This window comes from Akebia trifoliata, chromosome 13 (genome assembly GCF_017979445.1).
Source record: "Akebia trifoliata isolate Shusen 1 chromosome 13, ASM1797944v1, whole genome shotgun sequence".
NCBI lineage: Eukaryota > Viridiplantae > Streptophyta > Magnoliopsida > Ranunculales > Lardizabalaceae > Akebia > Akebia trifoliata.
In genome coordinates this window covers 10,772,224-10,916,402 of record NC_141387.1, presented here as the reverse complement: position 1 = coordinate 10,916,402, position 144,179 = coordinate 10,772,224, and the positions used below count along the sequence as shown (strand labels likewise).

General features: G+C 35.1%; 4 protein-coding genes and 1 pseudogene across 7 annotated transcripts in view; 2 read left to right on the top strand and 3 right to left on the bottom strand.

The window, feature by feature from the left end:
* Positions 1-6,011: 6,011 nt before the first annotated feature.
* Positions 6,012-7,768, top strand: LOC147387830 (uncharacterized). Its single transcript, XM_086421160.1, has one exon. It carries the CDS (start codon positions 6,093-6,095, stop codon positions 7,590-7,592), a length of 1,500 nt encoding a protein of 499 aa, XP_086277286.1. The 5' UTR covers positions 6,012-6,092; the 3' UTR covers positions 7,593-7,768.
* A 44,586-nt stretch (positions 7,769-52,354) lies between these two features.
* On the top strand, positions 52,355-77,593 carry LOC147387829 (ubiquinone biosynthesis O-methyltransferase, mitochondrial-like). 2 transcript variants are annotated; one of them, XM_086420501.1, is made up of 10 exons: positions 52,355-52,682; positions 54,298-54,387; positions 54,712-54,790; positions 62,989-63,066; positions 64,945-64,993; positions 65,881-65,930; positions 66,518-66,667; positions 76,514-76,594; positions 76,751-76,863; positions 77,010-77,593. In XM_086420501.1, the coding sequence occupies exons 1-9, from the start codon at positions 52,429-52,431 to the stop codon at positions 76,856-76,858; spliced, it is 939 nt and encodes a 312-aa protein (XP_086276627.1). In that variant the 5' UTR covers positions 52,355-52,428; the 3' UTR covers positions 76,859-76,863; positions 77,010-77,593. The 2 variants fall into 2 exon arrangements, with proteins under 2 accessions (XP_086276627.1, XP_086276628.1); XM_086420502.1 differs by having other exon boundaries at positions 76,996-77,593.
* Positions 77,594-82,371: 4,778 nt separating this feature from the next.
* Positions 82,372-99,718, bottom strand: CAD1 (MAC/Perforin domain-containing protein). The gene is made up of 7 exons (XM_086420343.1): positions 99,286-99,718; positions 96,068-96,306; positions 88,538-88,733; positions 88,311-88,388; positions 86,137-86,320; positions 83,800-83,963; positions 82,372-83,145 (listed from the first exon to the last, which is right to left on the bottom strand). Exons 1-7 carry the CDS (start codon positions 99,589-99,591, stop codon positions 82,528-82,530), a joined length of 1,785 nt encoding a protein of 594 aa, XP_086276469.1. The 5' UTR covers positions 99,592-99,718; the 3' UTR covers positions 82,372-82,527.
* Positions 99,719-109,516: 9,798 nt separating this feature from the next.
* On the bottom strand, positions 109,517-113,791 carry LOC147387827 (1-aminocyclopropane-1-carboxylate oxidase homolog 1-like). Of its 2 annotated transcripts, XM_086421395.1 has the most exons (4): positions 113,135-113,791; positions 110,470-110,791; positions 110,100-110,353; positions 109,517-109,954 (listed from the first exon to the last, which is right to left on the bottom strand). In XM_086421395.1, the coding sequence occupies exons 1-3, from the start codon at positions 113,674-113,676 to the stop codon at positions 110,105-110,107; spliced, it is 1,113 nt and encodes a 370-aa protein (XP_086277521.1). In that variant the 5' UTR covers positions 113,677-113,791; the 3' UTR covers positions 109,517-109,954; positions 110,100-110,104. The 2 variants fall into 2 exon arrangements, with proteins under 2 accessions (XP_086277521.1, XP_086277520.1); XM_086421394.1 differs by lacking the exon at positions 109,517-109,954 and having other exon boundaries at positions 109,956-110,353.
* Positions 113,792-141,087: 27,296 nt separating this feature from the next.
* LOC147387826 (1-aminocyclopropane-1-carboxylate oxidase homolog 1-like) overlaps positions 141,088-144,179 on the bottom strand; it is an 8,676-nt pseudogene continuing 5,584 nt past the window's right edge. The window contains exons 4-6 of the transcript XR_015171268.1: positions 143,611-143,957; positions 141,633-141,954; positions 141,088-141,478 (exon numbers count right to left, since the gene is read on the bottom strand). The product of XR_015171268.1 is annotated as a 1-aminocyclopropane-1-carboxylate oxidase homolog 1-like (transcript). The remainder of the gene's footprint in view (positions 141,479-141,632; positions 141,955-143,610; positions 143,958-144,179) is intronic.

Genomic DNA, 144,179 nt, shown 5'->3' with positions numbered 1-144,179 from the left:
ATAATTATGAAGAAATTTGGGGAGTATGATAGTATAATCCAACCACGATGGACATAAATTAAAAACATTCAATGCTAGTAAACCTGTGTCATGTGTATTTGAGAAACTTGTTGATAATAGCCAAGCATCGACTCTTTGATATATTTTTTTACTCGTTTCTCAAAAAGAGAGGGATTCCTCGAGAGATTGTGATTCTTTTTCATGTGTTACATACATCCAACTTAATGTGATGTTAGAAAATCGAAATTTATAATATGATCATGTTACTTTATTGCCATTAAACGTATTTTGTCATGTATTACTTCTTTCTCATCTCTTAAAAAATGACCATAGTTTGCTGATGCCTATGGCCACAAACATCATCTTTGGGGTTAAAGGGTAGAAGAGGGAAGGTAATAAAGTTGGAGGGTTATTGAAAAAGGAGTAATAGAGGAAAGACAATAAATTTGGAAGGGTGTCTTTGAAAAGAGGGTAGAAGAGGAAATAAAAGTTAGAAGGATATTCTTGAAAAGAAAGAAAAGAAGAAAAACAACATAGTTAAAAGTTGTCATCGAGATTCATTGTAAGATTAAATCACAACCTCTCTTTATGTGGGGAATAAAGGGAGTGGAGTCCACCGTTGTATTTTATTATACAAAGTTTTTATTTTGTTATATTTTTTTAACAATTCATAACTTTATTTAGTATGTTGATTACATTTGACATTATGCAACACGAAAACACTCTCACATAAAATGTTTTTATATTCACTAGAAGGTGGCTTGTACAAACACACGGTATCAAAGGGGTTTATCTGGAATTAAAACATGATTAAAGGGTTTGTGAATATTACATAATAATAAAGGTATTTTTCATAATTTTAAAAGAGTCCAACTAACCTTACTAAGTTAGTAAGGTCCTTGGGCTCACCTTGTGACATCCAAAAGCATGACCTGATGCTTCAAGGTTGTAGAGGACAAAATTCTATGAAATTTCACGCAAAAAAAAAAAAAAAAAAAATTCAAAAAAAGGTAATTTTCACCGTTGAATTTCAATTTTAAGTTTTGGAGTTACGTGGAGATTTGGTAATCATCCATTTTCAAAACCTTGGATCAAGCTTAGACTAAATTATATTTTTTTATCTTTGAATATGAGTTTTTAAATGAAACTTAGAGGGCTATCATGTTGGATTGCTGATATGGTAATCCATTTGAGCAAAAAGACTTAGTAAGGCTTAAATCTTTACTAACTAATCTTTACTAAGTTAGTAAGGAAAATGTTTCTCTTTTGAAAACTAACATGGTTTTGTAGGGTCTAATGATGCAATTTTCTTGATTTTTTTATATCAAAATGACCTTATTTATATTAAATTTAAATATAAAGGTGGAGTCATTTGTGGGATCCAAAATTTGGTGTTGAACCACTTCTACTCCACCTTTTCTCATTATAATAGTAAGGATATAAAATATTACACTTAATTAAAAACCTCATATTTCCCAAATGACAACCATGTATACAATTTAATTTTCTATGAATTTTATTTAACAAAAGTTGCTCTTACTCTATTAAAAAAAAAAAAAAAGAAGCTAAAGAATGACTCTAAAGAGACAAGTTGATTCATGTGGCCAAAGGTTGGAAAGATTAGAAAATAATAAAACAATATTAATAATAAAATTAGGAATAAAGACATGAAGTATAACATTTGGTTCATGATATTAAGCCTCTAGAATGACATTAGGCTTGGTCCAATACATCCAAAACTAAAATCTATTATATGGAGCAATTTCATTTCCAATTAGTTCTTACTCCACTACCAAAAGCATTTGGTACATTTGAATTTGGAATAATTGATTCATATTGAATATAATTTAACCCCAAGGGATTGGCCTAGTGGCAAGCTAGGCCTTGATAAGCTCCTCAGGAAGGGTAGGTTAAGTTTTTGGAACCCCATGAAGCAATGAATTCCTTGGGGCGACCCTCTAGATCCGATTTTTTGTGAGGATGATCTCTGTGGTGAGGAGATCATCCTCACAAAAAAATCAGCCTAATCTGAAACTCCTAAATTCATCATAAGTGGTTTATAAATTTTTGGTAAAAAATCAACAGTCCACAATTCTAAATGACTTTCAACGGGATTAGAAGTTTCAGATTGGGCTAATTTTTGTGAGGATAGCCATCATCAGAAAAACTCAGTTTTATCCAAAACTTTTAAGCCATATAGGACAAATGCGTTGGCTCCTTAACGTTGGCTGTTGAACGTGACCTTATACATATGGGGAATACTAACATCCATGACTTTATGGGGACGTTAGCATTGTTTAACACTTTTTTTTTTTTTTCAATAATACCCTTATTCACTTTATCTTTTAATAGAAAAAATAGAGGTACATGGTCTTTCTCACAGTAAATGCTCAGTTGCATTTATCACAACAAGATATTTAATTTTAAAGATTAAAGCGAGACATGCAAACCTAACCATTGCATTTTTTATTACAAAAACTTCTTTGGAGTTCTACAACTCCAAGGGAACCTAACTTTATGACGTTTGTCACCAATCAAAACTCACATTATCAAGTATGTTACCCAGAAAACCTTGGAATCCAGATCCATGTCATAAAATTCAAATTTATGGGATTAACTTGTCACTTAAGATGCTTTGTAGTGGATTCTAATAACATCAATTTGTGGGATCCAAAAACATGATTTTAGGGCACAGAATTATGAAGGACTAGTGATGCTAGTCTAATTCATAAAGTAAGATTAGCTCAAGTAACAAACTTGATAAAATAAGGGAGTTTTAGTAATAAAATTGCAACAGATAGGTATACCCGATAAATCTCTCAAGATTAAATTTCCTTAGCATTTATTATGAGAAACACAAGTATTTATTATGTAAATAAGCATTTAGTATGTAAAAATGACTAATACACCCTTGTCATTTTCACTAAAGGATAAAATGGGAAATGATATTTTAGAAAAAAAAAAAGTGTTGGAGAATGCTAACATCCCCATACACTCTTAGATGTTAGCATTGTCCAACACTTTTTTTTTTCAATTGTACCCCTTCTTGTTTTATTTTTTTAATGAAAAAAAATAAGGGTACGTTAGTTTTTTGATAATAAATACATTTAGTATGCCAAAACATTTACTACAACAAAGATTTTTAATTCAAAATAATTAATGAGCATTTATCATGTAAACAAACATTTATTATATAAAAGACAAATATAATCTTATCTTTTTCACTAAAAAACAAAATGAAGAGGGTATTTTTGAAAAAAAAAAAATATTGGACAATGTTAACATCCCCATAAATTCTTTGGGACCACCTTTCAAGGTCGGTTGACCCTCGACTCAACCAGTTGCACGTAGGGTTTTTCGAGGGGCAAGTGCGTGTGACTATGGGATTAGTCTCACTCAAATGATGGGAATACCCACAATAAGCAGAAAAAACAAAAAAAAATTTGTGGCGTAGAAATCAAGGAGAGCTTAAAAAGGACTAATGCGATGGAACAAAAGTATGCAATTTTCTGTGAGCACTCACTTTGAAAGAATTTTTTCTATTTTAATTACTACTTAAACTGATGTAGCCTTGGAGGATCTTATGAGGGGTGAACCACCTCATTAAGTAAATTGCAATATAAAGGGCAAACATCGAACAAGGAAGAAAAGAACCCACAAAAATAAAAATAAAAACTCTTTTTAGCTTTTGCATAATTCACCAATTACTTACCATATGAAACAAAAATCGGGATAAATTTTTCGAGTTCTGATTCCAATCTGGTATCGGTTAATTTGGTACCCATTGATGACCAATCAGAGTAAGTTGACCATATGTTTGACTGATCTACTCAATATTTGATCAGACACTCAAGATTGACCAATCAGTCTGTATTTCTGAACATGGCCCACTTAAAATTTTGAACAATTAAGATTGAACATCATTAATAAATGTGTATCTAACTTTCATTGTACCTTACAACACCAAATAGTTTAGGGCTTTTCTTTTTCATGGTTGTCTGTGCTGGGAACCACTTCACTGTTGGGTTTTGAAGTTTTGGAGACATGTTATTAATTACCATTCATTTATCTGAAATTGAGGTTAAAAAAAAAAATTGAACAAAAATTACCATTTCTTTGGGTGATTTGGTTATATATGTAAATGACATAAATGCCCTTGTTCATTGATCAATTTGCCCAAACATAACCGTTTGTTGATTTTAAATTTTAAAAAATAATTGGGCGTGGGACAGGGACCTTAAGGACATTGTACAATTGGCAGAATAGATGTGAAACAAAGTGGCCCACAATATTACGGATGTGATCTACACCTTAGATTTGCCTAAAATAATTGATAGTGATCATCATGATATCTATGGACCTTTCCTTATAATCTATTGGATTGGACGCTTAGTTTGACTCATTATATTATATTTTTTATTTAGACCATTCAAGTAGAATCCTAGGGAAAGTACCAAAACGGACATATATGAAACCAACATTATTGGCAAGTCATGTTTTTTAAAATAATTTGTGAAAAAAAAAAAATATATATATATATATATGTATCTTCTGATATTTATTTGTTTTCACCAACATAGAAAACTACTCTTTAAGTTAAATTTACAATTTTACATTTTAAAAAAAAAAATTATTTTTTGACCTTCCCATGAACATAAAATAAAAGATGACTTATTTGACAAAGTTACGAAAAAGACTGAAGTATATTTAGGATTTAGGGTTTATTTCAGGTTGAAAAAAAGGATTTAAAGGTTTCATTTAAATACGGATATAAAAATGGGTATTGGGTGCTATTTTCGTAAAAAAAAACAAAAAATTCCTTTTCCTTTTCTATGTAGGTGACATTTTTTGTTGAAACTTATCTAGAAACTAATTATAGGATAAATTTTCAAATAATTATCGAAGTTTTTGATATTTTTGAAACGTTGCTAATGTTAACATAACTACTACGTGATGTTGAAAAAAATATTATCAAATTGTCAACATTACGTGACGACTTTATCAACATTAGAAATATTTTGAAAATACCGACAACTTTTGTAATTATATGGAGCTTTTTTTTTTCAAATTGATATTGCATTGTTCTCTATGATTATCCAACTTAATTCTTTATCATATTAATTTATTGATTATATGGGTTTGGATTGAGTAACCAAACATTTGGAGACGTCTCGAATCATTCCTAATCCAAGCTCAATCCATATAAAATCTTAGTTACTTAGTCCACATAAATGATTAGAAGTGTAAAGACAATGCCTCAAAGTTCAACCTCAAAGTTGCTTTGCAATGCCTCAAACCTTGATCATGTTATTTGAATATATATTATAATTTGGGGAGAATAAAAAATATATTCTTATTTATTTTTATCTTAAAGTATTTTTAAATATTTATAAATTTAATTTATTTTTATATGAATTATCCAAGTCAACTCATGAGTTGTTGAATGGCTCTAATCAACCGACATTTGAGTTGAGTCAAGTTTTCAAGTTTTAGAACTATATATGATTTTTAGTTTTGGGAATGAGTGTGATCATTGAGAAATAATATTAACCGGGTGGGAATAATATTTTCCCACCAAGTGAGATAGAAAATACTTTTCCCCCTAAATATGAAAAATCACTTTGGGCGGGAAATTAAATTCCAAGAAGAACACGCTACATCTTAAAAATGAAAGCTAAAGTGACTTCTTAATATTGCGCCAATCGACGTGAGAGTTGTGCTCAGAACCATAGATAATTTTCCTCAAGATACGAGTGGAAAGCATTTATGATTCTTAACACAACTCCACGTCAGCTCAATGTCGAACATAGTGTCTCGCGTAATCACTCTAGCATTATTCGTCTAAAAATCATATTTTTTTTTCAAGGAAAATCCTTTGTTTCACATTTTTCAAACAACATGAAATCCAACAACATTTTTAGGAGAAATTCCTTTCAACCCACATATTCCCATTTCTATCTGACCCTACATGAGCTTCAAATCCTCACTCAATGTCATGCCCCACCAACATTTCCTCTTTCTCTCTCTGTCTCTCTGTCTCTGTCTCTCTCTCTCTCAATGCTTTAATCCACCTCACTCATAACTTATGAACAATGTTATTGCACAGTGTTTCTTTCCAAGCAAACACCTCTAAAACCACCCAAACAACTACTAGAACTCTGGGCAAATCTCAAAATTTCTGCACAATGTTGTGTTTTTATTCCTTCCCAATCTCTCTCAGACTAGTTCTTCTCCTTCTCTCTCTACCTTCTCTTCTTTCTCTCCCCACCAATGGCCATCAAAAGAAACAACACCCAACCAAAAACTTACAACCCAACAACAACATGGACCCCTTTGAACTAGAAACCTTGTTCAAGATCATGGAAACCATGTCTTCTGATAGAAATTGGAGAGTCTCTAACCCAAACCCTTGTAAACCTGGCTCTTCATGGCCTGGTATAGAATGCAAAACTGGGTATGATAATCATCTACATGTCTCTAGACTTGATTTTGGCACACCACCAAACCCAATCTGCAAGAACACAGCCACATTTCCTTCTCAAATCTTTGATCTTCCTTATCTTCAATCTGTATTCTTCTTCCATTGTTTCACTCACACCAAAACAACTCTATCTATCAACAACCCACAAAAACTTTCTTTTTCTTCACTCCAACAACTAAGTCTCAGATCAAATCAAGCACTTATAGGACCAATTCCACCTCAAATATCCTCATTAAAGTCTCTTCAAGTCCTCACATTATCACAAAACCAACTTCATGGGAAAATCCCAATAGAAATTTTCAGCTTAACCTCTCTCATACACCTTGATTTGAGCTACAATTTTCTCATGGGCACTATTCCAAACCAATTGGGAAATCTTAGAAACCTTGTAGGACTTGATTTGAGCTATAATTCGCTTTCGGGTTTGATCCCGCCGACAATTGGGCAATTGGGTTTGCTTCAAAAGCTTGATTTGAGCTCAAATTTGCTTACTGGAAGTGTTCCAGATAGCATAGAAAAGCTTAATTTACTTGTTTTCATGGCTTTGAGCAACAACAGATTGAAGGGAAAATTCCCAAATGGGTTGGAGAAGTTGAGGAATTTACAATACTTTTTAATGGATGATAACCCAATGTTCATTCCTCTACCATTTGAGTTTGGAAGATTGTTGAAACTTCAAGAGCTTAGACTTGCAAATTCTGGTTATTCAGGAGCAATTCCTCAGAGTTTTTCTCAGCTTTTGAATCTCAGCACTTTATCTCTGCAAAATAACAGATTAACAGGTGAGATTCCAGTTGTTCTAAGTAGTCTAACTCACATATATCACCTTAATCTCAGTAAAAACATGTTGAGTGGTGTTGTTCCTTTTAATTCTGGATTCTGTAAAAGATTGGGTAGGAATCTTGATCTAAGTGGGAATCCTGGGCTCTGTTTAAATGGGTCTGAAGCTCTTGAAGGAATGAAGATTGGGGTTAGTGTTTGTGGAAGAAATACAAGTGGTTCTGTTATTAAGCCATTGAAGAGATCTGATGCTTCTCCAAACGGGCTCTGCAAATTATTCAATCTTTTATGTGTTTTGGGCGTCTGGGTAATGTATCAAATATTGTTTTAATGTGGATCATTTTCTCTTTGTTTCTGTTCTTATTTCTTCCTTCTCTATTATTAATTTTTTTAGTGGGTTTTGTGGGGAAAAAAAAACATAGATAGCTTGAAGTCTGCCATGGTTGAAGCTTTTCTTAGTTACTGCAATTGGGTCCTTTTCCTTGTAGGGTTCTTTTTTTTTTGTAACAATTTTTTTTTTTGCTAAATTTTAGTTGAAAATATTGCTGTTGCTTCTTGGTACTCTTGATTTTTAGAGGATTTAGTAGGGACTCCTAAATTTAGAGAGCTACTATTGCCACACCAACTATGTGCAATTCTTTGGTAATTTACATAGGGATTGGTGTGGCATTAGTAAATTTTGATGTGGCAATATCAACTTTTAAAATTTAGCTTGATTTTTTAGTGGAACTCATTGTCTCAAGTAATTAAATACACACATCTGCCTCAATTTAGTTAAATTTCTCCACTCTCTCTTGGTTAAATTCATATGCAACATTTTATTCTCAATGTAATGGTCATTATTATTAAAAATCAATTTATTCATAAATTATATAAAATAATTAATTAAATTAGTAATTTAAATGAATAGTGGATGTTTTCCAAATTCAGCTTTTGGGTAGAATGTATTGAAATTTTGCTAAGATAGACTCCCAAATGTTGGTAATTTATCATAAAATTGTTTGATGGTATTTTTGTAAACATTATTTATAAATCAGAAAATTTGACTAACAAGAATTCTATAATTAAAATAATAATAAGCCTTATGTTTTTAGAGAGCTGCTATTGGCACCCCAACTTTTACTTACTACACCACAATTTCTTAAATTATTTATCGCACCTGAATTAAATATTAGAGCACACTCTTCAAACACTAAAAAGGGTGGCTCAAATTATTATCTCAACATTACAAAACATTATCGCACTCGTTCAAATGATTTCAGTAGTTGTTTACAATTATGATTAGGCTCATATAAAATCCTAAACCCAAAAAATAGAAATCTAGCCACAAAAAAAATGAGAGTTTCTATTCGTACCCCAACTTTTACTTATTCTCAACCATTCCCTTATTTTCTCCATTTTGAATTGGGGTGTAATGAGTAAAAGTTGGGGTGCCAATAGCAGCTCTCTATTTTTATTAATACAAGGCAAAATGAGATCTTTTTATATAAAAAAAACTATAAGTCAACTATGTTAAAGTTTCTATCTTGAGTGACACCTCTAGGAGCATCTCTAATCGGTCTCTAAAACTCTAAATATAGATGGGAAGATATTTGAACCTAACTCCAACTAATCTCTATTTTAGAGAAATTTATCATTGTTCATATCCTCAAATAGTAAGATGTGAAGAAATTTTGAAGGAAATCTCTAAATCACTATTCATATTTTTTAAATACCTATTTCACCCCTTTTTTTTATATATATAAATGTCATTTTTGACCTTCTCTTTTCATGGAATTTATTTTAAATACTATTTTTATCTCCTTCTCTTTTGAACTTTTTCAAGTGAATGAATAGTATTTTAGAGAAGAGGCCATTTTTAAATGGGTGTTTTAGTAAGAACTCCCCCTCTCCTTTTATATAAATGTCATTTTTGACCTTCTCTCTTTATGGAACGTGTTTAAAATACCATATTTATCTCCTTCTCTTTTAAACTTTTTCAAATGAATGAATAGTATTTTAGATAAGAGGCCATTTTAAATAGGTATTATGGGTATTTTAGTAAGACACCCCCCCCCCTCGGCGAATGCAAGATTAGGTTTGCCCCCTTAGACTTTTGTTGATCTATTATGTCTATTGACAACGTTTATAAACTACTAGATTGAACCAAAAACCCTAAATTCATCTTTTTTATGAGGATGAAGATAAACTAGGGTTTCCCATCATCTGATCATGCTTAATCCAAGGATTTGGTGAGTTTGATATTGAAAAGAGGGTTTTCCATATTTGTTTGGAAGTTCAACCATTTAAGAATATGGTTTACCATTAATGAATCATGTTTTCGTTTCATCTTTTTTAAGACATGACTTTTGATACAATGGGTAAAGGTGAGAAGGCTCAGATGAGTTGTTTCGACTTTTTTAAGTCCATTAGCTTCATTTTGTTTGAAAAACAAATGATGAAAACAACATATCTGTTATATGCAGGGGCTAATACTAACAAATATATTTATAGAAGGGATTTTTACTACTTTCTACTTCTTAGTTTAACCCATAGCTTGAGTGTTTTGCATGTGGAGATCCAAAGCATTGAGTTACTCTTGAGTTGAAAATGATGAAAATATACTTAGAATCCACCCATATATAATTGATATAAGAGAAAAGCTTCAAAGGAGTTGGAGTTTCGTCGTTTGTTCATTTCAACTGTAAAGAATAGTGAGGGAGAAGAAGAATGAGATGGTCAATTGATTGAGGTAAGGACATTTCTATCATTTTATATATTTGAGGGTATTTTGGACTTTTAACAATCTCCGTTAATGGAGAAACGATTTAGATAACAGCTTGAGTGGGTTAATGAAAGTCCATGGGGGCATACCACATCTTGCAGTTCGCGAGAGGTGACCCCCTAATTTCGTCTATTTTGCAGGGTGTAATACAAATTTACCTTTTTCATCATTATTCACCTTTTTAAATACCTATTTTATCCGAAATATATATATGTGTCATTTTTTTTACTTTCTCTTCTCATAGAATATGTTTTAAATATCATTTTTATCCTATTTTCTTAGTCTCACCCGAAGGGTGAAGATACCCATGATAAACAAAAAAAAAAGTATTTTAAAGGATGAATAGTATTTTAGAGAAGAGGCAAATTTTATCCCTTCCTCTAAGTGCGTCGTGTGAGGAAAAATTGGCTATAGTTGATTTTTCGATCCATAGGTAACCAACTATACCTAATTTTTTTCCTTGGGTGATTGAACTCATGTTTTATAGTAGCATTTAATGACAAAACAATATTTGGAGCTTCCTAACATCCAATGTTTGCTTTGGATTTTAACTAGTCTCAAATATATGAGTTAAGGATATATTTACAACATTCGTTTAAATGACATACCTCAGCTTTTTAAGGTTCATGTTTTAGAGTTGGTTTTAAAAATATGTTCAAAAAAAAAAAATACTTTATAGCCCATACGAGGGGCGTTTTTTCTAAATGGACCCTAAGTTTTGGGGTGGCATAGTAACCACCATGCTAGTTAAAATCTTTCTTTCTTAATGGTCTCCTGTACTGATAAAACGACGAACTCAAACCATCAAGATCAACAAATCAAATTATTAACCTCGACGATTTGAATAGATGACCTTGAAAATTCACATTTAAATGTAGAGATCAACAATTGTAATCTTAACAATTTAAATGTTGAGCTCAATGATTCATGTCCAATTGTTGAGATCAACAATTGACATTTTTTATCTCGATGATTTGAACAAGTGTCTATTTCAATGATTTGAATTGTCCATATCAACAATTTAAACAATCAATCTCATCAATTGAAATGGGGTCAAGGCCCATTAAAAAAAAAATTATTAAACTATGTTACTGTGGAAAAAAGTGACCACCAAGTTCCAGTAGAAAAATTAGGGGTGAAGGATTTAAAAATGAAAGGCTACTGAAACTCAAAATAAATTGATCAATGGTAAAAAAATATATATATATCTATAGGAATTCCTAGCTTTTATGGTCTACATCTACATGGCACATAATAATGCTTTTGTGTTCCATTTCACGTGGGTTCCAGGATAAACAAGTGGTCTTTCTCCCCATGCAATATAATCTCATATATATCCACTGGAGTTTGTGAAACAGGCATACTCTTTGGGGTTGAGGGGATACAAGAGGAAAGACATAAAGTTGTAAGGGTATTACTGAAAAAGGAGAAACGAGGAATTGCAATATAAAACAATGAAATGTATTCTTAGAAAAGGTAGAAGAGAAAAAAAAATAAAGTTAGAGGTATTCTTAGAAAGGGGAAGAAGATAAAAAAAATAATATTATAATTCTTGACATATGTTCTTTATGGGGTATAAAGATAATAAAATATAATCTCAACCTTTAACTACAGTTTTTGGTGTGTGTATATAATAATAATAATAAACAAATAAACACAATTGTAGGGCCACCATTGCTAGAGTCATGGGGGATAAATGTTTCATATATCCCTTTTGTTTGGGTTCCACTTTATGCTTTCCCTCTTCACCCCCTTCAATTTTATTGTTTTCTTTTTCCCCTCTTTTTTTTTTTTCATTAATATGCTTCTAACTATTATTTTTCCTCTTTTACCGTCTTATGACGCGGGCAAATTCTAGTATATATATAATAAAATATAATTGTCGATCCAACTCTCTTTATAACACACAAAACTGTATCTCAAGGTTGAGGTACAATTTTGTGGGCTATATAGATTGAAACAAAGAAGCAGGATTTACACAATCTCACTTTATTGTCCTTTCTCTCCTCCTCATTCAATTTTTTTGGTGTTCCTTTCCTCACCGTCTTTTAAATAATACCCCTCTAACCCCTTTAACCCCTATTTTACCCCTTTAACCCCAAAGAGGATGCTCATGTCGTCGGCACATGCTAACTTTAATATATAATAAAATACAATGATGTGTAGGTGCTACAATTTTGTGGGATATAAAGATTGAGATAAAAAGTTAGTTTTACACAATCATACTTTATTGTTTTTCCTCTTATCCCTTCTTAAATTTTATTATTTTTCTTTTCTTCCCCTTTTTAATAATACCCCTATAACTTTTCTATCTTTCTTCTTTAACCCCTTTAACCCCAACAATGATGCCACTAGTAAACTCTAGTATAATAATAAAACACAACGGTGAATCCTACTCTCTGTATCATGATTTACACCCTACAAATAATATATCTCGACGATATGTTTTACTTTTTTACCAATCTCTTCTTCCTCTTTCCAAAAATAAACATATATGTATTGTCTTTCTTCAAATAACTTTATTACTCTTACTTTTTTTTACTCATTTTTTAATAATACCCTCTACAACTTTATTGTCTTTCATATTCTACCCCCATAATCTCAAATATATCTCGAGGATATGTTTTACCTTTTTACCAATTTCTTCTTCCCCTTTCCAAAAATAAACCTGTATTTATTATCTTTCTTCATATAACTTTATTACTCTTACTTTTTTTTACACATTTTTTAATAATACCCTCTACAACTTTATTGTTTTCCATATTCTACCCCCATAATCCCAAAGAGGATGACCATGTCATAGGCACAAGCAAACTCTAATATATAATAAAATACGACGAATGTTTTTCCCCCAATGTTGTCTATTTTACATGCATTTCAAGGAATAATTCTAACTTCTCTCCTCCAATTTCCTAGTGTAGACATCCCATTTTTGCATGGGTTGAGTTCAAAAGCATAAAATCTTTCAAAAATAAGTTTGACCCAAAGAATTTCTATGAAGTTTAAAACCTGATAACCAAGCATGCAAGGACCCAATCTTGTGAGATTCAGCCAAGACAATTAAATAGTTTGAAACCCACGTGCGCTCGAATTTTCTTGGGAAATGACCTCATAACCCCCCCCCCTCCCCTTCTTGGTATTTTTTTTTTTCAAGAAATCCCTCTTCTTTTACTCTTTTACCCCTTTCCAACTCTCCAACAAATTCCACAACTTTGGTCTTCTCGTAATTTTCCAAATCTCATGACAAAGACTTTATCTTACCTGGTCCCCACTTAAGGATAATTATCTCCTTAACCCAAGTTTGTTAAGACTTATTAAAATAGATTTCCACTTCTAATATTCTCATATTCTTCAAAATTCAAAGAACTTTCATGACATTCAATGTGATTTTATAAAATTCAATAACCTATGACATTTTTGTCCATCCTAAAGAATTCTCTAGAATTTTTATCTAATAACCAACTTATCCCTAGTTTGTTGGAAACTCTCCCAATGGAAGAAACTAAAAATGTCAAAGACCTATCATCTAATTACATGTCACTTGGCTTGGTTCCCTCACAATTGACTCAAAGCTCAAATGTTATGACCACTTTACCCCTCTCAAAGAATTCTCTAGAAATTATTGGACTTTTACCCATTTCTGTCTTAGTCATCATAATTGGTGAAACCCATAAATGAGTGAAATATCATCAAGACCAAGGAAATGAGGAGTAATTGTGATTTTTCATGAAAGTTTTAGTGAAATTATTGGGAACTTAAAGATTTAGAAATCCGGATGAGGTATCTCAAACTGATAAAACCTTAGAAACCACGCTACGCTAGGAAAATACGACCCCAGAAACATAGAAATCATCATTTTACAGACCAAAAAGAAGCTTCACGATAAAAATCACTAAAATTGACCAAATTACTAAAATACCCCTAATCTTAAAACAACCCTAGAGCCTACGTTACGCTTAGGAAAACTTTTTCAAACACATAAAATAACAAATCGAAACCAAATAAATCATTTCGCCAATTTTCACAGAATTCGACAAAATTACGAAAATGCCCCTCATAAAGTCACACAAAAAATTTCATAAATAACACAAACCAATATTTTCATTGAATTCCTTACGAAAAATCGATTCTAAAACATCCTAGAACATTAAAAATCGACTTGAAACGTGAAAAGTCCTCTCCGGGGACAAAACGGTAATTTCACAATTTTCATGATAAAAAATTCCGAAATTAATAAATAAAATATTAAATAATTAAATTGAAACATTAATGAAATTAATTTAAAATTTTGAATTAAAAAAATCAATCAATCGGACTTTCAGGCAAAATTATTGAGGGTTCGTGAGATATTTCTTTAAGGACCCCTCTATTTGGGGGTCCAAAGAATTAAAGAAATAATGGAAGGGGGTTCTCCAAAAATTAAAAGTAAATCAAGCAAGACTGAAGTCAAGGTATTAAAGTCAATTAAGTGAGACTGAAGTCAAAATTAAAGTCAATTAAGCAAGACTGAAGTCAAGATATTAAAAGTCAATCAATTAAGACTAAAGTGAAAACATTAAAAGTCAATCAAATAAGACCAAAAGTCATAATAGAATTCTAATTAAATAATAACTCTATGTAATAGAGTTCTAACTTAAAAACAATTCTACCTAAAACAATTCTAATTAAAACACAATTCTACCTAAAATAATTTTAATTAAAACACAACTCTAATTGAAAGATCTCTAATTAAACACTAACTCTATCCAAATCAACCCTAAAAAACATCTATAAATAGAGGTGCTCACACCCTATTTTCGTATGAAATCATAAACCCTAGGAGAAGTAGGTCTAGAAGCTACCCTAGCCCCCCATAAACCCTAGTTTTGGAGCCCCAACTCCTTACCTAACATCCCTCCTTCAATTTTAGTCTAAAAACACCGAAAATCCCTCCAAAAACACTCCCAAATCCGCAATAAACTTGAAGAGTTCAAATTCAAAAACAAGGAGATACCTTGATCTAGGAGATCCGAAGTCAAATCCGGAGACAGAACGAAGCAAGGGAGTACAGTACAAGGAGTTCTTTTTGTCAGATCTAAGGGAGCAAAATCCTTGCTATCGGAAAGGTATCAGTTTTTTTTTTTTTTTTTTATTTCTATCTAGGTTTTTAGCAATGTGATTTACTTGGAAAGTTAGTAGAGACCGGCTTTGGCCGGGCGGGGTTGGTGCCTAACACCTTCCAACCCCGTAACGTGATCCCCAGACTCTTTTTCTCTTTCGTAGATTAGTTTACCTTTTTTAGAGTCAGTTTGGTTCTTAGACCTTAACAACTAGGTGGCGACTCCCAAACCTCAAGGGTCAAAAGCGGATCCGCGCACCCCGCGGATCGAGGGCGCTTTCAGATCCTTCCAAGGAAAATGGAAAAGCTCCTTTGGTGATTCAAAATTCTGTCCAAATCTTTCTCAAACCTCTCTAGCTTTCCTATTTTCTCAAACCACTTTCAAATTTCATAGAAGAAAAATCCAAGAAGAAGAAGATCAAGGTGGGGGTTAAACCCTCCAATCTTCCCCTCTCTTAGTATCCCTTCTCTTTTAAGTTCAAATATTTTTTTCTTTATTTACATGTTTTCTAGTTTAATACTATATTTTTCATTAGTTTTTAGTTTCAAGGCTTGGGGAGAAAGAGTAATTCCTCTATGAGGTAATCTCCCCCTATAAGTGCTTGATAACCTCTTTAAGAGTCTTAGATATTATTTTATATTCGTTATTTTCTTATAATTTAATTTTTAGTGTATGTGGACACGGGATTTTGAATGTTCTTCAAATCTCCCTCCACTTTGGGGTGTTTTGGAGTCGCCACCATTCAAGTATGGAATTGGGTGTGAATGGTCACCCGATGTCTCGTTTTTTGAAAATTAAGTCATTTTTGATGTGATGACTCTCGTAGGATAATGCACGTGGTCCAACCTTTGATTCAAGGTAAGGGGGTCCATTTATGGAGTAGGGAAGGTGTTAGGCATCCTACTCCACCCACCATAGGTGGTAACCTCGGATCCGGTCATTTTTAGAATAAAGAAAATAAAATCGAAAATGGTTTGAGGTGTGCCCTCAAGTGTGAGGGGCTTTGATATAGATTTAGTCCATTGAGGGCACCCTTATTGAAAAAGGGGCCCTTGAAGGACTCAAATCATTGTGGTGTGTGCAAAGTGTGGGAAAAGGGGAAGTAGAAGAGGGGATGTAGAGGGGGTGTTCCTTTTGTTGAACCCACCTTGACCCTTCCTTGACTTCCTTTGACCTTCCTTTGAGTTGGCTTGGACTTGCTTGAAGTTGTAGGAGAGTGAGTTGAGTTGAGGGTGAGGTGTTGAGAGTAGAGTAGAGAGTTTTGATTGTGGAGGATTTTTTTATCAAGTTTTCATTAGTTGGTGTATGGGGAGAATGGGGGGGGTTTTTATAGAGGTTGAGAGGGTTTTTTAAGGGTATAATGGGGTGAAGGATGAGAGTAGTGGTTAATGGCATGGGTTTGAGAGGAAAAGGGTATGAAATTTGAGATGAAAATGAGGGTATTTTTGTAATGATGGAAATGGGTTGTGTTTTAACCCAAATGGTTTGGATCTTACCCAAATCCATTTGGGTAGAGTGTTTGGTGGGGTGAGATGAGTGATGGTTGATGGGAGGAGTGGTGGTGTAAGGGAGTTGTTTGGAGAAGGAGTGTTGAGATGGTTGAAGAGGTAAGGTGTTAGATTTGAGATGATGTGTAGTGTAAGAGGTTGATTGGTTGGATTTTGGAGAGGTGAAGGGATGAAGACATGTGGCAAATGGGGAGATGATGAGATTGGTTGATTGGTGATGGTGGTTAGATGATTAGAGAATGGGGAATAGGTTAGGTTGGGTAGGGTTATGGGTTTGATGTTGGTGGTTGATGATGAGAGGATGGAGAATAGGTTAGGTTAGGGTAGGGTTATGGGTTATGATGTTGGTGGTTGATGATGAGAGGATGGGTAATAGGTTAGGTTAGGGTAGGGTTATGGGTTGAGTTGATTTTTGGAGGGAAGTGATGGAGTTGGTTAATGATGATGAGAGGATGGGTAATAGGTTAGGGTAGGGTAGGGTTATGGGTTGAGTTGATTTTTGGAGGGAAGTGATGGAGTTGGTTAATGATGATGAGAGGATGGGTAATAGGTTAGGTTAGGGTAGGGTTATGGGTTGAGTTGATTTTTGGAGGGAAGTGATGAGAGGATGGGTAATAGGTTAGGTTAGGGTAGGATTATGGGTTGAGTTGCTTTTTGGAGGGCCGTGATGGCGTTGGTTGATTAGATGAGGGAGGGGGAAGGGTGTGATGACATGTGTCATTTTTTGTATTGAGTTGGTGATTGGTTTGATGTGATGATGCTGGTTTGGATTGGGTTTGGGTAGTGAGTTGGGCTTTGGTTGGGTTGGGTTTAGGAAAGTAGTTTGGATTTTATGTGATGGGCTTGGGTTTAGATTGAATTGGGTTTATGATGGATTGGGTTTAGATTGAATTGGGTTTATGTTGGATTGGTTTCGGCGCCTAGTTTGGGTTGAATTTAAGGATGTAGGAGGGTGGTGAGGTGTGCGGGTCCATGGGCCACGTGGGTGCCCTCGGACTTTATTAGTTGAAAATAGATTGGGTTCTTGTAGGTTTGGGCCTCGGGGCCCGTTCCGATTTTTCGATTTTTTTGGGCATCTCGCGTCGAGGGCCCGCTCAAATTCGGGTGTCTACAGCTGCCCCTCTTTGCAGGAGTTGCGTGCAAGGAACTGCAAAGAATAGACGAAACCCTGATTTGTGCGGGTCCGAGGATTTTGCTCAGACAAGTTTTTGAAAATACCGACTTGATTTGATGGTTGAGAGATGGCTACCCAAGCACGGGGTCTGACAGGGCGCCGGTTGATTTCCTCGACCTCGTGGCGCGGAGCTCGTGTGAGGTCTTGGATTTGTGATGATTTGAGAAAAACTTTGACTTAGGTATTTTCAAACGAGTCTTTAAGCAATTGATTTTGGCTTTTGCACGAATACCATTTTGATTTATTTGATTTTTTGATTTTTTGATTTTTTGATTTTTTGATTTTTTTTTTTTTTTGTTTTTTTTGATGATTTTTTTTTTTTTTTTTTTTTTGATGATTTTTTTTTTGGTGGTCCGTTCTTGAAGCACGGACTGTTTAAACTTTTTCGGTCCGTGCATGAAGCACGGACTTCACGAACTTAATTCAGTCCGTGCTTCATGCACGGACCAGAACATTTTTATATTCAAAATGTCGCGCCAAGTGTTTCACTTGGCTATTTCGATTCGTTTCCTTCTCTTCATCTTCTTCTCCCCCCTCGTGGCAATTACGTAATCGGTTAGAGAAAGCTTGGAAGAGCGTGGTGACTCTTGATCATCCTGTATTTCCAGGTTATTCTTCTCACAACTACCAACTCTGGATGCAACAACAGATTACTGAGAGAACTTGTGCCACGCCTTTGGTTCAAGGGACGTCTTCTGGTTCTCATTCTTTTGACCGCCGTGATCGACTGACGGAGATGAAGATGTCTCATAAGCGGATTGAGAAGATTTGGTTGCGATCTGAGACTGATTTGAGGAACCAGATAGCTCGACTCGAGTCCTTGAGGATTGAAGAGTCTTCCATTCTGAGGGCGGAGATCGTTGATCTTCGGAAGAGGCTTGCCCAGGGTCCCTGTTTTGATGCCTTTGCATCCTACCTGGTGAGCCGTGATGCTTCGGACGCTGAGGTGGTAATGATGGGGCAAGCCGCCCGCATTCGTGCCTTAGAAGATAGACTCGATTCCTTCTTCACCTCTCGTCGAGATGTGTGATTGGCACTATATATTTTTTTTTTTTGTATTTTCTTTTCTTTTGTAAAACGTAATGTGAAACTTTTTTGAAATGAAAGGAAAATAGGTTTTTTACTTACTTGGCCTCAGGTGTATCTATTGCTTTGAAAACATGATGTTTGAATAAGTCCTAGATTTTTCGTCATCGGCCAAAATAGTAGTTTTGAAAACATTTGAATTTTTGGTAATTTATCTTTGTCGAATAGATATTGTAGATCCAAAATATGAAGATTTTCGAAAAATCCTTGTTATCTCGATGATATTGGTGTTTTTGCCAACTACTGAGGATATAGATGTCAGCAGTTCTCAGGTTCTTCTTAGAGTCATCCCCAGTGCCCCAGTACTGGGTGAATATCGATCGAGCGATGAGACTTAGGATTCTGGGAAATTTTTTGCCGTTCACAGTTTATACTCATGCGGGCCAGGAGTTGTTTTTTTTTTTTTTTTTTTTTTTTTTTTAATCATTTTTTTTTTTTGTATTTTCTCTTCTTTTGTAAAACGTAATGTGAAACTTTTTTGAAATGAAAGGAAAATAGGTTTTTTACTTACTTGGCCTCAGGTGTATCTATTGCTTTGAAAACATGATGTTTGAATAAGTCCTAGATTTTTCGTCATCGGTCAAAATAGTAGTTTTGAAAACATTTGAATTTTTGGTAATTTATCTTTGTCGCATAGATATTGTAGATCCAAAATATGAAGATTTTCGAAAAATCCTTGTTATCTCGATGATATTGGTGTTTTTGCCAACTACTGAGGATATAGATGTCAGCAGTTCTCAGGTTCTTCTTAGAGTCATCCCCAGTGCCCCAGTACTGGGTGAATATCGATCGAGCGATGAGACTTAGGATTCTGGGAAAATTTTTGCCGTTCACAGTTTATACTCATGCGGGCCAGGAGTTGTTTTTTTTTTTTTTTTTTTTTTTTTTTTTTAATCATTTTTTTTTTGTTTTTTTTTTTTTTTGAATTTTATGATTCCCTTATTGCCCCTGGTGCCAGTTACGGTTTTCACCAGACCCGGTTTCCACATTTTTGCGCATCGATGCCTTTTTGGGTTTTCATCGTGCCGGTGGTTTTGATCTTGCCATAATCTGATTCTTTTACTCATAGCGCCTTTTCGGGTTTTCACTATGCCCTTTCAGACTATGCTTGTATTTTTTTGGATTTTTACATTGCAAATCTTGTTTGGAGCCTCTGTGTCTTTGTGGCTTGGTGACTCAAGTTGAGCTGCGAGATCGGCGACTCTACTCTTGTAGTGGCGCTCTTTCTTGAGTAACAGATCTGGATTCCCCTCTCGAGTTTGCTGACGACTATTCGTGGTTCGGCAACTCAAGTTGAGCCGCAAGATCAACTACTCTACACTTCGAGTACTCTTTTTTTTTTTTTTTTCGAATATCCGATCTGGACTCCCCTCTCGCGTCTTCCAACGACTAATAAGACTTGAGGTCCGGATCAAGCTGCCAGATCATTGGTGCTGCCACCGTCATTATGATGCCTTAGAACATTCCCTGATCCGAAAGGACTTTTAATGGGACGAAGTGTTGGCTAAGGCTGAGTGTAGTGGAAAGGTACAAAAAGGTTAAGGTAGGTTTGTCTAGAGTGGTTTAGATTTGGGGTTCGTCTATTTTTGTTTCGAAAAGGTGATCTATGTCTCCTCCCAGCGTCTCTCGAACTTGTTTAGGCTGGAGATTTGGGTCGAGCTCAGATCAAGTGTCCGAGTTTTTGAATTTTTTGATTTTTTTTGTATTTTAGCCGTTCACAGTTTATCCTCATGCGGGCCAGGAGTACTTTGACTTTTTGATTTTCTTTTCTTTTGTTTACCCTTTTTTTTTTTTTTTTTTTTTGCCCAGTCTTAGGTTAAGAAATGAACGTGATGGCTCAAAAGGGTTGACTAGGGTTAGATAGTTATTTTCAGGATAGCAAAGATGGCCTTTCGTCATCTCAGGGTCAGATCTTAGGCGTAGTATTTCTTAACGGTGTCAGCATTGATCGGCTGAGGGAAGACTTGTCCGTCCATTTCTGTAAGGATCAAAGCTCCTCCCGTCATTACCTTCTGCACAATGAATGGTCCCTCGTAATTTGGTCTGAATTTTCCCCTAGCATCTTCTTGTATTGGTAGGATCTTTTTCAAGACAAGGTCTCCTGGTGAAAAATTCCGAGGTTTGACTTTCTTGTTGTAGGCTCGAGCTATTCGTTTCTGATAGATCTGTCCGTGGCAAATGGCTGCAAGGCGCTTTTCTTCAATCAGATTTAGTTGATCAAATCGGGCTTGAACCCATTCTGTCTCATCCAACTCTGCTTCCTTTAAGATTCGGAGGGAGGGAATCTCAACCTCGACGGGTAAGACTGCTTCCATTCCATACACCAATGAGTACGGAGTTGCCCCAGTTGAGGTTCGAAATGAAGTCCGATAAGCGTGAAGGGCGAAAGGCAACATGTCGTGCCAATCTTTGTAGGTGACTGCCATTTTCTCGATGATTCTTTTGATGTTTTTGTTGGCAGCCTCAACTGCTCCGTTCATTTTGGGTCTATACGGTACAGAGTTGTGATGAGTGATCTGAAAGTCCTCGCACATCTTGATCATGTCCTTGTTTTTGAAGTTCTTGGCGTTGTCCGTCACTAATCCACTGGGAAGTCCGTATCTGCAGATAATATTGTTCTTGACAAATTTCAGAACACTGCTCTTTGTGACATTGGCATAAGAAGCGGCCTCTACCCATTTTGTAAAGTAATCGATAGCGACTAGGATGAAGCGGTGCCCATTTGAAGCTTTTGGCGAAATCTGTCCAATAACGTCCATGCCCCAGAGTGAGAAGGGCCAGGGAGTAGTCATGTTGTGCAATTCTGATGGTGGCGCGTTGATCTTATTGGCATAGATCTGGCAGAGATGGCATTTACGGACGTGTTGATAACAATCACTTTCCATGGTAGTCCAGTAATATCCCATTCTCATGATCTTCTTAGCAAGCATGTGACCATTCATGTGAGGTCCGCAGACTCCACCATGCACGGTTTCGATCAGTCGTTTTGCTTCTATTTCTGCCACACATCGGAGTAAGACTTCATGATGTGATTTCTTGTACAGAATGCCATTGCTTAGGAAGAATTGACCTGCTAGCTTCTGAATAGTCCTTCGATCATTTGATGTTGCGTCCGATGGGAGAGTTCGATCTTCGAGATAGGCTTTGATGTCTGAGTACCAAGGCTTTTCTTCAGATCCTTCAACTTCGACGGGTAAGCAATAAGCTGGCTCGTCTTGAAGTCCAATCTCAATAGGGTCAATGACTAAATCCTCTGAGATACTGATCATGGAAGCGAGCGTTGCTAGTGCATCAGCAAATTGATTCTTAGCTCTCGGCATATAAGTGAAGGAGATTCTATCGAAGCATGAGCTTAGTTCTTCTAGATACTCGTGGTAAGGGATCAATCTCTGCTCTCGAGTCTTCCATTCTCCAGTCGTCTGATAGACTACTAGGCTTGAATCTCCGAAAACATCGATCTCATCTACCTCGAGATCCAGTGCTGCTTTCAGCCCTGCTATGCACGCTTCGTATTCAGCCTCGTTGTTGGAACATTGGAATTTAGTCTGATTGCAATTGGCACGTGAGACCCGTCTGGTTTGATCAAGACTGCCCCTATTCCGTTTCCTTTTTGATTTGCTGCTCCGTCGAAATACATTTTCCAACCTGGTTCTTCATCATCGTCCTCAATCTCAGTGAGCAATATGGCTTCGTCAGGAAAGTTTGTCTTCAATGGTTCGTAATCAGGTAATGGATGCTCGGCTAAATGGTCGGCAATGGCTTGCCCCTTGATGGCCTTTTGAGTGACATAGGTGATGTCGAACTCAGATAATAGTAATTGCCACTTTGCAGTACGACCTGTTAGTGCTGGTTTTTCAAAGAGATACTTGAGCGGATCCATTCGAGCAATGAGCATAGTCGAGTAGCTGAGGAGGTAGTGGCGCAGTCGTTGAGATGCCCAGACCAATGCACAACAAGTCTTCTCGAGTGCCGAATACTTTGTCTCATAATCAGTGAACTTTTTGCTGAGATAGTAAATGGCTTGCTCTTTTCTACCTGACTCATCGTGTTGTCCCAGTACACAGCCCATAGACGTTTCTTGCACCGAGATGTACATCAGTAAGGGTCGTCCTGGCGTAGGAGGAACCAAGACCGGTGGATTGAGCAAATATTTCTTTATCTTGTCGAAGGCTTCTTGACAGTCTTCGTTCCATGCTTTCGGCATATCTTTTCTGAGCAGTTTAAATACTGGTTCACAGATAGACGTGAGTTGTGCAATGAACCTGCTGATATACTGTATTCTACCCAGAAATGCTCGAACATCCTTTTCTGACACCGGTGCTTTCATTTCGAGAATGTACTTGGTCTTTGCTGGATCTATCTCGATGCCTCTTCTACTGACGATAAAACCCAATAACTTGCCTGATGTTGTCCCGAAGACACACTTTGCTGGATTGAGCCTTAAGCTGTATTTCCTTAGCCTGTCGAACAATTTCTTGAGATTTATCAGATGATCTTCTTCTATGCCCGATTTAGCGATCATATCATCTACGTAGACTTCCATTTCCTTGTGGATCATGTCGTGGAATAAAGCCGTCATTGCACGTTGATAGGTTGCCCCTGCATTTTTAAGCCCGAATGGCATAACTTTGTAATGAAAAGTACCCCAGGGCGTAATGAATGCTGTTTTCTCTTGGTCTTCTTCTGCCATTTTAATCTGATTGTACCCGGAGAAACCATCCATGAATGAGAACATACCATGCCCCGCTGTACTATCGACTAGAGTGTCGATATGAGGTAGTGGAAAATCGTCCTTAGGACTGGCTTTGTTCAAATCCCGATAGTCGACACACATTCTTACTTTCCCATCCTTCTTTGGTACCGGAACGACATTGGCTAGCCATTCGGGGTACGTGGAGACAGCGAGAAATCCTGCTTGAAACTGTTTCATCACTTCATCTTTGACTTTGAGTGTCCATTCTGGCTTAAGTCTTCTCAACTTTTGTTTGATCGGCTTGCTCCCAGGTGCGATCGGCAACTTATGAACAACAAGATCCGTATCCAAACCGGGCATATCTTTGTAGGACCAGGCGAAGATGTCTTGATAGTTACGCAATAGTTCAATCATTTCTTCTTTCTGCTGAGGGGTTAGCAAGGCTCCGATTTTCACAACACGTGGGTCATCTTCAGTGCCGAGATTAACTGAGTCTGTATCCTCAATGTTTGGCTGAACACCTTTTTCATGTCGTTCTAACAGGTCCTTGATTTCTTTAGGAGGGTATTCCACTTCGTCCTCAGACTCTTCTTCAATTCCCATGAGATCGAAGTCGAGTTCAAGATCGAAGTCATACTCATCCTTTTCATATTCTGTTCTGTCCAAAGGTCCATTCGCTTGAGACAAATCCCTTAAATTTTGAGAAAACTCTTTTTTTGGTTTTCGAAATATATCTATTTTTTTGAAATTTTGAAAACTTTTTGATTTTTTTGTTTTTTGAAGACTTTTTGATTTTTGAAGACTTTTTGATTTTTTTGATTTTTGAGTACTATTTTCCGGATATCTGAAATAAGAAGAACAGTCATGCATTAGTAAAGATAGGGAGCCCTCAAAACAGTCTTTACCCGAGGACGAGGGCTCGTTATGATCCTCGGGCAAACTGGTGCCGCCTAACGGCGTTTTTTTTTTGAGGCCTCGACAGCCTCAAATGTCAATGGGAATTCTTCCCAATTGTGCAGTGTCTCCCCTACTCTGAGGGGGCGGATGAGATGTGAAGGTGATGTGTTGGGTGATTTGGTTGATGGTTCGGAGATAACCATGATCTCCGTTTGATTGTTGTTGTTGTCAGGTTGGGGCACAGTCCCTCCCAAACTCGGTGGGATGACGACTGATGCCCAGTCAATGCCCTTTGAAGGGCGATGATTTGTTCCCTTGGTCAGTAGTGATTTTGACTTTGATGGGTTTTGGAGCAGTCTCCGATGGACTTTCCTCGGAGTCCCCATTGAACAAAACGTCAATGCCTTCTACGAAGGATGATTGGGACTCGACAATTGAGTCTTCGCGAATGTGCACGGGCTTGAGATTTACCGTTTTTGACCTTTTAGCCGTTGGTGGTTCTGATAAGCCCTCAGGTCTGATATGGGATTTCGGGAAGCTTACGCTGATGTGAGGGACTCGGCCCGGGTTCCAGACATTCGATTCCCGATTTTGCTTTCTTGCTAGTCGAAGTTCTTTCTTCTTTTCTTTCATTTCTGCTATGTCTTTCTTTGTGGGCCTGAACCCTAGACCAAAATAAGGAGTATATTTGCTCGCTTCGACTGGTGTAGCTCTTTCCTCTCCCCTGGTCCTAACCCTTGTTTGGGCCGGTAACCTCCCCTTTTCATGACCCGACCAACCATAATGTTCGCTCTCGATAGCTTTGCCTTTACATTCTCCTTTCCTTTCTCGATGTGGTTGACAGCCGCAAATTGATACGAATGGTAGAGTGCCTTGTCCTTCGTCATCTCTATATCAATGAAAGGCACGTCTGGGGCTCTCCCAGCTGGAATAAGGTTCTCTGCCAATACTGATACCATCCTTTGCCCCATGATAAATTTGACTCTTTGGTGCAACGAGGAAGGCACAGCCCCGGCAGTATGGATCCAAGGCCTACCCAGTAACAAGTTGAAGGTCGTTGGTATTTCCATGACTTCAAACGTCACTTCAAAGGTGCAAGGTCCTATTGTGATTGGTAGGTTCACCTCGCCCAACGAGTCCCTTTTCGAACTATCGAACCCTCGAACAACCTTATTATTGGGTTTCACATACGACCAATCGGCGTTCAGCTTTCGGAAGGTCTCAAGTGGACAAACATTAAGCGCTGAGCCATTGTCAATCAGCACCCTGGCAACCATCATGCCCTTGCATATGACCATAATGTTCAGTGGCTCGACATGCCCCGTCCCCTCAGGCGTAAACTCACTTTCAGTGAAAATAATAGGATTGTGGGCTATGATTTGGCCAACTGTTTGCTCTAACTGCGCTGGTGTCGTGGTCGAAGGTACATGTGATCCTCTTAGGACTTTTAACAATGCATTTTGGTGTTCTCTTCGATTTTTGCATTAGTCCTAGGATGCTGACTTGATCTGGCTGCTTGTTCAATCTGTCTATTATGTTATGCTCTCTCTTGAGGATGAGCTTAATAAAGTCAGTGGCTTCTTTGTCTGTCACTTTTGCTTCAGCTTCTTTATCTGCTGCTTTCACCTCCTCTTTCTTCTGGTCATTCTCGTCCATCTTGCCTTTTCCCTTTTCCTTCCTTTTTTCCTCCTCTGTCGTTTCTTCAGTCTTTTCCTTGATGCTTACCCCCTTTGTTGGTATTTTTTTGCATCTCCCTGTCTTTGTCATATTACCGATATCGGCCACCAATGCCTTCTTCATTGTTTCGACCCCGGCGGTTGTGGTGATGGTAGTCTCATAACTCCAAGGAACTGCCTGGAGAGAGCTATAGGGGAATGGCTTAGGTGAATGTATGGTCATGGGGGGTGGATCGGGTTTCATATTGAGAATGAGAGGAGGTGGTGATGATTTGGGTGTAGTGATGGTAGGGGAAGTTATGTGAGGAGTCGATGGAGTATATGGAATGACGAGTGGTGGACGTGGAGATGAAGTATATGGTATATGGAGGGGGGGTCGAGTTGATCCTTGGGAATATGGTGGTGCGTAGGGTATAACAAGGGGAGGCCTGGTTGAATTTTGATGATGGGGTGATCCGTAAGGTATGACTAAAGGAGGTTGGGTAGTAGCATTTTGATGAGTGGGATGGATGGTGAGGTCGGCTAATCTGAGTGGTAGTGAATTTTGGGGCGAGTTGGTTGTGTAATGGTTGACTGTGCTGACTGTTGGTGCTTCTGATCCTTGAGTTAGATGGACCCTGATTTTGGACCCGATAGGTGCTATCAGATCCGAGGGGTTGAAGTCGAGTTCTCCACAAATGACATTTACCCTGTGCCCACTCCCCTCCCCGTTATGAGTAGGTAGGGGGTTTTGATTGATATTCTGTTGTTGGGGTGGGTTGGGAGGCCCATCCAGGATAAGAGCCTTCTTGTCAATCAAGTTCTGTACCTGATGTTTGAGTTGCCAGCATTGATCCGTAGAGTGCCCCGGTGCACCCATATGAAATTCACAGAACAAATTGGGGTTGTACCCTGGCCCCTTGACAGCCTCAGGATTTGGCGGACGTTTTGCGAGATATTCACCCCTAAGCAAGATTGGCAGTAACTCAGATAGTGTCATGGGTAACCTGGTAAATACTCTATTTACTCGGTTCGGTCTTGCTTGCTGATTCTGCCCATACTGTTGTGCTGGCTGTGCTGGCATGGCTTGTGGAGGAACTGTTCGGAAGGGATTCTGCGGTGCTGGAGCCCAAGCTGCTCGAGGCACTGGCGCCCAAGGTGCCTGAGGTGCCTGTGGCCTTTGAGCTGGTGCCTGAATGATGAGAGGTTGGTTGGGTTGTACATTATTGACCTGGGTATCCTCTTTCTTTTTGACAAAAGGCACTGATTTCTTTTGTGCCGAGGTCCCCGCTGCTGCACTCAAGGCTGTAAAGTCAAATATTAGACCAGTTCGGATCCCGTCCTCGACCCGGTCTGCTACTTGAACTAAGTTTGAGAAGGTTCCTGTAGTGTGTCCAACCAAATGAGTGTAAAAGGCATGCCCCAGTGTCGAGATAAACGTAGTGTTCATCTCCTGTTCAGTCATCGCAGGCCGCACTTGTGAGGCGGACTCTCGCCATCTCTGGGCATATTCTTTCACTGTTTCTTTATGTTTCCTCGTCATCTTAGCCATATCATTCCGATCCAGACCCACATCTGTATTGAACCGGTAATTGTGCCAGAACATTTCAGCCAAGTCCTGCCAATTCTTGATGAGTGTATGGTCCAATCCTGAGAACCACTTGAGAGCCGGTCCTGTCAAGCTTCTTTGGAAAAGTTGTACCAGCAGTCTGTCATCCTCGCCGTATTGGCACATTGATCCGCAATACAATTTGAGGTGTGATAGAGGACACCCAACACCATTATATTTCTCAAATTCCGGGCATTTAAACTTGGCCGGCAGCTGTGCGTTGGGATAGAAGCATAGGTCCCTGAATCTTGTTCCTCCCAGAGTATTTGTGCCTTTCATCCGTCGCATTTCCTCTTGGAGAGATTCGATCTGTCGGGCCATTTTGTCGTCAGTAGCACTCTTAGCTTCAGGAGCCCTAAAGTCACACTCGTCATCTGGGATCATTACGGGAGGTGGTGGGTTCTGTGGTATATAGAGCGGAGGACCCTGATATATTGGCACAGTAGGAGGTGGGGTGGTTTGTTGTTCTGGTCGTATTTGCTCAGGGGGTTCGGGGTTTGACCCGGATGCTTGATGCTGAGTTGCCTGTGCTTGCAGAAAATTGGTGCTGCTCAAGACAGCCGCCAAGATTTGTTCCTGCCTTTTCGTTGTTTCTAACAGCTTTGCTATCATTGCATTAGCTTCGGCCAGTTCATTTGTCGCAGGTTGTGGTTCATCTGAGTTACTCATGGTTGATGAAGATGATCGGAGAAAGTATGGAGGCTTCTCAGGGAGTTTGTACTTTTTTCGTTTGGCCACCTGTGGGTACAGAAGACCAAGTGTTACTATCTTACTTGCAAAAAGGGAAATGCATGATGTTTTATTAAGTCCGGTAATTATTATGGGATGGTACTCAAAAAGGGAAATTTAGTTAGGTGAGCTTGAAAATACGGTTCGTCAGCGCGGAGCTGGATTGTTTTTGAGAGAAAATAATTACATCAGCGCGAAGCTGGCATCGACACGGGGTCGGTAAAACATTTTTTTTTTTTATTATTTTAAAAAAGGTAATTTCCTCAGCACGGGGCTGGCATCGACACGGAGTCGGGAAAACATTTTGAAAAGAAATTACATCAGCACGGAGCTGGCATCGACACGGAGTCGGTAAAACGGTTTGAAAATAAATTACATCAGCACGGGACTGGCATCGACACGGAGTCGGTAAAACGGTTTGAAAGGAAATTACATCAGCACGGAGCTGGCATCGACACGGAGTCGGTAAAACGGTTTGAAAAGAAATTACATCAGCACGGAGCTGGCATCGACACGGAGTCGGTAAAACGGTTTGAGGAGAAGTTACATCAGCACGGAGCTGGCATCGACACGGAGTCGGTAAAACATTTTGAAAAGAAGTTACATCAGCACGGAGCTGGCATCGACACGGAGTCGGTAAAACATTTTGAAAAGAAGTTACATCAGCACGGAGCTGGCATCGACACGGAGTCGGTAAGATATTTTGAAAAGAAGTTACATCAGCATGGAGCTGGCATCGACACGGAGTCGGTAAACGTTTTTGAAAAAGGTAATTTCATCAGCACGGGACTGGCATCGACACGGAGTCGGGAAACATTTTGGAAAAAGGTAATTTCATCAGCACGGGACTGGCATCGACACGGAGTCGGGAAAACAATTTGAAAAGAAATTTCTGAGATAAACTGAGTTAGAATGACCCGTATTTTTGACAGCCCCCAATTCAGTTCTCTGAAATCATCGTCGGCCAGGCGGATCTCCAAGGAAGAGGCGGCGCATAATGGCACTCTTAAATCACCTTGTTCCCTGAATAGACGTAGTCTATCCCCCTCGTATCAACAGGGTAAGATCTTTCTAGGCACCGACTTTGATCAAGGACTGCAATTGGTGCTTTTTGAAAATTTTTTTTTTTTTTTTTTTTTTAATAATTTTTTTTTTTTGTTTTTGTTGAAAAAGTTGAATGCATTGGAGTTGATTGATCAGTTGTTATCTTTGTTAGATCATAGATGGATCATGAACTTGATTCGATATGGGTCATGGACTTGGTTCGTAGTGGATCTGGGTTGGACCTAGTTGAAGTGGATCTGGGTCGTAGACCCAGTTTGATTGGATTTGGGTTGTGGACCCAGTTGAAGTGGATCTGGGTCATGCCCAGTTGACATGGATCTGGGTCGTGGACCTAGTTTGAAATGGATTTTGGGTCGTGGACCCAGTTGGAAATAGATCTGGGTCGGGGACCCAGTTGGGCATGGATCTGGGTCGAGGACCCAGTTGATTGGATCTGGGTCGTGGACCCAGTTTGACATGGATCTGGGTCGTGGGCCCAGTTTGGTTGGATCTGGGTCGGGGACCCAGTTGGACATGGATCTGGGTCGAGGACCCAGTTGACTGGATCTGGGTCGTGGACCCAGTTTGACATGGATCTGGGCCATGGGCCCAGTTTGGTTGGATCTGGGTCGTGGACCCAGTTTGACATGGATCTGGGCCGTGGACCCAGTTGAAAATGGATCTGGGTCGTGGACCCAGTTGGACATGGATCTGGGTCGGGGACCCAGTTGTAAATGGATCTGGGTCGTGGACCCAGTTTGGAATGGATCTGGGTTGTGGACCCAGTTTGAACTGAACACTCGATGAAGGACAAGTTTGATTATGATCGAGATAGACAGTGAGCCGCGTTGGGCAAAATTCGTTTGGAGCGAGATCGATTACAAGTGGTAGGCCCTGAGTTTTATAATAAAGTGAATCATTTGATCGTTTTCAAGCTTTAAAACTCAAAATAAAAAAAACTTCGAGAAGAAAAGTTGTCAAGACTGACATAAGGAACAAAATGAAAAAAAAAAAAAAAAATTTTTTTTTTTTTTTTTCAGGGTCCGTTTTTCAAGTACGGACCTAGCATTTTTTGGCTGGTCCGTGCTTCAAGTACGGACCAGAACATCAAATTTTTTTTTTTTTTTTGGGTCCGTTTTTCATGCACGGACCTAACACTTTTTGGCTGGTCCGTGCTTCAAGTACGGACCAGAACATTAAAATTTTTTTTTTTTTTTTTTTTTTTTTTTTTTACGGGTCCGTGCTTCATGCACGGACCTAAGAAAATTTGCCCAGTCCGTTTTCTAAGCACGGACTTGACAATACTTCTTGAGTCCGTGCTTCAAGCACGGACCAGAACCTTTTCTGGCCTTCCAACCTTGCTCTGTTTTTTATCCTCATCCCGTTTTGGCCCCAAATTCCTGGGTTTTGAGGCACATAGCCTCTGTTTTTTGGCTTGTGCCACAAAAAATGTCACCCTTTTTTTTTTTTATGATGCACATGATAATAAAAAAAAACAGATTTCCCCCTTTTACCTAGGGGGACATATAAACTAGACACAAAATAAAAATATCCTAAAATCTATACAACTTGCCATCGTGGGCTACAAGAAAAGAAATAAAATAAAATTACAACACATACACGTGGGATGGATACGGGATTAAATTTTGGAAACCTTAGTGTCCTTTGTCTATTATTTGCACTTTGATGCATGCGGCTTGTAGGTAGTTTTTCGGCTACCCATTCTTCAAACCTTGATGGACACCGAAGTACACACATCTTAGGTTGGTGAATGGGGTGGATGTTCTCCTCCCAGCCACCCAAAATAGCGATCTCGGGGGCTTGAGAGTACCGGCATCCGGGGTTAGAAAATTAAATGGGAGGGGGGTGGCTTATGCATAGGGGTGTGAATCGCATGTGCATGTGCATTTTTTGAACCGTACCCATCCTTACATCCCTTGTCCAAAAATAAAAATAAAACAACAAACATATGTAAGTAAATATTACAACCATTCCCATGTTAAACTTGTGAAATAAATAAAACAAAACAAGTAAAACAAACGTTAGTAGATAAACAAAAAGAAAACACAACAAAATGAAAGCAAACACATTTTTTTTTTTTTTTTTGAAATAACCGAATCAAGGAAGAGGGTTGGACCCACTAGTATGTTTCCCCAGTGGAGTCGCCAAGCTGTGGACACGGGATTTTGAATGTTCTTCAAATCTCCCTCCACTTTGGGGTGTTTTGGAGTCGCCACCATTCAAGTATGGAATTGGGTGTGAATGGTCACCCGATGTCTCGTTTTTTGAAAATTAAGTCATTTTTGATGTGATGACTCTCGTAGGATAATGCACGTGGTCCAACCTTTGATTCAAGGTAAGGGGGTCCATTTATGGAGTAGGGAAGGTGTTAGGCATCCTACTCCACCCACCATAGGTGGTAACCTCGGATCCGGTCATTTTTAGAATAAAGAAAATAAAATCGAAAATGGTTTGAGGTGTGCCCTCAAGTGTGAGGGGCTTTGATATAGATTTAGTCCATTGAGGGCACCCTTATTGAAAAAGGGGCCCTTGAAGGACTCAAATCATTGTGGTGTGTGCAAAGTGTGGGAAAAAGGGAAGTAGAAGAGGGGATGTAGAGGGGGTGTTCCTTTTGTTGAACCCACCTTGACCCTCCTTGACTTCCTTTGACCTTCCTTTGAGTTGGCTTGGACTTGCTTGAAGTTGTAGGAGAGTGAGTTGAGTTGAGGGTGAGGTGTTGAGAGTAGAGTAGAGAGTTTTGATTGTGGAGGATTTTTTTATCAAGTTTTCATTAGTTGGTGTATGGGGAGAATGGGGGGGTTTTTATAGAGGTTGAGAGGGTTTTTTAAGGGTATAATGGGGTGAAGGATGAGAGTAGTGGTTAATGGCATGGGTTTGAGAGGAAAAGGGTATGAAATTTGAGATGAAAATGAGGGTATTTTTGTAATGATGGAAATGGGTTGTGTTTTAACCCAAATGGTTTGGATCTTACCCAATCCATTTGGGTAGAGTGTTTGGTGGGGTGAGATGAGTGATGGTTGATGGGAGGAGTGGTGGTGTAAGGGAGTTGTTTGGAGAAGGAGTGTTGAGATGGTTGAAGAGGTAAGGTGTTAGATTTGAGATGATGTGTAGTGTAAGAGGTTGATTGGTTGGATTTTGGGAGAGGTGAAGGGATGAAGACATGTGGCAAATGGGGAGATGATGAGATTGGTTGATTGGTGATGGTGGTTAGATGATTAGAGAATGGGGAATAGGTTAGGTTAGGGTAGGGTTATGGGTTATGATGTTGGTGGTTGATGATGAGAGGATGGGGAATAGGTTAGGTTAGGGTAGGGTAGGGTTATGGGTTATGATGTTGGTGGTTGATGATGAGAGGATGGGTAATAGGTTAGGTTAGGGTAGGGTAGGGTTATGGGTTGAGTTGATTTTTGGAGGGAAGTGATGGAGTTGGTTAATGATGATGAGAGGATGGGTAATAGGTTAGGTTAGGGTAGGGTTATGGGTTGAGTTGATTTTTGGAGGGAAGTGATGGAGTTGGTTAATGATGATGAGAGGATGGGTAATAGGTTAGGTTAGGGTAGGGTTATGGGTTGAGTTGATTTTTGGAGGGAAGTGATGAGAGGATGGGGAATAGGTTAGGTTAGGGTAGGATTATGGGTTGAGTTGATTTTTGGAGGGAAGTGATGGAGTTGGTTAATGATGAGGGAGGGGGAAGGGTGTGATGACATGTGTCATTTTTTGTATTGAGTTGGTGATTGGTTTGATGTGATGATGATGGTTTGGATTGGGTTTGGGTAGTGAGTTGGGCTTTGGTTGGGTTGGGTTTAGGAAAGTAGTTTGGATTTTATGTGATGGGCTTGGGTTTAGATTGAATTGGGTTTATGATGGATTGGGTTTTAGATTGAATTGGGTTTATGTTGGATTGGGTTTAGGAGAATAGTTTGGGTTGAATTTAAGGATGTAGGAGGGTGGTGAGGTGTGCGGGTCCATGGGCCACGTGGGTGACCTCGGACATTTATTAGTTGAAAATAGATTGGGTTCTTGTAGGTTTGGGTCTCGGGGCCCGTTCCGATTTTTCGATTTTTTTGGGCATCTCGCGTCGAGGGCCCGCTCAAATTCGGGTGTCTACAGTGTAGATGCATTTATATTCTTGTAATTTAAATACATAAATTAGATGTTCCTTTTTCTTGTTTGTGGTAGTTAAAGAGTTAGAGAGTAATCCCACTTAAGAGGTAATGTTCTCTAACTAAGTTCACCCCATGCATACATTTTGCACACACCCACTTTGAAAATGGCTATAAGCAAGAGTGTAAGTCCCTCTAAACCTATATTTAACCTTTCGAGCCAACAAAAATAGTCTAAAATAGATAAAATCTCATGTGTGTAGTCTTGATTCCTACATGGTGTGGTTCAAGTTATAAATCTCACCAAAGGGTCAAACCAATAAACAAAGTCTCTCAAGGGAATACACAAGCTAGTTTTGAAGCTTTGGGATCCCAAATGATGAAATCCATGTGGATTTCAATCAAAGTCCCAAGCTTATAAAAAAAATCTAGCAAGCATCTATTTTTAGTAGTAGCTTGCTCATTGTTTTAATTTGCTCATTTTTCAAAACAAAACTATAGTCTATTTTCCTTAACTTTTTCTATAATTTCTTTTACTTTCAAAATTCCAAAAAAATGAGTTTCTGATCTCAACTCTGGTTAATCAATGATAATCATCTTAGGATGGAAAGGACAAGGTGTCTAATACCTTTCTTGTCCCTCAATTGAACTCCCTTACCAAAGAATCTCTAGGAAAATATTTTCCCTATCTTTTGGATATAAGAGTCATTACAAGCCAAGAAAAATAGATTTTAAAATATTTTATTGGTGTTCATTCATATTTTAATTGAATGGTGGCGACTCCTAAATCCATGTAAATGAGCTCAAACTCACAAAGATTTTGAAGTTCACGTACTTGCACTAAGAATACCTATTCAACTTTATTTTTTTCCTTTTCTCCCCCCCCCCCTTTTTTTTCAAATAATACAACCTCTAACTCAATTGCCTTTACTTTATACTCATTTTTCAATAATGCCTCTACAATTTTTTGTCTTTCCTTATTTTCCACCCTAAACCTAAAGAGGATGATCATGTCGTAGGCTCAGGCAAACTCTAATATGTAATAAAACACGATTGGGACCTTAACTCTTTTTACCCCTTTTTGAAGAGAGTTTGGGATTTAATCTCTTTATGAATTTCGACAAAACTTTTAATCTTATTGTCTTACCTCTTCCAAGAACACCCTTCCTTATTTTATTTTCTTTACTAACACTTTTTCTAGTAATACCCCTCCAAATTTATTACATTTTCTTCCTACCTCTTAACCCCCTAAAGGATGCCCATGTCGTAGGCATGGGCAACCTCAGCATATAATAAAGCAAAACAGTTGTCTTTCCCAATGTTTATCCCCCACAAGGAATGGTTTGCATTTAATATCGCTTGCATCTTAAGTAATACGTTCAACTTTATTCCTTTCGCTTTCCTCCCCTTCTAAGAATACTTCTTTAACTTTATTGATTTTTCTCTTCTACCCCGTTTCCAATGATATCCATCTAATTTTATTATTTTTTCCTCATTTTTAATAATACTTTTTCAACTTTATTGCCTTTACGCTTTTACCCATTTTCAATAATACTGCTAAGATTCTATTGTCTTCCATTTTTCACCTCATTAACCTTAAGGAAGATGATCATTCAATAAATACGAACAACAATTCATGTATATATAATAAAACACAATGGTTAATCCCATTCTAACTACAATTATGGGGGATAAAAATCTCATCCAAGTATACTGAAGTGGGGTCCATATTGTTGTCTTTCCTTTTCACTTCTTCAACTTTATTGTCTTTTCATTCATTCTCCCTCCTTTTTCACTAATATCCCTCCAATCTTACTATCTTTCTTCTTTTACCCTTTTAAAAAAAAAAATATCCCTTTAATTTTACTATATTTCATTTTTAACTCCTTTAACCCTAAAAAATACATTCTTGCCTCTTTACCCCATTTCTTAATAATACCTCTCCAATTTTATTATTTTTTTCTTGATCTTTCATCTCCTTAATCCTAAAGTTTTTTAATAGTATCCCTCCAACTTAATTATTTTTCCATTTTTACCCCCTTAACTCCAAAGAGGATGTGTGTGTCGAGCTCTGGTATATAACAAAACACAATAGTTCACTTCCCAATGTTTATACCGACCATATAAATAGGCGTTGGGATTTAATCTTTCTATGAATTTTAAGGAGAACTCTCCAGCTCATTTACTTTTCTCTTCTCCTTATATCTAAGAACACCTTCCAATTTTATTCTCTTTACTCTTCTACCCCCCTTTCTAAAAATACCCATTTAACGCTCTTCCAACTTTATTATTTTTCCTCTTGTACCACTTTATCAATAATACCTTCTAACTTAATTGCCTTTCATCAACTACCCCTTTAACCATAAAGAGGAAACCCATACTAGCAAGCATGAACAAACTCTAGTGGAAAATAGAGCACAACAATTGTCCTCCCCCAATGTTTATCTCCATACAAAACGGTTCAAATTCAATCTCACATGCACCTCGAGAAATAATTTCAACTTTATTCCCTTTACTTTCATTTATTTAAAAGAATACTTTTTCAACTTTATTGCATTTTCTCTTCTACACCTTTCCAATAATACCAATTTTATTTCCTTTACTCTTTTTCTCATTTTTCAATAATACCCTTCGACTTTATTATCTTTACCATTCGTTTATTGTTTTCTCTCTTTTAAGCAAGATCTTTATTCATAAAAAACACTTTCCTTACTAATTGAATTCTTACTAAGGGTCGTTAAGCTCAGATGAATTGTCAAATTAGCAATACAATCCCACAACTCTATATATCCAAAATAATAATAATAATAATAATTTTTTGGGCCTGACCTAAGGTTTTAAAAATGGGCGTCCATTGAACTCTTACCCAACTCCTAAATTTAAAGTTAAAATTTAACGGTAATTTTTTTTTTTTTTTTTAAGTTATTTTTATTTTTATTTTATTAAGTTCATTGAATTTTGTTCTCTTCATTCTTGTGGCATCTGATCATGTTTTTAGATGCCACAAGGTGAGCTCAACGACCCTTAGTAAGATTTGAAATCTTACAAAGTAAGGGTAGCTTTACTCTTTGTATATTTGTCATGAATCCTAATTCCTAGGCAACAATTCAGGTGTAGAGTTCATTCGTGTCCGACTACATTTAAATGTGTAAATGCTGTACTGTGCCTATGACAAGGGTATTACTGTCTTTTAACATATATATAATTTATGAATTAAAAGCTGTCGTGCATTTACTGGTCCGTATCTCTCGCTTTTAAGCTTTTAAGGAAAAGATCACCATTCTCTCACACAGAAAGACTAAATTGCCCCCACAACATTTCCAAATTCCTGAATAAATGAAGCACTAAGCGAGTTCCATAAAGTTGGAATGATCCACATTTTTTACTGGGTTATTTTTCAAAAAGTGATCAACTTTTGAAGAATGTACGATTCCAACTCACTATTAATTTTAATTACTAAAACGTGAACAATATCGAATTCGGAGGTTTTTAAAGTAACTATTCCGCAGGTTTAATTGGAAATTGTCATTTTCAAAACCTCCGAATTTGTCAATTTAGGATTTTGACTCACTATTAATTTTAATTACCAAAACATAAACGATATCAAATTTGGAGGCTTTTAAAGTGACTATTCCATAGGTTTAATTGGAAATTGTCACTTTAAAAACCTCCAAATTCACGATCATTCACATTTTGGTAATTACAATGAATAATTAGCTGGAATCGTAAATAACTCATTTTCAATTCATATAACTAAATAAAAATCTATCATAAAGACGTTGATTTGGATGGTATTGAAAGAAGGAATATGATTCATTTAACCAAAAGTCAATCTTAAATATAAAACTTCAATGATGATGAAGACAGACGAAGAGGGTCCTCATAATCAGATGATCCCGCAAATTTTGCTATTTTCAGATGATGTAACATTGGTTGATGCAAGTAAATGTAAAATTGGGACGGATTATTTAGATACAATACTCCACGTTTTGGTACATATTATACATCCCCCTTATGTTTTCAAACTAGTGATACAGACTCTTGACCTCAATCTCCTCCGAGAGGCTAATAAAAATGAGTAGGGATCTAGAACGGTGTCCCATTCCAAACCAAGGCCAGGTGGCACCCCATTTTACGCCATGTGGTATTTTTTGGGACCCATTGACCATATACAAATGTAGTCCATCCCTTAGTGAACCTACGTACCAAAAATCATAGTATTTGATAATTTGTGACCACTATAATAAAGCTCTAGAAAAAGAGTTTAAATCCAACGATAAGAAATCATTCTTAAGACAATGATATTATCAATGGTTGCACATCACCAATCAAATTGATCTTTTGTGTGTAGATTCACCAAGAAAAAGACCACATATCCATAACGTCAATGGGTCACCAAATATGCTACGTGGCATAAAATCATGTGCCATCTGATCTTGGTTAGGAATGGGACACCGCTCTAGATCCCTACTCAATAAAAATAGAGTCGTGTTGGAGTGACCTCAAGCTGGAACCACGTATCACACTTCTCGAGGTGAAAGTGAATAGGAACCAAGTGAAAAAGCATCTATGATTCCTATCCACTTACACCTCGAGAAGTGCTATATGAGATTCTAGCCTGAGGTCACTTCAGCATTGTTCATAAAAATAACCTATTGCCCTCATCTTCAACCTCTAATGCTTGAATTTTCTTTCCAAAATTAGTCAGTTCAATTTGTTGGGTAAATTTGTTTTCCCCTTATCTCCAATCTTAATATTCCATCCCCTTGAACCTTCAAACTTAGAAATCAAGATTAGAGTTTGAGAAATGTAAAAGATGATATAACTTCGGGCAAGGTTTTCTACAAGTGCTTCAGATAAGGTTGACATATGCTACATTAAAGTTTAGGTTAAAAATAATTGGAAATTTTCTCAAATAATTACTAATTTTTTTGGAAAATACCCAAAGTGGTACATGTGTTGACAAAACTGTCACATAGTGTTGACAAACTATTCTCTAAGTGTCAATACCATGTGATAATTTTGTCAACACATGTAACACTTTTGGAATAAATAAAAATACTTTTAATTATTTGAAATTTTTTTCAAAATAATTAACCATAAATCATTTTCCAAGTAATACCATTTTTCTTACCCATACAAATCCTTAATAATGAATAAATATAGAATTGACTCTAATTAGGGTCGAAAGAAAAACATGAAGACACATAATTATACATTGACAAAAATGATCATGTTTTGGTCATTTTAAAACTTAAAAACCATTCTTCATCATATGCAACGATTGGTATCTCATTTAAATTTGAACTTCAACAATGCTTCTTTAATCAAATGTAGTCATCATCGATTAATATCTTAACATGATTTGCAGTACGTGCCTATTAATTATAATATTGACGGACAAAAATGAAATCAAATACAGATAAAATTTTGGTAATTGTACTTGTTCGAAGGGTATTATTAATCCATGCTTACTCTTTCTAAAATGGGACTGAACTTATAGATCCGACATGATTTGTAACGAAGTCCGCTCAAATAAAAAATTGAGACCTTAGAAAAAATTGATCTTTGCACAATAAGAAATTTACTTTTGTGAATCATTAAAATACAAAGTTTAAGATGATTTCCATTCAAGATAGGATTTTTGGGATGGAAAGATTTTTTAATAGGCAAATCTTGATAATACATCTTTAATATTATCTTTGTTATAAAAATTAAACAAGGTAATTTAAAAAAAATCATATTATATTTTGAAAATTATTTGATAACCATAAATGATTCTAATTAAACTGGATCACAATCCAATCTATTGCTACCTCAATAATTTGACAAATTTTCCATCTAATCATCAATTATTTTTATATTAATGCTGGAATGACCTTAGTGGGGGACATCTTGACGTGTTGGCACATGCATGTCTATAGATGTGTTCCATCGAGATACGCATAAAATGCATCTACGGACATGCATGTGCCACTATGTCAAGATGTCCCCCACTGAGGTCACTCTAGCACGACTCTTACATTTTTTGCTTTGGTGAGTTGTGTGTGACAATAGTTAAATATACCATTTTTTGTGGAAGGGGCATATAGCATCTAATCATCAATTTGGTTCTTAAAACATTTCATGAGTTGATAAATAATAAAAATAAATTAAATATTAAATAATAATAAAAAAAAAGAAGCAAAATTAGGGTTTGGGCCTTTGGTGTCCTTGAGTGGAAGAGGACATTGGATTGTAATGGGTGAGTCTGCACCTGATCTCAAGGACACTAAAACTGTACCGCTGTATCCCACACAGCTATCACTCTCTCAAGGGATACGTTACTACCCTATTAACTGTTGTCTACTGTACATAGTTGTGTTTTTCCTAAGTTACTCCATCCATTAGAATTTAAGGCTCCCAGTCTTTTTCATGTTTTTGTACTAAGTATTTATAAATTTGCCAGTACCCCAAAGATTTTTCATTTACCATAATGGCCCCACATTTTAAAATTTGGGTGTTTTTATGAAAAATGGCCCTTTATATTTCACAAAGTTACTAACTTTACTATTTCTTTGAATATTATGCAAACAAGTGGGTGGTAAGTGCAAATGTGGGACACTTTGACATGGTGGAGCGAGCAGCGAGCATGTTTGTAGATGCGTTTTACTCATATCTCAGAGAAAATGCATCGATGGGCATGCGTGTGCCACCACGTCAAGATGTCCCCCACTATGATCATTCCAACATTAATCATCCATAATTTAACTCTTTTACAATTACTTTAAAATATATATTTTAATAATTGTAAATTGATGATTATATTTTATTATAATATATTATAAAGGTTTTTCTATAAGAGTCGTTATATTCTGACTCAACCATACAAAATCATAAAGATTTTTTGTTGTATATCTCGAAGCAAAGGACCTACGGATATGTGAATGGAGCGTACAAAAAAGTGAGTTAGATTATCACAACTCTTTTTATAATTTAAAATATTAATTATGATAATTTTAGAGATAACATAATAAGAAAGATATTTCTATAATTTTAGAAAATTAAAAACTAATTAATGTGATTACATGGATCATAGATTGTATCGCTATTCATTTTGACAAAAAATGAGTACTAATTATAAGGTTAAATGTAAATGTGGAATAATAGAAAAGATAATTATGTATCCAATTTCAAAATTATTTATTTTTATCCAATATAATTGTTTGGTCACACTGCTTCCTTATTTACCCTTCTTGTGAATCGGTACATGAAAAGAGTCCAAGTAGCCTTACTAACATAGTGAGGAAAAACAAGTCTTACCAAGACTCATCCACCGTAAAAAAAAAAAAAACAGAAGTTGAGATTCATAAAACAAATCCTCGAGATTCATAACAAATCTTGAGGTCTTATTAACTTGCCTCGGAGTTTTATGGTGGATGAGGCTTAGTAAGGCCTTTTTCCTCAATATGTTAGTCAGAAAAATGTGTTTGTCAACAATCGTACCTCTGGTAATTGTATTCGTAAACGTTTTAGTTTCAATAAAATAAATAATTACTTTAATAATTTACCTTTAAAATTTAACTTTCACACCTTATTAGTACCATGCAGCCTCCATATATTGCATATCTTAATGAAATTGGCCCTGATAGAAAATTTGTGGAGATCTGATTGATGGAGAGCAATTAGGAGCCAAATAAACATTGACTTGTAAAATATCAATCAAGCATCGAAGACAATCGATTTTTTGTTTTATTTGTTGTTGCACGAATTTAGATGGTCATTAAAGTTGTATGATTTCAAACAAATGTTTATTTAAAAATTTCATTCTGGTAAAAGTAATTTTTCTTAAAAGAAATGTTTGATGGTGTTGATTTTTACCGGGGATCTGAGATTTTTACCTAAGAAAGAATATTTCCAACATTTTCTCGCAAAGCAACTTTTCATCATGGATGAAAAAAAAATATTTTCCCATTCCAGCCCCTATGATGATTTTTCTATTTCCTAATTTTATCCTCTCTCGGTTACTCCAATCATCAAAATTGAAAACCAACTCATTTTTTTTTTTTTTTTAAGTTTTTCTTAATGCAATCGAATGATGAAATTCATTTCTCTATGATCATTTTCTTGAAGGATTCATATTCACCTAGAAATGAATTTCCTGCTTTACAGAAATCCTAATATTTACTGAGAAAAAAAAATGAAACCCTAAGATTTATTTAACCATGGTCAAAGAAAATTTGTAGGCTGATCGAATCATCATGAGTCCTCTATCATTGGAGGTGTCACCCTAGTAAATTAGTAAAGACATTTAAATTGTTAATCACACGACTTACGTTCAAATCCCATTAAACCCACTTTCACATTGACTATTATCGACTTTACTTGTCTTATAAAAAAAAAGAAGGAAAAAAAAAAAAAACGAGCCTTTTATCGATTAGTTCTTAAATTTAGCAGTCAACAATTAAATAAGTAGTTCGCAATTGACCTAATAATCATAATCATGAACATTTGCCAAATTATATCTGATCAAATAAAAATATTTCAACCCAACAACTTATGATCAAATAAATTTTTATTTCAAAAATAATAATAACAAAATTTAAAGGGAAGGGAGAGACTGAAGAGGACCAGAACTGCCTCTTTGACTATATCAAAGAATCAGAACTATAACTATTTACTGTCAAAATCTAATCAACATCACCAAAACATGAGATTGTTTCCACGATCTGTCCCTTACAACATTTATGGGAACTGAGACAAGCGCATCTGGGAAAGGGACATTATGAAAGCTACAGTGTTGGAAAATAAAATGGGTAGTTTTATATACTAAATACTAAAAGGGTAAAAATGTAAGATAGATAGATAGAGAATCTGACACACGTACACACCCACACGCGCAAACTATAAACACGTGAGTGGGGTTGGCTTGACTGAACGAGAGAGGTTGGGTTTGGGGGACAGGTGGCTCAGAGTCTCACGTGGGTAAACCAGTACTTGTGTGAAGGACAGACATTACTTTACTATATTAACCATCTCCCTCAATACCTACTCTCTCTTTCTTTACAGACTTACTTACCACTTCTATGAGGTGAAAGATGGATTGGTTGTATGAAAAGAAATGTCGAGAGGATGCCGTACACATGCCTGTCAAATGGATCTTTTCTGGATCGGATCCATGTCATTGGATCCAAATTCAGTTGGATGACAATGGATTGTCTTTAATGTGTTAGAAGTTTAAGATTTGACAAGATGATCATCCTCACTGAAAATCTACTTATTTTAAAAACCTCTAACTTATATAAGACAGAAATTAGTGTAATAGATTTTATCACAATTATTGTCCCATGAACTGTTCCCTATATAATAAAAGGTAGCATTCGACAAACAATTTTAAGGAGATAATGTTGGAAGATAAAATTTATCCTATATGAATTAGATGTTTCAGGGTGGACTGATTTTTGTATGAGAATGATCTTTACAATGAGATCATTCTCACAAAAAAATCAGCCCACTCTAAAATTTCTAACCTCATAAAAATGGTTGATAAGTTAAAGAATTTTAAATTGTCAATTTTTACAATTAATTTGAAAACCATTTTTTGATGGGGTTAGAAGTTGTGGAATGGGCTAGTTTTTTGTGAGGATGATCTACTCACCATAAAGACCGTCCTCACAAAAAATCATCCCATTCCAAAACTTTGAAACCTATATAGGATAAAACGTTGGCTACCGAACATAATTCATATATATTATATTTTGATAAAAGATATTACATAATTTAGGTTTAGGATCAATTTTTTATTTTGTTTGGCAAACCATATCAATGGACAATAATTACCAAGTGAAAATAATTATCTACAGATTGGTGAGATGACCAAGACCACATCCCGAGAAGTAAAGGTCTTCATTTCAAATCCCGCATTATGGGCTACCCTTTGAGATTTATCCCATAAATTACTTGGAGGGTATGGAGGAGGGGGGATGCACGTGCCCTGATGATTAGTTAAGGTGCTCTAAAAGACTTGAGAACCATGTCTCCCAAAAAAAATTACTAGTTGAAGGTAAGTTTTGAATCTAAGGCATGTTATGTTTTCGAGATATGTAATATATACAAATAATTTGGATATATCATGTTGTAACCATCAAGATTCATGTTTTAACAATAGAGATTTCAGTTTTTTATTATTATTATGAGTCATTAGTTGCATCTTTGGACTCATGAAAAATTGACACGTAAAAACAAGCAATCTATACCAATAAAAATATATATATAAACTCCAACTTTAGAAAAAAAAAAAACACACACACACACACATATATCTTAAGGATGTGCCATGAATCATAGGGTTAAATATCAATAATTAAAAATTTTTTTGTAGTGATCTCGATTACTTGTTTTTATTAGAGTTGTTTTTTCATTAGAGCACGGATCCCGATTCAAAATTACATGTTAGATCAATTAATGTTCAACTTTAATAAGACTTACCTATCCTCTATAACTATATTTCTTTTATGAATCATTATCTATTATTAAGGAATGAGATTTGTAACTTGTTAAATGAAAAATAAATAAATAAATATATAGTAAGGAGATCATCCTCACAAAAAATCAGCACAATCTAAAACTTCTAAGTCCATCAAAAGTGATTTAGAATTGTGAACCATTGTTTTTTACCGAAAATTTGTAAATAACTTTTGATGGGCTTAAAAATTTCAGATTGGACTGATTTTTGGTGAGGATGATCTTCTTACTATAGAGATCATCCTCAGAAAACATCAGCTTAATCCAAAACTTTTAAGCTACATAAGACAAGTTTTGGCAGTGTTTTGTAATCTTAAGATTGTCAGTCGAATGCCCCCTATATATATATATTGGAAAAGGTTGCACGGAACGAGGGACCATCCACATTTGAGCCACGTGGACTACTCCATTGGTCCAAATGACAACTTAGCCCTCTTGCTTGTGATCTAGACTGGGTTTGAAAAAAATCTAAAAAATATATATATTTTTTAAGCCAGGTCTTAAGTTGAAAAATGGACAGTCATTGAACTCCTAGATTTAAAATTTAAATCCAACAGTGAAAAATCTCTTTTTTCCACGTCTTTGTATTGGGGAATTCATAAAATTTCATGTTGTGGCATTCGATGGGTGTATTTGGGCGCTTTGTTGGCAAGTGGTCCATATAACCGCACCTCTCTCTCTCTCTCTCTCTCTCTATATATATATATATATATATATGGGTTAGAAGTCTCAGAATAGGTTGATTTTTTGTGAGGATGATTTCTATGGTGAAGAGACCATCCTATCCAAAAATCATTTCATTTCGAAACTTCTAACCTTAATTTACAAGTTGTAGAATCGTGAATCATCTAAATTTTGTAAACAACTTTTGATGTGGTTTGAAATTTCGGGATGAGCTGATTTTTGGTGAGGATGATCTCCTTATCATAGATATCGTCCTCACAAAAAAAATCAGCCCATTCTGAAACTTCTAACTTGTACATTGAAAAATGTTTGGCATAATGTTTGACTCTCTTTAGGGCCTTCGAACGCTAATATATATATATATAGGAACGGATCAAGGGACATGAAAAAATATATGTAAAAACAATGTAACATTAATAAATTTTCCAAATATGGGTTAGAAGTTTCGAATTGAGCTGATTTTTTGTAAGGATGATCTCTATGATGTGAAGATCATCCAAAAAAAAAAAAATTCAGTCCAATCTGAAACTTCTAACCCCATTAAAAGTGATTTAGAATGTGGACCGTTGATTTTTTGCCAATTTCTACCAATAATTTGTAAATCACTTTTGATGGATTTAGAGGTTTCAAATTGAGCTGATTTTTTGTGGGGATGATCTTCTCATCATAGTGACCATCCTCGCAAAAAATCAACTTAGTCCAAAACCTCTAACCCATATTTTGAAAAACCATATATATATATATATATATATATATATGTATGGGTCCCTTTCAGCAACAAACATTTTGACAAACATTTTGGCAAAACATTTTTCAAAACATGGGTTAGAGGTTTTGGAATCGGCTGATTTTTGGTGAGGATGATCTCTACGGTGAGGAGATCATCATCACCAAAAATCAGCCCATTCCAAAACTTCTAGCCCCATGTTTACAAGTTGAAAAATCGTGGATCGTCCATTTTTTGTAAACCATTTTTGATGGGTTAGAAGTTTTAGAATGGGCTGATTTTTGGTGATGATGATCTCCTCACCGTAGAGATCTTCCTCACCAAAAATCAGTCTATTCCAAAGCCTCTAACCCATATTTTGAAAAATGTTTTGCCAAAATGTTTGTCAAAATGTTTGTTGCTAAGCATTTCCCATATACATATATATATATGAGAAAACATATGAAAAAACTTTCATTTTTCAAAATAAGAGTTAGAGGTTTTGGATTGAGCTGATATTTTGCAAAGATGGTCACTATGATGAAAAGATCATCCTCACAAAAAACCAGCTCAATCAGAAACTTCTAAATCCATCAAAAGTGATTTACAAATTAGTGATAAAAATTGGTAAAAAATCGACGGTCCACATTCTAAACCACTTTTAATGGGGTTAGAAGTTTCAAATTGGGCTGATTTTTTTTTGGATGATCTTCCCATCATAGAGATCATCCTCACAAAAAATCAGCTCAATCCAAAATTTCTAGCCCTTATTTTAAAATTTTATTAAAAACGAAAGTTTTTACATATGTTTTCTCATATGACCTTTGAACCTGACCCTATATATATATATATATATATATATATATATATATATGGGAAATGTTCAGCACCCTAAGTTTTACCACACACTTTAACAAACGTTTTTTGTCCTACATGGGTTAAAAGTTTTAGAATGGGCTGATTTTTGGTGAGGATGATCTCTATGATTAGAAGATCATCCTCCCCAAAAATCAGCCCATTCCGAAATGTTGAGCCCCATGTTTACAAGTTGAAAAATCGTGGACCGTCCATTTTTTGTAAACTATTTTTGATGGGGTTAGAAGTTTTGGAATGGGCTGATTTTTGGTGATGATGATCTCCTCACCGTAGAAATCATCATCACCAAAAATCAGCCCATTCCAAAAATGTTTTGCCAAAAAATTAGCCATTGAACGGGATCCATATATATATAGGGAAATGTTCAACACCCTAAGTTTTACCACACACTTTAACAAACGTTTTTTGTCGTACATGAGTTAGAAGTTTTGGAATGGGCTGATTTTTGGTGAGGATGATCTCTATGATTAGAAGATCATCCTCCCCAAAAATCAGCCCATTCTGAAATGTTTAGCCCCATGTTTACACGTTGAAAAATCGTGGACCGTCCATTTTTTGTAAAACATTTTTGATGGGGTTAGAAGTTTCGGAATGAGCTGATTTTTGGTGAGGATGATCTCCTCACCATAGAGATCATCCTCACCAAAAATCAGCCCATTCCAAAACTTCTAACCCATGTAAGACAAAACACGTTTGTTAAAGTGTGTGGTAAAGCTTAGGGTGCTGAACGGGACCCTATATATATATATATATATATATATATATATAGGTATATAGTGGTTTACAAAAATCGAACAGTCCACGATTTTTCAACTTGTAAATTAGGTTTAGAAGTTTAAAAATGAGCTGATTTTTAGCGAGAATGATCTCCTCATCATTGGGACTGTCCTCACAAAAAATCAGTCCATTCTGAAACTTCTTTGGCATAATGTTTGGCTCTCTTTAGGGCCTTCGAACGCTTTCCATATATATATATATATATATATTTGTTGTGACGCATCTCAAGTTAGCCTTATTTGTTTGTGCATCTTTCTTTTCTTTCTCTCATGATTTCTATTGGTCAACAACGTATGTGTGTGTATAGGGTGGCATTAATGAGCCAACACATTTGTCCTGTGTGGCTTAAAATTTTCAAATTAAGCTGAATTTTGGTGAGGATAATCTTTATGGTGAGGAGAACATCCTCACAAAAAAATTAACTGAATCTAAAACTTTTATGTCCATAAAAAATGATTTAGAATTGTGAACCATCAATTTTTTATCGAAATTTTGTAAACCACTTTTGATGGACTTAGAAATTTGAGATTCAATTGATTTTTGGTGAGGATGATCTCCTCACCATAGTGATCATCATTACAAAAGACCAACTCAATCTAAAACTTTTAAGCCACATAGGACAAATGTGTTGGCTCCTAAACCTAACTTACACACACATATAATATCTCTTTAACTTTAGTATCCTCTTTTATCCCTTTAACTCACTTTATTGTCGTTCCTCTTCTCCTCCTTTCTTGATAATACCTTTTCAATTTTATTATTATTATTTTTCCATTTTTTACCTTTCTTAACCTTAAAGAAGATGTTGGTGCTCTCTAGTAGTTGCTCGATAAATGAGAGAAAATGTGGGTGACATTTGTGTCTCACTTCTTTTTTTAACAAGTAATTGTTTATTGTTATTTTAATTAATAGCGTACCAACCTCCTTTAATAGCAATTCCCGACTTATCTTTCTTAAATATTTTTAAGAAAACATTTTTCTATTATTTTTAAATACAAAAATCAAGGATTTATTTATTTATTTATCATTATTCAATGACATTTTTGCAACATCACAATCTCAAAAACTTATTTATAAGAATACAATTAAACAATAAGAATAAAATCCTTATTCTTTTATCTTAAAAGATAAAATAATTTTATTTTTTTAACAATAAAAATAATGTGTCATGCATAATTTTACTTAATACAACAAAAACTCTAAATTAAATAGTGATTTCTTTTTTCAAATATTCCTTTTTAATTTTTTCAAAAAAACAAGAGAATTTCTAATGACATACTACCTACATATAAATATCTATTTAATATAAAAAGGAATGGTGTGTTATAAGTAAAACTTGGCGTGCCATTAGAATCTCTAGAAAAAAAAAAAAACACAATGCGAGTTTTTATCCCCTTAACTTATTTGAAGCAGAAAAACATGAGGAAGATAATTGATTATATTCAGTTGTTGTATCTTGGAGGCGTCGTTACATCAGATGATTATTTTAATTTTAATTTTTTTTTTCAATTAATCAAATTCTCCAAACACCCCAATTGGATTAGATTAACAAATTTGAATAATCAAAATAGGTATTTATATCCTCATCAAAAGCATCTCTCTATATATTCTCATGGACAAATTACCAAATCAAAATTTTATCAAATACACTGAACCCTGAGCTGTGCTATGCTGTGACTTTGAATGAGTCAAGAAAGGTGGTGTGGCCCACAACAATATGGAACTATTTTTGGGAGAGAATTTGATGCCCCCAATGACAAGAAAGATTGATGTCTTATTGTGCCCCCCTAAATGTCGCACTTTTTTTTTGTTTTGTTTTAGCCGACCAAAAAACAATTTGATTGGTGATTTACTAACCCTTGATTTGATTACTTCAAGAAATTGTCAAATCAATGGTTCAAACTCAACAAAAGTTGGTCCAATTATTTGTTGAATGAGTGGGTCCAAGGAGATTAATCTGATGGTGAATGTCTTCTTCGAGAAATGGTGTAGATTGGGCCCACAGAGGGGGTGTGAGGCATAGAGAACAACTCCAAATAGCAAAATAATTTTAAAAAACAGTGCCAAACAAGTACAATATAATGGGAAATACGTGGAAGATTCCATTGATGGTCACAAGACCTTACTACCAGCTAAGCTGACAAACATTTTCAATAAGATTTGATAGATGATAAAGCAAGCAAAAGTTAGATGGGATGGGAAGGAATCAAACCAAAGTCATCAGGGTTTGCAGGGCTTCTCTAGCTATCAATCATCATAAACAATGGGCTTTTTAAAAAGAAGTTGGGTTGCTAATGGGCCGGGCCGGTCCGTACATATGTGATGCAATGATATTTGGGCTGCAAATTGTAACCCAAGCCTGGCTCGTTTAATGGTGGGTAAATTAGGAGGCCACCTACTTTTGAAATTTTGGATTTTTTTGGGTCTGGTTTTAGGGGGATAAAATTGAACCGAACCAACTCGATTTTGATCCGGTTCAAGTGGAAATCGGTTTTGGTTCAAGTTTTGGATTTCGGATCTATTGTATATCCCTATATGGTGGTCATATTTTTATAGGGGTGTTTTAGTCAAACATGGAAGGGAGAAAGAATGAAAGGTGATTTAGACTTAGCCCACCAAATTTTGCTGAATAATTGAGAAATCCATTGTGTTTTCTTGGCATCAATCTACATTAGAAGACTAATAGAAAATGACCTAAATACCCACATCTTAAAACTTTAGGAAAATCCCTTGTTTTTTTCTTAGAAAATTTGTGATTTCAAACAAGCTCTTGAACCTCTAGGATTAAATATTTTAATCTATTGGTTCGGCCCAGATTGAAACCCGATCATTTATTTTAGCCCGAAACCCAACCCAAAGCATGTCTCGTGACATGTTGCCTTTATCCGATCCGTTTCTATTGGTTTTGTTTGAAAAAAAATGACTGTTGGCCGCCCCAACAGTTCTATTTCATCCTTCCCTTTATAATAATAAAATTATTAGAAAAATAATTATTTGGGATGAAAATCAACATTTGAAAAAAAGTACGACTAGGCCCGATGCCAAAGCTTGAATAGCACCACGCCTAGTCTTGGGCTTTTGTTATTTGAGAAGCCCGACCAGTTTGCATCCCTACATATCACAAGAAAAATACCTTGAAGCACATTACAATGTTACATTGCCCTCCAAAATAAGTCTAATTTTGCTGAATTTACATTGATTTGTGAGGTGTTCGGTGGACCAGCCAGTAGGGCTGTCGATGGGCTAGGTTTGGGCCCGAATTTGAATGGTCCAGATTTAATCGGGTTTTGTTATGTGATTTCACATGCTCGACAGGCGTAGAATATGATGCAAGCTTAGCCCGGCCTGATAACTTAATGGACTTAATTCATTACCCAAATCCAGTCCATAAAGGGATGGTCTAGATGGGCCAAAGCCCGGCTCATTGTGAGTTCTACCATCAAGTTAGTTAAAGGGAAGGCCAATCCAAGATAATGAAACTCAAAGGGGTTCCTCACGAAATAGGAAGATTTTTCAGGGAGTGATACAAGAAAATACTTCCATGAGCTCTAATGCCAACGTCATCCCAAATTCACGAGTGCGTTTTTGTTGACGCAGGGGCATAGAGACCATGCCTCATTATTGGAGGATGATTAATGTTGGAGTGACCTCAGTGGAGAACACACGGGAGACATCTTGACTTGGTGGTGCGTGCATGTCCGTAGATTTATCTCCTTGAGATACATATAAAATGCATTTACGGATATGTGCAAGCCGCCACATCAGGATGTCTCCCGTGTGTTCTCGCTGAGGTCATTCTAGCACGACACTTGGAGGATTTTGTTGTAGAGTCCCTCTATCATAGATATATTTTTCACACATTTGGATTATTTGATAATTAAAACAAATCCAATATACTTTGCAACATTATTTTTTACTTTTTGTGAAGTAAAACTAATCTTACCAATTTAGTAGGATTTGAGTCTTACTAAGGGTTGTTGACCTCACCTTGCAGGGTCAAAAACATAGTGTAGAGGATAAAATTTGAGAGCTGCGCCAACACCCCAACTTTTATGTATTACACCTCAATATCCACAATTTCTTAGTACAATTTGATATCACCTCAATTAAAGATTAAAAAACACTCTCCAAACATTACAAAGGTTTGGCTCAAAGTATTTGAACATGTCCTAATGTGTTCTATGGTTGAAGTTATAATTTCAGCCAAATCTATAATATTGAAGAACGTATTTTAATCTTTAATTGGGGTGTGATAAATAATTTAAGAAATTAGAGTATAATAAAAAAAATTGGGTGCCAATAACAGTTCTCTAAATTATTGATTTCAGAATTAAATTGAACAATGTGTTGTTTTGGTAATTTTTCAAATTTCAATACATATTTTGGTAAATCACCCCATCAAACTTGTAAATCCAGTTATTTTTTTAATGAATCATATAGTCCAATATGATTTGAATTTCTATAGGAATTTGAAAAACATTAATCAACAGTAGTGTTCCACGAGTTAATTTTTAATACATAAAAAATAAAAAATAAAAATATTTGATCAAATAAAATTTTCAACTAGTATAAAAAATTAAAAAGATTACATATCTAAAAAAAAAAAAAAAACAAAATACAAAAATTCACAAATTCAACATCAAACAAACTCTAGAAACAAGCATACTTCAAACAAAATTGGAAATCATTTTAAGTTTCAATGAACAAAAAAAGTGAATCAGACCTTGTGTTCAAATCAGATTTTTCAAAATAGTTGAAACTCAAATAAATCTTTGCAGGAAAACCTTCTTCTATGCACAACAAGCCATAAAAAAATAAAAAAAAGATGCCAAACACGAATTCAAGAAAAAAATTGAGATCAAAGAAAATTCATTCGATGATAGATTTATTTTTATCTTCTAAATCATAAATTTTGAGAAATTACAAGTAAAATAAACAAAATCAGAGAGAGAGAGAGAGACCATTCATAATATCTACTGATTTACTAACTTAGGAAACCTGTATCGATCTCTAATAGAAGTCCTTTGAGGAAAGAGAAGTAATAATGTTGCAACGTAGATTGGATTTGTTCTAATTATCAAATAATATAAGGGTGTGACCCTAGTAAGATTCAAATCTTACTAAGTTAGTAAGAGTAGTCTTATCTTATACTTCACAAATGTAAGAGAGAAAGAAATCGTTCCAAATTCACGATCACCTTCTTTTGAATTCCGATTTCTAAATCCCAAAATACACCCAAATGGCTTCAAAATCATTTAAGCTCTCGCGATTTCTAAACCCTGATCGAAAATTTCCTCGACAAATTTGGATCTTCAGAGGTTCTCAAATCCTTCAAACAAGATCCTACACAGATGTTCCTCAACCACCTTCTATCGATCCCTCTTCTGTTCCACCAACACCTCCAAAAACCGATAGAGCCGTCGAAAGGACTCCCATTTCTTCGTCTTTGAATGAGCTCGAACTCGTCAAGTTCTCCGCCATTGCTGAAACCTGGTCAGATTTTTATTTTTCTTATTTTTGTTTGTTCGATTGCAAGAGATAGAGCTGATCACAATTCAGTTTTGTTTTGTTTTTTGGGATCTTTTCGATTATATTTGCTTTGAAAATCTGTAATTTTTTTTTTAAGCATTGATTTATCAATCTCTATTATTATTAGAGATAATTAGCAGTAAAATACTTCAATTTTGGTGGTGCGATTCTTTGTCGTGTTGAAATTAGGTTCTTTTATTGTTCTAATAGTTTATTGGCGTAGAGGCATTATCTTGCTTGTTTTTTTTTTTGGGTTTAATTTGGAAGCATTGAAACTGTATTTGTTTTATAATTTAGGAAAAAATGGTACTTACTGAATAAGATTTTGATGCTCATGTTGGAAGTAGCAATAAACTCGGACTAACAGATTCATCCTATATGAATTAAACCAAACCACGAGCGGGAGTTCCAAACAAAAAAGTACAAAATTATTGGATATGGTGATTGACGAGGCTTATGTTGAACGCGATGTCCTAAAGGAGATAAATGCCTCCTAGGATTGAATGGCTCTTCTTCTTGCAAAACCCACATTTTTTGGAGGATGTGGAACTAGTAAGAAAACCTAGAGGAAAGAACATGAATGAGAAACAAAAGGAACTGTTTTAGATTGGTAGGATTATTTTTATTGTAATATTCATTAGTTAGACCAGAGACAAATTCTTCCTACAAAAAATACATTAATTTGGTTAGGACAATCTCCTAGTGGGACACATGCTAGGGCAGCTGGCCCACAAACCCTCCACTTCATTGAACGCTTGGGATGTTAGAGACCAGGTCTTTACGGACTCCAATTTTATTTTCTTTCATTATTGCTTTATAAGAGCTCATCCTATAACATTTTTTTTGAAGGATTGCACCCTAGTGATGTGAGATTGAACCCCCACGATTATATCTGATATGCAAGTTTGTTGTAGCTGGGCGTATCCATAAGGACTAGTCCTACTTCCAAAGAGGATGGGGATGCCCTACGCCATCTAAAAAGAAGAAGTGTAAATTTGGGTATTAGTGGAATGTATGGAGAAGTTAAGGTTGGATAGGTGTTACATTGCATGCCCGGGCTTCCACATCCTTAATGCTAAAGACTCAGTTGGGAAATGGAAAATTAATCAGGCTTAGAGTTTAGTTTTTATTCATTGTTGAGATGGCTTAATGAATTTTCTGGTTCAACTGATTTTACCTCCAAGATTTGGGTTGCTGGGAAGTCCCTACATGAATCTTGACATCTTGACTTGATTTGTAGATTCTCATGTCAGCCCATGACATTTTCACAACATGGTTCTGATGTCAATATAATGTCCCTTCATTACTGTTCTTTTTTCTCCTATACTTATTTTCTTTGCTTGGCTTCAGGTTTCATATATATATTTATTGTGCAAGGTAGATCTATGTGTTTCATTAATATTTTTAGCATTTTAAGTGTGTAAATTCTAGATGTGGCTGACCAAATGTCATTGTTTGACTGTTTACAATTGTTCATTACAATGTTGTCAAAAAGTTTTTGTTATGAGTTGCATAGAACATTATTACTAATATGATGTGCTTAGTGTGTAAAATGTTCTTATTCTCATTTGATAAGCAGGTGGGACTCTGAAGGGCCATTCAAACCATTACATTCGATGAATCCTACAAGGCTTTCTTTCATTCGCTCCACTCTTTGTAGACATTTCAGGTAGATTATGTTAACATCATGTACATGATTTTTAATAAGTAAAGCTGCGTCGGGAAGATCTGACTGATTTTATTTGTTTATTGATAAGTGCAAGACATTCAAAATACCTAGATTTTAGAAAGACTAGAAATCTTTTATTAAAATTATTTGAAATGCTAACATATTTTCACTTCCATCTATTTATCAGTTGTTAATTGCATATCAGGATTTGTTAGAATATTTTGTAATTTGATTTGGCATGCCGGTTTCCCATCATGTACAATGTGACACATGCAGTTTATTCTTTGATATGCTTGGGATGTTTATCAGTTTTCCTTGTTTCAGGAAAGATCCGTATTGTGCTAGGCCTTTTGAAGGACTGAAAATTGTAGACATTGGTTGTGGAGGTGGCATTCTCTCAGAGGTATTATCATCCTCAGCTAGCCTTCTGAGGTTTAATACACTATCTTGTCTTCGGCTCTCTTTGACAAGTCAAGCTGTTTCACATTTGAAAGGTTTTCATTTACTGCTTAAGATAAGAGGCTCCAAATCTATGTGTTGTGATGGCAACAACCACACTCAAATGCTTAACTATTATTACCCTTTCTAGGATCCCTTCCTAGATTCTATCACCTCGTTATACTGGGAATTTTTTATGACAATATATATATATATATATATATTGGGTAGTGTTTGGCACATAATCTTAGGGGGACAACGTTGGGAGACAAAATTTGTCCTATATGGCTTAAAAGTTTCAGATCGGGCTGATTTTTTTGTGAGGATGATCTCTGTGGCGAGGAGATCATCCTCACAAAAAATTAGCCCAATCTGAAACTTCTAACCCTATCAAAAGTGATTTACAAATTAGCGATAAAAATCGATGGTCCACAATTCTTCAACTTTGTAAACTACTTTTGATGGGGTTAGAAGTTTCAGATTGGGCTGATTTTTTGTGAGGATGATCTCCTCACCATAGAAATCATCCTAAAAAAAATCAGCCCAATCCGAAACTTTTAAGCCATATAGGACAAATTTTGTCTCCCAACGTTGTCCCCTTAAGATTGTCTGCCGAGCTCTCCCCTATATACATTAGTGAATGCCTGTGCCCATGGCACGGGTGATTCGCGCGTGTATGTGTTGCTTACATGTTAGAAAGCTTTTGATTGAGAGTATGCTAAGAAGTAAATACATTGGCCAAGGCAAAAAGAAGTATAATAAACATGTATTAGAAAATAGAAAATCATTAGAAACTTGGAAAACTACCTAATAAAATTGCAAACCCATTAATACACACATCATTAAAAGAAGAAACCATTTGCAAATTGCAAAACCCAAAAACATTTGCAGGAATCATATTGTAAATGGTCTAAAAATTGAAAAATCCAAAACCATTTCCAAGACTACTTCCCAATCTCAATTAACTGACCCATAAAAAATAAATAGAGCAAACAATTCAGGTAGCAACACTATTGTACTAAAAAACAAAAAATAAAAAAGAGAAAAAAGATACCTATTTAACAGGCCCATAAAAAATAAATAGAGCAAGCGAATCAGGGTAGAAGCACTATTGTACTAATAAAAATTTAATGAAAGAAGATACCCATTTTTCATTAAAAAAGCAATAATAATTGATAGGACGGTTTGGAGCAAACCAACCTTATACAAAATCGTGTGCCTGATTTACATAGAAAACAACCCTCTTGGAAAACATGGACAATAGTCTTTTTCATCCCTTGTTTCTATGGGATAACAGTGTAAAGTAAATAGAATTGGATAACGGGGTAAAACACAAACAACAATCTTTGTTAATAGAATTGGATAATTTGTTTACCTTCAGTAGTTAATTAGGCATGGCCCAATTTCTTTTATTTGCAACTCCTAATGGTGAAGCGGATAGAATACAAATGCGAGTATGAAATGTGGCACCCCCAAATTCTAACATGAATCTCCCTGATTATATGTCAGAACCCAATGTACTAAAACAACACTCCCACAATGATAATAACATAAATAGAGAAGTATGGTGATAAATAATAATATTGCAGCAAAAAGTTTAACAAGTCTGAAATGTAAACTAGAACTCAAAGAAAATCTACCAATAAACAAAGATGGCGAAACCTCACATTAACATCAAATCCTACTCAAACAAACCCAAATAAAACTGAAAACATGAAATCCTAACATCTAACCGATAATAGGACTAGTAAAAGTAATTCCACTTCTTGCCTAGAAGTGGACTCTGATCATCAATGTGACCTACAAATTGGTACTCCTTTGTAGTTTTTTCTAAATGTTCCTCAATGGGGAAAGGATCTGCAACTGAACGGATAGGGTAAGTAACGAGGGAGTTACCCAGCAGGAAAATACTATCCCAAACTAACAGTCTCCTAATATGGGGAAAACATTCTAATACGTTTGGAAACATATTCAAGTTTTCCAATTAAAGAGAAGTAAAACAAGTAGAAACATATTGAAATATAGTTAGAACAAATATAAACAGTTTCAAATAAAATTCCAACATGAACAGATAAACTAAATATGTAAGTTTAGATACAATCTGTGGTAGTGTGTCCGTTAAAAACGTTGAAAAGCATAACTGAATACCTCCCAGTTAGGATTCGAATATGTTTCAAACTTCACCGATGTGGAATACCATCGTTAGTTTTTGATTTTGTGGCCGATCACTACACTTACTACACTAGAGTGACCATTTATTTGGACTAGGATGACTGTTGACTGTGACCATAAGGTACAGATCCTTTCACGAAGTGTCAATACGTTCGACTACTCTAGACTATTAATGATCATTGACTCGTTCTTTTCATCTAAGCCTATCAGGCGAACATATTCCCTAAGACATCTCTACACTTTTGACGTAGCAGAAGCGTGTGAATCAATATATTTGATAGGTTGTGTTCAATGGAACACTCAAAATCAATAGATTCAATTGATAAATAAGCAATAGTTTGAAAGAAAATAAAGCATAAAGTTATAAAATAATTGAGAGAGAAAAGATAATTGAATTGATTAATTATTTTAATTTTCGGATTTGGAGACTCTTATATAGATAACTTCATCATAATAACTTATAATCCTACTAAAATACTAAAAATTAACATTCATAATCTATCAATAATATAATACTAACTTTCTAATCCTATTAGAAATCAAATCGGACACTTCTAAGCACTTCTAATTATAGTCTAAATAATAAAAACGAATTTAAACAAAAATAGAAACTAACAGATAATAGTACTACTAAAGTAACTAAAAAATAGAAATCCTAATAGAATTAGAAAATAAAAACAAATCCTAATAGAATTAGGAAACTATTTAGAATTGTAGATGTCTTATATCAACTTTTCATAGTTTCCTTTTCATTATATAGTTCACTTGTAAAAATAGAGAGGAAACTCTCGGATCTCAGTTATGATATTAATCCTTTATGCATCCCATACTACATAAGAATTTAATATCACTACCCTTCATCCTAGGATAGCTTGTCACTCTGGACGTAATATGACAAACCACCCTTTCAGGTTTTCACACTCTTTTAACGGATCCCAAAAAAACTACTATAGGTATTCTTTTATTTTGAAAATAAAAAGAAAATAAAACAAACAAGTGTGTGGAATGAACATCTGGGTTGCTATCATGCAACGACCCAATGCGTAAAAATAAAATCGTACACATCATCTCGCGATAATAGAATCATAAACAAATATGCAATTCATTGCCTCGCGATAACAGAAAGTAAATTTAACACCCATGTATCCACTAGTCACCACACGCAAACAATGAAAGTCTATACTCTCGTCCATAGGGCATTACACGTAACATGCGATCCCTCAAGTTTAAATAATTCACAAGTCTGTTTTTCGAAAATTTCGATCTTTCAAGTTAAAATGGAAAAAAAAAAAACCTTGAACAATTTAAAAACGAAGTTTTAAACAATTTTAAATGTTGGAATCCTTTTATAATGATATTTAGAAGAAAATAATTAAATTTGGTTGAAATCCGAAAATATTTATGTGTAAAAAGTTTCAACTTTTCGGTGGTAGAAGGATTTTCTGTCGATGGCACCGATTGGGTTTTTCGGTGGCACCGAAAAAACTCATTTGGTGGCAGTTGGTGGAACCGATTGTTCTGTTCGGTGTTACTGACTGAACTCTCTACAGTTCTACCATTTTTTTTCATACCCTTGCGGTTTTGACTTCAAAACTAGATTTTTCTTCAATAAAAAATCTAAAAAAGAATACGAAAAAGAGATATTCATCATGGAGCAACGAATAATACATTAAATCAATTATGCTAATCATGGATTTCAATAAAGGGATCATTTTTACCTATTTTACATAGAAAAATATTTAGATTTTCGATAAAAATTTAGATGCAAAGAAAATTACGACTATTAGAAAGGTCCAAAAGTTCCCTACCATAGATCGATGCTAAAACTTAAGAAGGAAAGTGAAAGATTGAGTTGAGTTGAAATCTTCTCCCTAGGATGGTGATCGAAGGATTTGGCTCTCCGGTTCCTCTCGAAGCTTGTGACGAGGTGGTCGTTGTTCTCTCCTTCGCTGAAATCCAATGAATCCTCCAAGTGCAGAAAAGTCTAATCGGAAGGTTTTGTGGACGCTAGGGTTTTATTTAGAAGAGGAGAGTACGTGCTAAGAGAATAAAATTTGTAAATTTGTCTTTAAGTTGGTCATTAATATAATTGTTCTCGTATTTTTAGTAAGTCTTTGTCCCAAACTCCGATTTTTGAGATCTTATAGTCTATTTCGATTAATTTTTTGTTGCGAATCTAATGGTATAATTGAATTTATCAAATTCCAACTCAAGAAATTTTTTCCTATTGGTTGACCTACGAATTTCCCCGAGATACGTGACTAAAATCTGGGGTATTACATGAAATGCTACAATGCTTATAATTTGTTGCAGAGTATCCAGTTCTAAAATGTTGTATGAAGGACTTCCTAGGAGTTTAGAGCAACTTTATTTCAAGACAAATCCAGTAATCATTTCTTTCCTTGTATCATTTAAATAAATTAAAGTTAGTTATGAGCAATGTTTAAACTTTGTTATCCTTTTAAACCATCAATTCATGTTGAAGGTTGTGGATCAATGACGGGCATTAACTAATGATGGGTTCTCTTTCTAAAAACAGTTTACCAAAAACAGTTATGGGTTCTGTGCCATTAACTATTTTTTACTGAAGTGTTATATTCTGAAGGTGTAGATCGCCATGTGTTCAACAGGATAGAAAGAAGCCTAATAAGTCATTATAGAACAACATATACAACCATATTGGGTGTGGAAATGGAGATCAATATCACTCTGCTATGTGTTTATTTTACATAGACATGAGCATAACTAACATTTAACTACCCCATTTGCAAGAATTGCATACCACGCCATGTGTTAGAGTAGGTAAGAAATATTTTACATAGAATGAGCATGAATAAGATCTAACTATACCATTTGCAAGAATTGCAAACCCATTAAAAACATGGAAAACACTAGATTTGAATCACAAACATAAACTCCTTTGTAAAAAAGGGCATACTCCAGTATGCATAGTCACTGATAATCTTTTTTTAATCTAATGAACACCAGTTACTGAATCTTATAACATGACTCAAATAGAAATAAAATTATAAAAACCGATATAAATATACAACATGTCCTTGTCACTTGGCTCAGTGCGATCTTTTTTGTTTTACGGTGATAGCTGGCACTATAAATTTATTGACTTTTAGAGCCCGTGGATCTCAGCTTTACCATGTCCTTATCACTATCTGAAATAGTAACATTTGGATAAAGATCACCTACTCTCTTATAGAATCAGAAAAAGGGCTTAGTGTGATCATCACTTCGGATGATCCAAAAGCTCAATCCATTTGAAGAGAATCAACATTGTTGTTGCAGGTTTCTAGATTGAAGATCAAAGATGTAAGAGAGGAGATAGTTAGATTGCTAACTCAAAGACAAAACCTGAACTCTCCATTAGTAAATTGTAAACTATTTACATGCGAACAAAAAAGAAACATTTAACCATTTATATTTAAACTATTTGTAGGTTAAAAAAAAAAGCTAATTGAGCCCCACCATCTGCCAAGAACACTTAAGATCTACAAATATAATTCCAAATAACCAACAGCTTTTATCAGTTTGTAACAACCAATGGAACATCCTAACACGAAAACAACTCAATGAAAATAACACAATTATTGTTTTACCAAGAAAGGTCCATAAACTATTTATAATATATGTTTTTTACCTTTTTTTCTTTTGGAGGTTGTATTCTTTTTTCCTATAGATAAATTTAACAAAAAAAATAGTCAATTTGAGGTCTCAAGGTTACAAATATAAAAATCAAGGATAAACTCTTACCTGTTCCAAGGAATTGTAATTATCGGTTATCCTTGAATACCTTCTCTCCAACTTCTGTTCTGGTCCACTTGCCTGAGGACCATAGTTTTGCAATGGAGGTGCATAATTATGGAGTGGTGCATAGTTGTACTGAGGTGCATAATTTTGGTTTTGAGGAATGTACAGTGATTGTCGATACCCATGATTACCCCACGAAGAAGAACCATACCCGAACCAAAATTAGGGAATGAGAATCAATTTCAATTGTGAAAAAGAAAACTACATAACCGCAACGAAATCAATACTTGTTAGTCTACCAATATGTCAAAAATACTCGATCTAAAAATGTACTTCAGATGCTTTGATGATTCTCCCTGATCCAAGAAAAAAAAAATCATATTAAGCCCCACAATCTGCCAATGGAGTGAGAAAAAAAATGTACCTCAAATGGAAATAGCTGCAGCTTCATCCCCTTCTTGGGAAAGTACAACACAATAGAGTGCAATAGAGTAAAAAAATGAAAAGAAAGAGAGAGAGAGAGAGAGAGAGAGAGAGGAATACCTGCAGGCCAAGGGTTATGCATTCACACTGTTTTACGTAACTATAATTGCAAGATGTAGCCAATATTTTAAGGATGGCGATGGCAACTCTCTGTTTTCTTGAAATTAAATTGTGCTTGAGCCAGGGAATCAAACTTCCAGGGAAGGAAAGAGGTGAAGGGGTGAGACGAAGAAGAGGGTTTCTGTGCACGTGTGTGTATGTGTGAAAGAGAAAGAGAGGGGTGGGGTGGGGTGGGGTGGGGGGAGGACAGGGCCGGAGAATGGAATGAGGAAAGGGCGGAAAAATGAAATTTTGAGTTAAAAGAGTATGGGACGCATGGAGCTACAGTTTTGCGTGAGTATAAACCTTGTGACAAATGAGTGGGCCCCATGTAAAATGCTTGGATGAAGGTTTATTCTCATACAAAACTGTAGCTGAGGGGACATTTGTCTTTTACAAAACTGTAGCATGGGCGGGCCCTACAATTGTGTTTTATAATATAATATATATGGGAAACATTTAGAGGCCCTAAAGAGAGCCAAACATTGTGCCAAACATTTTTCAAAACAGGGGTTAGAAGTTTCGGAATGGGTACAAGTTGAAGAATTGTGGAGCGTCATCCATTTTTTGTAAATCATTTTTTATGGGGTTAGAAGTTTCAGAATAGGCTGATTTTTGGTGAGGATGATCTCCTCATCATAGAGATCATCCTCACAAAAAATCAGCCCATCTCGAAACCTCTAACCCATACATTTATTGAAAAAATGTTTGGCCCTCTTTAGGGCCTCCGAACGGCACCCTATATATATATATATATATATATATATATATATATTATATATATATATATATATATATATAAATTTGACATTAAAGTCATCATAATGGGAATTAAATTTGGCGGTTTCCATTGCTGGCGTCATATGACTGAACTATTGCCTAAGTATTTCTATCATCAGTATTGCAAATGATATTGTTCTGTTCTTTTCTGCATAAACACTCTGTTGGCAGTGGTCTTGTATATTTTTAGGCAATGGATCCACAGTTCTCACAGTGCGTTGACTGGACATCTAAGAAAAGCATAAGAAAATAGAAGAAATAGAACAAAAATGTAGAGGAAGAATAGAGTAGATCATCGTCACACTGATCACTTTGTTCTATAACTTTACTCAAATGATGATAAATCAATCTGATCCCAAATCTTTGAGATGTGGCTAAGGTTTAAAATATCGGAATGTATTGGTCAATACGTATGGATATTGTCCAAGACCGATACAAAACATTGACCTCGAAAGATTGAATGTTTTGGGAATGTATCGATTTGTATCAAATGTATCACCCTACTGTATTGGTTTTTCAATTAACCAAAACATTCAATCGATACAATATTTTACACCTTGAATACAGCTTTGTTGTTGTTGTTGTTGTTGATAAATCGAATTATTTTAATAAGATCATGATGATGCAAAAATTCTATGTTCAAGCATTTAGTTCTTCATTTTTTTTTTTTTTCATTTATTTTAATACCAAGTTCTAGTTATGTCATTGTTTGCGCTAGTCTATGATTTGTACATACATAATTATCTTGAATATATCTACCCTTTATTTTCTAAGCTCCTGCATGGGACAAAAGAAACATTTTTTTGTTTCTTCAACAATTTCCAATCTCTAGTAGACGTCTTACTGTATTTTCTTTTGCTGTTGCAGCCGCTAGCTCGAATGGGAGCCACTGTTACGGGCATTGATGCCGTTGAGAAAAATATCAAGATTGCACGCCTTCATGCTGTATGTTCATCTCTTTCTTAATGGAAAAAAATTATATTCTACTAATCTCTATTGACACGCACAATGCATTTGTATGCGTGGTGTCCATTGGACTAGATTCCCTAATTAAGAAGGAAGAGATTCTTCTTTTTCGAAGCTCTTCTTTTTGTTGATTTCAAAATGTCTTTAAGAAGGGACAATTTGTTCTATTCATGTGAAATGATTAATTATTATTCAATCGACAACAAAGTTTTCTCTGCGAGTCAATGGCATGAGGGTAATCGATCTAGCTTCACTTCTGATTAAATCACATGTACGAGAGAAATACGATAAAGCATTATGTGATACTAAAGGTGAACAACTGTAATACAGAATTTTAGGTAATATAGTAACTAAATAATATGTAACACAACCGATCAAAAAAAAAAAAAAAAAATGTAACAACAAACATGACACTTCTAGTGCTTTTTTTCTGTGGGACCAAATGGAATACACATGTCGACATGTCCTGATATGGTTCAAAATACAATGTCTTCTTGGAGTGTTTCAGCTGAGATGACTTGGTATTTGCAGTGACCATAATGAAACAACATATTTAATGCAGAACAAAGGAAAGATTTGGAGTGTATCGGTAAGTCTTGGTTTGTATTGTGATGCAAATTGCCACATTCAGAATTTATTGAAGTGCATCTTTCTAATTTAGTAAAAAAGTGAAAAAGTAGGTCACCCATGTCCAATTTGTTCAACCCTACAATTGAACGATGGGCTTTTAAATTCTGTTTTGGAGCTGTAAAAAACATTAGAAATTTTTTTGAAACTTTACAGCTAAGCTCAATTTTTCATCATCCTATTAGTCATCTCTGTTTAAGAACTCGTGTACTTTTATGTTGGTACCTTGTGACATGGAGAAGCAAGCGACATGTTGTAGCTCATTCAAGTGTATGGGTAGAGTTTAGATCCATGGTTCAGACTGTATGAAATTTTATGGTTGTAGATTCTTTTTCGAGAACTTGGTTTTCCTACAGTTGGGCCTATGACTTTATATTGTGATATCAAAACCTAGTCTGGCAATAAGTATTGGTCATAACCTAGTCTGGCATGATAGACAAAACACGTTGAAGTAGATCATCACATCATTCGGGGGAAGATTATGTCAGGAGCAATGTATATTCCATTTCTATGAAGACATTCGCAAGTCACAAACATTCTTACAAAAGGTGTCAGCGGTAATGAGTTTTGGAGGACTTTTTGGTCTCGTGGGAGAACGTTTGTAACATTGTAGCTCCCTACTTTTTTCTCATTGTTATTGTTGTTTTTGTTCTTTGTTTTTCTTGCTTTTGGGTAATTTTTCTTCTATCTATCAAAAAGAAAATAAAAAATTACATGAGTTCTTGGGTAAGTTGGGCCTGGTTGATATATATGCATCAACTTGAGGGGGCAATGTTGTTTAGGTATAATAGTCTTTTTTACCTTTATTAGGCTTTATTATATCTTTCTCTCTTTTCTAGGGTAATATTGTCATCAATAGTGTACTTCATTATAAAGAAGAGAAACGCAGGAGTCGTTTTACGCAACATATGATCTCTCTTTTTTTTTTTTTCTTCCCCTCTTCCTTTAATCTTACCTTTTCACATTAGGTAACCTTAGTTATTAGTTATGTATTAGATTGAATTTTGAAATAACAGTTCACTTTTTAGGAGTAAGGCTACATTGGTGATAAAGTTACCACTTTTGTTTCCATGGTTGTTTTGTTCTCAAATGGATTTTTGGTTGCATCTCATTAATCAGTCATATGACAGCTTCTTCAGTAACTTTTAGTATCAGTAAAACCATGTTTTTTTTTTCACGGGGAATGTAATGTCACATTTTAATATGCATTTTTTTCCTTAACTTGTGCAGGATTTGGATCCAGTTACTTCATCAATTGAATATCGTTTCACTACTGCTGGTACTAACTGGATTAGTTTCTTTACCTTATACAGTTTCTTAATCTTGTTATTTAGACTCTCGATTGCTTTTACTAAAGACTCTTTTTCGTTTCAAATTAACATTCTTGTGATATGTTATTTTGTGCAACTATTCTCAAGGCAATGTGTGATAACTTCTCTACCAACATGGTTCAGAAGCCTAACTGGATGTTGACCGGTGGCTCCCTTGCAAGGCCATGATGTTGCAAAACATGAGTGGTTGACTGTGAAAAGTTTAGCTTAACCATAAAAAACTTAGTACATATAATAGCTTAATATTTTTTGTTTCTAACTCATCTTAATGTTCTACATATGGATTCTCATAGTTTGGTTGCACATCAGTGTACCTAGCTAAGACTTATGGAGATCACCCAATCAACTAGAGTTTATGGTTCACCAAACACATAAAATTAACTGGTGCCAGTACGAGTCTGAAGAGCATAAAACAAGCAGTTAGGGAACTCCATACTTTCATTTACTGCATGTATGTATGCAGATTTTTTAAATCCACTTCCTTTTTCCCTGTCTTTGTTCATCGAGAAAATTCAATGAGAAATCTCTCCACCTCAGGAGCTCAACTAAACTGGGTACAGTCATCTAATAATACTTGATTGATCTGTGTTTTACAATATTTTTCTGGTTCTGTGAAGGTGCCTACTTGCTTAGTTGTTTAAAATCTGTGAGTGTTGATACTACAATCTGGATTCAAAACCAACCTTCGCTTACTAATTAGTAACCTCATTTGCTTATTGTTAAAAATAAAAAATTGTCTGGTTCTATGTGATGTTTCTTCATCTTAAACTTATCACAAGCTAAAGATCTAGAAATCAGTATTTGAAAGCTTATATGAATGCAATTATGTTGACAGAAAAGTTGGTTGAAGAACAGAGGGAGTTTGATGTGGTGATTGCTCTTGAGGTATGCTATTAATAAGGGTAAGAAAGGATAATACTATGACTACTACTACTACTACTACTACTATTTTTCCTTTTTTGGATCAAACACTTGTATACCTTCTTTTTATATGGAGGACTCAGATTGGTTTGGTGGAAAATAGAACTTAGAGAGGGAGGAATGGCCTGAAAACTCAGGTGGATTATTCTCCCAAGAATTCTATACCAGACTCCATTATTAAGGTTAACTGTATAAAATAGAGTACAGCTACCTGATTTAGTTTTGGGACATTTTAGACCTTTTATATTGAACAGCCATGTTCAATGTTATTCATTTTCAATGGGTAGCAGGACCACATGCATATATGTTTTTTATTTCTTCCTAGAAAGGAACTCGACTATAAACCTGGTTATTTCATTTGGAAATCTATGCACTTGCTTTATTAAACTTCTAAAGTTTAATTTATTTTTGCTGAATGTTCTCTCTTACAATAAAAGGTAATATCACACCTTGCTAATTTCAGTTTTTGGACATATCAATCGGCATTAAATCAGGAAGAAGAAAACTTTACACTTCATAATTTATTTGAGAACTGAAAATTTATAGTGCAGGTGATTGAACACGTAGCATATCCTGCCGAGTTCTGCAAGTCCTTGGCAACATTAACTGTTTCCAATGGAGCCACTTTGATATCTACGATTAACCGCACTATGAGATCATTTGCTACTGCAATTGTAGCCGCTGAGTACCTCCTCCATTGGGTATGTTTGTTTTACCTTCTTTATAGCATATCTTCTTCTATTTGTTTCCAGGGTGACATCTCTTTCAATGGCATTGGAAAGTGATATGGATTTGTTTCCATTTGTTGGAAAATGTGTATGGAAACTAGAAGAAATTTGATGAAGGAAATTGAACGAGATCGCTATGACTTCAAGGCTTGACTAAGAATTGATCTCTTTTAGATAATTATTCTCCTCTTCTGGATTGAAGCTTGAGTACACAACGGGTCTAAAGAAAAATCGCCATTAGGATGCAATGAAGCCTACAATTAGATTTGTTGAATCGGATTATGTATGATCCAAATTCAACCTAGAATACTCAAAAATATTAAAGAACCGATGATGCCAAACTCTTAAGGTCAGAATCAACGAATTACATGATTTTTCAGTGTGTCAATTTGATTTTTGGTTGGTTATTTATAACTAATTTTGTGTCTTTTGATCGAGAGTCATAACCCATGCCTCTTGGTTCAAGAGCCATTGGATCGTGTCTGATCTTACATCTAACAATCTACGTCGCATCCCATCAAAGGTATGCGTCTCGTGTCTTATCATCAACACCTGTTCGATGAATCTGCAAGATTAAATGGTTCTAGTCACGTTCGATCAGACACCACGTGATCCAACGGATCGGATCGTCCTCGATTGGATACCAATAAAGATCCAACACCCATTTGTTCCTGATTGGGTACTAACTTCATCCAACGCATCCAATCGTTCCTAATTGGGTATTGACTTGATCCAATGTATCCAATTGTTCCTAGTCAGATGCCAATGTGATTGTTTGGTGCAAATCGCACCCGATCAATCAGACGTGACAGATCAACCACAATTGTTGGATGTCTTTAAATATCGAAAACTTTAAAGCTCCCTACCTCTTCGTGACAATGTGTACATGTGAAGTGCAAAGTGCGGCACAAAGCAATCGATGTGCCCTACAAAATGCCCAATCTCCCTTTCCCACAATGCTTGTGCATGTGCGCGGGTGGTGTGCTGAATCAATCCTTTAAAGGTAATCTATTTAAGACACATGTCCTTAGTTACTCCCTCTTACTAGTTTTCCCACATTCCTATTTGTGAGCGATGTGAGACTAAACCATTTTCATAGAAATTCTCAATTTTTTCAACTTAAAAGAACCAAAATCAAAAAACCAAAAATCGAATTTGAATAACCTATGAACACATTTATAGGTTCTAACTCCCAACTTTGGTCTCTTAGGGTTGGGTTTTCTTACATATGCAAGATGCTCACACACTTTGAGACGATTTAAGTTAGGCGTCCTTTTAAACTAGAGTTCTTAAGGAGTAGCATTTTGTTTCTTTATAGGAATTTTATTTACAATATAACAAGCAGCCAAAATTGCTTCACCCATTAATAAAAAAGATAAACTTGAACTAATTATCATAGAATTTATAATTTCAATTTAGGTTATGTTTTTTTTTTCTTGCAATTCCATTTTGTTATGGCTTGTAAGGAATTGTAAGTTGATGGATTATGCCATGAGTTTCTGATGGGGACATCAGATCACCCTCTAAATATTACCATAGGAGGAGGAGATCACAAGCTTCCTTGTGGATTGGTGATAGCTCCTAGGGATGCACATTGGATTGGACCAAACCAAGAATCGAACCGAAGCAAGGCAGTTCGGATTGGTTTGGTTCGGTTTTATTAACTTTCAGTTCAATTCTGGATTGAATAATTGAAAAATCAATTGATTTGGTTCTCGGTTCAAGGGTGTCCTAGAACCGAATCAAGTCGATTACCGAACCAAATTTCATTATATTATAATAAATATTATATCAGCCCAAGATCTAAAGCAGGCGTTTCTTTTAAAGTTTCAGAGATTATATCGACATAGCCACCCACGAAACCCTCATCGCAATTTTCATCTCACTTTCTTCTCTCAAAAACCCTACTCTCTCAAACTCTCCATTTCTCTCTCGGATTTGCAATCGTCTTCAAATACAAAGGAACCCTTTCTCTCGGCTTCAAAATCTTCTTTGAACACAAAGGAACCCTTTCTCTCGATTCTATGATCGTCTTTTAACACAGATCAAAGGAACCCTAACTCAAGACAACTCTCCCTCTTCTCCATCTCACTCAGTACTTTCTCCTTCTTTATGTATCTTTATTTTTTAGGGGTTTTAATTCAAGAACATTAACTGTTAAGCTTATCTGATTCAGTTAGAGATTAGAAAAATAACATTTTTAGTTCTCTTAGTTTTCTTTGGATCAATCCTCTCCCAATCTATTTGGTTACTTTTGATTTGGAATGATGTTTGGTTTACTTGAATACATTAGTTGCAATGAGATTTTTTGGCATGCTATTCTATTTATGAATATTGACTTGGAGTTTTTCCTTCAGACTAATGTGTACCAACTGTTTGTAAAAATTCCTAAGGGGATCTCATCTATTGAAGTGTTGATTACCATACAACTGTTGCAAGCTCATTTAACTAACCCCATCTTGCTCTTTTTTTTCCCTGCACAGGCCTGTGGATATGTTTTAACTTACAATAATTTTTTTAATGATTTTGAATGAAATAAAATGGAAGATGATGTTTTCTGAAGGTCTTAAGCTTAGTTGGTGAGCATGGTGGGTTTTAGGTGTTGACGGAGCAGAGTTGATGACTCGAGAACCAAATCGAATCGAAATAGGTTCGATTTGGGTTGGTTCAGTTCTAGGGTGTATTCAGCTTGGTTTTGATTCATGATTTGTTGAATTGACCAAGTTCGCCTTCGGTTCTAATACTGCCCCCAACCTTAACCAAACTGAACTGTGTGCACCCCCAATAGCTACGGAAAAGACTTGAAGACCCCATTTTGAAGACACTACATTGGATAGTGCATGTGAGTTGCATTTGGATCGAAGAGGACTTGTTGGTTGAATTAAAATGACCTACGTGTGACCATAGTGTTATAATACTTAAGATTTATTTAATTTTCTGTTTTTAACTTTTTTATTTTATTTTAAGATTCTTGGATTTATTTTCATGTCTTATTGGCCTATGGTCTTAGTATAGATGCTTTGAGGTAGTTTAGTAATTTTAGTTTGTCTTTTGTTTAAGTTTTTTAAGGTTTGAAATTTTAGGAGAGAGAAGTTATGAATATTAGAGAATTTTTGTAATTTATCTTTCACTTAAGGGTAGCTTAGGTTTTTTCCTCTTTGAGGTTTTGTTTTAATATTTAAGAACAACTTCATGTTATTTTATGGAGCTTTTTGAATACAATTTACATAATTTCTGGTTTTCCTGTCTTGAATGTTGGGGCATTCATCTTGGTGAGTAAGGATCATCAATATCTTTCATTTTCTTCTTGATTTGCAGGTATAGTCTAATTTTCTTCTTTTTCTTTATTATAGGTTTTCTAAGATTTTTTATATTCAATAATTAAACATTGGGTAAACTCTACCTCCTTTCTTAGACATGACTCGTATTTCATGGTAAGAAGGTGGTTTGAGGTCAGTTCCAAATTGACCAATCGTTTCCACCATTACTTTGAAGCTTTTTAGTTTAATAGTGTTGAAAGCAATATCGGCTTGATATAACCATTTAGCTATGTACTAAATGGTAGTTTTCCTATCTTTAGTACTGCGTTCTATGGTTGTTTGAACATGACCTTTACCCTTTGCTTTTTGATCGCCACATCCTCTGGATGTGGTCTACACAACTTATCAAGTGGACCACATGCTCGAGCTCTTTTAGTAGCTCTTAGTGGGGGAGGAGCCGGTGGTCGACTATGTCCAGTCGACGTAGGACTATCATATGTGACGATGTCATCGTCGTTCTCATCAGTCCTACTACCTTCAATGTAACTTTCTAAGTTCATTGCATCAACTTGTTTTTTCCTAGAACTCTTATCCATGTATTCTATGATCTCTCTTCGGATCTCGGGTGTAACATTGTCACATGTCCTTGCATTTGATCCTGACATATGCACTAGATGTTTGTGATGTGCAATGCCACCTTGGCTTATGTAGTCGCATAACTCACACACAACTTAACTTTTTTCGTTTGCACTAAGATAATGCCTGTATTTCCAATCGGGGTCATTAGACTTTGGCCTTTGGGAAGAGTGGGCCGACGAGGAAGACATGATGGTGGTATTGTGTGATGTAAATATGCAATGTTCTTCTAAATTCTAATGTGTAAATGTGAGTGTGACTTTGTTCTAATTTAAAACTTCTAAGTTCTAACTTCAAAGTTCAAAGTTCAAAGTTCTAGGTAATCAAAATGTGAGTCAAAGTATGTTTTAAATTCTATTTCTAATCTAACTTCTAACTTACAACAAGTTAATAAACTAACAAATAACAAAGTAACAATAACAAATTAATACAATTAAAAATATATATATAAATACCTCAAGTCAAGAGTAGAGTTGAGATTGGGAAGATGAGATTTGATTTTGGAATGAAAAATAAAGATGATGGTGAGTTGACTTGAGAGTTGAGAGTTGAGAAGATGATGATATTGAATTATTGATTGCTTTGACTGCTTGATGAATGATAATGTATTGAATCTTGATCTTGAGTCATGACTTCTTGTATTGTATTCTTGTTTCTTGAATCTTGAGTCTTGATCTTGATTCTTCAATGCTTGAGTTGAAGGCTTGAAGCTTGAATGCTTGATTTTGAATGATGAAATATTGATTGATTGCTTTGAATCTTGATCTTGGCTTTGGGAGTTGAATATGAGAGTTGAGAGTCTTGATTCTTGATTCTTGAATCAATTCAAGGCTTGATCTTGAATCTTAGAGATGGTGATAGAGACTAGAGACTAGAGAGTATTAGAGAGTAGATAATATGTTGTAGTAGAAGAATTTGGCGGGGGGGGGGGGGGGGGGGAGAGGTAGGAGGGGGTATTTATAGGAAAAAGTAGAGTTTAAAACAAAAAAACCAAAAAAATTGTGTCCAACAGTCATATTTCTGATTGTTGGACATTATGCCATCGCATACTGAGCAAATAACATATTTTCACATATGCGAGTATGGCATATGCGAAAATATGCTTGGATATCGCATTTGACAACATTAACTGTGTGCACCCCTAATAGCTACGGAAAGGACTTGAAGACCCCATTTTGAAGACTCCACATTGGAGAGTGCATGTGGGTTGCATTTGGATCGAAGAGGACATGTTGGCTGAATTAGAATGACCAAGACGTGACCGTAGTGTTAGAATACTTATGATTTATTTAATTTTTTGTTTTTGATTTTTTTTATTTTATTTAAATATTTTGGATTTATTTTTATGTTTTATTGGCCCATGGTCTTAGTATAGATGCTTAGGGGTAGTTTAGTAATTTTAGTTTATCTTTTATTTAAGTTTTTAAGGTTTGAAATTTTAAGAGAGAAAGTTACGAATATTAGAGAATTTTTGTAATTTATCTTTCACTCAAGGATAGCTTAGGTTTTTTTTTTCTCTTTTGAGTTTTGTTTTACGATTTAAGAACATGTTTATGTTATTTTATGGAGCATTTTTAATACAATTTACAGAATTTCTGGCTTTCCTGTCTTGAATGTTGGGACATTCATCTTGGTGAGTAAGAATCATCAATATCTTTCATTTTCTTGGTTTGCAGGTATAGTCTAATTTTCTTCTTTTTTCATCTTATTTTCATATTTGTATGTGATTTTTTTTGTTTCTAAACCCTAGGCCAACCCTTACCAACTTCTTTTAGAGATGCTATGCATAATAGAACCTACCAAATCCTTTCTCAAAATTATCATGTTGTTGCACAGTCCAAAACAGTCCCAAAACCCTAACCGAATTGGTCTAAATCAACCCAAAATCATCCTTACTTGCTGTCCAATAATTTACAACAAACTTAGACCATCTTAAAATCTTATTTTTATTAATCAAACCTTATTCTAGTCTTATATCTAACCTTAAGAACCCTAATTTTTTATATCTTCTTAATATTGTTAGATTAATACCCTAGGATAGTTGAAAGTTTTACCTTCCATAAGATCTATCAATTTAACATTTTAAATTCAGACCGGCGGGACTTCAAACATTATCTAGAATTATTTATTAGCTATTTATTTTATATATATATATTATTTCGTTGTGATAGAATCCGGTAGCTTATAATAGTCATTGTCTTTTTTGTCGTAATCTCAGAACCATTATTTTAGTTAGTTTCATAGTCCTGCATCATATTTGGTATTAGAGTTCATAAGTTTAGCTTAGGGTTTTATCCTCACACATCTTGAATAGGATTCATAAAAATTATTTATTTGCATTGCATTAAGTTTAGAACAACATCTAGTCTTAGGTGGCACATATGTCCACTCGTAGTGTTAAGGGTGACCACCTAAAGATGGATCTCGCTGAGCTTACCTAAGCATTAGCAATCCTTTCAGACTCCTTGTGGCTCAAAATACCATTGAGATCAATGTTCGCTTGACAACTTTGGAGTCTGCCTTACAAAACAACCCTGATACCTTGGATGGCACTTGTAGGAGTATTTGTTCTCTTCCATGAGTTGTATTGTTTCTTGTAATTGATTTCCTTGTAAATCTTTTTAAATGTAATCGATCACTATAAAAGATCGTGTTGTGAAGTTTCTATCTTGAAGAAAGCACATCAAAGTCAAATTCATTGAAGATCAAGGTCAACGAAGGTAACAAGAAGAATGAAGGACCAAATTGAGATTGACACACGTCGAAAATGAAATTAAGAAAAAAGGTTTGTGTGTATGTATTCCTGGTCGGTCGATCGAATCCAAAATTCGTAGACTTCTCCAATTTTGTCACTCGGGCGACTAAACTTAGTCGGTCGATCGAACCTGAAAGTTAAGTGCCTTCATTTCTACTCACTCGGGCGATCGAGTCAATTTGGTCGACCAAACCCGAAACTTGTGAACCTATTTTTATTACTCACTGGGGCGATTGGGACTGTTCGGTCGATCGAACCTGAAAGTCTCAGAGCTATTGAGTTTGCTCGCTCAATCGATCGAGCGCTAAAATTTCAGTCATGCGACCTTTTCTCATTCTGTTTCAAACGATTTTTTTAGGAAGGCTTGGTTTTTGGGTATTTTCGAAATTAATGATTCCTTCAAGAGTCTATCCTTGGTTGTTAGGTTTTTTCTTTCAAACCCTATTCTCCTTTCTCTTCTATAAATAGGAGAGGTCTATTAGAGAAGTTCATCAAACAAAAACACAATTAGATATGAGTAAAAGCTCTTGAGTTCTTCAATCCTTCTTTCTTCTGTGATCATTTTCTTAGTAATATTCTAAGTTGGAGAAAGAGTGAGGGTTGTTCTATTTTTCAATTTATTTTACAAAGATTTCTCTTTGTGAAGTCTCGGCATAGTGTTGCGTTGCCATGGTCGTCTTTCTGCGTAAGCAGTTGTAATCCTAAAGCATTGAATAGAAATACACTAGCTCAAGTTATTGAGCTTTCTGAGAGTGGAGTAGGGACCGAGGTCACCGAACTACTATAAATCTGTGTCTCTTGTGTGGTTTGAATTTCTCTAAATTCTACTATTGTTAATGATTTCTGGAAATTGAGTGTTTGTATGTTGTAATTACTTGGTTAATTTTTAAGTGGCTTGATAAGTTAAAATTGGCAGAAACCTATCACCCCCGCTACAGGTGTTCTTTATAGATATATTTCAGTTGAGCCCTGTATGGAGGTCAAGGTAAAGGTAAATTTTTAGGTCGAGTCAGAGGACAATGTAGATTACCTCCACCATAGCATGTTGAGGTTCGAAATCATTATGACCCTGATGAAAGAGTTTTGCATAGCTTCAATATTGAGGCTCCAAACTTTGATGGATGACTTGATCCAATGTCCTTTCTTGTTTGGTTATCAGAAATGGACCACATTTTTGAGTGGCATGAGATATCTAAAGGTCATAGAGCGAAGTTTGCCAAGATGAAATTAGTGGGCCATGTCAAACTCTATTGGACTAATATTGAACATGCAGAGTTGAGGAAGAAAATCTGTGGACTCTTACAAAAGGAATTTGCGAGGGAAAGTATGAGTCCTTGGGGTGTGCCTGCTCTCTTTATACCAAAGAAAGATGAATCTTGGTGTATGTGTGGATAATAGAGCAATTAATAAAATATTGGTTTGTTATACCAAGACTAGATGATATGTTGGATATGATGACAGGTGCCACAATCTTTTCAAAGATAGATCTTAAAAGTGGTAACCACCAGATCTTCATTTGTCCTGGGGATGAATGGAAGGCCGCCTTTAAAACGAAGGATGGTCTTTATGAGTAGTTAGTCATGCCTTTTGGGTTAACCAATGCCCCAAGTACTTTTATGAGAATAATGACACGTGTTGAGGCCTTTCATGGGCAAGTTCTTGGTAGTTTACTTCGACGGTATCTTGATTTATAGTAAATCCAAAAAACAACACCTAAACCACTTGAGGATAGTTTGTGAGCTTAGAAAAAAGAAATTATTTGCAAATCGAAAAAAAGTGTTTACTCATGTCCAATCAAGTTATCTTTTTAGGTTTCATAGTTTCTTTTGAAGGGATGTCGGCAGATCCTGGAAAGGTTAGTGCCATAGTTAGTTGGCCCAAGCCATTGAATATACACAATGTTTGTAGTTTCCATGGTCTAGCTACATTCTATCGTCGGTTTATTCGAGGATTCAATTCCATTATGACCCTTATCACATATTGTATAAAAAAAGGGGAGTTTAGATGGTCTAGCTTTGATTTTTTACACTAAGTGAATGGCCAAATTCAAAAGATACCTCTCATCTATGTGCTGATGTCTATGGTGATGCCGTTTTGTAATATGATGTAATTGATTAATCGTTCTTTAGTTGTAAGAACTACAAAAGCTTGATCCCTAATTTGGGTAAGTAGGCAGCTACTTCTGTCTAGTAGCTACTTTTGATAATATATATATTTCAAATATTATTTATAGTTTGAAAATAGTGGGGATTTGTTGGAATTTTTCAAAATATAAAATCGATTTTTGGGTTTTGGTTTTCTTTAGTTGAAAGAACGAGAATTTCTATGGAAATGGTTTTATTTCACATCACTTACAAGTAAGAATGGGGGAAAACTAATAAGAGGAAGTAACTAAGGACATTTGTCTTAAATGAATTACTTTTAAAGGTTTGATTTGACGCTTCGAGGTGGTTCTCCGCTCACGAGTGTCGTGCAAAAGGGCGTTTTGTGGCGCGCACTTCGCATGTGCTTATCGTCGCAAGGAATTGGGAAGCCTTAAAGTTTTTAATATTTAAAGACATCCAACGATTGTGGTGATCTATCACATTTGATGGATCGGGTGCGATTTGCATCACATAATCTCATTGGTATCCGATCGGGAACGATCAGATACGTTGGATGAAGTCCGTACCCAATCAGGAATGATCGGATGCGTTGGATCAAGTTAGTGCCTGATTGGGAATGAATGAGTTGTTGGATCATGATTGGTATCTGATTGATGATGATTGGGTCCGTTGGATCACGTGTTGTCTACTTGGACACAATCAGAACCGTTAGATTGCCATATACCCATAGTCCTCATTTTAATGATATATAGATACAACCCAAATGTGTATGCGTCCATATCAAGTGTTTAGGGTAAAAATCAACAGACAACTAAAATTGTATTGTGGTGAAATGAAAATGTGGTAGAGGGATCTTGAATCTTCAAATATTGGGTTAAGCATGAGAGGCATAAGCTTTTGCTCAAATTTCCTTTCAAGTTGATGTCAGATATGTTCGACCTCTTTCTAAGACCTGCAACAATTATCTTGTGCTATCTTTTAACATTTTTTTTTTCCTTCACTCAAGCAAATTTATCTCAAGTTTTCCCCAGTTGTGTTCCCAACTAATATATTGTTCTTGCAGCTCCCAAAAGGTACACATCAGTGGTCGAGTTTTCTTACTCCGGAAGAGCTAGTCCTGATCATGCATAGAGCGTCTATATCTGTAATTTCCGATACATAATCTCTTATTATCCCTATTATATATGATACCTTACATGTATTATTCTGAATTTTTTCTGGTGTTGTAAATGAAGTCTCTTTTATCGGTCATTTTATTTATTTATTAAAGCTTGTTTGTTGTGTGAATGTTTCTGTTCAGGTCCAAGAGATTGCTGGATTTGTGTACAACCCTTTGTCAGGAAAATGGGCACTATCTGATGATATCGGTGTAAATTTCATTGCTTTCGGAACCAAGACCAGCCAATAATGCCAGTATGTTTATATATTTTTTTTAATTTATTGATAATTTAACTCACTTCAACTTTTTTTTTTTTTGGCCATGTTCAGATATATAATTAAACTTTGAAAGTTCAGGTGATTTCAATTCTGTTTTCTGAATTCTAGGTCATTTTGACTAGGTTTTCGTTGCTTCGCTTTCTACACCGTTGGAGCATAACTTGAACTGATAAGAAGAAGCAAAAAAATCAGGTTGATCCAGGCCTAACGGTCTTATACTACTCGTTAAGGTCTGATCGCCAGGGCTTAAGCGCACAACAAATCAATCACCCAAATAGGAAAACTGGTGAAACAAAGAACGAGATCAAATAAATTGCTTCACCAATCATTTTTGGACCCATTTGTTAAGAGCTTGAATTGCATCTTGTATCTCGCACATCAGCTGCTCTATGCTTAGAACTAGGGCTGCATCGTGGGTGGGTTAGAGGGTAAACCCTGGCTCAACCCAAGTAGCAGAGCTCTCAATCCGATCTCAACTTAACCTGAGCTCATTCACCCAAAGCTCAACCCGGCTTTAGCTTCTAAAATTTGGGTGAGCTCAGGTTAGCCCGAATTAGGTAGTTTTGGGTGGTGGGTTTCACGGGATTGGGCTCATTGAACAACCATAATTTCATATTGATCTACGAATACATTTTATATATTAAACAAGAATACAACATTAGAAAATAAATCACTGTTAAATAAAATCGCAAACAACTTCTAAATCCATCATTGAAAGAAGATTTAGACAAACCAGACCAAACCAAAACCAGACATTAATGATATTGAATTATTTACAAGACACAATTTTAAAATGGAGCTAAAAAGCAAAATTTAAAAATTAAAAACCTTTATGATACTTAATTGCACTCCTTAGTTCTTAATGTCAACATAATTTCTAACAAAAACATAACTAAGATAATTAGTTACTAAAAATATATGGAAGAAGAAATAAAGAAAAATATATAACTAGCAGTATATAGCATTTGGTTCGGGTTCCCGAACTCTCAACCCGAGCTCAGCCCGATTTAAGGTCGGGTTGAGAGATTTTAATCCAGGTTCAACTCATCTTTTACATAACCCATACCAGGGTTGTCCATCAATCCGGTTAAGCTCGTCTGGGATTTAAAATTGCAATTGTTTATAATCGAAGCGTGCAATGGATGGACAAACTGTTTTTTATAGGTTATGAATGAACGTGTCCAAGGGCTAAAGATTTAAGATTGGAGACAACATTGTAACATGAGGGCACAAACCACTAAATTAGAGAGATTTTCATTGATGCTGTAAAATTAAGGAAGGTGAAATGTTCACCTGAAACAAGAATGGTAAGCTTGTGCAGTTTACATTTGGTATGTAAAAATTACTTCTATGCCATATGTTCTGGTCCTTCCAATGCATTTTCTCTTGGTGCAAGCTTGGGAGGTTATCGCCGAGATTGATTATATTGCCGAGAGGCTATAAACTCAAAACGTTACATTAAAAGAATAGGATTCTAATTTGTACGGTACAAATTTTTTAATAAATTTAAACTTGTGTTCTTTGAGAATTTTGTTTTTAAATGGGATCTTGTGTTTAACCAACTTGGGATTAACAGGCCCCTCACCTAAAAATGAATTCCTTATAAAACTTGCACCAAGAGAAAATACATAGTAAAATGGAAAATGATGATACCACAAACAGACCCTTCAAGCATCCCGTCTACTATTTTTTTAAATCTCCTAACAAATCTCAAATAGCTCATATATCATAAATTTCTTACCAAAACCACAAGTAAATTTTATGAACTACCAACTTCAAAATAGAGAAGCAACTGTGCTAGGGAAAGAACACTCCCTTTTTTTTTTTTTTGTTATAGTCTTGTTTAAAACTCGTCTTACATCTCTAATGATTTAAACAATGAAACAAAAACTCAACTTTTTCAAAAAGATGTCTTTACATTTTAAACATATATATATATATATATATATGGGAAATGTTCAGCACCCTAAGTTTTACCACACACTTTAACAAACGTTTTTTGTCCTACATGGGTTAGAAGTTTTGGAATGGGCTGATTTTTGGTGAGGATGATCTCTATGATTAGAAGATCATCCTCCCCAAAAATCAGCCCATTCCAAAATGTTTAACCCTATGTTTACAAGTTGAAAAATCGTGGACCGTCCATTTTTTGTAAATCATTTTTGATGGGGTTAGAAATTTTGGAATGAGCTGATTTTTAGTGAGAATGATCTCCTCACCATAGAGATCATCCTCACCAAAAATCAGCTCATTCCGAAACTTCTAACCCATGTAGGACAAAACGCGTTTGTTAAAGTGTGTGGTAAAACTTAGGGTGCCGAACGGGACCCTATATATATATAGGAACGGTTCGGCAGCCCTAAAGTTTGCCAAGTTTTGTAACAAATATTTTTTGTAAATCACTTTTGATGGGGTTAGAAGTTTTGGAATAGGCTGATTTTTTGTGAGGATGATCTCTACGGTGAAGAGATCATCCTTACAAAAAATCAGCTCATTTTGAAACTTCTAACCCTAGTTTACAAGTTGAAGAATCGTGGACCGTCCAATTTTTGTAAATCACTTTTGATGGGGTTAGAAGTTTTGGATTAGGCTGATTTTTGGTGAGGATGATCTCCTCATCATAGAGATCATCCTCACAAAAAATCAGCTCATTCCAAAGCTTCTAACCCATATTTTGAAAAATGTTTGGCACAAAACTTGGCAAACTTTAGGGCTGCTGAACCGTCCCCATATATATATATATTTTAAAAGAAAACATAATAATAATAAACTTTTTTTTTTATAGGCCTATAATTAATATTTATGGCCTTATGGTTGTTTGAGATTTAGTTCATAAATGTTATCTAATGTGGATTTTATAATAATGTCTTTATGTTATGATTTTTAAATTTTTTCTATATTATATCGTTTTGTTCCAAAAATACATTGATGGTTACACTTTTTTTAAATCATAAAATGTATAATTATGTTTGCAAGAGTTTTTTTTTCCCCACATTTTATTATCGTTTTTATCCCATTTTTTTTTGCCTTTCCCGAAGTTTTCCCTTGCCGTTTTAAACCTATATTCTGACTTGGTGATTATACTTAGACCCATAGCTTAGTTGATTTGACCTATCTTACTTGGTTTGTCAATTTGGATTTGGATTCGCGGTTCGCAACCTCTAAAATGAATTTGGTTCATAGGAGTAGGTAGAGATAATTTGTTCTTGGTTTGCTTTGGATTCTTAGATTGGTTCGTAAGCTTGGAACGCTTGTGCATATATAATTCAAGTATACAACTTATAAGTACAATTATAATTGCAGGAGATTTTTTTTTATCCCTCCCTCGATCTGTGTAGCACTTGAGTCCTTGGTCCTTGAATTCTGCGTTGCAATAAATGAATGCTCTGCTTGTTTTAGCCGAAGTGCTTTTCTTTTCTAGATTGTTTTCTTTGTCAATCTTCACTTGAAAAGACATTGGTGTGGTGGTCAAAGAGATTCCGACAATCAAAGTTAGTACTTGATGAAAATTGCAGATCAAAGGAAAGAGAATAAGAGCCAGAGAATTTTGTGTGACTTGGGCTTAGAGTTTGAGTGAGAGAATCCTCCTCATTTATAAAGTAGGTTCTTTAATGGGGGTAGCAGACTCAGTTGTAATCACTCACCTATCTTGTCTAACATTTATTATAATTAAAGTCCATGATGTTTTGATGATAATGAAAACCCACTCTACATGGTTCTTGTAACCTACATGAGAAGTGACCTTACATGCGTAATTGCTCTAACTCAGCGACAATTCAATTTTTCAAGTTGACTCAATTAAATTATACAATATGCAAGTTTAACTCTTTTAGGCATCGTATCTACTTATGCTATCGAGTAGTCTTATGTATTATCTTTTCGCCTGTACAATATTCTTCTTTTGTTACCATGTGGATTGGTCTTACTATGATGGAGAAGAATTAGAGTAGAGGGTTGGACCTATAATGAAACCAATAGGTGGGTTGGCCATGGAAGTCAAACCTTAAGGAGCGTCGGGGGGATTGGGGGGGTCAAACTTGAAAATTGATAGGGGGTCGGCCAAAGGAGCCGAGCCTCCTAGCAATTTTCCATGGTGGCCGAACGTCCTAGAGAGATCAACAAAGGGGTTCGGCCAAAGTGGCCGAACCACCTAAGAGGTAGCCACTGAGGGGTTTGGCCAAAGTGGCTGAACCTCTTCATATTTTTCAAAGCAGATATATGGGTGGGAATAGCTTAAAGTGGATCTGATCATCTTGATTTAGTAACTTTGCTAATCCCAACAAATGAAATATTTTTGGTTCCTATTATAATGTTAAGAAATTCTAAGTTAAATAAAAATAAATTAATGAAATAATCCAAATTTTAAATATGACTGAAAAAATATAACAAATGGATTTGGTTCACCAAAATAATTAAAAAATTATTTGGTTTGCCAGACCAACTTGTTGGGTATTCTGGACTTAATGCTTTGGTAAGGCAAACCTAATCAAAATTCTGTGGATTCATGGTTCATACTAGGGGTGCAACTTGGTCCAGTTCAAACCGAGAACTGAACCAAACTAATAACTTTAGGGTGGTTTACTTCGGTTTGGAACAAATTGCAATTCAGTTTTGGATTACGAAAATGGAGAATCGATCAATTTGGTTCAGTTCTAAGATCAAACTTGTATAGAACTGAACCAAACTGAAAACCGATCCCTTATGCAATAAATAAATATATGTATATAATAATTATTATGAATTATTTTAGGAGTTAGGACATAGATTATTGATTTTTATGGATAAACTATTGTCTTTTTATGAAAAGATTAGTGTTTTGTTGTATTAAATTTTATGTTTATTTTTTCATTAAAAAATGTTTCTTACAATTTATAGAGTATTGGCAACCCATAGAGCCAAACCAGACCAAATCGACTTTGGTTCGATTTGGGTTGGTTTCGTTCCAATGAAATTTGATTCGGTTCTGATTCTTATTTAGTGGAACCGACCTATGTCGGTTCAGTTCTAATTTGACCTCAAATCGAACCAAGTTGCACCACTAGATTTTACAAACCCAGTACAAAGCGTACTGCGAATTGGTTTACTTTGTACCTATTCATGGTTAGTACTTGTAGCAACGAATTGGGTGACATGGGGTTTTGACATATTGCAAGGCAATTTGAGGTCGTGTTCACGTCCTGCTTATGCATAAAAACAAAAAAGCTGAAAATCAAAATAGATAGAAATTGATATCAAATGCCATAAGCGAATTCACCATCAAAATTATATCTAAGATTGTCATCCATATTGAAAATGACACTTTTGGTGAAGTTTGAAATTCCCAAGTAGCTGAAGTTGGGAACACCAACCAGGGATTTTTCAGAAACAGTCCAAAATTTCTTTCAAAACCAACCCAACATCTCAATGTTGAACTACTGAATATATTTTGAACAACGATCAATTATCACTCAAAAAACAGAACTTGTCCCCTCCCAACAACAGAAATGAACCAAAAAAATAAACGCTCACATAATTTATAATGAGATTAACAAATGCAAAAAAAAGTATTTACAGGACAAAAGACATCTGATTCCTGTGCAAAGAATGCTTAAACCTGCAATATAAAAGGGAACAAAGTAGAAATTTAATACAACAGATCTCTCAATAGTTGAGAAGGGAGTACTTAACGCGTAACACAATCTTCCCTTTGTCCACTCCCAGCTTTGCCCCCGTGACCAACCAATGGCCAGGCATATCTTGTGGGCCCTTTGACATCTCCGCCAAATCAACAATCTTTGCCAACTTCCCAATTTGACTTGAATTATCAGCCTTCTTATCATCTGAACTGCTGGGTCGTTGTGTTTGAGATGTATTTGAGGGGCTGTGATCCCATACCGATCTCCTTATCGTACACCCGGGTACTTTGGAGAAGAGAAGTTTGAGGTGTAGAACACTTTTGGCACCGAAATCCCATACACCCAACTGAGCTCCCGTTACAATGTGAACCCCAGAAAGATCGCCAATTGAAGTTTCGGTGTGCTCTATGGGTGCCGTGCTTACATTGGAGAAGTTCTTCCATTTGATTGGCTCAAACCAACGGCTGTCTTGTTCTTCGGGACCTTGCCATTTGGGTGCACCAATGGCAATGTGTGAGCCCCAGTGAGGTTCAAGAATCTTCGGAAGAGATGCTAGATGCTGCAAATGGACAGTGAGACGGTTTTGCTTGGATCCTTCGAGGCAAAGCCTGAGGCCGGTGACGGGTTTTCGTCCAACTGTTATCTGCAACCCATATCATTTCATTTCATATATTTGTTTCTCTACTTTCACAGAGAAATTCAAGAAAATGTACCCAATTTAAATCGAGAGCTGCTATTGGCACCCCTACTTTTACTTATTACACCCCAATTAAAAATAAAGAAAATAAGGGAATGGTTGAGAATAAGTAAAAGGTTGGGGTGCCAATAGAAACTCTCTCGTTTTATTCTGTTGCTAGATTTCTAGTTTTTGGGTTTAGCATTTTATACGAGCCTAATCATAATTGTAAACAAATACTGAAATTGTTTGAACAAGTGTTGTAATATTGAGAGATTATACTTTGAGCCAAACCTTGGTAATGTCTGAAGAGTGTGTTTTAATCTTTAATTTGGGTGTGATAAATAATTTAAGAAATTGAGGTAAAATAAGAAAACTTGGGGTGCCAATGGCAGATCTCTTTAAATATAACCATGTAAGCAAAACTAAAATTGTGGGTTGGTTCCATGGAATATTTTCCTACACATTATAACAGTAACAAGGCCAACTTTAAAAGTGAGAACTTTATCATTCTTGAAAGCCAGAAAACCTCTCTGTCTTGTAGAACATAATAGTGATTCTAAATTTTAATCCCAAGAACTGCATTTCAATAAAGGAGTAATATAAAAACATGAGGACTACCTGATCTGGGCTGACGAAAAGCTTGGAACCCATCAAGCTGAATTGAAGGGATGGGCATACGGGATCCTTTCTCTGATGGCCTGGAAGATTACTTTGTTCAGGCGCCCAAACTCGTGCAATTTGAAATTCCAAGAAATATTGTAGCTCCTCTATAGGTGGCTTGTCTGAGGGAAGAATTATGAAATTGTGAATTAAGGGTCTTTTTACTTTTTTCCCATTAAAAAAAAAAAATCAAGTACAGAGATTTTATTGAAAACAAGAGAAAAGTAATAGAACCTAAGAGGTCAGGGTACCTACAACTACAAGGGGAAATAAAGAAAAATAGCAAAAAGAGTACTCTCCCCCTTTGACAATAAACACTTGTCTAAAAACAAAACCCAAAAAAGCAATCCCCTAAAATCTGAAAAAAAAAAAAAAAAAATTGATGACGACTTATACAAAAGCTCTTTTAGTAGACATATCAATCTGCAGACCCACTTCTTCCCCAGCCATTAATATTTCTTCTGAAATCAAAGTTCTAGGACAAGTCCTCACCATAGTGACAAAAATCATCGATTTTTCGAAAAAGTTGAGACTCTTTCAGTCAGCTATTTAATCTTGAGTTATTCGCAAAGCTTTGAAAAAAATACATTTTTATATTATCCTTGATTTTTGCAAATCTTTTTCCAAATTTTCCTCATGAATTATTCGCAACTACTTACTTCGTCACCAATGTCCTCACTACGCTAAATCATGAACCCCCAGATAGGTTTCTCTTTCCCAGAAGAAAGGGTGAAAAGAACCAGAAAGTCTTCTTTGAGGAATGAGTCCCAACATTAACTACATCTCTCCACATATTGCAATAAAAGCCACTCCCCCAAATGACCCTTCTCTTAACTCTTGAAGTTTCAACACTAAACCTCCAAAGCCATTTCCCAATAAGCAGATCCCCGGGGAGTATAAAGGACTCATAAAGGATATCTGAAGGACTTGTACTCTTATTATTCCTCCTATCACCCTTCTTCACTCAGAAAATCTGATTATGTTAGAGTCCGCCGATACACCGAAAGAAGTCCCAAAGACCAGCGACAGTCTTATTGGTCCCAAATTTGATTCCTATGCAAACCATACATAGGCCTATAAAATCCACTGAAAACCCAGGGGGACTGAACATCAACAAAATTACAATGAATCGACCCAAAAAATGCACCAAATAGAGTCGCAGTAACCACAATGAACTTATTATCTTAAATGATCATAATTCCTCCAGCTGTTCCCATAAAGAGAAGATTACACCATCCAATCTCCCTACTAAATATCTCTACTAAGGGAATCCCCGCTAATATCAATCTTAGTATGAATATTTAAGATAGGGTGACCGTCCCTCCAACTTATTCCAAAACATACCACAGAAATTGGAAAAACTAGCAATGTAGCACTTCAATGGGAGAAGAAACTTCCAAATCCTTGGACTGGGGCATTTCAGGCCACAGTCTATTTTTCAAGGAGGCAAAATATTTGGTTTGTGGCCCCCAAGTTTGCAAAAATGTTATGAGCAGTCTAACTATTTCTTCAAAGGTCTTTGCAAGGATAAGCATGTGTGCATCTTTATGAAATGGAAGAAAATTACACATAATTCTGTCAGTTAAGCTGAAGTGGTCCACTCACTAAAGCAGTGAAAAATATGGTTTATTCAGGGCATATTTGCTAGCATTTTTTTTCCTGCTGAGGGCAAAATCTTTGGAATAAAGTAAATTCAAATAGAGAAAAGAAAATCATAGTACATAAAGAGAGTTCAAAGTTGCAAAATTTTCAGTTCTGGATATATTCAACAGCCTTGACAGTGCCAATCACTATACATGTGATGTTTGACCTTCACGAAGATGCACGATGAGCTATATGGGTATTGGTGTCGCACTTGAACCCATTTGCACCAAGGGAAACAACGAGGGGGATTTATTCAACAATAAAATTTATTGTTTAATTTCAAAATATTATGGATGGTCATTTCAAAAATGTCTTTTTTGTACACTTTTGTTGATTGTCAGACAGAAAAAGTATGAATTATGCCAATAATATGATTCAGAAAGTTATATGCTAATTTTCAAACAGGGTAGTAGCATGCAATAACTTCATGAAATAGTTGATACTTTTCTATGTAATAGTAAATAGTGATGACTAGAATGAAATTTGAAATTAAAGTTGATGTAGAATAATTAGGTGGTTTATCCTTGATCACAGAAACAAAATTAATGATTGATTTCTTCTTAGAAGGAAATATTTGAAATTCTGCAGAAAGAAACTATAACACAATTCGTTATAGATAAGAAACAAAGTAAATTCAAAATAAAAACTTACATTCTAGATATAAATCAATTGCACGGGTTAGATGTTTTATTCCAGTCAATCCATCCAGCAGAGAAACAATAGGAGTAAATGTCATGTTTATGACATCTGGTGCCGCACGAACAGTGTTTGTCCACTTGGAATGGCTCTGAACAAGATCATCACCTCCTCTCCTCCTAAAAATCACTGTTACATCCTGCACACACACACACACACACAAACAAAATTATAGACCGACCTTACTAAATATTTTCATACTTCAAGTAAACAGAATAACTATTGCCAGGAAATAATAAAATGCATCAGAAACAACAGTTTCCAAAACAGCTGGAACTACAAAACAACCTTGTGGTTGAAGAATCCCATAACATTTGTAAAAAAGTTGATCTCATAAGTATATTGATATGCCATTTTGGAATACTAGGATAGGGTACTTATATAAATAAAAAAAAGGATAGGGAAGTCATCGAAATTTCCACACTAAACAAACCTCCTTTTCAAACCAAACCATCATCTGGGTAATTCTTGACCGTGAACGGACATGTGGTTGCATACTTGCATTTGATAGACTAAACATAGGATCTCGAGCTACTCAAATCTAATCTCTAGGATTTACTTCAAACCACTGTGGACTGAGTTTTGGTAACATATCTGATCTGATGGTAGTAAAATTGGGCAATAAGGAATCACGTATGAAAATCTAAAACCTGTATCCCCAGAGAATAAAACAGCAGAGACAAGACAGTTATGTATAACTAGAAGAGTAATCATAGTAGGTTTTCTATTTTGCATGCTTATAATATATAATAATGGCCTGTACTAGATTTGGTATATTAGAATGGGGGATTCCCTAGGTGCTGTGTGTGTATGCTTAGTGAATTGATCCAAACTTGTTGAGAGAGCGAGCATGGTAGGAAGCCCAATAGAATCCAACTACATTGCTTTCGTATTTGGTTTGTGACAAGGACATCACGAGCATACCCTTCAGAGTGTTCCATAGGAGGAGACATAGAGAGTCATTGTGGATGGACAGAGTATGGACTTGAAATTCATGGACGAGCACCATTTTATGGACCCTTCCCATTGGGTAATTATATTTCATGTTTTTATTTAGTTTTATATTTAGGAGAGTCTATTTTAGTGTCTAGGATTAGTATTTGGGCTTATTTTCATGTTATACTAGCCCATGGTCTTAGTATTGGTCTTGCATCAGTTTGGTTTATCATATTGTTGTGTGATTATTAGTAGGTGTCATAAGCATGTTTCAAGCACAGTGTTACTCTTTTGCTAGCCCCTATACAATTTCTATTATTCCCGTTGGTTTGTCCCAATGGTTACTAAAAAAATGTCACGCAACTCAAGGGGATGATAAGAGGGTTGAAATTTAGTCACTGTTAGATTGCAAAGGGATTATGGAGCCTATCACCTTCTCAATTTACAAATGACCTTATTATTCATTGATGGCTCCCACGGTTCGTAGATCAAAACAGTTACTACGTTTTTTGTTTGTTTTCCAAAATGTTGTGCTTGTTTGCAAAGCTGGTGCCTAGTCACAAAATTATCAAGGATTGGTAGAAAATCCGTTTGAAGAACCATTTATCAAGGCATTTTCCCCTTTGGGGTTGAATTGTCTTGTTTCACAATAAGACTTAGCCGAATGGAGCTTTATATATTCCCATTCAACATTCCAACCAAACCTTCCCTCTCCGTAGATCCATCTGTTGTATCCGAGAAGTTATAAATCTGTGTATTTTTTATTTGGTAAGTTAAAAATTTTATTAAAGAAAAGAAAGAGGGTCAAGGTGACCCCCCCAAGCGTACAAGAAGAAGTCCCAACAAACACCTAGACTATAGCCAAGGTATAAACCTGTGTATTGATAAGACCATTCATTATATCTTGAAGCTTTGACTTCTCTCCTAAATTACCTTTGAAAGATTTCACAATTTCTCAGGTACAATGTTGATTTCTCACAACCCCCAACCTAAAAAAGTTCTTTTCGTTCAAATTAAAACCCTCTTTAGCATTTTCTTCTGCTTTAAATTAATGAGGTCAATGCCTCCATGTAAAGTTTGTGAGTTACTACAATCTATACAAATCAGGTTTCAGGGATGCACGTGTCATGCATCGAAGATCACACTCATTTTTAACTTCATGCCAAGAAAAATATTTTCCAAGAGCTACTTACCTCCTTCCCACTTAGATAAGGAGCACTAGAGAGCTGAGGGTCTATTTCTTGATTGTTAGAAATAGATGGATCCACAACCTGCTCATTTGGAGATATGCAAAAAACCTATTATCAGCATGAAATAAGTCCACAACTATATACTATGGCATCCAAAACATATAGGAATAAATTAGTATTATTTGAACGTAAAAGAAATACAACAAAGGTGAACTTCAGTAGAAACTAACCTTGTCACTGTATTTTAAGGGGCCACTACTGGGCTGGTTTTCCAAATCCAAAAATCTTTGATTTCCAATGCTTTTTACATATTTCTCAATGTCTGAAGCTGACAAAGGAGATGACTGATGTTGCTTGACATAAACTACGTCTCTACCACCAATAGTTGCAGATGTAATGATATGTGTTCCAAAATTTTCAATGAAACTGAAAGAGAAAGCAAAGAAACACTAATTAGAAACTTGAATGTGTTGAAGATGCGAACTTGATAAGTTGGAAAAGTCTATGATTGGTAATACTACAGATTTGGGATCAAAACCCCACCTTCACCCTTATCAATCGAAAAAAGAAACTTGATTGTGTCAAACCTTTGTAATCAGCTTGATTACCTATTTTTTCAGGATCTATGAGGTCCAAATCGTATAGACCATAAGGAAGGTCTGCAAGGGATATGGGCGTCATGTAAATTAATCTATGGGGGAAGACCCACCAATCGATGATTGACACCTGGGAGATCTCATATTCAAAATTGACTGATCTATTACATGATTTCCAATCTTCAAACAAGAAAGAATGGCTAGTCCATAAGAAAAAACCTACGTGTCATCATAGAGTGAGCACCATAATTGACTTTTAAAAAGGAGATCTACTATGTTTGACCCATCGAATGGTGAGGTTCTACTCCTATTGCTTGATGAGTAAATCTACTTCGTTTATAAATTGCATTATGTTATTGTTAAGAGTTCTTATTTAGTGTCGTGTGGGCCCAATACCTAAGCCCACATGACCAACCATATGTTTTTAATATAAAAGAGAGGCCGAACCCTGTTGGGGGTGACCAACTCAATCTCTTCTCTATTTTCCTCCTCCTTTCTTTAACCCTAATCTTCTACCATTAGATCTGCTTGAGTTCTCTTGTTTTTTTCTCTTTCCTTAATTCCTTTATTTTCCCTCTTCAATCCGGTACCCTAAGGCCTAACTTCCAAAAATGGATTGGGTGTTTAAGGTTTGCTTGTTTGTACCTAGATATTTATCTAGGACTTTGTTTGTATTTGTTTAAGGTGTATATGAGTGATTGGGGAATTGGTGGATAGTTTGAAGCCACAAAATTCAGTTTAAAAAAAAATTGTGAATGGTGTCATGTGAACAGTGCCTCGTGAATAGTGTTTTTTGCATGAACAATGCCTTTGCCAAAAAGAAACAATTGACTTTTTCAGATTCTCTATCAATAGTTTAAAATTTTTCCAGGATCTAATTTTTTTTTTTTTGGGTGTTTTTTGGATTTTGCGATTTTATTCCGATCATTATTTCCTAAGCCTCTCAACCCTAGTCGCATATCATAGAACATCCCAAGGGATACTTTATATTTTTTGAGATTTTTTTTTTTTATCTCTATGTGAATTTTCAGTTTACTTTTCCTCGGATGATAAATTTGGGGATTTTTTATTGTGTTGGTAGAAGAAGTCGTGGTGGCTGTGGTGGTGATTTGAAGTTTTCCTATTGTAGTTACATTAAGCAATTTTGTTGGGATAAATTGGGTAAACCTACTTGGGCCAATCATGCTCCAGAGGAACCTCCTCAAAGTTTTATTGATTCTACTCCTCAAACTACATCTAGAGCTACATTTTCCGATCTTACCACAAAATTGGAGAGAGATTCTTCAGAAGTTGACTACCTTGAGTGCAGTACCTACTACACCTACAATTACTTTAGGTAATCCCATGTTTATGACTGTTAAGTCTCCCTCATTTTGAATCATCGATTAAGGACCGAGTGCCCACATGTCTGGTATATCTCATTTCTTTTCTAATTTTCATTCTCTTAATTCTCACACTCATAATGTTGTTGAGAAAGGTGATGTTTTTCCAAACTCATCTCTTCTCTTATCTTCTACTATTTTGGTTTTTGATTTTCCTTTTAATCTACTTTATGCTAGTCAGCTTACAAAATCATCGCAGTGCTCTATGTAACTTCTTCCCTTCTTATTGTGTTTCAGGATCTCAAGACGAAGAAGATGGTTTGGAGCATGAGAAAGATGAATTATACAATTTAATGCGTAATGCGCCTGCGTCTGGGTCTGCCTTGAGTGTTTCAATTTCACTCTTTCAGTGGCACTATCCGTTGGGTCATGTGTCTTTGTCTAATTTACGTTGAGTTATTCTTAAGTTGAGTTCAGTGTCAGTTTTAGAATGTGAGGCTTGCCAATTGGGCAAGAATTACTATAGTTCTTTTCCTAATCGTATTGAGAGTCGTCAATCTAGTCTTTTTAAACTAATTCATATGGATATTTGGGGTCCATCAAGAATAAAAAATTTATCTGATTTTCATTACTTTGTGATGTTTGTGGATGATTATTCTTATATGACATAGCTTTTCTTATTGAAAGATCGCACTGAATTACATCGAGTTTTGCTTACTTTTTATAAAAAAAATTCCGTCCAATTTGACAAACTTGTGAAAATTATCCATTTTGATAATGCCTTAGAATACATGCAATCTTCTATTTAGTCCTTTCGTTCAGATGATGGCATTATTCATCAGACCAGTTATATTAATACTTCTCAAGAAAATGATGCTGCTAAGTAAAAATACCGTCACTTACTTGATGTTGCTTGCACAATTATGTTTTAGATGCATGTACCTAAGCCTTATTGGGGTGATGCTATCCTCGTAACTTGTCATCTTATTAATTGCATGCCATCATTAATTTTAAATGGTCAATCACCTCTCTCTGGTTTATCCTTAAGTTCATCATTTTGTTGTTACTCCTAGAGTCTTTGATTGTTCACTAATTTGAACCTAGGTTGAATAAACTTTCCCCAAGATCTATCAAATGTGTCTTTCTAGGTTATTTTCGTACATAAAAAGAGTATAGGTGTTATTATCTTGTCACTCAACACTACTATGTAAGTGTTGGTATGACATTATTTGAGTCTACACTTATTTTTCTTCTGTTGGTGCTTCATTTGATTTGGGTCTTGTATCTTCAAGTCAGGGGGAGCTGTCTCTTACAATTTTCTCCTCTCCTATGCTTCCAATTCTTCATGCAGGTGACCCTTCCACTGAGTCTCTTCAAGTATATCAACACACTCGTTTCTAAGCACCTTCATCTTCTCTGCCAGCTCCAAATCCTTCACCAGCTTCACTTGAGGTTCTTCCACATCCACCAGTATTTACTTCTACCCCTAGTGATCTTCTTATTACTTAAAGGAAATATACTAGAACTTGCACTAAGCACCCAATTACTGATTTTGTGTCTTTTCATTAGATGTCACTTTCATTTCGCTAATTTCCACTTTCCTTGTCGGCTATTTCTATTCCTATTTCCTGTACGCAGGCATTATCTTCCTTTGGGTGGAAACTAGCTATAGATGAAGAGATTGCAGTCTTTCATCATAATTATGCTTGGGACCTATCTTCGCTTGCACCTGGGAAGCAAGTTGTGGGGTGTTGATGGGTGTATACAATCAAGTATCTTCCTGGTGGATCTGTTGAGAGGTTGAAGGCTAGCCTTGTAGTCAAGTGCTACACACAAACTTATAGGGTTGATTATAGTGAGACTAGTTCTCTAGTGACTTGCCTAAACTTTGTTAAAATTCTTATTTCTGTTGCAATGTGTTATGCTTGGCCCCTTATATCAATTGGATATTAAAAAATACCTTTCTACATGGAGACTTGCAGGAAGAGGTATATATGGAGCAACAACCTGGATATGTTGTCTTTGGTAAGACTGGACTAGTGTGCCGCTTATGGAAAACAATCTATGGGTCGAAATAGTTGCTTAAAGATTGGCTCGATAAATTTAGCTCAGTTGTTCTCTCCTATAAATTTGTTAGGTTTACTTCTGATCATTCAATGTTTGAGAGGTACTCTTTTGGTGGAATTATTGTGTTGATAATTTATGTGGATGATATCATCACTGGAAGTGATCCTAGTGGTATCCTAGATTTGAAGACTCATCTAGCCAAACAGTTTTACACTAAAGACTTGGGTCTTCTTCGCTACTTCTTGGGTATTGAAGTAGCTCGCTCCAAAGAAGGTATTAGTTAGTCTTAAAGGAAGTATGTTCTAGATTTGTGATCTGAGACTGATATTGATGTAGTAAAAGCATGTGAATCAAAAGATTCAATAGATTATGTTCAATGGAACACTCAAAATCAATTTAAATCTATAGATTCAATTGATAAACAATTAATAGCTTGAAAGAAAATAAAGCATAAAACTCAAAAGTAATTAAGAGAAAAAATAATTGAATTGATTGGATTATTATTAATTTTCGGATTTAGAGCTCCTTATGTACATAACCCTATCATAACAACTTAGAATCCTTCTAAAATACTAGAAATTAACATTCTTAACCTATCAATAACATACTACTAATTTTCTAATCCCATTAGAACTCAAATTGAACACTTCTAATTATAGTCAAAATAAAAACGAATTTAAAACAAATTAAAAGCTAACAAGAAATTATACTCCTAACATAACTATGAAATAAAAATCTTACAAAAATTCTAACTAAGATTGTAGATGTCCTACATCAGGTCCCAATTCTTGAAGGAAACTCGTCATCGAGTTGTTTTTGAAGGTTTTTTCTTTTCTTGTTTTCTATTCATCGATCTAATCCACTTCCAGTGATATCCGCTCTTCAAAGTTAGTTTAGAGAATATAATTAACCATAATATATCATCAAGCAAAATCATCACATAAACATTATCGTTTATCTTCTTCAAAATAAGAAGAGATCCAATTTTCTTCAATTGGTCTTATTGTAAGTTTCGGCAGGGAAGTGATCTTTACTAAGATAAATCATAATCAAGTCTCCTTCTTCATACCTCTTAAATCTTCTATGCTTATCACCATTGGCTATGTACTTGTTAGTAGAAACTTCAAAGTTCTTTTTCACTTGTTCCTTCAATATGTCATACTCTTTTGGACTCATTCCGTAATAGGACAGATTTTGGAGACTTACACCAGGCACCAAATCGATGTGGTGTTGCATATTTCTTATGGGAGGCAATGAATCTGGCAAGTCCGAAGGAAGAAGATAAGAAAATTCATTAAGGAAGGGTCGCAATTGATGAGAAACTTGAGTAAGAGAGTCTCGGTTGGAAGGTTGCACTACAATCAAGAACACTTGGCTTATTTTCTTTAAGTTCTCATTGATGTTGGTAGAAACAAAGTATATTCCATTCTCCTTGACTAGTTGGGTAGCCTTGGACTTTGAATGGGAAGGGTCTTTGACACCATTATGGATAAAAGAATAGGTGTTGACCTTGCCCTGGTATATGACATCATTGTCATGAAGCCAAGGTCTTCCCAAGAGGATGTGGCATGCTCTCATTGAGACAATGTCATATATAACCTCATCCTTATATTTCCCAATGCTAAAAGAAAGAGAACATTGGCTTGTCACATTCTTCTTGCACTCATCGTCCACACCCATCCTATAGAATAAGGTGTAAGGTGTTGCGTAGTGGGTAGCTTGAATGCATCGACCAAGCGGTTTGAAATTATATTTTCCGAACTTCCACTATCTATAATTAATTGACACAACTTACCTTGCACCTTGCATGTAGACCGGAAAAGACTATTTCGAGTTGAAAGATCAACATGTTGTATTGGCAATAAGTTACGAATAATATAACTGAGATGTTCACCTTCTTCAAACTTTTCAAATTGGACTTCCAATTCAATTTTAGTGATAAAGTCTCTATCACCAGTTATCAATATGAATCATAACAAAAGTTCTGATATCACTTGATGTAGCAGAAGCGTGTGAATTAATAGATTCGATAGGTTGTGTTCAATGGAACACCCAAAATCAATTTGAATCAATAGACTCAATTGATAAACAATCAAGAACTTGAAAGAAAATAAAACATAAGACTAAAAAGTAATTAAGAGTGAAAAGATAATTAAATTGATTGATTATTATTATTCATTTTCGGATTTGGAACTCCTTATATAGATAATTCCATCATAACAACTTATAATCTTTCTGAAATACAAAAAAATTCCTAACCTATCTATAATATAATATTAACTTTCTAATCCTATTAAAACTCAAATTGAACACTTCTAAACACTTCTAATTATAGTCTAAATGATAAAAACGAATTTAAAACAAATTAGAAACTAACAAAGAATTGTACTCCTAACATAACTATGAAATAGAAATCCTACTAAAACTAGAAATAGAAATTCTACAAAAACTCTGACAAAGATTGTAGATGTTCTACATCAGATACTTTGGGTTCTAAACCAACTGATACTCCTATGGACCCCACTACTAAGCTTAATATTGTACAGGGAGATTTATCTTGTTGCAGGGCGTTAGGATAGGTTAGCTGGCAAACAAATCTATCTGACTGTCACTCACCCAGAATTACCTTTGCTGTGGGAGTAGTTAGGTAATTTATGCATCTTCGCGACAGACTCATTGGAATGTTGTTTTTAAGATACTGAGGTATCTAAAGGGGTCACCAGACAAATGATTATTATACAGAACTTCACCTCTTATATCCATTACTGGCTTCTCAGATGTTGATTGGATGGAAAGTAGGACTAATTGTAGAACTATTTCTGGGTATTGTACCTTCATGGGAGGTAATTTGGTGACTTGGCATAGTAACAAATAGCAAGTTGTAGCTTGTTCTAGTGTTGAAGCAGAATACAGGGCGATGACACACACTGCATATGAGATGCTTTAGGTTGAGAGTCTTGTAAAGGAGATGGGGATTGAAGTTCCAACTATTATGCCCAAGTATTGTGATAACCAGGTTGTTAGCTTCATAGCTAGTAATCCAGTATTCCACGAGAGAACCAAGCATAATGAAGTTGATTGTCACTTTATTCGTGATATGGTGATGGCTAAGAAGATATCTACTCCCTATATCAAGTTAGAAAATCAATTAGAAAATGTTCTCACAAAACCATTGTCTAGGAGTTCCTTCATTACTTTTTGTACCAAGCTGGATATGTCAAATTTGTATGCTCCGGTTTGAAGGGGAGTATTAGAGTTTTTATTTAATGTCATGTGGGCCCAATACTTAAGCCCACACGACCAACCACATGTTTTTAATATAAAACAAAGGCCGGACCCTATTGGGGATGACCAACTCATTCTCTACTCTATTTTCCTCCTTCTCTCCCTAATCTTCTAACATATAAGCTTCACCCACAAAACATAAACTTTCATTGAATGAGTACACTATATTAATCCTAGTATTCTAGACTAGAATTATCAAGAAAAAGGAGCTAACACAATAGTCACGTGATTCATGCCTACGTAACAAGAAGTGAAACGGTTTTTTTTATTTTTTTATTTTATTTTTTTATTTTTTTATAATCAAAACAAATATATTAGAAGAAAGACGATCAAGGTGACCAACCAAAAGCACAAAAAACCAACAAACCAGAAACCTTACAAATTCCAAAGAGACTCCCATCTAAAGACAAACTCCTCAAAAAACACCTTTTTAAAAGTACTGTATAACTTGCACCAATAAAACAACAACCTAAGAAGTGAAACGGTTTACCTCGCTAAAGATGAGGGATCCCAGGAATATGGAACAGCACGTGTGATTTCCTTGTGCAAAACTAAAGATGGTTTTGCCAATTTAACCTTAAATAGGGGGATATAATATCCATCCATGGCAAGGGCTTTTGTAGCAGCGGCATCAACTGGCCAAGAACCAGTGAAATTGAACATAGTATAAAAGCTTCCAAGGGGGATGCGGCCCGGTATGCCAGACTTCTTATTAAAATGCTCTGCCATCTGGAACATCATCAAGGCCTCATCATTAAGAATATTGTATATCAAAATTATACAGATGAACATATTGACGGTTCTAAAAATTTGAACTACAACTTTCATTTCTTTTCTGTAAAAGATACAAACAAGATGGATTTAGAACCCCTATTGCCTTTTGAGAAAAGAAACAAAATAGGATATAATATCTTACGAAAGAAAACTACATTTTAACTAGGTTTTTTTTAACATTTTGTTTTTATAAAACCAAGTTGCAACTGAATAGTAAATGGGCTTGTAAAGGTCAGTTTTACAGACAATCATGCAGTTACTGTGACCTATCAGTATAAGAAAGGCTCAAACCCAAAAGGTTAGAAAGGAGACACCTTCAGCATTTAATCTGTGAAATCAAAGCCATGCATTAGAGTTGCAACCTTTTTTCCGATGACATCATTTGCTAACAAATTCTTACCCTCCTTCCATTATATATTTACCCTCGTTGTTGTGTTTGAAAGTAGGGCCAACAGGACAGTTACCATTGTATCCAGACCTACATATTACAAATCAAATAGGAGTCTGGATATCGGAATGGAAAATGATAATAAAACTTCAATACCCCAAGGTCCCCAAACCAGACCTAAGTATTACTGGGTTCCAAAGAGTCAGAACCTGTATTCTATCAGATCGCGAAGAGCAGGTCGGGTAGTTGAGTACCTATTGACCACCCTACATGAATGCCTTGGTGGTATGCACATTAGTTATCGAACAACGAGCATAAATGCCAAGGTAGGTTCAGCTAAAAGGGATGCTACCCACTATTTGTAGCTGTGACAATGCACAAGTATCAATCAATGATGAGTGGGCCATAAGAATAACAGTCAGAAGTAATTAGAGTTGATATCTATTACATGATAATGTTAGATACTCCTCATGTCGAGTAGCTAGCACTCTATAATCTTAGGCGAAAAGTGTATCCAATCATATTATTCTGATCCCATGGATGAATATTCAGAGCAACATGTAATCTCATCTGGCCTGTTTGTTTCCCTTGCTCTCATAAAACTGATAGAAAGGTCGATGCTGTTGACTCATACATTCAATTATACTCGGGCTTCAATTTGAAACTTCTCTCGCCAACATTATAAATGGAGAAAATCTTTCTGATCTTGATATGGTCCTTGCTTAAATTATCCATGAAGATACTTGGCTTTACGCTAAGGAAATCCTTGGTATAGAAGGAATAACTTCATGGCAAAATCCGAGTGACACTTGATGTCATTAGTGTAAAAGATTTGGACAACTTGTGGACTTGTAGTCCAACTCATTTGAAATATTTTCCATAAAATTGGATTCATGTGAATTTTCTCCATAAAGTTGGACCCTTTTTGAAAGTTTCCTGTGAAGTTAGGTTCATTTTGATCTTTTCCATAAAATTGGACCCTTTTGGAAAATTTCCAGAAGTTGGACATATTTGAAGTTTTTTCGTAGTGCTGGATCCATCTGAATTTTCCATAAAGATGGACTTATTTGAATCTTTTCCATAAAATTGGATTCTTTTGAAATTTCTGGTCCTATCTGAGAACAAAGAGAAGCAAAATCCAAGAACATCACACCTACCATACAATGGGCGGATCTTCTATGAATGTATACATCAACTATAATGAGATCCATGTTCCTCCACCTCTAGCTGGCTCTTCTCTCTCCCAACCAGCTGTCAAACAAATGATTCAAGAAATTATTGATTTGGCTATCCAAGGTGTTATCTCCACTCCCCTTTATATGTTGTATTCCAGATACTATTCATCCATCCTCTCATTGGTTCATTGTGTCAGGTGGCACTGATCACATGATGAAGGCACACTACAACTACTCCATTATCTATCTATCGCATAATAATCCTCACTACAAATTGGATGGTTTCATCATCCACTTCTCCATTTCAGTGTCTCATTCTCAAATTTGTACCAAAATAGTATGCAAATCTTAATTTTTGCTGGACAAAAGACTCAACTACATGTTAAGTTGATGTCTTTTTAATAAACCACCAGTTGCGATCATCAGCTCATTATTACCAGTCCCCACATGCGCACACACACTCACAAAAAAAGAAAAAGAAAAGAAAAGAAAAGAAATCAAAGAAAAGAAGTTATACGTATTTAAATCAAAGCAAATTCTAACCCCCAAACCATATCATCAACTACTATCGAATCATAAGCATTCCATAACCAAGAGGTTAGCACAACCTATCTCTTTCAAACTGCTTAAACAAGGAGACATCCTCTCACATGCACAAAAGGTGATTAAAGAACCAAGATAATGCAGTGCATGAGGTGACATCCCCTAAAAGAATAACATGTTTCATCACTAACCCAAGATGGATCAATTTCACATTCTGACATTCGTGGTTCTCAGTCAATCCAATCAAAGATTTTTCTTTTTGGATAGGTAAAAACAGGTGTAGGTGGGTATTGATCCCTGGTTGGTAGCATTATCAGTCATAGACTTTACAACCCAAGGTGACACCTTCACCCCCCCCCCCCCCCCCCCCCCCAAAAAAAAAAAAAAAAAACGAAGAATTTGTTTTTCCTCTTTCATATCAAATTTCAAACAGAACAACGAATTAGCAACCAATTACCACCACCTCCACACACACACACACACAAGATTCAAACAAAGAAATATCCCATTATTAAGCAAGAAAAATATATTGGCGGCGAATAGCTCAAACAAAATCAGGACAACCAGTAAAAAATGAAAATTGAAACAACCTCTATAAACACCAGAACTCAACAAACAAAACGAACCCAATTTGAAAATTTCCTAACCAAGAAAACCCAAATCAATTTAAAAAAAAAAACCAAAGGAACTCATGAAATCAACAAATCCTACAAACCACCAGAATCCAAGAGAGAGAAAAAAAAATACCCTCTTAATAATTCAGGTATTCAAACAGACCCAAATCAAGAAAACCAAAAACCCATCAACGAAATCGATTCAAAAGGTTACCTCATGAAAGCTACAAACAGGGGTGGTCTCTCTAAAGATCTCCCCTTGTGAGCACTCGACATCGACTGAGACATTAGTAAGAACAAGACCATCTTCTGAGATTACAAGATCCCTAATTTGTGTCTCATCGAAGTGAACGAGACGAGATCCTGGAGCACCTTTGCAGTAGAGGAGTCGAATATCAGAGGTGACATCGAAGCCTCGACCAAGAGCTTGGATTGAGTTGCAAAGAGTTGTGGTTAGAGCAGTTGAGCTTGAACTTGAACTTGTTGTTGGGGGAGGTGATGATGGTGGTGATTGCTCCATGTGATGATGAATATGATAATGAAGAAGAGAAAATCTTTCATTGCTGATGAACAGAATTGTTGCTTCTTGGCTTCATTTTGACCTTTTTTTTTTTTTTCGTTGGTTTGTTTGTCAAAGGCAGGTTTTTTAGTTTGACTGTAATTCTGTAATAATAAGATCTCACCAAAAACGCGTTTTCTTAATTAAGGTTTCTGAGTTGACTGGTCCTCCCTCTCTATTTGTTCAAAAGTCCAATCCAAAAATGTTGTCTTGGTTCAATCTGTACGTCATGCTTTTCTACTTATGTTTACATTTTTTTGGAGAAAGTCTACATTCGCTATTCTTTAAAATTGATGGCTATATAGTCTTTGGCCCAACTCTTGTATGAGCCACTGGTACAAAGTGCAAACTAATCCAAAGGTGTCTTTGAAAATAGGAGGTTTATTGTGCGAGTTAACAACTCACACAAGTTAATGATTTGTGTATGTTTGGAAGACTCAAGTAACACGAGTTGGCAACTCACCAATGTTTGAACTTTTTTGTCATTTGTGTAGCTCAACATCCATCCTTAAGAGGTGAAAGTTGAGACCATTCGAGATAAAAGGTTCAACAAGTCTCACCTTTTATATCATTTCCATCAAAGGTACTCTCTCTCTCTCTTATCATCTTCATTGCAGGTTCTCTTTCTTTCTCTATCTCGAAAACTTTACTTCCACCCAAAAGGATGGACGTTCACAACTTTCTTTGTCGAAGAAACCAAGTTATTTCTCTCTCTTTGATTAGACATAATTTATTGATCAAAAATTCAAAATCTCCTAAATTGTATTAGACATCAAGGGAGAAGAGAAGAGAGAGAGAGGAGTCACAAAGATAACAACAATGCAATCAACAAAAGGTCTTGATCTACAACAACAACAACAATGGATGGTGATACAGTATTGATGATGCTGCAACATTACTGATAAGGTCCCATAAAATTATTTTTGAGACCATAATTACCCAAGGATTACCTACACTTGATTACTATTTTTTTCCAACTAAAAACAAATCATATAAATGCCAAATTATTGATAGTTAAAAGAATTTCTATTGATTGCAGGTAAAAAGGCTAATCGGAGGCAAATAAAAATAAAACAAATTTTGCACTACAATGCTCAAGCCAAAATGAGTCATCCACTCAAATCTCAGAGCAAAAAGCTACAATGCCACTGCGCTGCAATGACCTTGTAGTGCACTATGATAAGCATGGGGAGATTAGCCTTGAGATTCATACTGAAGTTTCTAGACCTTTTGGCTATTATAATGATGGATCTGTCTCGCAGCAACTAAAGTGAATATGACCAAAAAACCCGAAAGAAAATTCTATAAATAGAATAATTGTCTCAAAGAAAAGGTCACTCTCCCTTCTTCCTAATTCTACTATCTAATTTTCTAGTTTTTGTGAGAAAGAGAGTTCTTGTAGAATGAGAGTTAAAAGAACCTTCTCTTCCCCTTTCTTCTTTATTTCTTCTTATTATCCAAGTTTAGTTTTCTTTTAAGCTGTATAATCAAATAACTTCAAGCTGATTTTTGGAATCAAAGAGTAACAAGATACCTCCATTGTCTTCTCCACTATGCTCTTTCTAGTTTATCTTATTGCTATTGTTCCTCGCGATGATCGGCTAGACTTTCTATAAAGAGGTTAATGAAGTCAAAGTGAGTCAATCATAATGTTGTCGAATCAATTATATTGTCTCTATTTTAATGTGTTTTGTGAAGACTCTTAAGATTGGGATTATCCAATTTATATCTAGGGTTCTAACTTAATTTGATGATTTATGCTTTGATAAGATCAAATTTAATCATACTCGGTGATAAACTTGAGATATAAATCTAATAATCTCATATTGGTTAAGGATTCACATATATTTTTTTATTCATTTAAAGAATTAATTGATTTACTTGCCGATCCACGAACAAGAGTTTTGTTGTGTGGATTGAAATAGAAATAGAATTGTTCAGATTTTAAGATAGCTTGTAAGGGTGGATTTAATCCTCTAATCTTTACATTGCATTTCAATTATTACTTTAATTTCACTATTTCTTAGTTATAATCTCTCCAAACTCTGCTTCTAATTAGTCACTAAAATCTATATTGGGTTTAAGTCGAAAGAAGTTTCAAATCGATCGTTATCCTTGTGGATCGAACTTTGCTTACCAAAGATTTATTTATTCATTTTATTATTTGTAATTTGGGTCGAAGAAATTAACGTCGCTACCAAGGACAACGGTTTCGATTCAATTTCATTTTAACAATAACTTGATAAAGATTTGTTACAAATCCAAGTTTTGTTGGTCGAAAAACACACATAAGAACACAAATTTTTTTGAAAAATTTCTATTACATTTCTGAATCAATCAGGAACCATTCCACAAAATTTTATTCATTTTTGTCTGAATTTTACCGTGCGACGATAAAATCTTGGGATATGAGTTTCATATTTTTGAGACTCTGTAGACTTGAGGATTGTAATTGAATATTTTATTTTTTGGTTATCTGACTTAGATTAGATTTTTTTGTTATTATCAGGTGGAGAAGTTGATGAAAGGCAACTCGATTGAAGTTTTATTCAATTATTCGACTGGGTTTCCTTGCCAAGAAGACAACAACTTTTCATTTTTTTTACTAGAAATTTTTTTTGTATTAAGAACTTGAAGTTGTAATAACTTTTAATTCGAGAAGGCTCAGCGTGTAATAGTTCTAGGGAAGGACGACATTGGGATGAAACTGTCTCAACCCCTCGGATTTGTACATCAAAATTGGTGTCGGTAGCCCGAGTTGATTCAGATTATTCATCCCTCGTCTAGAACAGGAGGTAATATTCAAACCACCCACATAACTTTCATCGTATTGATTTTGTATGATTGAACTGTACACCTCGATATGCATATAATAAGAAGGGCACCCTTACGAGGATGGTACTATAAGATAAGAATCAGATTTCATCACCGATATCTTGCCATTTTAGGGAATTAAATTCATAACCAAAAGTTTAATTAAAATTGGTTAGACTGGACTTTAGGCCTTACCGAGCTCAATAGGCAAAGCTAATCTAAGTTGCACCAATTGCACTTCTTGATCGAATTCAGTACCTAAGCGAGATCCTGCCCCGTTGTATCTCGTTGTACTAGGGGGATAGACCACATCTATTCTAGATGAGAGATGACTTAAGAGTACCCTTACTCAACATTGTGCGCTACCTCTCAACTAGGGATTAAATTAATTGCTTTCGATTTTAGAGAATTGGGTTGGAGGCTCAGATTATCACTTTGAAACAGTTAAGAGTTATCTAGTATTATCACTTTGAAACAGTTAAGAGTTATCTAGTCATAAGAACCCAGTAATCACATGTGAATTCCTCCATCTTTTGTATGCAAGTCTGTAGTGTATGTTAAATAGGAGATCTCAACAAAACCCGATTGAAGCATTTGATCTAGAGTTCACAAGATCTCATCCACTTCATCAGATTAGAAGAGAATTCAACTTCATACCTATTTTGCAAATCCTAAAAATGGATCAACATCAAATCCCACCTCATCCCATCCAAGAAGATCAGTAGACTCTTAATGAGTTGTTTGCCCTTATTACAACAGATCCCCCTCCTGCATCGTTTTACCAGTCACAAATATGGCACGTACAGTTTGAAATTATGGCAATCACTATCAACATGTTCCCCAAATTTCACAATTTTCGAAAATGAACATCTTACAACCATCTAAATAAATTCCTGACCTTATGTCAGACATTCAGAAATTATCACCTATATAAAGGGAACATCAAGCTTAGGTTGTTTCCTCTCTTTCTCTTAGATCATGTTGCGGCATGGTTAAACTCATTAGTCTCTAACTTTATCACCATGTGGGATGAGTCATCAAGAAAATTCATGGTCAAATTTTTTCCGATGGCAAAAATGGAACAATTCAACAATACCATTAAAAATTTCAAGGGAAGACCCGATGAAGAATTCTTCTAAACTTGAGAAATGTTCAATGATCTTCTTGTCAAATGTCTACATCATGGGATATATAAAGCCCAATTAGTCAATTTATTTTATCGCGGTCTCCTAACAGCCCAACGTATCCTTCTAGAGTTAATGCACCTAGGAAAATTCATGAATCAAACTCCTAATCAGGCTTACGAGTTCCTAATAGAACTGGCTAAAAATGCTCACAATTTGAATACTAACTTAAAATACTTAGATAGAGGAGACTTATGAGCCAAAAAACTTAGCATGGATGAGATTAAATCTGACCCAGATCTCAAGAATGTTATGACAAGCCTAGTTAGCAATATGCAAAATTTGAATAAAAAGTTTGACATTTTTCGTGTCAAAACCAACTTCACGAGGCTACCCCAATTTTGCAAGTTGCAACAGAGACATTTTCATCATGTCTGCTATGTGAAAACTCCAATCATTCCGTCGAGAATTGTCTCACATTGCCAGTAGTAAAAGCCGAACAAGCCAATTCTATCGGAACTTACAACACGTATAAGAAACCTACTTCTAGCGCATGCAGTTGAAAACGCCATCAATCCGTGTGGGCAAATCCATTTTTTGGGTTTAGGAGTCACCACCTAGTTTTACAGTCTAGGAATCAAATCATGACTCTAAATAGATAAACAATACTGATCTAGGAAAAAAGAAATTATGGGTCTGGGGATTATGTTACAGGATTAGAAGGTGTTAGGTACCAATCCCGCTGGGCAAATGTCGGTCTCTACTTTTTTCAAAAATTACATTGCTAAAAATGACTTTAAAAAAATTAATTTACCTGGATGATTACGACGGTCAATTCCCTCAGAATTGGCGGAGAGCGTTACTCGTGTAAGTCTTCCTACTTTTGTCTCTATCGCTAAATCTACTTTCAATTTTCAAGATGAGGTATCATCTTCTTAGATCTAAATATTTTTTGGATGTTCTAGGTGTTTTGAAGGTTTTTGGGTATTTTTTGAGTAAAAAATGGGATTTGGGTGTTAGGTAGAGACATGAGACTTCAGATTTAGAATTTTTCTTAACCTGCGAGTTTAGAATGTGGAGGCTCCTTTTTATAGAGCTTTTTGAGAGTTTTTCAATTTGACTAGGTCTCTTTAAGATAAAGTTAAGTTGTTTAATTAGGATTTTAATCTTATGTATAATGAAGATTTTTAAGTTTTTGGAGACCCCTAATTATATTTTTAATTCTTTGGGACCATATATGGAGGGGTTTTTTATAAATATCATGTGGGCCCCACTTGAATAAGTGGGTTACCACTTAAAATTTGACCCGTGGACTTGATTGATTGATTGATTTTATTTATTCAAAATTTTAATTTAATTTATTAAGATTTCACTTTACATTAATTAATATTTTAATTATTAATTTTAAAATTTTAAATTTTTAGGTTTAAAAATTATCGTTTTACCCTCAAAAAGGACTTTTGGGTTAAGAGGTTATGTTTCGATGTTTTAAAGTCAAGTTTTTGTAAGGAATTCAATAAGCGTATCGATTTTTGTCACTTCTAGGTTTTCAGTATTAAATTATCGTGGACCCTATAAGGGCATTTTCGTAATTTTGTTAAATTTGGTGAAAATTGGTAAAATAGTTTATTTGATTTTAATTTGTTGTTTTATGTGTTTGAAAGGATTTTCCTAAGTGTAATGTGGGCTCTAAGGATGTTTTGATGTTAAGGGTATTTTGGTAATTTGATTATTTTAATGATTTTTTCTCGTAAATCTTCTTTTTGTCTCAAAAAGATGATTTCTATATTTTGGATCATATTTTCCTAACGTAGTGTGGTTTCTAAAGTTTTACGAGTTTGAAATACCTCATCTGAATTTTTAAAACATATCTAATAACAAATAAAAAACATTGGAATATTCATCCATCATCGAGAACCGTCGCAATCGGGTTGACGAGTTGATTAATCAGGTGAGTACAAAAATGGGGTGTCTACAACAGTCAAACGTACCATCCCAATAATAGGTTCCACCCTAATTTTTCTTATCGACAAAATGAACCTATTCAACCAGGAGACCCTCTAGGTTTCTAGAAAAACTATAACCGCCAATCTCATTCCAATGCGAACCTCTCTCTAGTTCCGCAACCATCTTACTCTTCACCTCAGAATTCTGATCAATGGTTGATCATCATCGACCCTATAGCCAACTACTTTCCTCCTGTTGCTCAAACAAACTTTTCATTAGAATCAATGATGACAAAGTTGTTAAAACAACAATAAAAAATCATGCAACAACAAATCGAAACCAATTTCAGATCAACCAAGTTAATACGCAAATAATTAAGAAACTTGAGGTTCAGTTGGGTTAACTAGCTTCATCTTTCAAGGAAAAAAATAAAGGACAATTTCTAAGTCAAACTGTGCCCAACCTATGAGGAATTATCCCAAAGGAGCAGTATGAAATAACAAGTCAGGCAAGTTACTCTAATGACTCTATTCAAGCCATACACACCTTATGATTCGGTAAATTAGTGGACAATAAAGTGGACATGACTAAGAAAGTTCTAACAAAAAGAACAACCTATAGTGTACCTTCTATAAACAAAGAAGACCACTAAAAAAAACACCTCCACCACTCGAAACTCAAATAATCATCCCCAAAACCCCATTCCCGCATAGACTCATGGACAATAAAAAAGGAAAACAATTGGAAGGGGTTCTAAAAGTCTTTAAAAATGTTCAGATCAATATCCCCTTCCTTGACGGAATCAGTCAGATTCTCTCTTACACCAAATTTCTCAAAGATCTTACTATCATGAAAAGAAGAACTCATATGCCAAGAGAAGTTATGATGACAACCCAATCCTTCTGTCTAATTCAGCAAACAATTGTTCCTAAATTCAATGACCTTGGTTGTCCTACAATTTCTATGCACATCGAAGATATAATGATAGAGAAGTGTCTATTAGATCTCGGGACTAGTGTGAATCTTCTTCCTTTTTCTGTCTACAACAACTAAGTTTAGGGGAACTCAAACCTATGAATATCACTTTGAGTCTAGTAGACAGATCAGTGAAGATTCCTAAGGGAATAATAGAGAATGTGATCATCAAAGTGAAAGATTTCTACTTTCCTGCAGACTTTGTGGTTCTTGACACTAAACCTGTCATCAACCCAAACACTCACGTTCCAATCATCCTATGAAGATCAATTTTAGCCACATCTGATGCTGTCATCAGATGTCGAAACGAAACCATGACCCTAGCATTTGGGGACATAAAGTTCAAAATGAATGTCTTTCACAATAAATTCCAATCCACTAACATGGATGATTTAGAAGAAGTCAACATGACTGACACTTTGATCAGCAGCACTTTTAAATAAGTGGAAAACATGGATCCTCTAGAAGAGTATTTTGCCAATTCGACCTTCAGTTTGATATCGAGAAATCCACCTAGGAGGTAAACTCCCTTCCTGAATCCGTTCCGATGATGGATTGACACCAAAAAAATCAAGAGTCTCTCTACACCCTCACCTCCTTCATCAGTTGAAGAGACTCCCAAGCTTAACTTGAAACAATTGCCTAATATGTTGAAATACACATTTCTAGGAAAGGCTGAAATCTTTTTTGCCATCATCTCACCCAATCTAGAAAAGTCACAAGAAATCAATTACTTGACGTTCTACGCGAGTATCGATAAGCTATTGGTTGGTCCATAACTAATATCAAAGGCAGCAGTCTTTCTATGATTATGCATAAAATCCAACTCGAGGAAAATTCTAAACCTTTGAGAGAACTACATAGGAAACTAAATCCAGTTCTACAAGAAGTGGTCCGAGGAGAAGTCCTCAAATTATTAGATGTGAGTATTATATACCCCATCTTTGACAGCAAATGGGTTAGTCCAGTTCAAGTGGTCCCCAAGAAATCTGGTGTGACAAATCATGATAATGAATTTATACCTACTCGTGTCCAAACTGGATTGAGAGTTTGTATCGACTACTGGAAGCTGAGTTCGATGACACGTAAGGTTCATTCCCCTATCCTATTCATCGATCAAATGCTAGAACATCTAGTTGGCCATGCCCATTATTATTTTCTTGACAGATATTCGAAATACAATCAAATCCCAATTGCTCTTGAAATCCAAGAAAAAACTACGTTGACATGTCCATTTGGGACCGTTGCTTATCGGCGCATGCCTTTTGGGCTATGTAATGCTCATGCCACATTTCAATGATGCATGTTGAGCATTTTCTCCGATATGGTCGAACAATTTCTTAAAGTCTTCGTGGATGACTTTTCTGTTTTTGGATCAAGCTTTGACTAATGTTTAAACTACCTGAAACTAGCCTTAGTTAGATGTCGTGAGAAGCACCTCATTCTTAATTGGGAGAAGTGCCATTTCATGATACATTCGAGTTTGTTCTAGGACACATTATTTCTCACAAGGAAATTGAAGTAGATAGGATAAAAGTCGATATTATCGCTAATTTACCTCTACCTAAAACTATGAAGGAAGTTCGCTCTTTCTTAAGGCATGTAAATTTTTTCAAACGGTTTATTAAGGATTTTGGAAAATTTTCAAAACCCATGTGTGATTTGCTAGCCAAAGACATTACTTTCGAGTTCTCCACTGCCTGCTTAATAGCGTTTGACAAGTTAAAAGCTGAGTTGACCTCAACACCTATTATTCAACCACCCAATTGGGACCTTCCATTTGAGGTGATGTGTGATGCATCGGATTATGCAATAGGTGTTATTTTGGGATAACGAGTTGAAAACTCTCTCATGTTATTTAGAACGCAAGCAAGACATTAAATGATGTCCAACTCAACTACTCTACCATTGAGAAGGAACTACTAGTAGAATGAAATTTTGTGCTATGAATACAAAAGAATTCCTTGATAAATTTTATTAGATATCCGACCTTCAAGCGAATAATAAGAAGAGCAATATATTTTTTAATTCTTCATTTTTCTAGTTAGGATAAAATCCTCAATGCTCTATCCTTTGGAGAAGTTACTCTTCCTATTCGATAACTAGGTCTTCCTCTAGAGTATCCTTATCTATATGTCTACCGTTAGTTGACAAAATTTATATGAAGGTCGAGAGATGGAACGCTCATTTATTATCCTTTGTGTGTCAAATTGTCCATGCCTATGTGTTAACCATTAATTAACAAAATTTGCAAGAGGACTGAGTGATGAAAAGCTCATTTATTATCCTTAATTTGCGGGTTTGATTGAATTGATTAAGTTGAATTGAATTGTGGGTCAGAAGTTTGTAAGCGCCACAGTTTTCTCCAAAACCGTGTAGAGAACAAAGACTAACAGCTGGTGGTAGGCTAGACAAAAGCTAAATGTTGATGGATCTTGTGAAGGAAATCCAAGCTTGATGGGTAAGGGATGCATCATCAGAAATAGCAAGAGAGCGTTCCTTAAAGCTACTATCTGGTTTTTCGATATGGGTTCTTACAAATTGACCGAGTGTAAAGCACTTAAGAGGGTCTAAAACTAATAAATTTCTCCGAATTACAGGTCATTATTAAATCTGATTCAATGCTCCTGGTGAAGGATTGATTCGCTTATTCGCCATATCATTGATTCCCGTTGAAGTTCTTGGGGGAAATTCTCCGTGTTTTAGCATGAAGGAATCTTTGTTGCTGATGATCGTAAACTCTTCTATTTTTGCGAATTAAGGGGATATCCCAAGCTTAAGTGCTTAAATGTTTTATGGGAGATCACTTAGTTATGCCATCTTTTATATATGCTTTTGTAAACTGATTCCTTTTATAATATCTTCTTTACTGCTTTAGCAAAAACTAATTTTTTGCAATTAGAACATACATAGAGCACTACATATCTCGTAAAACAACCTCAAGCTCACTGTTTTATGATAGCTTTAACACCAAGAAAAATAAATCTCAATAGCACTTTGTCATTGATAATCATCGCACAATATACAACTCATTGTACAATTAGAGCGCACATCTTAATGTCTTTATGGATGTTGGGAAGACATGCCGATGGGTTGTTAAATATTTCGAGAAACGAAACATAAAACAATAGCAACATATACGTGTTTCACCCAAAGTGGGTTATGACCATGAAGATTCAACCGACTCACTAAAATATATATAGCATATGATGAGGGCATTTCTTACTGTAGGGCCTTTAGATCATCACTTCTGATTTCATTATCCTAACTATTTAACTCTCTGAAACCTCTTGCACCATAAGCTAGAAGAATACACCTAGACCAAATACCTTAGCTAGATTTTCAGGTCCAAATGATCATCTCAATATTAGGTATTTGGTTGCCTAAAAAGAGAACTATTTCAATAGGGTGTGGCGCCATTGAGTTTAAACATACACTCCCAAAACAAGCATAAACATTTGAACCTACACATGATAAAATTCGTACGTAAAAACTATGGATCATTGCATACACAACATTTCATCTACTATAGATCGATCTTGGGTAAATATAATAATAATGAAATATCTGTTATGTCAACCACCAAAATTGGCTTCGTAGTTCACTTACCATCATCACAACCTGAAATGTGACAGAGCAGACTTCCCATCTAGTCCTTTTCCACGGTAGTATTCGAAGAATTCCTTTACCGTGGTTTCTCTATATAAGGGGGGATTTTCTTCTGATAGCAACTCCTTGATGGGGGATACCTTCGTTGGTAGTGGAAGACGGTTGTAGCAAAAGCATGCCACAGAAATTCTTGGGCCTACATGGTTGGCACGTACTTGATGTACAGCACTTTTAAGTCTGTCATTCGACACAAGCTATATTGAGACAACAATACAACAAATAAAATAAGTTAGACATAGTAACAATTTCATGCTAAATCATATGATACTTGTCATTAATATGGACTAAACTTAATATAACAAAGAATTACCTGTAAAAGATCTCCAATGTTAACTACTAGACCTCCATGCATGGGAGGGACATCTACCCATTGATTTTGATGAAGAATTTGGAGACCACCGATGTGATCTTGTAGAAGAATAGTAAGAAAATCATTATCTGAATGCTTGCTAGTGCCCATTGTAAGTTCTGGTTCTGGGCATGCTGGATAGTAGTGACAGAGAATTGCATGCCCCATGGTATATTCCAAGTCCTTAAGGTGGTTTGGGTTGAGATCGAGAGCCTCTGAAAGTAACTCAAACAACGTGATCCTCACCTTCTTAACATGCTTTGAGTACTCGATCAGTATATCTCTACAAATCAAACATTTTCATCGTTATGGAAATTCTGAGAAAATTAATTTTCTCTAGCAATTGTGGATTGATTAGTTTGAATTCATCATAGAATAAATGTCATTATCGATGGGTAATACCTATATTTTCGGTGGCACTAGCTTCAAAAGGATTTTTTCACCAAATTTTAATAGGGTAAATTCCCAAATAATTATCGAAGTTTTCAAAAATACCGAGAGTGTGACATGTGTTGACACACTACCACGTGATGTTGTCAACATTAGCAACATCTCGGAAATACTGAAAACTTTTGTAATTTGCCCATTTTAATATGACAAAATAATTGTAAGCTCTATTGCAATGGCTCACAACAATGTAATGTATAATCCTTATGTCAATGATACTTCTTCGTATTAGAGTCGGCCCCCGACTTACCTTCCGGGGATGATTTGCCTTGCGCGTGTCCACTGCGCACACCACTGAATGGCCAACGCAAAAATAAATAGAATAGTTAAATTCCCAAATAATTACAAAAGTTTTCGATATTTTCAAAATGTTGCTAATGTTGACGAAATCATGATGTAATGTTAACAATTTGATAAAATTTCATCAACATTATGCGGTAGTTGTAGAGTACCAAACTTCCAACTGAGATGGAAAGATATTTGGGGGGGGGGGATTCCCTAGAAAATCTGTACTGGTATCTAGAAGATCTGCATACTTCCTCCCCCATATCAGCCAAATGTTTGATGCTGTGCCTCAAACAGTCAAACTTACCACTAGATAATTTTGACTTGGGGGGGGGGGGGGTTGGAATCTCTAAAAAAATGGATTCCTAGAAAATCTGTACTGATATCTAGAAGATCTGCATACTTCCTCCCCCATATCAGCCAAAAGTTTGATGCTGTGCCAAAAACAGTCAAGCTTACCTCTAGATAATTTTGACTTACTCATTTGATTATGAACTTTCATCTGAATCATTCATTTGTTTTTCGTGCCATAGTTTCTCTATAGGCTTGGTTAAAGTCAATAATCAATAAAGGCAATTCTATTTTATTTTTAAAGCTGAAAACACATAAACATTTTACAATAAATTCACCTTTATGCCCCTTTAATTATAAGACATTGGTTACATAATACTTAAAAAATCAAAGGGGTGTAAAAAGTAATTAATTTCACATAAAAGTTTTTTTTTTTTAACACAGATAGAATAGTTTATCCGAATATGTAAAATATTAAAATTTTCAATGAGTATGTAATTTGACCAAAACATTTATCTGACCCCCTAAAACACCCTTTTTTTTTTCTTTTTTCCTAAATTTAGGGAGACATGTTAAATATGTCTAACTGGGAAATGTCATCATAAATATTTAACAAAAAAAATGTTCAAATACATAGAAATTGATTTATGAAGAATTTTAAAAACCGAAAAAATGAAAATCATATCATTTCTTTGAATCAGGAGTCGAGTTCATGGAGTTCAGCATTGACTTGAACCAATTCTAGAAGCGTTGCCAGGAATCGACTCTATATATGTTGGGAGAATGAATACATAGAAAACTAGAAATTGAACTATTTTATGATAGAAACTTTGAACAGAATTCTGAAAAAGATCGAGGAGCGACATGCATGTAAGCGGTAGTCCCACATCGCCAAGGGCGGAGCCACGATTTTCTTGTAGTGGGGGCAAACTATGGTTAGTTGTATAGTTAAAGAACTTGCAGATGAATGGTTTTAGGGAGAAATTCATAGATTTTTAGTTAGAAATGAAAGAAAAAGCTACGTAGGTCATTTCCAACTAGTATATGAGAAGCCCCGATCAAGAGGCAATGTCATCAACAAAAGTTGAAGAGGAAAAGGGAAGGGGGGGGGGGGGGCATGTAATAAGTTGGGAAGGGGGGGGGGGGCATGTAATAAGTTGAAAATATGGGAGTGTTTCAAAGTTCTATGGGGGCAATTGCCCCTACCAGCTCCGCCCCTGCACATCACCTAAGTGTGATAACCTTGGGCCATATATAAACTTAAGGCAATCCTCACCTTACAACCCGGTTTTGTAAGGATGAGTTAGGCCCATGAGTTATATATAAAACTAGGGCAATCCTCACCTTACAAGTTGATTTTGTGAGAATGAGTTAGGCCCATTGGCATATACTATCCCCACCTAATCCCACGGTCACACGCAATGCCCCCTTGGAAAGTCTTACGCCCAACTGATTGAGTCGAGGGTCAACCGGAGTCTGGAGGGTGGCCCTAAGGAATTCGTTGCTTTGTGGGATTTTGAAAACTTGACCTACCCTTCATGAGGAGCTTATCAAGTATCAAGATTCAAGACTCTATGATACATATTCGAGATTCATTACGTACCTGCATTCCTCCGGCAAATCTTCATCATTGAGAGGGCCAGGGTCCATGGCACAAAATAAGGTGTCTCTCCAATTAGCAGCTGGTGCTTCATAGAGATCAAAGTTGCTATTGTAAATCGCCCTTATTTTATAGTCACGCGAGTAGTACTTCATCTTAACTTCATTGGGTTGCTCATTAAACCTACGTACTCCTTCAATCATCCCATCCAAGATATCTATAGGGATCCCATGGTTCACCACTTGAAAGAAACCCGAAGTCCCCGATGCACGTCCAACTTGATCGATAACCTCTTTACGTCGTTTGACATCATTCTCGATGCCTTCGAAATCTATAATTGGAATCATGAAGTGCCCATCATTCGAAGAAGAGTTCTCTTCGAGCAAATCTCGAGGTTGGATGAAGAATTGTGGGATCTTTGCTACACCAGCATCGACAAGTCCTTTAACACCCGCTTTGGTATCGTCAAAAGCCTTTAATTCTTGTGTTCGATCGTAGGGTGACGAGATATTTTCTGAAACTTCACTGGTGCCGGCGACCACCATTTTTTTTTCTTCTTTTGGGTGGTTTGTTAGATTCTTGGATGTATGGAAGGGGAAAAAGATGGATAGATAACCTTTAATGAATATGGTCCTTGATCCTCGTTTTTTCTTATAAATTAAAGAAAATGACCTATATATAAACTACCCTTGAAATTCAAATTGGGGTTTTTGTATTCAAGTGTAGGAGTTAACTAGAAGAAGACAAGTCGTGGTCCCTTCTAGTAACAGATGAGGATTGTCGGGCGGCTTGACTTGTGCCAAAGCTACCATTTGGAAAAACTGAAAAGGATTTGCTTTTCTTGGACGATACTTTTTCTCTTATTATTATTATTATTATTTTTTGTTATTTTTTAATTTTTTATTATTTTGTCGGCAAGTGCATGTTAGTATATTTTTATTTTATATAAAATTAAAGAATTGCAGATGGCACCCCAACTTTAGCTTCCTAGGCATGTTCAAAAATATAACTTGAAAAAAAAAAAAAAAATTCTGAAGCAGATAGTAATGTAAGTTATTTTATAGACAACAAACACCGTTACTTTGATTGAACACCAAGATATATATGGTAGGGGTGTAACTTAATTCGATTCAAACTGAGAATCGAATCAATTCGTGAATTTTGGATTGGGTTGATTCGGTTTTAAATTAGTAACAATTCGATTTCAGGTTAAAAAATTAAGAACCGATAGGTTCAGTTTTCGGTTCAGGGTTTATAAATAACTGAACCAAATCGAAAATCGAACTAAAATGGTATTTTAAAATAAAATATAATTTTTTTTGAAAACCCTAACCCTTTCTATTCTCTCTCTCTCTCTATCTTGTCTTTGCGGCTGCGACTGCGATGGTGTGATCTACGACGGTGCGAGCTGCGACAATGCGATCGGTTCCTCTCTCTTTCCTTCCCCCTCTCTCTCTCTCTCTATCGTTTCTGCGACCTGCGGTTGCGACCGGTGCCTCTCTTTCTATAATTGCGAGTTGCCTCTTAACTCCATCGACGGTGGTTCCTCTCTCTCTTGTCTCTGTGACTGCGAGTTGCCTTTAACTGTCTCGGCAGCGGTTCATTTATCTCTCTCAAACTGCAAAACAAATTCACAATGAGAGAGATGAGGGAAGTTCTCCTCTTCGATTGGAAACAAGTGAATCTTTTGGCAACCCATGGAACCGGACCGAACCAAATCGAATTAAGTTCGGTTTGAGTTGGTTCGGTTCTAGACCAATTCGGTTCGATTCTGATTATCATATAATAGAACCGATCTTGGTCAGTTCGATTCTAATTTTGCTTTAAACCGAACCAACCCGAACCAAGTTGCACTCCTAATATATGGGTTGCTAGCAAACTGATCTTCAAGATAAAATAAATCCCAATTTTATCACAACTGTATATTTCCTCAAAATTTGTCACTATTTTGAGAAAATTTGTCACACAGTATCTTGGATACATGAATAATGTTTTTGTACAAAATTATAATTAAAATTATTTTTATTATGTTATTTTTTTAACAGAATTGATTTCTATAAATAAAGAACAATTTCAAAAGTCACATCCATTAAAAAGGATTAAGAAACTCAATAGGTATGAACCCATTGAAACTACTAGGTACCTATTTGGATCAGAGAGTCCAGTATGCACCTTGTGGGCCCTTTCAACACCTCTCGGGTCGATTTTGGAACCTATCCCAATTTGGATGGCCCTCCATTAGGAACTCTCAAAGAGAGAGTCTTAAAGAGTCAAAAAATACTTTTACAATCTTCAATCCATGTGAAAAGATATCAACCCATAGAAATGCTATAAATAAAAAATACTTATTTTTAATTTAATAAAAAAGTACATCATTCATAAAGTAACTTGCAAATATCATTTTAAAACAAATTAAATTAATTTTATTTGAATCAATTCTAAATAAATATTAATTAACATTTATTTTAACAATCCCCCACTTGATTAAAAAAATAAGTAATTGAATAGAGACAAACTTGATGTGTATCAGAATGATCATAATGAATATAACCATAGGTACCTAACAGTTTGAACCTTTGAATAGTATATATATGTAAAATCCCAAGTTTTTAATTTGTATCTCAAGAAAAAATAAGTAGTAGAATTTTGAGAAAATCTTGAAAGTGGGACTTAAGGGTAAAATTTTAAGATATTTATGATCATTTTTAATGGAATCTGACCTCACCATTGGATTCAAAATGATCGAAAAACATACTTTAACCTGTAAGCATGCTCAAATGCGAGTCCAAATAGAAAAGTTATAAAATCCTCGATTACCAAGTCAGACTAGGCTAAAATAATGACCTTTTACTAGAGTAAATTTTTTTAAAATTTGATCATACCATTGGATTCATAACGAGAAATTATAGAAAATGGACTACTTACTTGTCATTTTTGGAGACTAGAAAGTTGAATTATCGTCAAAAATGAAAACAACGTCAATTTTAGGGTCACATCAGGTCAAAAATGTAAACTTTTGTTAGAGATATAATTTATAGAAGTTAACCATACCATTAGATCCAGAATGAAAAATTAGGCAAAATAAAGTATTCATTCGTCACTTTTGGAGTCTAGACGATCAAGTTATTGTCAATCGAAATAATAGGCGAAATATCGATTTTGTCCCAAGACTTTATATAAATAAATTTTTTAATTTTTTTTACTATTCATCTTCCAAAGTCGTCTAAAACCAGCCAACGGTTTAAAAAAAAATATATTCATTTTTCTTCGATTTTCTACCTCAGATCCGTCGTAAACGGCTTGCCGTTGACTTCCGACGCAAAAGGAAGAAACGTCTGCAACCTCGTTCTCTACAAAACTCACGCAAGTTCCTTCCATTTTCTCGTATTTTTTACCCTGTATCATCAAAAATCAACCATATATATATACGGGATTTCGTAACTTTGACCTCGGATTTCATCTATTTCGGGATCAAACCGTCATCCGTCGTAGAAGGGAGAAAAGACGATGACGTCGAGATCTTTGAAATCACTGGGTTGGATTCAAAAATCAACCATCTCAAAGTTTGAACCACCTTGATTTTCGTGCACATGTTTCAATTCCGTCACCTAGAGATAGTAAGGAACTTTCAATTATTATTAGTAATCGCAGATTGTGAAAATTGCATTTAGGATTTTATTAAAAATTTGTGGTGTGTTTCCAAAAATATAGAATACTTTTGTTATTTCAAATTCACGCAAGAACTTGCATCTTTGATATGTTTAACTGTATTTTATAACAAAATATACGTGGGTAGGATATCTCACTAGGTTATTTCCATCAGTTGGGTCATGTGCACCGCTCGGACCCCGTTTTGATCTAAGTTTTGATACTTTTTTAATGTTATTGATAAAAATAAATTTCATAATTGGAAAAATGATTTAATATTCAAGGAACTCAAATTGAGTTGATGAATATCAGAAAGTGGATATTTTGTTTGAAAGATTGAAAACGGTAAAAATCGAAAAAAGGGAAAAGGTATGAAACGGTAAAATGTCAATCACACCCGAGGGGTGATGTCTGTATTTTACATTATTGTGTTGTGTGTAGGTTGGTGAACGGATATCCAAGGATAATGTTACTAGTTGCATGTTTATTTACTTTCTGTTAGCGCGATGCGTTGTTTACTTTTCCGTTTTGTTATATATTTTAGGCCGGGTGGCTACACTTGCATGATAGGAAACTGGATATCCATTCTTAATTTTGTATTATTAATTTCTCTTTTATTTTCAAATGAAATATATATATATATATATATATATATATATATATATATGGGTCCCGTTCAGCAACAAACATTTTGGCAAAACATTTTTCAAAACATTGGTTAGAGGTTTTGGAATGGGCTGATTTTTGGTGAGGATGATCTCTACGGTGAGGAGATCATCCTTATCAAAAATCAGCCCATTCCAAAACTTCTAGCCCCAATTTACAAGTTGAAAAATCGTGGACCGTCCATTTTTTGTAAACCATTTTTAATGGGGTTAGAAGTTTTGGAATGGGCTGATTTTTGGTGATGATGATCTCCTCACCGTAGAGATCATCCTCACCAAAAATTAGCCCATTCCAAAACCTCTAACCCATGTTTTGAAAAATGTTTTGCCAAAATGTTTGTTGCTGAACATTTCCCTATATATACATATATAGGGGACGGTTCACTAGCCCTAAAGTTTGTCAAGTTTGGTGCCAAACATTTTTCAACATATAGGTTAGAAGCTTTGGAATGAGCTGATTTTTTGTGAGGATGATCTCTATGATGATGAGATCATTATCACCAAAAATCAGCCTATTCCAAAACTTCTAACCCCATCAAAAGTGATTTACAAAAAATGTTTGGCACCAAACTTGGCAAACTTTAGGACTATCGAACCGCTTCCATATATATATGTAGTTATTTTGTGAGCTGTTAAAGAGTCTGTGAATGCCTGAAGGGATAGTGCATCATATCATCCGGAGTGGTGTACTATCCTAGGATGTATGCTAAGGACCACCAAGCTCATATGTGGTATGGGATGCATATGAGAGTGAAGTCACAACTAGAATCCGGGTTATTCATCTCTATCTTTATCAGTGAACTCGTAATATAAAGGTGGTCGTATACGAATGGTTTGTATATTTGGGAATCACATGCACGCTTGATAGGCATAGACGAAGATGATTAGTTAGTAATCACTAACAATCTATAGTAGTCGAACGTTCTGATATATCGAAAAGAGACCCATTACTTACGGTCACGTCAAACAGCCAGCCTGAGCCGGATAAATGGTCAACCAAACGTGGTAAGTGCAGTGACCGGCTACAAAATCAGGAATTAAAAGCCAATAAAGAATTGTAACATCATGTTCCTACTAGGAGCGATCCAGTCGTGAATCCCAACTCTCTAATTCCACTACTCCACCATTATGTATTATGTATATGTTGCCTTATTTTGATATATAAAATGAAATGCATGTTTAATATTTTTAATTGATCAATTAAATTTGTATATAAAGAAAATGTTATAGTGAGTATTGTTGATTGATGTAATGTTTAGTTGCTCATACCTGGCTATATGTACCAGTTTATCGTAGTTTCTTCTGTAAAACTTTATATTGTTAAAATGATTCAGAATGCTTATTCGTTAATGTTAAGAGGAGTTATTAGTAAAAATTATTTGTTTTCTCTACTAGGTAACCATTGTTACTCACCCTTTCCTTCCTATTTTTTTTTAGTTTCAGAGCCTGCAGTTGGCGAGATGGGCGTAGAACCAATGAGTGGGGACCATCTGGTGGGTCAGATAGATGACCAGAGTCCATTATCTAGTGAGTACTAGGGTTATTACCCCTAGTGGTATCGATTTGTCCAAGAGTAATATAGATTTTGGTTTTAAGCGTTATGAATTTTGTTAGAGTGAGGAATTTCTGTATAATCATGTATATAAACTTCTTCTTCCGTACTTTGATTTTCGTACGTTATTAGATGTATATAGGCTTCCGCTAGTATTCTATTTTGTATGTATATATGCAGGATTGTATGTCGTTTATCAGATGTAGGTTAATTGCCTTGGAATGCTAACATAAATAGAGGAGACCATGCTGAAATTTTGAGGCACCACCTAGTGCCTTGAGATTTGACATGGGGCTTTGTGTTAGCGTTTGGCGGGACACCACAATATAATTCATAGCTTATAAGATATTTAAGTAGTTTATAGCTTTGAACTTAAATTCTATTTAATGAATCAGAATTATATATACGCTTATTATAATTTAACTCATTAGTGACAAAGGCTAACGCTTAGCAATCATGCGTTTAATCCTGATTTTCATAAATATTTCAAAGAGAGGAAGGAATTTCTATTTAAAATAATTAAACTTTTATACTCATATAGGTGAAATTGTCATAGGTGTTCTTGTAACTTCTTTAACACTTAAGCTTAAGATAGCCTACAAATTCATTAAGAGTTGAATTCTTCCTCTTCACATTACAAGATATGTGCACTAAATAAAATCATAGAGATAGCCAATATATAAATATTGCGGGCACTTACAAAAATAATAAAGTAGATTATTATCTCTTTGAACTTAGAAAATGGGATCTCCAAATCTACTACTACTCTATCTCCATCGATATCGGTCCTAGGCCCATCCCCTTCAATGTTATCAAAACTACCTCTTTAACTAGTACTTTTGTTAGCGAATCCGCTAGTATTTCTGAAGTTGGTACTTTCTCGAGCACGATTACGCCATCTATCAACATCTGTCACAATGTTATATCTAAGGCCTATATGCCTTGATTTACCCTTATATTTTTTATTTCTTGAAATGACCAACACAACTTTATTATCACAATAAATAGTAATTGCATAATTACAAATAGGAGTTAATGGAATAAATCTAATAAAACTTCGAAGCTATCCTACTTCTTTTACCGTAGTCGATAATGTTATATATTCTGATTCCATACTTGATGTAAATTGAAAGTTTATTTCTTTGACCCCCACAATATCGTTCCTCACAATAAAGTATAAATCCAACTACTTGTAAATTTTGAATTATGAGAATCAGAGTTCTATGTAACATCTGAAAATCCTTCTACTAGTTCAGGTTTAATATTATATTGTAAACAATAATTCTCATTATCTTTTAAATATTTTAGAATCCTTCTAATAGCTTCCTAATGTTTAGGTTCTGAATTACTTGTAAATCTACTTAATACCCCCATTATAAAAGTTATATCAGGTCTTTTACATTGTATTAAATACATAAATCTACCAACTATTTTAGAATATTCTAATTGAGATTTCGTTTTACTAGTATTTTTAAATAATTTCTTATTTGGATCACAAAGGAGTAGGAAAAGGTGAACAATCAAATATAATATATGTTTTTAATATTTTTTTCAATATATATATATATATATATTGCTAAGCAAGCAAGATGAATTATATTAGATTTGTAACAAAATATACATAGGGAGGGCCCTAACAAATTATAGATCTGAATTGTGGAAGATCAAGCTTATCTCCGTAATAAGCATTTCTAGCGTTTAAAGGCAAATCTATAACTCGCTTAAATATTAGCTACTGATGTTTGTAGGTTGCTGCTGTAGCAAGTGCATCTGCAGTTGCATTCGCTTTTCTCCAGACATGAATTACACGGACTTCTATCTTCGAGATCATAGTCCTTGCCTTATGTACCCATTCATCTAGTCTCTAAGGAACTGCTTGGTTTACGAGGCCTTTCGCTATAATTGTTGAATCCATTTCAATGATGATTTTCTTCCCAATTAGATCAAAGCTCTCCAATGCAGCTACCACAACATGGATTTCTGCCATATTATTAGTCGTCACACCGAAATCCCAATGACCTGCTTCCACTAGATCTCTAAACTCGTCTCGAAGAATAGCAACTCCACCTGCTAAACCTGGATTGCAAATGGCTGATCCATCAGTATTTAGCTTGAACCAACCTGGGGGGCGGTCTTTCCCAACATATCCTAACTATACAACGGCGTGGAATCTGTCTTCTATGTAATCCAATTTCCAATAACTTCTGGACAACATCATCTGAGGATGGATATTTAAAAGATTGATGTTCCTCGAGTTCTTTTATCCATTTCAGACATTTGTAAATGATACCTTGAGCTGAAGGTTTCGATCCATCAAAAATACAACTGTTTCTAGCTATCCAAATATTCCAACATATTACCCATGGAACCATTCCACTGACGGTACCGAATTGAGAATTTTTCGATTGGCCCCATTTAAGTAATAAACTAGGAGACATAAATCTTATACGCTCATCTAATAGATGGCAGCTAAAAAAATTCCACACCTCCAACGTTAAAGTACATTGATAAAAGAGGTGATCAACAGATTCTTCCTTACCTTCACAACAAGAACATCTTGAAGTCAAGGAAATACCCCATTTTTTCCGCAATAGGTCCACCAGGCAAGCTTTATGATAAATCTTCCACGCCAAAGTCTTCATCTTAGTAGGCACCTTTGCATTCCATATTGCCTTGCAAAAAAGAGAAACACTTCCCCTGCTTCTTAAGGATTCCCATGCCGATCGAGATGAAAACAACCCTGATTTTGACGCCATCCATATATTTCTATCATAACTCCCTTGCTGTATATATGATGCAAGAATCTTTTCCACAACAGCTCTATCTTGAACCAATTCTCTAAGTCTTGAAGCATTCCAGCCCTCTTGACTCCAAACATCCTTCACCAAAATGTTTTTATTTTCATTCGGGAAAAGGTCAATTAATGGACTAGAACCTCTACAATTATGTAAAAAAAGAGAAGACGTTGCTCCATCTCCAATCAATCTTTTTGTAAGACTGATTGTTGGTTTAAGATAACTCCGAATAGTTCTCCAAAGCTTTGAGCTTCTCGTATTAGAAGGCAATCACCAATTACCATCCTTCACATACTTCTTCTTGAGGTAATCTACCCATAGCCCTTTCTCAGTTGTCAATCTCTAGCAAGTTTTCATTAAGCCCGTTTTATGCACCTCAGATAGCGTTTTAATGCCCAGACCACCTTCTGTCTTCGGTTTACAAACTTTATGCCAAGCCACAAGATGATTTTTCCTCCTACCCTCAGTGTTTCCCCAAAAAAACTTTGCAAAACACGACTCCAATGAGTCTGAAATAGACTTAGGAATAGGCAAAATTGAAATAAGGTACACCTGGATGGAAGATAGAACATGAGATAGCAGGGTTAAACGTCCTCCTTCAGAAAGAAGTTTTGATTTCCAGCCCACCAACTTCCTCGAAATCTTGGAGACCAAACCCCTACACATATCTCTTGTAATTTTTCCAGTGAACAAAGGGACTCCCAAGTAATTGGTAGGAAGAGAACCTTTGGGAAAACCCATAATTGTCTTGATTATATCAATTCTCCTTTCTGCCACATGATCTGCCACAAAGAAACAACTCTTCTCCATGCTAATTTGCTGACTCGAAGCCTGTTCATAAGATTCCAAAAAATCTTTTATAGCCTTTAGGGACTTAGAAGTTTCCTTAGAGAAAATTATTAAATCATCCGCAAATAAAAGGTGACTAGGAGACACCCATTTTTTTGAAACTGAAAATCTCTCCATACTTCCTTTAAGTGTTAGATTATTCAGACCCACATTAAGTGCCTCTTCAGCAATGATGAAAAGACTTGGAGATAAAGGATCTCCTTGCCTCAAACCACGACTACCTCTGAAAAAACCATAAGAGCACCCATTAACTAACACTGAATAAGAGACGCTTTGCAGACAACCTTTTATCAGTATCAACACTTCTGTCGAGAACCCCATCTTGGACAAGATTGCCATCAAAAAAGGCCATTCAAGTCTGTCATAAGTTTTCTTCATATCAATTTTCATAGCCAAATTCCTTCCCTTGATTTTTAGACTAAGATCATCTAACACTACATGAGCCAGCACTATATTATCATAGATATTCCTCCCCTTAACAAAAGTACCTTGTTCAGGGGAAATTAATGAAGGAAGGATCTCTCCCAATCTAGAAGCCAATATTTTAGACAGAATTTTATACAAGAAATTGCATAAACTAATAGGTCTAAAATCTGAAAAAGAAAGAGGTACCTCCACCTTTGGAATCAAAGCTATGGAAGTTGCATTTATTGCTTTTGGAATGACGCCTTCTTGGAAGAAATTTGTAACTGCATTCAACAAATCTTGCTTGATGATATCCCAACATTTGATATAGAACACCCCTGAGAAACCATCCGGACCTGCAGCTCCTTGGGCATTCATACCTTGAATGGCCTGCATTACCTCAATCTCAGAAGGAAGAGCACTCAAACGTTTGTTCTGAAGATTAGTAACTTTGCAATTTAAATCCTCCAACAAACTTCCAAAGGAGCATCTTTGGGTAGAATTAAGGAGCTCTTCAAATGCACATACCGCCTCCTTTCCAATTTCTTCTGGATCTTTTGTAAATGTCCCATCAGCCTTTTTAATTCTTTTAATCGAATTTTTCATTGTTCGAATCTTAGCAGACAAGTGAAAGAATTTCGTGTTTCTATCACCTTTCTGAAGCCAAGATACTCTGGATTTCTGCTTCCAGAACGACTCCTCATTGCTTGCCCAGGTAGCATACTCCATCTTTGATTTTTGGCATTCCAAATAAAGGTTCTGATCCCAACCCTGAGTAGCAAGTAAGTTCTCACATTCTTGGACTTTATTTTCTGCTTCCTTCAACTTCATTTGGATGTTACCCACAACCTCATTGTTCCAGACTTTTAAAACACCTTTTAGTCTTTTAAGTTTAGAAAAGAATCGAAACAAAGGAGACCCCTCCGCTCTAACCACCCAAGAATCCCTTACAATTTGTAAAAAATCTTCCCTCTCAACCCAGAAATCCATAAATCTAAATTGCCTTGGACCCAAAATAGTATTAAAGAGCTGAACATGAAGAGGGCAATGATAAGAAGATAATCTTGGCAGATGGGAAACTACTGGCGAGCCCAAATCTGAAACCCAAGAAGATGACACAAGAGCTCTATCCAATCTAGCCCAAATACGATGTGATCCTTGCCTATTATTGCACCACATAAATTTATTACCCGAAAAACCAGCATCAACTAACTGCAAAGCCCCCATCAATTCCCCTAGACTCTCCATAGATGCACGGTTTGGATACCTCCCTCCCTTCTTTTCATCAGGAAATAAAATAGTATTAAAATCTCCCACAATCATTAGATTATTTTTTGCATTTAGCGAACCACGCAATTCATGCCAGAGACTACAACGATCTTCCATTACCCAAGGAGCTCTTAGAATACAGAAAACCAAAGATTTCTGTTCCATCATGGTTTCTATCAAGATATAATGAGGCGAAATATGCAGCAATCGAAAATTTGAAGGATCACCGAACCAAAACACCCAAATAGACCCACAGTTATCAACAGCATCATTAGAAAACGCGACCCGAGATTTAAGAATGACTTGCATTATCTCAAAATTAGCATCTTTTCTAGACATTGGCTCCAGCACAGCCAAAAGGAGGGGTTTTAAGTTCTTCAATAAATTTTTTAATCTTAGAAGGGATGAGGAATTATTTATTCCCCTAATATTCCAAATAATCGCTGACATTAAAACTCATAGACTTTAGAGATTCTTCTTCGATCTAGTCCTTTTAGGAGGACCCAGATTTGACCATGAACGTCGTCTTTGATTTTTCAAATTTTTTTTTCTTTCGCTACCAACATCAGAAGAATAATCCAAGTCTTTGCTGGACGAGAATTCTGCTTCATCCTCTTGTGAATCGACATCTTCAACTTCATCTTCAGGACTGAATTAGTAATTTCGAGGGCTGAGAACCAATATCAGTCCTAATAGGCGCTGTCTGAGATCTTTCCAGAATTGCTGCTACAGAATCATATCTAGGGGAGACTCGTTGTAACGTGGAGGAATCCCCCGAAATATTCTTGAGTATCTCTCCCTCTTTAAGATGGTTATCCACGTTCGGGTTCACTCTCATATCCATATTCGGATCCAATACTATTTCCAGCAACGGTTGCCCATTATCCATATTTGGCACGAAGATTCCTTCCACAGATTCCTTATTCGAATCCAACTCTAATCCACGAGTTGGATTTGGCGAAGAAATCGCCACAGTTACCTGAGTTTGTTCCAACTCTAAGCCATGATATTGACTGGGCATGGGAGCATATTCCTTTTTTGCTTCCAAATCTAATCCATGAGTTGGGCTGGGCATAGGAATCGGCACCATATCCTTAGTTGGTTCCAACACTATACCGCAAATTGGACTGGGAGTGGGAGATGCCTCAAGGATAGGCGAAGGATCTCTTTGATTTTGAAATTCATAGCTACGAATTTGTAAAGAATCCACCACAGCTGCCACTTTGGATTTTGAGTAATCACCAATCTCCACGTCAGCATTAATGACAGCCATGTTACTCTCTTCCTCTGACGAAGACTGGGGAATTACATGAGCTTTTTCTTACCATGAACATCTCGATAAATCTCCTTCTGCTTAGGTCCTTCACGAATAACCAGTGGCTTATTGGTTTGAAAAACATTTGATCCATTTATCTTTGTTTTCTCTCTATACTCTTTTCTTGTTTTAGTAACGTTTTGCTTCTCCACTAACTTAGGTCCAGAGACATCGACTTTGATACCATCTTTGAATTTACAGTGTGATTCCTGATGCCCAAGTTTGAAGCAGTTTGTGCAGTAAAAAGGGATAAACTCGTAAGAGATTGGTTGCCATAGACCATGTTGCCCATGAGTAATCCTAATTCTTTTCGGGTTGTCTTTGAGTAAATCCAAAAGCACGCAAACCCTAGCCCCATTAAGGCGTGTGCCATGACTAGTTGCTCTATCAATTGCTAAAACTTCACCCACCACTAAAGCAAGACTACGAAGATTAGATTCCTCGTAGCAGAACAAAGGGATGTTTGGAAATGAGATCCAAGTTGGGATGGAAGCTTCATCCCTCTCTGATGGCTGAAACAAAGGTGTCCAGTTAAAAAATCTCATCACAAAACCCTCAATCGAGATCCTCTCCTTTAACCATATCGAAATCATATCTGATTTGATAGAAAAGTTTAGGAGAATATGGCGAAAATCCAGAGTAAGAGCTTCACATGTCCCAGCTAGCTTCCAAGAACGGACCAGCTTTCTAATGCTTTCCACGCCTGGACGAAAATGCTTTCCGCCATTTTTAGGTTTAGCAAACTTTGCTACAAGAGCAAATTGAAATTTCTCCGATCCAGCCTGCACATCTTCATCCGAAAATGAGATTGAAGGTTCTCCAAGCCATAGCGATGGCTTTTTCTGAGTTCTCATATTAGGGACATCCTTTGGAGGAGGATCCCCTTCTGTATTCTTTCTAGATCTAGCCACAACTTCCGTAAAAGAGCGAGATCCTATTCTCAGAGGATTATCGCTCTCCATCGGGTTATCGTTGGGTGTAATGGAAGTGAAAGCTGTAGTGGTTCTGGAAGGAGTTTTAAATCAGTTTTAGATAGAAAGGAGAAGAGAAGAATAGAGGAGGAGGAGGAGGAGGAGGGGGCGATGGGTTTTGCGCCACCGCGAATAGAGGAGAAAAAGAGGTGTCTACTTTTCGGTTAATATAATGTGCTTGAGATAAACTAATGATTTTATCTTCTTTTATGATTTTTATTTCAAGAATAAAGTTTGTCTCTCTAATATCTTTTATATCAAAAGATAATTTAAGATAATTTTTAATTTATACAATTATATCGATATATGTACAAAAAATTAATATATCATCTATATACAATGACACAATCACATAATTTTGATTTATCACCTTACTATAAATACATATATCATACTCATTTGATTTAAAATTAAATTATTTATTTTCTTATCAAATTTAATATGTCATTATTTTGGTAATTGTTTAAGACTATATAAAGATTTATTCAGTTTACAAACTAAATTACTTTTACTTGATTCTATGAAATCTTTTGATTGTTCTAGATAAATTTCTTCATCTAAATCATTATTTAGAAATGTAGTTTTTACATTCATTTGATGTATATACAAATTATGAATAGATGTTAATTATTTAAGGTTAATCAAGCAATGGGAGAAAATGTATCAAAATAATTTATTCATTCTTTTTGCCTATATCATTTGACTATTAATCTTGTCTTAAAATTTTTTATTCTATCATCTAATTTTAGTTTTTTTTTTAAACCCACTTATGTTTAATAGTCTTACAACCTAGAGGTAAATATATTAAATCTAAAGTTCTATTAGAGTTAATAGATTTTATTTCATCATTCATAGCTTCTTTCCAAAACACACTATTTAAAGATATTATAGCTTATTTTTAAGTCTTAGAATCTGCTTCTAAAATATAAGTATAAAAATCTATACTAAAATTATAATGTAGATCCTTTCTTAGTCTCTTATTTTTCCTAAGTTCTAGATCTTCATTGTCTTGTCTTTTTCTTAATATTTGTTCAGAAAGAGCTTCATTTTGGAAATCATAAATATTATCTTTAGGTTGAAGTTTTTCAAAGAATTTTGCTTCGACAGATTCAATAATAATATTATCATCTAGGTTTAAAAAGCGATAAGCTTTACTATTTTGGATATATTTTATGAAAACACATTTATAGGTTCTAAAGCCTAATTTTCTAATTTTTTCATCTGATTTTCTGACATAGGCTAAACAATCTGAAACTCGTAAATATTTTAAATTAAGTTTTTTATTTTCCCACAGTTCAGATGATGTTTTGTTAACTTTATAATATGATATTCTATTTAAAATATGACATGCAAAATACAAAGCTTCACCCCATAAATTCATAGGTAAATCAAAATTTAAAAGCATATAAGTAATCATTTCTATTAACATTTTATTTTTACATTCCGCTACATCGTTTTGTTAAAGTGTTCTAGGGGCAAAAGTTTTATGGATAATTCTAATTTTTTTTTTACAATGAATAGTAAAATCATTATCAAATCTTAAAATTTTAATTTTCTTTTCTAATTGATTTTCTACTTCTATTTTATATAATTTATATGTTTCAAAAGCATCATTTTTATTTTTCAACAAATATATATATATATATATATATAATATCTACTAAAGTCATCAATAAAAGTAATAAAATATCTTTTATAATTTTTTATTAGCATATCATTTAATTCGTATAAGTCTAAATGTACTAATTCTAAGATATTAGTTCCCTCTACATTACGATGTGATTTCTTTATTATTTTAGATTGAATACAAATATGACATTTATCATAATTTTTCTTATTAAACTTAAGAACTAAGTCTAAATTCATCTTATTCTTTATAACTTGAGAATTTAAATGTCATAGTCTAACATATCACAAATCAAAAGACTCGACAATATAAGCAGAAGTACTATCATTGATTATATTTAATTTAATCATATTGTTTACAATATACCATTTGCCAATGAAAACATCATCTTTGATCAAAATCAATTTTCTAGAATAAATGATAACTTGAACCTATTTTTATTTTAATACAAATAGAAATTAAATTTTTTCTAATTTCTGGAGCATGAAGAACATCTTTTAACAAAAGATGTTTTTTAGAAGTTAGTTTGAGTTCCACAGTACTGAATCCCGCAATCTTAATAATAGAAGAATTTCTCATGTAAAGTTGTCCTTCATCTTAAGCTTTGTAAGATTTGAAAATAGATCTATCAAATAACACATGTCGTGTTGCACCTGAGTTGATCCACCAATGTCCTTTCGATTTAATCATATTTATTTCAGACACAACGACAATCACTACATCTCCTACCATGTTAGATTCAATTTTTGATTTTTTTTGACATTTTTTACAATTTCTTGCAAAATGTCTTTTTTTTTCACACACATAACAATCGTCTTTGTAACACCCCGAATTTTTAATTCGTATCTCGAGGAAAAAATAAATAGTGGAATTTTAAGAAAATCTTGAAAGTGGGACTTAGGGGTAAACTTTTAGGATATTTCTGGTCATTTTTAATGGAATCTGACCTCACCATTAGATTCAAAATGATCGAAAAACATAGTTTAGCCTGTAAGCACGCTCAAATGCGAGTCCGAATATAAAAGTTGCAAAATCCTCGATTATCAAGTCGGACCAGGCTAAAACAGTGACTTTTTGTTAGAGTAATAATTTTTAAAATTCGATCATACCATTGGGTTTATAACGAAAAATTATTCAACATGGACTATTTATTTGTCATTTTTAGATATCAGGAAGTCGAATTATCGTCAAAAACCAAAATGACATCAAGTTTAGGGGTCACTTCAGGCCAAAAATGTAAATTTTTTATGGAGACATAATTTGTAGAAATTGACTACACCATTAGATCTAGAACGAAAAATTAGGTGAAATAGAGTATTCATTTGTCAGTTTTGGAGACCGAATGACCAAGTTATCGTCGATCAAAACAATAGGCGAAATACCAAATTCGTCCCAAATTTTATATAAATAATATTAAATTTATTTTTTTAATCTCATCTTCCCCAACTCGTCATTTCAGCCGAGACATATATGGGAAAAAAAATCATTTTTCTTCCGATCTTCCACCTCAGATCCCTCGCAAACGATCCACTTTCGACGATTGCCACAGAAGAGAAAAAGATCCGTAGCCTCGACATCTACAAAACCCACCCAACCTTTCTTCGTTTCACTTTCTATTTCATCCAATATCGTCAAAAATCAGTCGTATTTGGATACGAAAATTTCGAAACTTTGACCTCGGATTTCGTCCGTTTCCGGGTCAAACCGTCTTCCGACACAGAAAGGAGAAATGTCCGCAGCCTCATTCTCTACATAACCCACCCAAATTCCTTCCGTTTTCTCGTCTTTTTCACCCCGTATAGTAAAAAATCAGCCGTATTTTTATACGGAGATTTCGTAATTTCGACCTCGGTTTTCATCGGTTTCGGGGTCAAACCGTCTTTCGTCGTAGAAGGGAGAAGAGACGAGCACATCGAGATGTTCGAAACCACCAGGCCTGTTTCGACAATCAGCCGCTTCGAAGTTCGGTCATTCTCGATTTTCGTGCCGATTGCTTCGATTTTCGGGCACGTGCTTTGATCCTTTCGCCTAAACATTGTAAGGAACTCTCAATTTCTATTAGTAATCATAAATTTTGAAAATTGCATTTAGGATTTTATTAGAAAAATTTGGATGTATTTCCGAAATATAGAATTCTTTGTTTATTTCAAAATTCACGCCAGAAATTGCATGTTTGATATGTTTAATTGTATTTTTAACAAATTATACGTGGGTAGAGTATTATAACGGGTTATTTCCATAAATTGGGTCTTGTGCACTGTTCGGACCCCGTTTTGATATAAAATTTGTTTTCTTTTTCAATATTATTGATAAAAATAAATTCTTTAGTTGGAAAATGTGATTTAATATTCAATGAACTCATATTGAGTTGATGAATATCAGAAAATGGATGTTTTATTGAAGAAATTGAAAATTGTAAAAATCGGAAAGAGGGAAAAAGGGCATGAAACGGTAAAATGTCAGAGTCACACCCGAGGGGTGATGTCTGCATTTTACGTTGTTGTATTGTGTGCAGGTTGGTGAACAGATATCCAGGGATAATATTGTTGGTTGCATGTTTATTTAAATTTCTGTTAGCGTGAGGCGCTCCGTTATGTTATTTATTTTAGGCCGGGTGGCCACACTTGCATGGTAGGAAACTGGATATCTATTCTCAACCTTGTATTGTTAATTTCTCTTTTGTTTTCAAATGAAAATAATATATATATGTAACTATTTTGTGAGCTGTTAAAGAGTTTGTGAATGCCTGAAGGGATAGTGCGTCATATCATCCGGAGTGGTGTACTATCCTGGGATGTACGGTAGGGATCACCAAGCTCATACGTGCTATGGGACGCGTATGAGAGTGGAGTCACAACTGGAATCCGGGTTTATTCCTCTCTATCTTTACTAGTGAACTTGTAATGTAAAGGTGGTCGTTTACGAATGGTTTGTATATCTGGGAATCACATGTACGCCTGATAGGCATAGACGAAGATGATTGGTTAGTGATCACTAACAATCTATAGTAGTCGAATGTTCTGACACATCGAAAAGAGACCCATTGCTTACGGTCACGTCAAACGGCCAGCCTGATCCGGATAAATGGTCAACCAAACGTGGTAAGTGCAGCGACCGGCCACAAAATCAGGAACTAAAAGCCATAGAGAAATTGTAACATCATGTCCCGACTGGGAGCGATCCAGTCGTGAATCCCAACACTCTAATTCCAATACTCCACCATTGTGTATTATGTATCTGTTGTTTACTTTGATATATAAAATGAAATACATGTTTAATGTTTCCATTTGATCAATTAGATTTGTACATAAAGAAAATGGTATAGTGAGTACTGTTGATTGATGTAATGTCAGTTTTAAAATGTTTAGTTGCTCATCCCTGGCTATATGTACCAGTTAATCGTAGTTTATTATGTAAAACTTTGATTATTTTAAAATGATTCAGTATGCTTATTCGTTCATGCTAGGAGGGGTTATTGGCAGAAATTGTTTGTTTCCCTACTGGGTAACCATTGTTACTCACCCTTTCCTTCTCTATTTTTTAGTTTCAGATTCAGAGCTTGGCGAGGCAAGTATAGAGTACGAATAAGGATCATCTGGTTGGTCAGATAGACAACCAGAGTTCGTCACCTGGTAAGTACTAGGGCTATACCCCCTAGTGGTGTCAATTCCCCCAGGTAGTTTTATGGATTCTGTCTTGAGTGTTAGGAATTCTGTTAGAGTGAGAAATTTTGTATAATCCTGTATTCTGGTTATTCTTCCACACTCTGATCTTTCGTACGTTATTAGACGTGTATAAGCTTCCGCTAGTATTATATTTTGTATATGTATGCAGGATTGTATGTCGTTTATCAGGTGCAGGTTGAACGCCTTGGAATGCTAACATAAACAGAGGAGACCATGTCGAAATTTTGAGGTGCCACTTAGTACCTCGAGATTTGACATGGGGATTTGTGTTAGCGTTCGGCGGGGCGCCACAGTCTTCATTGTTTTTGAGCTGACCATAATTATTATTTTTTGATAAATTTTTTGAATGATTTTCTATTGGTAAAAGGCTTCTTGTCTTTTTTCTTTTCTTGAATTAAAGATTTAACTATATGATCCTTAATAGATTTAGAGCAATCATCTTTTTTATTTCTGATTTTATTTATTTTTTCTATTTTTAGAACTTTAAAATTTTCATCAAGAGTTTGCAAATTCTTATTGTGAGATAGAGTTTTTCTATAGTCTTTCCAATTGGATGGTAATTTGGAGATAATTGCACCAACTTGAAAACTTTTGGGAAGTTTAATATTTTCTTCCTCCATCTCACTAACAATAAATTGCAACTTTTGAACTTGTTGAAGAATAAATTTAATTTTTATTATTTTAAAATCAAAGTATTTAGAAACTAAAAAAGCTTTTGTATCTATATTTTTGATTAAATATTTTTTCTCTAATGAATCCCATAATTGTTTGGCAGTTGTGCACTTGCAAAATGAGTTGACCAATTTGTCAGTCATCGCATTAAGTACATGGTCTCAACAATCCAGATCATCATCTTGCCATTTTCGTTGAGTGTCGACTTGTTCAGAAATTGCATCCGTTGAAATAGTTGGACATGTTGTTGTAAAGACATACGTGACTTTAAATTGACAGAGCATAAAGATTATCTTTTGTTGACATCGTTTGAAATTTGATATATCAAAACGATCAAGTTTCACAAAGTCAAGATTCATAAACTTGATGCTTTGTACCATTAGAGAAATATTCTGTTGTTTATAAACTGTTAAAAATATAACTTGAAAATAAAGAAGAAATTTTTTTTGAAGCACGTAGTAATTTACGTTGTCTTATAGACAATAGACCCCCCCACTCTGATTGAACACAAAGATGTAGATGGGTTGTTGACGAATTTGTCTTCAGGATACAACAGAGCAAAGTTTTATCACAATTGTATATTTTCTCAAAATTTGCACTATTTTTTGAAAATCTGTCACACAGTATCTCTGATAAAATTATTTTTATTATGTTATTTTTTTAACAAAATTGATCTCTATAAATAAAGAACAAGTTCAAAAATCACATCTATTCATAAATAAATTAAGAAACTCAATAGGTATGAAACTCATTGGAACCAGTAGGCACCCTATGGGTCCCTTCGACACCTTTCGGGTCAGTTTTGGAGCCTATCCAAATTTGGACGACCTTCCTTTTTAATTTCTTTCTCTCTCTCTCTCTCTCTTTTTTTCTTTTTCTTTCCTTCTTATATATATATATAAAATAAAAAAGAATTATTAAATTTTTTATATAGCTAAAAGCTATTAGGAGTTCTCAATGAGAAAGTTTTTGGAATGAAGGAAGAGCTGAGAATATGTTCTTATTTATATGTTTAAAAATCTCTCCAAAAAGTTTAGATAGAAATGTGGGATTTATAAATTTGTTACACCCTGTAATACTAACACAAATCCCCATGTCAAGTCCCTAGGTACTGGGTGGTGCCCATAGACTTTGGCATGAACTCCTTTGTTTTTGTCAGCATACCACGACACAACTACTACCTACTAAATCATACACAACATCTTGTATATATATAAACGAATGAAATAGCAATGAAAAACAAATAATATGTAACATGTAAGTAGATTAGAGTGTAAGGTGTAAAGAATATATAGAATTACAAAAATATACCCTTACTCTAATATGAACCTAACACTTAACCCCAAAATCTAGATACATCCTGGACGAATTGACTTTTAGTGGGTGTAACCCCAATGCTCACCATGTAGTGGACTCTGATCATCTATATGACTAACTAGATACTCCTCACTTACCGACTTCAATCTTGCCTTGGCAACTGTAGGGTCTAAAACTGAAAAAAAAAGTGAAGGAAAGGACGAGTAATAATGTTTACCTAATAGGTCCACAAACAATTTTTACTAATAACCTCTCATAACATGAATGAATAAACATATTGAATTACTCATACAAGATTTTATAAAACAAACTACAATTAACTGGTACATATAGCCAAGGATGAGCAATTAAACATTTTAAAAGATTTATATTACATCAGTTAGTAATACTTATTATAACATTTTCTTTTTATACAAGGCTAATTAATAACATGAAAACATTAAAAATGCATTTCATTTTATAATTCAAAATAAAATAATAAATACATAATACACAATGCCGGAGTAGTGGAATTAAAGAGTTGGGATTCATGACTAGATCGCGTCTAGTTGGGACATAATGTTATAATACTTTACTGGCTTTTAGTTCTTGATTTTATGATCGATCGATGCAACGAACTATGATTGGTTGACCATTTATTTGGTTCAAGCTGGTCACTTGACGTGACCATAAGCAATGAGTCTCTTTTCGATGTGTCAAAAAGCTCAATTACTCCTACATTATTAGTGATCACTAACTAATCATCTTCTTCTATGCATATCAACCGTGCATGTGATTCTCAATATATACAACCTCATTTGTGTACGACCACCTTTACATTTTAAGTTCACTAGTAAAGATAGAGATGAATGAACCCAAATTTCAGTTGTGACTCCACTTTTATACGAATCCTATGCCACATATGAGATTGGTTGTCCCTACCATACATCTCAGGATAGTATATCACTCCTGAATAATATGGCGGACTATCTCTTCAAATATTCACAAACTTTTTAACAATTCACAAAATAGCTATATATATATCTCATTTTTTTAAAACAAAAAAGAAATTAACATTATAAGATTGAGAATGGATATTCAGTTTCCTACCACGCAACTGTGGTCCACTGGTCTAAAATAAATAACAGAACATAAAGTAAACTGCGCCTTACGCTACAGAAAAGAAATAAACATACAACCACAATTAATTATCCTAGATATCCATTTACCAATTCACACACAACACAACAATGTAAAATATAGACATTATCCCTTGAGTGTGATTATGATATTTTACCATTTTATCCCATTTTTTTTCATTTTTTCGGTATTTTCACTTTTTGATTTTTCAAGCACAACATTTATTTATCAAACTTTTAAATTTTTTTTGATCATTCAATTGAAAAACTATCAAAATTTAATCAAAATGGGATCCCAATAAATGCGTAAAACTAAACTACCGAACTTGTGAAAAGCTGGTAAAATTTTTATTAAGTGTTAGAAACGTAATTTTTCAAAGTTCTTTAAATTGAAAATAGGATTTTGGAAATGAAAATCTTGAATACAAGATTCGACATCATGTAATTTTTATAGTTTAATTCAAAGTAAAGCAAAAGATATTTGATTTTGAAAATTTGACGAAAATGTTGAAATTTACGTTTTGTTTTTGGAACTAAAAAATTAAATTTTGATCTTCTGATATTTGAATTTTTAAACCATTTCTATTGTTTCCAAATATGGGGTAAAACTTAATTTCATTAGAGAACTTTAAGTAAATGGAAAGTAAAAAAAATGAAATGAAGAGTGGAAAAATATATATAGGTGGTGGGAAATTAAAACTAAAAAAAAGAAATTCATTTTCTGCCATAAACATTTTTTGATAGCGGTACTGATAACAACGTGCTGTCTGCGAGAAAATTTGATTTTTCGACCAAAATTTTTAGGTTTTTTCGACAATACTTCGGTCCATTATCCCACCCACAATTCGATTGTTAAAATACGATAAAAGTACATTAAATATATAGTTCTAACATGAATTTAAAAATAATCAATAAAGAATTTCTACGATTTATAAACATAACACACATTCGATAAAAATCCTATATGTAATTTTTGCAATCTACGATTACCAATAGGATTTGAGAGTCCCCTATCGAAGTTCGTGGTTGTCAAAAATGATGAGCTAGCACGAAAATAAATATAAGACAATACAAAAGTTGAGGTTGGATGGATTTAGGTACGAAATTATCAAGTTGGTTGCGAAGCTCTCGATGACGGTGTTCCTTCCCATCTACGTTAAAGAATGATCCTCCTTCAAGCTAAATGAAACTTCGAGTGGGATGTATCGAAACCCACTCATTGGTTCTTGATGAAGAACAAAGAAAAACAAAGATCAAAGGTGGTGAGGTTGCAGAGCTTGTCGATGCCGACGATTTTTTCTTCTTCGTTTACAATCAACTTAGACTCGTTCGCGACGGATTTTGAAGAGAAGGGGTTGAAACTCTTGGGTTGAGAATTAGTTGGGTTTGATGTTATTGGAGAGAAAGAGAATGAAATAAAATAAAGTCAACTTTCTTTTATAAAGGGACTGAGGGCATTTTTGGTATTTTTTTCATTTATTTCGATGGTTGTCGGTATTTCAACTTTCCAAACTTGAAAATAGATGAATAAATATTCAGTTCTTTATAATTTTTTGTTGTGGATCTAATGGTATGATCGGATTGTACAAATTATTGTTCTAACACAAATTCACTATTTTAGGTCCCACCCGACACAAAAATCAAGGATTCTGTAATTTTTTTATTCGAAATTGAATTTGAGCGTACTTATAAACTAAAGTATATTTTTTGACCATTTTGAATCCAATGACGAAGTTAGATTTCGTTAAAAATAAACATAACAAAATTCGAGTGTTTTACCTTAAGCCCCTTTTTTAAAAATTTCACTATGTTTTTATCGAGATATGAATTAAAAACTTGAGGCATTACAAAATTATTTGAAAAAAGAGCTAATACTTTTACAATCTTCAATCCATGTGAAAAGATATCAATCGATAGAAATGCACTAAATAATACTTATTTTTACTTTAATAAAAAAGTACATCATTTATAAAGTAACTTTTAAATATCATTTTAAAATAAACTAAATTAATTTTATTTAAATCAATTCTAAATAAATATTAATTAATATTTATTTTAACAATGCCTTATTTAAAAATGGGAAATATTAACGTCCAAGACCTCATGAGAACGTTAGTATTGTCCAACACTTTTTTTTTTCCAATAATATCTCTCATCGTTTTGTTTTTTAGTGAAAAAACAAAGGTATATTGATCTTTTACACTATAAATGCTTGTTTACATAATAAATGCTATCAACATTTAAGTATTTTAAATTAAATAAATTTTTTTTTGTAGTAAATACTTTTGTAATTAATGTTAACATAATCAATGCATTTATTAATGACATAATACATATATTTAATGTGTAAAATACTAACATGCCCTTGTCTTTTTCACTAAAAGACAAAATTAGGAGGGGTATTATTGAAAAAAATGTTGGATATTGTTAATGTCCCCATGAGATCTTGGACTTTAGCATTTCTCATTAAAAATAAAGAAAATAAGTAAATAGTATTAGGGTGAGAATACAAGCTTCCTCATTATTTTGCTACATTTCTATTTTTTGGGTTTATGATTTTATATAATAATAATCGTAAATAACCATTAAAATTGTCTAAATGTGTGTTATAATATTTGTCAATGCGAGATTATAATTTTAGCCAAACCTTTGAAACGAATAATGGTATCGTCAAGGGAAACAAGAAAGCCTGTCAGAGAGTAGTGGACTAGACAATATTTGTGTTCAAAACAACAATTCAAGCACTTATATTTATTCTCTACAATCAATTTTTTCATAGAAGAGGAATCTTAATTAATAAAAGAAAGTCTAATGTTTACAATATCAGACTCCATTGGACTCAAATAGAAGTTTGTTAATGGTGCAATTTAGGAAAATTAAATAGAGAGGCAGACGTATGAGACCTCTTTCTAAGTTAAAATAGTCATATAGGATTTCTAGTATTTTTGCTTGAGCTTGGGTTTCACTAGACAAAATCAAAGGGGACCTTTTCCAAAGTGAAGTGGGTTTGGCTTGAGGGCCGGAGGCCTAGAGCAAAACACATTGTTTTCTATCCTCATTTTTGTTAGAGATCTCTAAGGTTGTGAACCTGAAAGAATATTATGTGATTAGATGTTGATTTGATCTATGGAAACATACACACTGTCGAATCACATAAATCCTTATGTTCTGTCTATTGTTTCTCTTCTCTTTGCCACTTTGTTTATTCACAAAAATTGGGCCTAACCTTTTGACATGAGAGGGAGAGGCACACTTGGACCTAACCTTTAGATATGATCACATTTTCCCAAGTTCCATTAACAGAGAGGCACACCCTGTTTATGTGCTAAAGATGACAAAACCTATGAGTAATATGACCAAAGGAAAAAAAAATTAACCATAAAAAGTAAATAAAAACTAATAATAAATGTAATTTGTCCATCCAATTCAAATTATGTCATTCATAGTTCAAACCTATCCCAGCTTTATGGTTTTAGCTCAAATCATACAAAATAATTGGATCCAATTTAATATCTTTCTATTCTAGACAACCCTGAATGCGTGTTATGTGTGTACCAAAATGCGGTGGTAGCTCTTCCTCAATCCTCATACATTAGGGCATGTATAGGTTGTTAGAACCCAATTAACGTGTGGCCCATTGACGTACATGTTTTTCGGGTTTTCGATTCGATTAGATTTTGAGGTAACTCCACCCCCAAACTCGATGGACCACTCATCATGTCAACTGGTCAAACTTGGTCAAGTCAGCTGGAAATGCACCGAATCAGGTCAAAGAATTGAAGGAGCTATTTGGTTGCATATAAATTTTTGTGGAGAGCAAAAAGAAAATATTTTTATATATCTTTTTCAAAATATGTTTAAGTAGTTATAAGATCAATAAAATTAAGTTATTTAATTCATCTAGATTGATTTGCGAGTTTTAAGTTGACTCTAGTTGATGGACATTCTAGTCGGTTTGAGTTTTAAACTACGATGGATATCCATGTTCGATTAAAATATGAGTCATGATAATCTGACTTAGGCACGTGGTATACTCAATCAATTTATCTGACATGACAAGCTCGAAAACCGTAGATGTCTTCTTCTCGGGATACAAAATTGTTTCTTTTTATGGAGAACTGTAATTCTATATCTTGAGGAGAGCACATCTACGATTCCAGAACCTGTCATGTCAGATAAGTCGATAGAGTTACCACGTGCCTAAGTCAGATTATCAGCACTCTTAAAATATCAATATGGTTGATAAAGGCTTAAATGTGAGTATGATTTTGCTTTTCTTCGAATTAGGAAGTATTAATTAATGTGGCTCACATGATTGCACCAACCTCAAACTCAATTCAACTATTTAGGTTCAAACATCTTACCACCATAAACTAGAATAATATTTCTATAGGCCAAATTACTTAGCTAGATTGTTAGGTTAATGATCCCTCAACACTAGTGATGCCACTACTAGATGACCAATTTTTAACGATGAAAAGAAAGAAAAAAAAACTGTTATTAAAAATATAATTTCGGTCACTAAAACCATACGATGACAAAATATTTATCCATCACTCTATAGACATTATAAATTTTTGTAACTAAAGATTTAAACTATGAAAATAGCTACTGTTGCTACTGGTCTTCCTATAGCAATGTGAAAAAATATTTATCCATCACTCTATTGACATTACAAATCCATGTAACTAAAGGTTTTAACTATGAAACCAAACCTATGAGATACCCCTTATTTTCAACTAATTACGTATCTTATTTGCCCCCACTCCCTCCTCCTTTGTCCCACCCATCTTTTGAAGATGAAACTGCCTCTTGAATGGATCTTCCCTAATAAGTTAATTGGATGTGACCTTAATATCATTTTCTTAAACTCCTAATAAAAAATCTCTAAATTTTCCCTCAAAACTATTCTTCTTCAAACTCTTCAATGTACTATAAACTATAATTTGCCCCCACTACAAAAAAAAAAAAAAAAAACACCTGACTCTGCCTTGACCATCACTACTAGGTTACTTGTATCAACATAAAAAAAAACCATCACTTATAGTAAGAGTCGTGCTGGGGTGACACAGGATTTACTGTGATTCTCACAATTCTGACGTGGACATGCATACATAATCGTAGATGGTTTTTACTTGAATCGCGAGGAAACACACCTATGGTTATGTGCATATCTCATGTTAGACTTGTGAGAATCACAGTAAATTCTTTTTGTCATTTCAGCATTTTCCTTATAGTAAACATATTGATGACAAAAACCTTGATTTTTAATAGGGAAAACGCTGAAATGACTTCCTTGGACACCGTGCTCAATAATGCGATGGCGTGACACTGTTAGGGAAGTCATATATTATTTTCATTGAGATATAAGGAAATTATTTTTTATGGTACACACTGGCATGTCAATGCAGTGTCCAAGACAGTCTGTTTAGAACTATTCTTTTATTAGTAATAGTACTAAAAACTGTTACTATAACTTTATGGCGACGGAAAGTTTAATTTTACCATGAGATGCAATTCATAAGTAGTTTTTTGTTGCTATTAATTGTTTCTATTCAAAAATAAGTTGTTGCTGATAATAATATTTAGTATCAATAAACCCCAATGGGTTGGCTTAATAGCAATTTCAGATCGATAAGCAGTTAATGCCCATAGGTTATGAGTTCGATACTAAGTATGAGCATTAATTCCTCAAGGGCCACCCACGAGGACGCACCTTCAATTACTTGATGCTTGTGATGTGCGGGCGCTGCACATACCTTCTGACTATTCCTTGGACAAAACCATGGCCTATGATAAGAGTCTGGTCCACTGTCTATAGGGATACTTGGTTATATTTATTAAAAAAAAAAAATTAGTATAAATATGAATAAACTACCATTATTAAGTAATATTTAGAGACAAAACCTATGTCCATAGTTACAAATTCATTAACGTTTAATGAAATGTAATTTATGTTGCTATTATGGTCTTTTAGCTATAATTTTAATATTTGTTGCTAAAGGTCGGATTTCTTTTATTATCATGCGTTTGATTTCTGAAAAAATAAAATAAAAATTGAATAGAGTTGTTGAAACAATAAGGTTTCAAACTTAATTAACCCATCAAAATGAGTATAAAAGTTTGAAGAGAAGGTGAGGATCAACACATTATATTTTCAGCTAAGCCAACAACTAAATAAATCTGAACTCATAGTTATCTTTCGAACATCACAGCTTGAAATGTGCTAGAGCAGAGTTTCCATCAAGTCCTTTTCCATCGTAGAATTCAACAAATTCTTTCACTGTGGTTTCTCTATATAAGGGGGGATGTTCTTCTGATAACAATTCCTTGATGGGGTAGATCTTTGTAGATAGCTGAAGAAGGTTGTAAAAAAAACATGCCACAGATATTCTTGGGCCCACATGGTTGGCACGTACTCTGTGTTCAACGCTTTTAAACCTGTCGTTTGAGACAAGCTGTACAAATTAAGTGAAAATTATCAATAATTTCATGATAAATCATGTGTAAGATGTATTAAACAACCAAATTTCATTTGTTATAAAATAATGCTTGAAACATGGTTATTTGGAAGAAATTTTTTCAATATGTGACTAGTTACATGAGACTTACTTGTAGAAAATCTCCAATGTTTACTACAAGAGCTCCATGCGTGGGACAGACATCTATCCATTGATTTTGATGAAGAACTTGGAGACCACCAATGTGATCTTGTAGAAGGATAGTAAGAAAATCGTTATCTGAATGCTTGCTAGTGCCCATTGTTAATTCCGGTTCAGGGCACGATGGATAGTAGTGACCGAGAATTAAATGTCCCTTGGCACAGTCCATGTCCTTAAGGTGGTTGGGATTGAGCTGAAGAGCCTCCGATAGTAACTCGAACAATGTGATCCCCATTTTTATAACGTGCTTTGAGTACTCGATTATTACTTCTCTACAAAAATTAAGCATTTTCATTGTTAGGTTGGTCTTGTGAAAATAATTCTCTCTATAAACCAAGGATTAATTTTAATTTATCATCGATGAATGTAATAAGCTCGCTAAAAAGATCAAGGATTATAAGAACTTCATGCATAGGTGGGATACAAATTACAAACATTCTTGGAGTTGCACATTCTTCAAGAACATTTTAGGTAAAAGGGGAGATAATTAAATTATCTATTTTTATACTACGTTTTCTATTTTCACACCAGAAAATAATAGGCTGGATTTCAATTTTCTTTAAATTTGGGGGTATTAAACTCACACCTTCCAATAGATTGAACTAGATAGCAATTTCTCAATCCCTAATCTCGTATCCACAAGGGAAATTTAATAGAAAAGTTCTATAAAAAATCATCAACTCTACATATTTCATCATCCCGAATCTCGGATGAGTCAATCTGATGGATGATTCACATTGACTCTCACTTGGTGGCCAACTTGGTTAAGATAACTCGCCTGGATTGTCTGAGTCTCGGACAAGTTTTAAAACCATGCTATGTAATGGTTTTCACTTTAGTACCCTTATTTTTAGACCCCAAATTAACTCTTTGCTCAGCTCACCCCTTTTGCCATTCAAATAATAGATATTATGCTGGCTCTGATAGAGCAGCCAATGGGTCAGATTGGTATCAATCTGATGCTATACTCCATGTATCTAAATAAAATAATTAACATATATAAGTATATGTAATTGTATATTTCGAGTACATTATCGGATTCAGTTCCTACCGGATCGGAAGATGTTGATCCAATATCGATCTGATAAGTTATTGGATGGGATTAGTCCTTATCAAGACCAAAACCTTAGACCTTTAGTTAACCGATCATATGGATTGGGTTTTGAATCTTCATCATCAATTGATAACCCTATCTCTAATACCATTTGATAATTAGTAAGGGTTGCAATTTGGTTCAGTTTGGGCCAATTTGAACCAAACAAAAATCCCAATAGAACCAAACAACCTTATCCAAACCGAAGGTCAGTTTGATTATATGGCTTATCAATATTCTATAAATTGGGAAAAAAATGTGGTGCATAGTACTATATTGTCGTCCCCCCCCCCCCCCCCCCTTTTTCTCTCTCTCTCTCTCTCTCTCTCTCTATATATATATATATATATATATATAAATTTTATATTAATTGGTTCTCCAATTTCTTAACCTGAACAAAACCGCAACTTGTACCAAACCGATTCACCCTATTATAAAGCTGTTGGTTTGGTCCTCAATGTGAACCGGACCAAGTTGCACCCCTAATCATGGTTTCAAAATTCATCTGAGACCGAGACATATTGTTATTAGGTATGGACGAGACGGACAGACAAGTTAATTTATCGGACGAGATTTAAAATCCCATTTTCATTTTTCAATTTTTTGAAATGTATATTACAAAAAAAAGAAAAAAAAAAGAAAAAAATAAAAAAACAACAACTTGTCCAAAATGACTCGGTATCTGACATGGACAAGACGAAACAAGACGCAAAACCGAGTTTTAAAAACCATGCCCCCTAATAATTAAAACCTAACTAATACACCGAAAGAACTCAAGCAATATTATTCAATTAGACTCATTTCATGTGCCATACTTGTTCTAATTAATATGTACCTGCATGCCATGGGCAACTCTTCCGGGTCGATAGGGTCAGGACCCATGAGACAAAATTAGGTGTCTCTCCAATTAGCAGCTGGTGCTTGATAGAGATCAAAGTTGCTATTGTAAATCACTCTTCTTGTGTTGTCTCGCGTATAGTACTTCATCTTCACTTCTTTGGGTTGCTCATTAAACCTACGTACTCCTTCAATTATTCCATCCAATACTTCTATAGGTATCTCATGGTTCACCAATTGAAAGAAACCCCAAGTCTCCGATGCACTTCGGACTTGTTCGATAATTTCCTTACGTCGATCGACACTCTTCTCGATTTCTTCTAGATCTATAATTGGAATCGTGAAGTTCCCATCGAATGAAGTAGAATTATCATCGAGTATATCTCGAGGTTGGATGAAGATTCGTGGGATCTTTGCTACGCCATCATCGACTAGGCCTTTAACACCAGCTTTCGAATTGTCGAAGGCCTTTAATTCCTGGGTTCGATCATAGCCGGTGCCGAAGCCCACCATTTTTGTCTTCTCTTTGGTTTTGTTTGATATTTGAATGTAGAACAGAAGAAGAAG

Bases quoted from the DNA above. Each gene is read 5' to 3' on its own strand.
- LOC147387830 (XM_086421160.1), top strand. From the start codon at position 6,093: ATGTTATTGCACAGTGTTTCTTTCCAAGCAAACACCTCTAAAACCACC.
- LOC147387829 (XM_086420501.1), top strand. From the start codon at position 52,429: ATGGCTTCAAAATCATTTAAGCTCTCGCGATTTCTAAACCCTGATCGA. The intron at 54,791-62,988 runs GTATTATCATCC...TTGCTGTTGCAG, and splicing joins GAGGTGGCATTCTCTCAGAG to CCGCTAGCTCGAATGGGAGC. The intron at 76,595-76,750 runs GTAATTTCCGAT...GTTTCTGTTCAG, and splicing joins TGCATAGAGCGTCTATATCT to GTCCAAGAGATTGCTGGATT.
- CAD1 (XM_086420343.1), bottom strand. From the start codon at position 99,591: ATGGAGCAATCACCACCATCATCACCTCCCCCAACAACAAGTTCAAGT. The intron at 96,307-99,285 runs GTAACCTTTTGA...ATGATGTTCCAG, and splicing joins CTGTTTGTAGCTTTCATGAG to ATGGCAGAGCATTTTAATAA. The intron at 83,964-86,136 runs GTAAGTTTTTAT...TTCTTCCCTCAG, and splicing joins AATTGATTTATATCTAGAAT to ACAAGCCACCTATAGAGGAG.
- LOC147387827 (XM_086421395.1), bottom strand. From the start codon at position 113,676: ATGGTGGTCGCCGGCACCAGTGAAGTTTCAGAAAATATCTCGTCACCC. The intron at 110,792-113,134 runs GTACGTAATGAA...TTTGATTTGTAG, and splicing joins GATTTGCCGGAGGAATGCAG to AGATATACTGATCGAGTACT. The intron at 110,354-110,469 runs GTAATTCTTTGT...GTCTCAATATAG, and splicing joins ACATTGGAGATCTTTTACAG to CTTGTGTCGAATGACAGACT.